The sequence below is a fragment of the Peromyscus eremicus genome, chromosome 5, assembly GCF_949786415.1.
Source record: "Peromyscus eremicus chromosome 5, PerEre_H2_v1, whole genome shotgun sequence".
Taxonomy (NCBI): Eukaryota; Metazoa; Chordata; class Mammalia; order Rodentia; family Cricetidae; genus Peromyscus; species Peromyscus eremicus.
In genome coordinates, this window is record NC_081420.1 from 84008699 (window position 1) to 84149304 (window position 140606).

The 140606-nt window shown below is 45.7% G+C and overlaps 3 protein-coding genes across 3 annotated transcripts; all 3 read left to right on the plus strand.

The window, feature by feature from the left end:
- Positions 1-4733: 4733 nt before the first annotated feature.
- On the plus strand, positions 4734-41589 carry Abcb10 (ATP binding cassette subfamily B member 10). The gene is made up of 13 exons (XM_059263838.1): positions 4734-5151; positions 18039-18239; positions 19555-19757; positions 20799-20933; positions 22633-22779; positions 24233-24368; positions 26729-26824; positions 27953-28162; positions 30658-30737; positions 31963-32143; positions 37985-38028; positions 39144-39178; positions 39346-41589. Exons 1-13 carry the CDS (start codon positions 4734-4736, stop codon positions 39575-39577), a joined length of 2118 nt encoding a protein of 705 aa, XP_059119821.1. The 3' UTR covers positions 39578-41589.
- A 3030-nt stretch (positions 41590-44619) lies between these two features.
- Nup133 (nucleoporin 133) lies at positions 44620-96591 on the plus strand. The gene is made up of 26 exons (XM_059263839.1): positions 44620-44936; positions 46770-46888; positions 49949-50052; positions 52512-52619; positions 54951-55085; positions 56338-56508; positions 57830-57985; positions 58863-58933; positions 63362-63509; positions 66634-66781; positions 68157-68314; positions 70723-70814; positions 74038-74201; positions 75177-75271; positions 76704-76928; positions 78401-78523; positions 79214-79313; positions 79829-80080; positions 80664-80797; positions 84061-84219; positions 86189-86324; positions 88967-89085; positions 90473-90553; positions 90824-90888; positions 92182-92270; positions 95202-96591. Exons 1-26 carry the CDS (start codon positions 44758-44760, stop codon positions 95336-95338), a joined length of 3468 nt encoding a protein of 1155 aa, XP_059119822.1. The 5' UTR covers positions 44620-44757; the 3' UTR covers positions 95339-96591.
- A 3540-nt stretch (positions 96592-100131) lies between these two features.
- Acta1 (actin alpha 1, skeletal muscle) lies at positions 100132-103248 on the plus strand. The gene is made up of 7 exons (XM_059263840.1): positions 100132-100257; positions 101244-101384; positions 101481-101805; positions 101996-102157; positions 102255-102446; positions 102605-102786; positions 102863-103248. Exons 2-7 carry the CDS (start codon positions 101256-101258, stop codon positions 103004-103006), a joined length of 1134 nt encoding a protein of 377 aa, XP_059119823.1. The 5' UTR covers positions 100132-100257; positions 101244-101255; the 3' UTR covers positions 103007-103248.
- Positions 103249-140606: the final 37358 nt, after the last annotated feature.

Here is a 140606-nt window from a genome sequence, read left to right on the forward strand (position 1 = left end):
ATATTGTAAACCTGTAGAATTAGGTTCACTGTCTTGTTTTATTTATTATTGTTTTGTTGCTACTGTTTTGAGACTTAGCTGGCCTGGAACTCACTTTGTAGACCAGGCTGGCCTTGAACTTACAGAGCTCTGTCTGAGTGCTAGGAGTGCTGGGATCAAAGACCTATGACATTATGCCTGGCTTTTTTTTATTTTTATGTTTGAGACAGAGATCCCACCTCTGTAGCCCAGGCTGGACTGAAATCCATAACATTTCTGCCTCAGCCTCCCAAGTTCTAGAATTACAGGTGTGAGCCACTGTGACAACTCATTTTATATGTGTATTTTTAGACAAGATCTTGCTATATAATTCCCCTCACCCCCGTTGGTCTCAAACTCGTGTGCTCAAGCCGTCCTTCCATCTCTGCCTCTCAAGCAGTTGGGATGACAGGTTATGTTGTGTTTTAAGTAAGTCAGCTGGCACTGCCATAATGATGTACCACAGATTTAGTGTCTTAATACACAAGGCTGTTATCTCAGGATTCTGGAGGAGAGAAGTCTGGCATTCAGCATCACAGGGTAGACTTTCGTGTCTCCTCTCAGCTTTACATGGCTTGCTGGAGGACTGTCCCCCCTTGGCTTGCAGCTGCATGACTGTCTCTGCCGTTACTGTCACAGGGTGAGGACCTGGCAGGTTGACCACTCATGAGCACCACTCCCCCATACTCGGGCTATGGAGGGAGGGAGAGTTCATTTCTCATTTGTCTCCTCTTCAGTGAACGGCATCTGCCATCCCTAGTCTCCAGACAAGGTTCTAGACTGGGAGTTAGCATTTCAACCCGGCCATTTGAAGGGACCAAATTTCAACCCTTTTTTGGACTCTTCTGAGATGCTGCGGCGAACTTTGCTGCCCTGTCTTCCTGAGACACTGTTGAGAGACAAGGCTGTAGCTGCAGCGTTCTCAGAAAGCAGAGTATGGAGTCACCAGAAGCTTCAAGGCAATTTCTAAAACACTTCTACTAGACTGGGTTCTATGACTTTGCAGCCGCTCACTACATAATTCGTCTCCAGGCATCAACCTTCCCGCCACTCAAGCTCCAAATACAAGCTACAGGTGTGGTCAGGGCTCTCCCATCAGTTCCTGGACTGCAAGCCAGGACACTGTTTACTTCTGCTCCCACTGTACCCTATGTATTTGCTCTATTGTCCTCTGAATATACTAGCCCCAGCAGGTAGGACTGCTCTCAAGTTTCCTCTAGAGCTCACTTTAGAATTTGACACCCGTGAACCACTAAGCCTATTAAGATTTTGTTCACCTAAGGCCAGAACTCCTCCTGGCCAGTCACACCTCCACCCGAGGGCTCTTTCTGTCTTGTGGGCAGGACTTGAACTTCCATTTGATCTCAGCATTGCTAAGCCTTTCTCTGTGTTGCTTGGGGATTCTGTACTATTTTGTTTGTCTGTTTGCTTTTTTCAAGTCAGGGTCTCACTGTCTGGCCTGGAACATGATGTATAAACCAGGCTGCTGTTCTTGGACCCATAGAAACCCACTGGCCTCTGCTTCCTGAGTGCTGGGGGATTTTGTACGGGTGACTCGCCCACTTCTAAGTAGCCTGCTTCTTTCCTTGCCAGCATACTTTAGAGCATTCCTTGTGCTTTTATGGAAGCCAAGGAGATTGTCCTAATTTCTGGGGTAATCCATTGTCTTTCATTCCTTCCTCCCATCCACAAGGTTTCACTGTGTATGTTCAAGTGTACTATTTTTTTTGGGGGGGGGGATAATTATTTTCAGATTATTTCCCTGATTTTTAATTTTTCATTCATTTAATTATTTTTTATTACATCTCTTATTTATTTTGTGTGTGTGTGTGTGTGTGTGTGTGTGTAGTTGTGTGGACATGAGTATGCCTTAGCACACCTACATAGGTCAGAGAACGAGCTGTCAGAATCAGTCTTCTTCCACCATGTGTGTTCTGAGAATCCAACCCAGGCTCAGCAGCGTGCACCTTTATTAACTGAGCCATTTCACTGGCCCTCATTTCTTGTTTGTTTGTTTGTTTGTTTGTTTGTTTGAGACAGGATCTTACTATGAGTCTAGGTGGCCTGGCATTCTCTATGTAGTCTAGATTGGCTTTTTTGTTTGTTTTGTTTTGTTTTGTTTTTTCTCGAGACAGGGTTTCTCTGTGTAGTTTTGGTGCCTGTCCTGGATCTCGCTCTATAGCCCAGGCTGGCCTCGAACTCACAGAGATCCTCCTGGCTCTGCCTCCCAAGTGTTGGGATTAAAGGTGTGTGCCACTGCCACCCAGCGCCAGATTGGCTTTGAACTCATGGTGATCTTCCTGTTTCAGCCTCCAGGGTGGCATTACCTGTAATCCCTGAACCTGGAAGACAGAAGTAGGAGAATTATTTGAATTTCACGGTCATCTTGCTTTATAAGCTGAATTCTAAGCCAGCTAGGGCCACATCAAAACTGTATTGACCCCTCCCCACCTCACCCCACCCCCCAAAAAAACCCTACAAACAGAAAACCTTGTGGCGTTTAGCTCTGTCTAATCAGCTGCTTTTATTTTTTCTGTTGACTCAGCTCCAGACAGTACTGACTGAGAGGATCAGCCTGGGAAAGAGGATACAGCTCCTCAGTTCTGGCCCTCACAGCAGCAAGTATGTTCTGGAGAGGGATAGAGAAGAAAGAAGGAAGAGGAAGCTTAGATTTGGCTTAAAATGGTTAATCTCAGGCTGGAGAGATGGCTCTGTGGTTACGAGCACTGCTGCTCTTCTAGAGGACCAGGGTTCAATTCCCAGCATGTATATCATCACCATCTGTAACCCCAGTTCCCAGAGATCCCACATCCTTCCCAGGTGAATGTGGTACACAGACATACATGCAAGCAAAACACTCATACACATAAAATAATAACAGTTTTTTAAAAAGTGGTTACTTTTGCAGCCTGTACAATACTCACTCCTTGATGCTGTTCAGCTAGGGTCCAAAAAGAAAGAGAAGGAGGTACTCTGTGGGGCATGGAAAGGGACTTGAGTCCTCATGAGCCAGTGGAGTGCAGTTCACACTGTGACACCCTGGAGTTTAGAATTTCTGCACTGATGGGGAGGCCACTTAAGAAAACTCAAGTCTCACTGGGCTTCATGGCTGGATTTTAAAGAAGGCCATGCCTGCTTCCCACTCCCCCAACTTGTAAAAGGCAGAGTTAACCTCACTCACATTGTTGCTCATCCCTCTCCACCTCATAACTTCCAAGTGTAGGTGGGGCCCTTGTCTGAGAGTGAAAACATAAAAAATGCTAAAATTCTGGATTCTCAGGAATCCAGACAAATATGGAAATTGTTTATATCAATATTTTGTTGGGTTTTTTGTTTGTTGTGAGACAGGGTTTTTCTATGTAGCCCTGGCTATCCTGGAACTCACTATGTAGACCAAACTGGCCTGGAACTCAAAGGGATCCACCTGCCTCTGCCTCCTGGGTGCTGGGATTAAAGGCATGCCCAGTATGTCTAGGCCAAACATGGAAATTTTCTAAGAGAGGGGGAAAAAAAGAAAGAAAGAAAAGAAAAACAAACTCCAGCCAGCCGCCACCTGCTTGGTTTTTTTTTTGTTGTTTTTTTTTGTTGTTGTTGTTGTTGTTGTTTTCTGTATCTGTCTGAACTCAGGTGGCCTGGTGATGTGAAGGGAAGGCTCTGTCAACTGAGCTGTGTCATCCCCCCACTCCCTAGTTTAATAAGTGACGTTTCCAGGGTTGGTTTTGAGGTAAAAAGAGGAAGAATCCTGCAAATCCAGAGACGGATTCTGCGTTTGAAAGTCTGATGTTGCGTTCCTTAAGGTCCCCCTCCGCCCCTGCATTCGTGTTGGTTTTTAGGACTATTGAACTAAAGTACTTATTTTGAGGTTGTTTGTGAACCCATCTTTAAAATTTTTATCTTTTTTTTTTTTCTATGAGACAAGGTCTCAATATGTCCCTCAGGCTGTCCTGCAACTCACTGTATAGACCAGACTGTCCTCGAACTCAGAGATCCGCCTGCCTATGCCTCCCAAGTGCTGGGAATAAAGGCGTGTGCCACTAAGTACGGCTGAACTCACATATTTTTAACCAGTGGCGAGTGCCTCTCTCTTGCATTTCGTTCTGGTCCAGCACACTCTTCCCCCTTCCTCACCCCGAGCCTCCATACGGTTCCCACCCCCCACCCCCGCAGCTCTCCTTAAGACCACTGCAGGCGAGGCCACTCTTGCTCTCCGGGCCTCTACGCGGTGCAGCTTCCTCCGCGGCACCTCCTACATTGCTCAGTCCTCCAAAGTGTGGAGACTTCACTGTCCGCCAACCGCACCACAGCGGCCCAAGAACTGAGCGACTAGGTACCATCCTGCACCCAACGGTCTCGGCCTTGGTCTGTAGTCAGCGACCTGAGCACCGCGCGTGCGCACTCCGCCCGTCGCCGGCGAGAGAAAGGGCTCGGACGCTCCCGGGTTCGCAAACGAAGGGCTCTAGAGGGCTTCCGCGTGCAGCTCGCGGGCGCAGGCGCTTGCTACTGCAGCTTAGACAAGGCATTGCTCTGGAGCCACCGGCTGGTCGCCGCCCAGGGGTGGTCCCTGCGCGGCGGAAGGCGCGGCCCGGGCGCCCGCCCGATGGGGCGGGAGGGGCGGGTCGCTGCTGCGTCCCCGCCCTGCGCTCGGGCCGGGCCAGGAGGGTCCCGGGGCGTGCGGCCGGGCCGGCGGGTGAGGCTCTCTAGGCAGACGCAGCGCCATGCGCAGCCCCCCTGCCAGGGCGCTGCTGCTGATTACGCGCCGGGGCCCTGCCGTGCGTGCTTGGGCCCCGGCCGTCTCCTCTAGGACATGGCTGGCTTCTGAGTGGAACCCGCTCGTGCGCGCATGGACGTCCCTAATCCATGAGCCGACCCCCGGCCTCCGCTTTCCTGCGCCCCTCTCCCGACTGCCCGGTGGCGTGGGGCGGTGGGCCACGTCCTCAGGGGCCCGCAGGTGCTGGATACTGGCAGGACCCCGCGGCTCACATCCCCTGTTCGCCAGGTTCCAGGGAGTCCCGGCAGCCGCCGCCAATGTGCGAGACCTTGGGAACGACTCGCGGCAGCGGCCCGCAGCGACCCGGGGCTCAGAAGTATGGAAGCTTCTGGGGCTAGTGCGCCCTGAGCGCGGGAGGCTGTCAGGTAGGAACCCTGGGGGACCAGTGGGCTGCGGTGGGCCCCGGCCTGACCTCGGCCTCGACAAGGGCGTTCAGATCTGCAGACACCTGTTGGAAGGCTATGGGTGCCTTTTCTTAACTGGCGGGCGCTCACCGTGTGAGGTCAGTAGAGCCTGTTACCAGAATATTTAGATCGGTCCCCACCAGCTTGTTGGCAGCGTCTGCTTTGGGGCATTGTCTAAATAAACTGGAGTTTACTCCTTTAAGAAAAAAGTTTTTGCCAAAACCATGTCTACTTTGTATTATACATTTATAATGTTTTTAAAAACATCACTAGGGCTACACAGTATCAAGCAACCAGCAGTATTTCACATGAAGCTGAGCACTGTGAACCTCATGCTAGCTAGCTAGCTGTCACCTCCCTAATTGGTCAGTACCAGGCATTGGCCACAGCATAAAGAAACTAGACAGTAACTCAACCGAATCAATGGATAACTTTAAAAAAGAAATCAGAATTGGCTGAGTCTAAATGAAAATATTCTGTAACTCCCCATTTTTGGCAGTCACTGGGGGAATGTTTGGAGCAAAGACCTACTGAGATCTAGAGAGTCCTGAGGGTTTTCTAGATCTACATTCCTTCTGTGACTATGGATTATGCCCTCCTTCTGTGGGATTGCCTTGGGAACAGACACATGGAGTCCTGCTCCTGCTGGGATTCCCTGACTAGTGGGCAGGAAAATATTTGAATTAGAGATGAAATGGAGACAGGCATGGGGGTTTTGCAAGAGGAAGGACCTTGTCCTACAACTCTTTAAACAGGCAGGACCCCAAGTTGTTTGCTGAGTCCCTTGCTGTACAAATTACTCTCTTTGGGAGAGATTGGGCTTGGAGAAGGGTGCTTATGGAGCAAGGGCATATGGATCTGCCATCTACAGAAGTTAGGAGGGTGTGGTGTCCTTAGGTGTAAGAAGACACATTTTACTGTGGTTGTTGTGAGTTTTAATGGAAAAAGTCCTTTTCTTCTTGGCTATTTTGTAAGCCTTTTTACCCCTGTGTTTTACTTATTTTTTTTATGAACTGTTTGTTTTTATTTTATGTGCATTGGTGTTTTGCCTGCGTGTATGTCTCTGTGAGGATGTCGGATACCCTGGAACTGGAGTTACAGACAGTTGTAAGCTGCCATGTGGGTGCTAGGAATTGAACCCAGGTCCTCTCAAAAGCAGCTGGTACTCTTAATCATTGAGCCATCTCTCCAGCCCCCTCCTCTGTGTTTTGTTTTTTTTTTTTTTTTTTTTTTTTTTTTTTCAGGGCTGAGGACCGAACTCAGGGCCTTATGCTTGCTAGGCAAGCGCTCTACCACTGAGCTAAATCCCCAACCCCTCCTCTGTGTTTTATTGAGACAGGTTTAATGTAGTCCAGGCTGACCTCAAACTCACTGTGTAGCTGAGATTGACCTTGAACTCCTGATCCTCTTGTCCATCTTCTGAGTGTGGGATTACAGGTGTGAGCCACCAAACCCAGGTTTAAAATATATTCTTGAGTGAGGGGTACAGAGCAGAGTGTGCATGGAGGAGCTTGGAGACCTGGGCAACTGGGTGTGCCCAGACTACGAGGGGCTGAGGTAAGAACCTAGGCTTCTGCTTCTGAAACTTCATATTTCAAAGTTTAGGGGAGTCAGGTTCTGCTAGTGCCACCTAGCCCTTCCCTATCTGCCCTTGTCTGTCATCTCTGTGACTTGTGACTTGACAACATGCTGTGAAGTCTGCCTTAAAATAAGTCAGAAACTCTACCAACTTCCGTCATCAGAGCAGTCAGTCTGCCTTACTGAAACATCAAATGTATGATTTGAGAATTAACCTTACTGCAGTTGGCATGGTAGTGGGCTTGTTTTTGAGTCAGGGGCTTGCTCTGTAGTCCAGGCAGACCTCTAACTTGAGATCTCTTGCCTCAACTTCCAAAGTGCTAGGAATTGTTAAGGCTTCTAAGTAGACAATAAACCTATTCTGTCTTCAGGACTTCTGGAGAAGAACTCTTTATGTAGCCTGTGTTCTCTTCAGAAGTCATAATAGGTAAAGCCAGTCTGGTTGTTGGTGCTGGTGAAAGTAAAAGGAAGTCGTGGTCACCGTTAATTTGTAATAGATCATGCTAAGCAAGAGTTGGCACATCTCTGAAATGCTGGGGGAACAGAGCTGTTGTGTAGGTTTCTGTCTTTCTGTCTGTCTGTCTATCTGTCTGGTTTTTGAGACAGATATCACTTTGTAGCCAAAAAAAACTGACCACAAATACACAGCAATCTTCCTGCCTCAACCTCCCCAATGCTAAAATTATAAGCATGAGCTATCATGCCTGTTATTATTTCATTAAAGAGCCCCAAAAGTGTGTGTGTGTGGGGGGGGTGCTTAACAGTTAAGAGCACTGACTGATCTTCCAGAGAACCCAGGTTCAATTCCCAGCATCCTCATGGCAGCTAACAACTATTGTCTGTAGTTCCAGGATCTGACACCCTCACACATACATTCAGGCAAAACACCAACGCAAATAAAATGAAAATAAATAAAAGCCCTAAAAAGCAAGTAATAAGAGAAGAAATTCTGATGTTAGATTCCCCCCCCCTGCCCCCGCCCCTTTCTCTCTCTTTCTCTTCCCCCTTTGAGATGTTTTGCTCTGTAGCCCTGGCTGCCTGTAGACCAGGCTGGCCTTGAACTCAGAGATCTGCCTGCCTCCGCCTCCTGAGTGCTGGAATTAAATGTGTGCACTACCACTGCCTGGCTTCTGATGTTAGTTTTCTTATTTTAGAGAAAATTAACATCCCCTAAACTGTAGGGTGTGTTTCAGTAATAACCCTTCCTTCCCTACTCTTCAGCAGTTTGTTCCCCAGAAGATTCTGATGTTGGAAAACAGGACCTCCTGTTTGAAATGTCTGTAGATGCTTGCCCAGAGCAGAAGTAGCATGATGACTCTTCCTCCAGGCAGCCCACTCCTACAGGATTTTGGCTGTCTTGGTATCACTATGTCTGCAGTGCTACCCAGAGCCATTTTGCATTGATAAGTCTTTTTCTTATCACTTTGGCCACAAGGACCCTCAGAAGGTGCTGAGCCTGGAATCATCTGGATGTGCACAAAGCAGACAAGAGGTACTTGTTCAGGCTTCCTGTGTGCTTAGCAGATAGGAGGCCAGGGCTCAGATGTCCTCGTGAGCAGTGGACTCCAAGATGAGAAGATGCTTAGAGTGCCGGATTTTCTGGCTCACAGAGCGGGCTCCTAGCTAGACTATAGTTAGACTGTTGGATGGTACATTCTACTCTTTTCCCTTCGTGTTTCAGACAGTGCAGGTATGCAGGGTTAAGGCCTGCTGCTCTCTTGAATTACTGGTAAGGGCTGGGTTTCCCTGTGTAACAACCCTGCCCTGGCTGTCTTGAAACTCACTTGGTAGACCAGGCTGGCCTTGAACTCACAGAGATCCACCTGCCTCTGCCTCTCAAGTGCTGGGATGAAAGGTGTGTGTCACCACCGCCCGTCTTGATAATGACTGTTGTTGAAAGCTGGTGCCTGCCTGGAACTATGGCTGAGTTTGTGGCTGACTTCTGTAGATATGCCTGTGGAGTGACCATAGTGAAGTGCAGAGAGGAAAGGATGGGGACTGTCTACGGCTGCTGTTTCCTGAAGCCTAGACAGAGCAGTGGTCCAGCAGGACAGGGCTAAGGGACAAGAGGAACAGCCTGAGATGTGGGGGCTACTCCAGGGATCCGAGTATCTCCTGAACCCCTGTTTCTTGCTCAGCTTCATTCTAGGTTTTCAGCCCTCATATCTTCACTTCCATCCCTCAGCTCAGGGGAAGGAACTGCCCTCCACCCTGCTCCCTGTCACACCCACATCATGCCTGGAAATGCCTCCCTGACCCCCGCCAGATCCAGCATGTCTGCAAACAGCTACCACTCTCCTGGGGAAGCTGCCTTTTTGCCTTTTTCCTCCCAGTCCCTGGTCTCTGAGACAGAACAGCTGAATTATCTCTGGTCCGAACCACAGCAGAGGTCATTTCTGAACTGACAGCAGGATTGATGAAGGATGTAGCTGTATGCTTGTTGACTAGCTGCTGGGCCCCATGCCAGATGCTTTCTGTGTGTGTAATCTCCTCAAGGCAGCCCAGTGAGAGGGTGTCGTTGTTGTTTTGCTGTTTATAGTAGGAAAAATTGAGGCAAAGGGGATTTGAATGACTTGTGTTGGGTCACACATGTTGGTGGCAGAGCCAGGGTTTTGGTGCTGTTAGGCTCCTCTTTAGAACCAGCTTTCCTGACCCTTCTGAGCCTCTGACCTCCCACACCTATGTTGCAGACCTGAGACCATCTGCATATACTGTCTCTGAGCCCTCTGAACACCAGGACTCAGTGGAATGAGGATAAGGTCACATGTTTGAGAGTGTCAGTCAGGAAACAGCAGTAGAAGCCACTGGGGCCCATCAGGCCAGATGAGAGCAATAGAAGCCGCACCGTGGTGGAGAGGGAAGGTGGAGAATTCCAAGTCAGAGTGAGGACCGGGATTTGGGGTGGAACATGATATTCCACAGCCCCATATCCCAAGAATCAAGATGACCAAAATCCATTTTATTTACATTCAGATTCTTAGTTAGGATTTTATTGCTGTGAAGAGACTCCATGACTGCAGCAACTCTTATAAAGGAAAACATTTAATTGGGGATGGCTTACAGTGCAGAGGTGTAGTCCAGTATCATGGCAGGAAGCATGGTGCACATGCAGACATGGTGCTGGAGAGGCAGCTGAGAATTCTACATCTGGATCAGCAGACATCAGGAAGAGAATGTGAGCCGCTGGCCTGGCTTGAGCATCTGAGACCTCAAAGCCTGTTCCCAGAGACACATTTCCTCCAGCAAAGCCACATGTACTCTAACAAGGTCACACCTCTTAATAGTGCCACTCCCTGTGAGCCTATGGGGGTCATTTTCTTTCAAACCACTACAGATTGTAATACAAAGGGGTACACAATAGTGAAATAAACCTGGGGTTGAGATATAATATCTCAGTTGGCAGAGTGCTTGGCCAAGCACACACAAAGCCCTGGGTTCGATCCCAGCACTGCATAAAACCTGGCATGTTGGCATACACCTCTAATCCCAGCATTCTAGAGCAGGAGGCAGAAGAACTATCAATCATCCTTGGCTGCATAGTTAGTTTGAAGATATCCTGGTCTACATGAGGCCCTGTATTAAAAATAAATAAGTAAATCTGGGACTGGAGAGAAGACTCAATGGTTGAGAGTGTGTATCACCCTTCCAGAGGACCAAGGTTTATTTCCCAGTGCCCATATAGGGCAGCTCACAACCACTTAAAACTCCAGCTCCTGGGGCTCTGACAGCTCTGACCTCTGTAGGCACCCATACACACATGTATACACAGAATTAAAAATAAATAAATTGGGCCTAGAGAGATGGCTCAGCACTGGCTGCTCTTACAGAGAACTAGGGTTTGATTCCTAGCATCCATATGTGGCTCTCAACTATACATAACCCCAGTTCCAGGGGATCTAACATACATGCATACAGGTAAAACCTTCATACATATAAAGTAAAATAAATAAATCTTAAAAAATGTTTTTAAATAATAGAATAAATTGGAGCTGGAGGGATGGCTCAGTGGTTAAGAACATTGGCAGCTCTTCCAGAGGTCCTGAGTTTAATTTCCAGCAACCACATGGTGGCTCACAGCTATCTATAATGGTATCTGATGCCCTCATCTGGCATGCAGGTGTACATGCAGATAGATCCCCATATACATAAAATCAAATTTAAAATTATTTAAAAAATAGTAATAGAATAAATTAATAAGTAGATAGAATATACTGGGATGATTTTGGATTTAGCTAAATAGCCCCACCCACCCACCCTTTTTTTTTTTTTTTTTTTCAGACTCTATCTCACTGTGTAACCCTGGCTGGCCTGGAACTGGCTAGGGAGACCATGCTAGCCTTGAACTTACAGACGTGCTTCAGCAAATCAGGTTTCCTCCTCATCTTTGTATGGATGCCTCTACTGTGTAGGAACTCAGTTGGAACCAAAGATGTCTCATCCACAAAGTGCAGATTCTTCGTGTCATTTAGAAATCTAGGAGTCAGAGGCAGGAAGATCACTGCAAGTTTGAGGCCAGCCTGTTCTGTATAATGTGTTCAGGAATGCCTGTAATCCTAGCACTCAGGAGGCAGAGGCAGTAGGATCACGGCAAGTTCAAGCCTAAACTGGCTTATATGTAGTTCCAGGCTAGCAAGACCTTGTCTCAAAACGACAAAGAAAAAAAATTTTAATTAAAAAAAAAAGGAAGGAAGGGGGAAAGGAAAGAAAAGAAAAACTAGAGGAGGAGAGTCTTTGCTTGGGAAGGGTTTTGCCCTGATCTTCAGTCATCAGAATGGCATCTCCCAGTTCATTAATAGGGTTGAGCTGTGTGGAACAGAGTCAGCCGCTCTCCCTGCCCTGTCCATCCCTGGGAGCATGCTGCTTTATATCAAAAGGGAATTGCTTCTGTCCTGGTTCACATTATCCAGTTGGACTGAGATTATGAGTTGTATTGGTTTGTTTTTTATTCTTAATATTTGTAGCCTGAGATAGCCTCAAACTCTATAGGTAGCTGAGGGTGACCTTATACTCCTGCCTCTCTCTCCTGGGTATGGGATGGGACTGCAGATATGCCAACACACCCAGCTTGTGATTGTGGGTTTTGTTGTTTTTCTATTTTCTTTGAGATTTTTGGTTTTTGCTTTTGTTTTTCGAGACAGGATTTCTCTGTGAAACAGCTCTGGCTGTCCTAGAACTTGCTCTGTAGACCAGGCTGACCTCAACTCACAGAGATCCACCTTGTTATTTATTAAGCAGCGCAATGTTATTCATTAAGCTGCGCTGTTTACCATGCGAAAAAAAGCCACGAGGTATAACAAAGCCCGCTATAAGAGTTTATTAAGGGAAAGGAACAGAAGAGGTGTGCATAGGCCTATGGAATGACCATGCAGGAAGAGAGGGGAGGGGTAAGTGGATTCTGCTTTTATAGATCACACACACACACACACACAAGCATATGGGTTTATGAAGCTACGCCACACACGCGCATAGATTATGTGATCACTCAGCACACGGATTATGTAGGACACAAGGCCCTAGGATGACTAAGCATCTTTCCTGGCTATTGGACAGGGCATGTGTGGTCGTGTAGCTGGGAGAGTGGCTAGGAATTCTAACACGCCTCTGCCTCCCAGGTGCTGGGATTAAAGGCATGTGAAACCACTGCCCAGCTTAAAAAATATTTTTTAAAAATTATTTATTTTTATTTTATGCATGTGCACATGTATGTCTGTGCACCACATGCATGCCTGGTTTCTGCAGAGGTCAGAAGAGGGCATTAGATCTTCTGGAACTGGAGTTATGGATGGGTGTGAGTCACCATGTGGGTGCTAGGAAGTGGACAAGGGTCCTCTGCAAGAGCAGCAAGTGCTCCTGACTGCTGAGTCATCTCTCCAGCCCCTGATGTTTTCACTCTTGAGTATGAGTTTTGAAAGCTGGTGTGTGAACTCCCTGAGTGGCCAGGCCTGACCTTCCCTGTTGAGCTGGCAAAGGACTTTGCTCTGGTAAGATACTTTCTTGCTTCCCTTGCCAAAGGCACCCTGCCCATTCATTCATTCAGTAGGTATTGACTGAGTTCCTGCTGTGTGCTGTAGGTGAGGTTGGTGGGCTTACTTACAGCAGCAAGCAAAGCAGACATAAACAGTGAGCCCATGATAACATTTAGAATTCCAGAAGGGAAAGTGGGAGATAAATGAAGGGCAGGAAGGCAGGAAGCAGTGTCAGATGTCTTCATTTTAAGTGAGGCTCCAGAGCTGGTGCTTTGAAAAGGCCGTGTTTGTTAGGATGAAGATAACAAGGCCTTTTGCCTGCTGAAAAGCCCACTGCCCCCACGCATACGCTGAGAGCTCTGCTTCCTCCCTGGTTGTCTCAGTTAGGGTTTTTGTTGCTGCAAAGAGAGACCATGGCCAAGGCAACTCTTATAAAGGAAAACATTTAACTGGGGCTGGCTTACAGTTTCAGAGGTTTAGTCCATTATTGTCATGGTGGGAAGCATGGTGGCACGCAGGCAGACGTGGTGCTAGAGAAGGAGCTGAGAGTTCTACATCTGGATCTGCAGGCAGCAGGAAGAAAATGCCACACTGGGCTTGGCTTGAACTTCTGAGACCTCAAAGCCCACCCACTAGTGACATACTACCTCCAACAAAACCACATCTATTCCAACAAGGACGTACCTCCTAATAGTGCCACTCTCTATGGCCAAGCATTCAAATACATGAATCTGTGGGAGCTATTCCAATTCAAACCACCACATTCCACTCCCTAAGGCTTGTAGCCATAACATAATGCAGAAATGCAATCAGTCCTATTTCAAAAGTCCAAAGTTCAAAGTCTCTTCTAAGACTCATGCAATCTCTTAACTGTGGTCCCCTGTAAAATCAAAATGAAAAGCAAATCACATACTTCCAACATATAATGGCACAGGGTATACATTACCTTTCAAAAAGGGAGGAAAAGGAACATAATAAAGAAATACTGGACCAAAGCAAGACTGAAAACCATTTAGGCAAACTCCAAAGTCTGCATCTCCACATCTAATGTCAAAATGCTCTTCAGATCTCCAACTCCTTTCAGCTTTGTTGACTGCAACAATTCTCTTGGGCTGGTCCCACTCCCTGTTAGCAACTTTCCTCAGTAGGTATTCTATGACTGGCATCTTCAACATCTTGAGGTTTCCAAGACAATCCAGATTTCACCTTTACAGCTTCACACGATGGTCACTCAGGGCCTCCATGAAGGGACACCCCTGCCAGACACCCGGCCTCAGCAGCTTTCCTGAGTCAAGGAGGGAGATTCCATAATCCCTCTCTTCTTTCTTTGACTCTAAAGCCAGGACCACATGGCTGAAGCTGCCAAGCTCTCCTGCTTGCTGGGGCTAGAACATGTCCTCCTTGTTCAAATACATCTTCACCAGCTTTCTGGTGGTGAAAGAAATGGTTTTCTTCACTGCCTAAGTTTGACTGTCTTGGAACTCGCTCTGTAGATCTGACTGGACTTGAATTTAGAGATCTGCCTGCCTCTACCTCCTGCCTCCAGAGTGCTGGGATCAAAGGAAGCATGTACCACCACATCCGGCCCTAAACTTTAATTCCTTTTCACAAGTTGGAAGCTTAGCTGGGTGGGATCTTTCCTTTATTCCATCTAACATCAGGCTTTTCTTTAATCTGTTTATCCTTTTATCTGTTAAATCCTTGAACACAGGATTTAGCTCCACTCCACTTCCTGGTGCCCCTTTTCTCCTCAAATTGTCCATCTTGTAACTTCCTCAGCTTGTCCCTTCTCATCACAGATCTTCAAAAGAGTGACCACTAATAACCAGACAATAGAGTCAATACTAGGCTGTTTTGAAATTTCCTCTGCCAGTGTAATTAATCCAAAACTCTTCAATTTAGCCTCAGGCAGATTTTTTGGACAAGGGTAAAAGGCAGCCACACTCTTCACCATAATATCACAAGAATAATCTCTAGGCTGCATACTAACATTCTCCTCTGAAACCTTGAGCCAGACCTCCAGAGTTCAAATCACACCACTGTCTTTCATGTTCCTACTAGGGTGGCCTATTAAGTTCCACTTGAAGCAATTAACTGAGCTAGGCATGGTGGGGCACGCCTTTAATCTCAGCACTCAGGAGGCAGAGGCGGATGGATCTCTCTGAGTTTGAGGCCACCTTGGTCTACAAAGTGAGTTCCAGGACAGCCAGAGCTGTTTCACAGAGAAACCCTGTCTCAAAAAACAAAAACAATCAAACAAACAAAAATATCAATTAATCAATAAAAAAATCAATAAAGCAATCAACTGCTTTTCTAATCCAAAGTACCAAAGTCCACATTCCTCCAAACAAAATCATGGTCAGGCCTATCATAGCAATACCCCAGTCCCTGGTACTAACGTCTGTCTTAATTAGTGTTTCTATTACTGTGAAGAGTCACCATGGCCATGGCAACTCTTAAAAAGGAAAACATTTAATTGGGGCTGGCTTATAGTTTCAGAAGTTCAGTCCATTATTATCATGGTAGGAAGTATGATAACATGCAGGCAGACATGGTGCTGGAGAAGAAGCTGAGAATTCTACATCTGGATCTGCAGGCAGCAAACATGGCTTGAACTTCTGAGACCTCAAAACCTCCCCACCTAGTGATACACCACCTCCAACAAAGCCACAGCTACTCCAGTGAGGCCACACCTCCTAATAATGCCACTCTCTATGGCCAAGCATTCAAACACATGAGTCTATGGGGCCTTTCCTATTTAGACCACCACACTGGTCCATGCTCTCTCAAGCCTGTGTTAGAATGATCTCTTTATCTGAAGTGTGAACATTAGACCAAGGAGAAAGAAGTACCCATCCTCTGCAGATGGAGCTAGGGAACTCTTCCCAGATTCCCCAGCAGTCCTGCCATAAACCAGCAAGGCTCCGAAGAGGTTTGTTGTTCCAAACCAGGGAAGCCTGGAGGAGCAGATCTACCCTACACCCAGGCACAGCACTGCTCTTAAAAGGAGCCTGGGCTGCTGTTTCTTTTTTTTGAAGATTTATTTATTTATTATGTTTACAGTGTTCTGTTTGCATGTATTCCTGCAAGCCAGAAGAGGGCACCAGATCTCATTACAGATGGTTGTGAGCCACCATGTGGTTGCTGGGAATTGAACTCAGGACCTCTGGAAGAACAGTCAGTGCTCTTAACCTCTGAGCCATCTCTCCAGCCCATGGGCTGCTGTTTCTTAATATTCTTCCAAAAGTGTTCTGTACGTACCAGGTGGTAGTGGCTCATGCTTTCAATCCCAGCACTTGGGAGGCAGAGGCAGGTGGATCACTGAGTTTGAGGCCAGTCTGGCCTACAGAGTGAGTTCCAGGACAGCCAAGGCTACACAGAAAAACCCTGTCTCAAACAAACAAAAAGTTCTGTACTCATATAAACTCTGAGGAAAGAGAAAACAGGAAAACACCCAAAAGATGCTAGTATTATTATCTAGAACTTATTTTTTAACCAATTACTTGTCTTTGTCTATGTGTCTGTCTTTCTCTGCGTTAACAGTACTGGGAATTGAACCTAGGGTTTCACACATGCTAGGCAAGTGCTCTAGCACTTAGCTACATCCAAAGTTCTCTTTATTTTGAGATAGTGTCTCACTAAGTTACCTAGACTGGTCTTGAACGCACTCTGTAGCTGAGGTTAGACTTAAACCTGTGATCCTCCTGGATATCAGCCCTGTGTCACCAGGCCCAGTTCCCACGGCACATCTTGCTGAACTGTAGGTACCCAAAGAGTTACCTCATTCCTTATACTAATGGATTATTATTTATAAATTCTTCATAGTGGGTTCAACTTACCCTGTTTAGTTGGGTGTTTAAGATACTGATTCTTTTGCTGATATAATTAATGCTATAATTGCACATCCTTGGATTTATTTCTCCACACTTGATATGGAAGTTTGTAAGTAAAATTCTCAGAAGTCCATTACAATTCAAAGGGATTATTCACCTAGGATCTCACTTGTGGCTGGTGTAAACTTGCTCCTCCATCAGTCAGTGTATGTTCCCACCAATGAGAGCCTCCTTCCCGCATCTTCACCAACATTGTGAGCATGGAATCTTTGCCAGTCTCATGAGTAAAAAATCGGCTGTCCTATAGTTTTATATTCCCTTTTATATGAATGTGGTTGTCTGTGATGTGTGTTCTTTCCAACTGGATTTTCTTAGATTTTTGTTTGTTTGTTTGTTTTAGCCAACTATGGCTGTCCTGAAACTTACTGTGTAGAATAGGCTGGCTTTGAACTCAGAGATTCACTGCCTCTGCCTCCCAAGTGCTGGGATTACAGGCGTTCATCACCATACCTGGCTAGAACTTCTTTTTTTTTTTTTTTTTTTTTTTTTTTGGTTTTTCGAGACAGGGTTTCTCTGTGTAGCTTTGCGCCTTTCCTGGGACTCACTTGGTAGCCCAGGCTGGCCTCGAACTCACAGAGATCCGCCTGGCTCTGCCTCCCGAGTGCTGGGATTAAAGGCGTGCGCCACCACCGCCCGGCTCTAGAACTTCTTGATAAGCCTCTGTCCCTCTTACCTGTTGTTTAGTTACATGGACAATTAATTTCCTGATTACTGTCATTTCATGTGTTCCCCAGAGAAGTAATACTAAGAAGGGACATGCTACATTCAGAGTGGATCCCAGGAACTGTTCTCCAAAGCGTATGTAGAGAGCTTTGAAATACAAAGCACAGTCGAGAACATTAAGCCAGGCACAATGGTGTATACCTATAATCTCATCACTCAAGAAGCTAAGATATGTCACAAAAAGTTCAAAGCTAACCCGGGCTACATTGTGAGTTTGAAGTTAGGCTGGACTACAGAGTTAGACCTTGTCTCAAAAAAGCATCCCCTCCCTCATACATACAAAAGATAAAGTTTCCCTGGATAGTTTGACCATCCAGCTAAGTTGTAGTTATATGCCAAGGAGTAACAGCATGTAGCAGAAATGCACGAGAAGCAGGATCTGAAATGAGTACCAAGACCAGCAGACAGGAGGGAGGCCAGTCAGATGTCCATGGTTAGCCTCAGGTTCTCCTAGCAAGGAAGGAATGCACAAACCATAACATCCTCTTGTCTTGCTGGGCACACACATCCCCTCACAGCCATGCTTCTTGTTCTTAACCTGAAGCCATCTGGTCCTTCCTTGAGTCAGGCCCATTGATGAAGGAGGAGAAAGCCCAGCCACTGAGGCTACTGTAGGTCTGAGACCCTTTGTGCTGGGCACCTGCCCTGTGCTGTGGTGTGAGTTGGGAATGTTGCTCCTGTCTTCCAGCTGCTGTTGGGTTTCTCGCTGTGTCCAGTGTCATCACCATGTCTGCCCCTTTCTTCCTGGGGAAGATCATTGATGTTATTTACACCAACCCAAGCGGGGACTATGTCGACAGCCTGACTCACCTCTGTGCTGGCCTCACTTGTGTGTTCCTGTGTGGTGCTGCTGCGAACGCCATTCGTGTCTACCTCATGCAGTCTTCAGGTCAGTGTCATTAGGTGGGGGTCATCTCAAAGATGACGAAGGACCTGGGGTAATATCAGGGCTTCGAGTGCCACTGCTCCAGGCCCCAGTCTCTTCCTGATATTGCATTCCTTGGGGATAGGTCCCACATCCCATCAAGATGACATTATGATCATCCAGTATATTCTCTACTTTTGTGTGGTCAGGGTCGAGCAGGTAGTAAAAGCAAGACCTGTCTGCTCATGCTGTGTAGCTACTGGGATGGGAACCTGAGTGTCATGTCTTTAGAAAGGTCTGTTTAGCAGGCAGGGAGCCAGCCGCCCCAGTGCTGGCAGCCCAGTGTAGCTAGAGTTTTCCTGCCTGGCCCACAGTCAGGACAAATCTCTCTCACCCGCCAGTCCCACAGCCACTCAGACCCGACCAAGTAAATACAGAAGCTTATATTGGTTACAAACTGTATGGCCATGGCAGGCTTCTTGCTAACTGTTCTTACAGCTTAAATTAATCCATTTCCATTAATCTATACCTTGCCACGTGGCTTGTGGCTTACCGGTACTTTACATCTTCCTTGTCCTGAGCGGCTGGCAGTGTCTCTCTCACCCAGCTTCCTGTTCTCTCCATTCTCCTCTCTGTTAGTCCCGCCTATACTTCCTGCCTGGCCACTGACCAATCAGTGATTTATTTATTGACCAATCAACAACACATTTGACATACAGACCATCCCACAGCAGCCCAGGACTGCATTCCATGACTATGAGGCTAGTAAGATGGGCTCTAGGTGACTGACCCATTCCTGGCCTCGCAAAGTGCAATTCATGTAAGGGCAGCCAGTCACCAACAGATTAGCCTCCTGGGTCTGTGATGCTCCTCACACATCAAGGAACATTTTACCTTTTTTTAAAATTAAAATGTATTTTTATTGCTGTTATGGTGTATTTACATACATGTGCAGACATGCGTGCACATATGGTGAGGTCAGAGGAAAACGTTCTGGAGTCAGTTCTCTCCTACCTCTATATGGGTTTGAGGGTTGCAGCTGATGACTCAGGTCGTCAGGTGTGCATGGCAAGCACCTTTATCTGCCGAGTCATCTTGCCAGCCCATGTTGCCTTTATCACGATCTCGACTCTCCTTGTACCCGCAGTCTGTAGTTACTAACAGGAAGTGAACATGCTGGCCTGCGTGAGTCCATGCCATGCCAGGATCCACTGAGCTGACGTGCTTACTCTACAAACTGGCTTTGGCAACGGGCTGTAGACACGGGTTGTTTTTATATGGCTGCCCCATGAGTGGCAGGTGGCTGCATTCACTGTTAGCTGCTCTGTTTGCTTTGCAGGTCAGAGCATTGTGAACAGGCTGCGCACCTCACTGTTCTCCTCTATCCTAAGGCAAGAGGTTGCTTTCTTTGATAAGACCCGCACAGGAGAATTGATTAACCGCCTCTCCTCAGATACTGCACTCCTGGGGCGCTCAGTGACAGAAAACCTCTCTGATGGACTGAGGGCTGGGGCCCAGGCTTCGGTTGGTGTTGGCATGATGGTATGTCAGCGTGTTCCTCTTGGTGCTTTCTGTCAGGGCTCTCGGGGACAGGGCTTTTGAGCATGAGGGCCTTGAGATGTTCTTGTCATTTTGTAAGCATATAGAAGCAAGAACATTGCCCCAGACTGTGGGGACGTGGGGATTTTCTCTCCTAGCCTGGCCTATATCTCTCTTGAGTGAGTGTTAATCTGGAGAATGGTTTTTCCTGGAGATGTGTAAGACCAGGGTGTGAAGACAGCCAAGAAAGTCAGGCCAGAGAGCCCCTTTGGGAACCGAGTGTCAGTTTAAGGGGTGGAGACCTCATTGTCTGTGCCCCTGCAAGGTAGTCTGTGTTCCATACCTGTCTCGCTCATCTCTGGTGGCTCAGACTCACTCTCCAGGTATCGTGTTTGTGTTCCAACCAGCCCTGCTGGCCTAAGTAAATTTCCCAGTTCTGCAGTGTGGTGAGTGTTTTGGTGACTTTTCTAACTTGTTGATCTAGGTGGGAACAATTCTGGACAGTCATGGCCTTAGGGTGATTATGGCCGAGTTTGAACTCATGATGTGGTTTGACCAGTGCAGAGCAGAATAGGCCTCTCTGCTGAACCCTCATTCCATCCTGCCCCTCTCTCTGCTGTTGAAGATGTGGGCTGGCATATTAGAGCATGTTAGAACTGTCCAGAGGATATGCTGTTCACATCTTTCCTACAGCTGTCACGGACACAGTTCTCCTTGGTAGTATGCACACCTTGAGTTTTTGTGGTGGTTTTGATTTTGAGGCAGGGTCTCACTATGTAGACCTGGTTGGCCTAAAACTCACTATGTAGACAAGGCTAGCCTCTAATCATAGAGATCACTTGCCTCTGCCTCCTCATGAGTGCTGGGACTTAAAAGCCTGTGCCAGCTTTGACGCTGGGTTTTGTAAGAGTTAAAGATGCCAGGAAAATCCAACCCAAACAGGAGGCATGGCTTGGAGACAGTGTCTTCCCACCTACACACTATAGGTCTGAGGATGCCTTGCCACTTCAAGGAATACATACTCTTGACTTTCGTTCTTGACAGTTTTTTGTGTCACCCAATCTGGCCACCTTTGTTCTGAGTGTGGTACCTCCAATCTCTATCCTCGCCGTGATTTATGGACGATATCTACGGAAACTGTCCAAAGCCACACAGGACTCTTTGGCACAAGCCACACAGGTACTGACCTCCCATGTGTGCGTTGTCTAGGTGTGGGGCTCAGAGCAACAGGCAGAATGAATGGTGTGCAAGGTGTGTTCCTTTCCAGCACCAGCACCAGGGAAAGAAACAGAATGCCTTCCTTTTCTCCCAGTAGACCTCAGTGAAATACAGATGTGGAATGCTCTACTCCTGGCTCTCCTCCTGGCTTGCTACCTACCCCAGAGTATGTCCAATTTGCTATGTAGCCCAGGCTGGCCTGGAATTCATTGTATAGCCAAGGCTGGCCTCAGATTCATGGTAATTCTCTTGCCTCAGTTTCCCAAGTGCTAGGATTACAGTTGTGAGCCTCCATACCTTGCTTATATCAACTTCTCACTGTTTTCTATCACTGCTCCTGAAAGGACAGAAAAAGCTAATATGACCAGCTATGGTGGGACATAGCTGTAAGCCCAGCATTATGGAGCCTGAGACAGGAGGATCATGAGTTTGAGACTAGCCTAGGCTCCCTTTCTCTAGACCTTTTCTTAAAAGACAAAAATAAAAATAGAAACTAATATACTTTGGGAAAAATATCTAACTGGCACTATGTCCTTCATTAACTAATAAAGCAGACTGAGTAACACTGTTGTTTTGTTTTGTTTTAAAAAAAAGATTTATTTTATTTTTAGTTTTATATGTATGTATGTATGTATGTATACATAAATACAATTACTCTCAGAGGCCAGAAGAGGGCATTAGATCCCCTGGAGCTGGAGTTACAGACCTTTGTATGGTACCTGATGTGGGTGCTAAATCAAACTCAGGTCCTCTAGAATAACATTACATACTTTCAACAACCAAGCTATCTCTCCAGCCCAGCACTATCTTTTAAAACCCCCAAATACTTGTATTTTCATGTTTCAAAAAGCGTGCTTTTTTTATAATTGGAAATATGAAAATACTAAACAACATAAACATAGATAATACTATTTATCTACAATTCCAGATAATCCAAAATTTTTTGATAATTCAGAGTTAGTGTCATTAATGTTTTGTAGTTTAGTCTTTCCACCTGTCTTTCCTTCTGCTGCCCTATTGCCTCTCTGTCTGTCTGTCTTTCTAAAGTGTGTGGGCACTGTGTGTGTATCTGTGTCTGTGCTGTGTCTATGTGTGTGTGCACATGCATACACACACATACACTCTGAAGCCAGAAGAGGGCATTTCACTCCCTGAAGCTGGGGTTGCAGGCACTTGTAAGCTACTCACTGAGGTTAATGTGCCCAGACTCAGTTCCTCAGCAAGAACAGTAAGGACTTGTAACCACCTGCGGCATCTCTCCCGCCCTGCAGTTCATATTTTCTGACAGCAAGAGGGATTCTTGCACTCAGCTATGTGACCTTGCTTGGCTGTGCTCCACATACAGCCTTCCTTTTTAATTTTGCTGTCGATGGCCATGTGACACTCTTCCCTTCGCCGTGAGTGTGTGTGTGTGTGTGTGTGTGTGTGTGTGTGTGTGTGTGTGTTTATGTGTGAACATTTTGCCTGCATGTATGTCTGTGCACCACATGTGCCTATGGTAGTAAGAAGGCATCAGGTCTTCTAGAACTGGAGTTACGGATGGTTGTGAACCACCACGTGGGTGCTGGGAATCAAACCTACATCCTCTGCAAGAGCACCAAGTATTCTTAACTGTGAAGCCCTCTTTCCAGCCCCGTGCTATGTGTTTGAATCCTCTTAGCTAGCCGAGGAGCGCATTGGAAACATAAGAACCATCCGAGCTTTCGGGAAGGAGACGATGGAAGTGGAGAAGTACACCAGCCATGTGGACCAGTTGCTGCAGCTAGCACGGAAGGAGGCCTTGGCACGGGCTGGCTTCTTCGGAGCAGTAAGTAGATCGTTGTGGGCAGTGAGAGTGCAAGAGATTTTCATTCTGTGGCTCTTGACAGTAGAAGTGATTCTTCTCTTTTTTCTTTTTTCCTTTTTAAAGAAACATTTATAATCATTATTTTATACAGATATAGATATGTAAATACAACATTGAGTTCAGTGGTCCTTCAGCATTTCCACTTAAATGTTTTTTTTTTTAACATAAAAACAGGTTATAATTCCAAAGTCCAGAGTTATTTGAAACTGGAAAATATTTTCTCTGTAGAAAATAGTATAAGTGATAACATTTCCCAATAAGCCCTTTTAAGCCAAATATTAGCTGAATTATACATATAAATATTGTTTAGATTCTGGGATATGGAAGAAACCTGTCTTCATCTGTTCAGAGAGCTGTTTTACTTAAGTTGTGTAAGTGAGATTCCTATTCATCTTCCCCTTCACTGTTTGACTTATGGTAGAAGTGATTTTATTTCAGCCCTAAGAATGACTTGGACTTTAAGCTATTTTAAAGGAAGAAGAGGAGAACAAAAAAGTGGAATCAGAGAAAAGTAGTGGCCGGTTGTAGTGGCGCATGCCGGTAGGAATTGCTGAAGTAGGCGGAGGTAGGAGGATCACAAGTTCGAGGCCAGCCTGGGCTACGCATTTAAAAAAAAAAAAAAAAAGAAAGAAATCTGGTGCTCATCCCCCGTATGTGGCCAGGCAGCTTTGAGAACCACTGGCATTGAGTAGCTGTGCCGTGTGGACCTTAGGACTGTGCCACAACATGTTTTCACAGGCTTCTGGGTCCTTCAGTTGTAATCTCATTTGGCTACTCCTGTTGAGAATTATATATCTTCAATACATTCTAGAAGAAAGTATAAGAAACTGATCACAAAGTATCAAGACGCCCTGAATAGAAAACCACCATATGGGCTGGGCATACTCAGGAGGCTGAGACAGGCAGATTGTTGTAGGTTTGAGGCCAGCCTGGTCTACATAGTGAGGGCTGGGTCAGCCAGGGCTGCATAGCGAGACTGTCAAACACAAACAAAAACCAGAAAAAAAAGATAATTGAAACATTTCCATCTAAACTGGAAAGAACCTCTCCGAGGCTGTTTAATGGACTGAGAGGCAGCAGCTCCCAGAAGGCCTCTGTAGGGACCCAAAGCTCCCAGAGTGGAGAGCAGAGCTTAGAGCAGGACAACAGGTCCATGTGGAGGCCATCTCCTCAGAGCTGTGAACACAGCAGGCCTGGTTGTTACTCTCACCTTTTACAAGCTGAGTAGGTTGGGGGAAACAGCCTGAGGGGCAATAGCGTCTAAGCTTTTGAGGTGGGGATGCAAGTATTTTCTTCACTGTGTATTTCAAACCTTTTTTGTGAGAAATGTTATATATTAAAAGGCTTAGTTTATATACTTTTGTGTCCCAAGAGGCCTTTGGTCGTACTGACCTTTGTTTTCTTCCCCCTGTAGGCTGGGCTCTCAGGAAACCTGATTGTGCTGTCTGTCCTGTACAAGGGTGGCCTGCTGATGGGCAGCGCCCATATGACAGTGGGCGAGCTCTCTTCCTTCCTCATGTACGCTTTCTGGGTTGGATTGAGCATCGGAGGTATATCATATGAACAGGCGTTGAGCATGCACATTGAAAACCGGGCCCACTGGACGGCCGTTCTCAGTGTGCCATTCCCTTAGCAAAAATGAAGTTCTGGGAGTGGGTGAGCGGGTTCTGGGTTGGGTCGGGGCTCTTGTGTCCTTCCACAGCTCAGGACCATGGGGAAGCTGTGTTTTCCAGCCCCCTGTTATGGAGTGTGTCTCCCAGTAATCAGGGGAGAGGAGAGTGGCTGGTGGGAGTGGATGGAGACCCTGAGCCTGCTTAGTGAGACTTGCACCTCACACATTTTGCTGCCCTGAGCCTTAAACTCTCCATATTTAGTCTCTCCTTCCTCAGAATTAGTAATAAATTTTTGTCATTTTTGTCTTTTTAATTTTGTTCTTTGACAGTTTCATGCATGCCATGTACCTAGTCCCCTGTATTTCCCCAGCTCCCATTCTCCTCCTCCTATCGTCTCTACAAATCTCTCCCCCACGCTCATGAATTTTTGTTCTGTTTTGTGTCCCACGGGGTTTAACCTGGACCGACAGTGTGACTCTGGGTTGAGAACTGGGTTTGAGCTTGGTAGGCTCATCGGTGGGTAACAGCTGGAGACAGTGACGCCCTCCTTCCCAGAGTCTGTGGGCAGCCAGAAGTTCAGCAGTGAGTGGTGGGACCCTGTAGGACCCTTTCTTGTCCATTGCAGGGCCAGACTCATTCAGGCCTGGCGTCTGACCAACCACAGCCGCTGTGAGTTCACGATTGCTGTGACGTGTCGTGCCTGGAAGATGGCATTTCAGAGCCCTCCTTCCTGTCTCCTTGCTCTCACGTGCTTTTGGCCCTTCCCTTGGCAGATGTTCCTTAACCTTAGAGGGGGTGATGTAAATGCCCTGTGTAGGCCCGAGCTCTCAACTGAGTCTCTCACCGATGTTTAGCATCCTGGCTGAATCTCTGTATTCACTGCTGTTCACTACAAGGAAAGGGTTCTCTGAGAACAGCTGACATTTGTACATTGGCATATGTAAATATTTAAATAAATATTTAGGTTTTTTTTTTTTTTTTTGAGTATCTTACTGTATAGCACAGGCTGGCTTTGAAATCTGTCTTCCTGCCTCAGTCTCATGAGTACTTGGATTATAAATGTTGGCCACCTTACTGAGCTTTGGATTTTATTTATTTGTTTATTTATTTGAGACAAAGTCTCTATGTAGTCTTTGCTATCCTAGAACTTGGTATGTGGACCAGACTGGCCGGGAACTCACAGAGGCCGTAGAATTCTTTTTAAAAAGCAACACTGTTATGCCGGGCGGTGGTGGCGCAGGCCTTTAATCCTAGCACTCGGGAGGCAGAGCCAGGCGGATCTCTGTGAGTTCAAGGCCAGCCTGGGCTACCAAGTGAGTCCCAGGAAAGGCACAAAAAGCTACACAGAGAAACCCTGTCTCGAAAAACCAAAAAAAAAAAAAAAAAAAAAAAAGCAACACTGTTGCAGTTACAGAGATTGCCTCCCCCCCCCCACCCCCCCAGTTTCAGGATAGTCATTCTCTTCACCAGAGTGGTCCATTTGTTACACAGTTGCTGAGTCTACATTGACACATTGTTGTTATCAAAGCTAACATTGGGCTTAGTTCTTGGTGATACATATATGATATATATATCACATATGTATACATACACACACACACATATATATACATATATATGTATACATACACATACACACACACACACATATACACATATTGTGTGGATTGGACAAATGTGTATTGTCCTGGATTCACCATTGTAAAATCACAAAGGAGTTGCCGTTGCTGCCCTGTGTATTTCCACTTCTCCTGTTAATTTTCTGCCCCTGGCATCCACAGATCATTTTTTACTCTCTGTACAGCTTTGAAGTTTTCAAGCATCATGGGGTTGGAATCAGTAAAGCATGCAGCCTTTCCTGGCTGGTGTCTTTCACTTATTAATGCACATTTCAGATTCTTCTGTCTCTCCTGCCTTAATAGCCCTTGTAGAGTCTTTGTCTAGGAATTTCAGTTCACGGAGGTGGGGTGAGGGGGGTAGGGGGTGGGGTCGGTTCCCCTGAGGCACTTGCTGTGCTGTCTGAGGAGGTTGCTTTTCTTGCAGGACTATGACTTCTCACTGGTGACCAGTGTGGTCACATAAAGTTTCCCTTTTTTACTAGCAATCTGTGAAACCTGAGAAAGAGGAACTGTAGGAGGCGAGGGTAAAAGGTGGGTGGGTGGAGCAGCTAGCAGCCTCAGCTCCTGTAGTGAAGGTAGCAGATTCCATGTGGAGAGCAGCAACTGCCAGGACTCCCCAGGACAGGAGGAGCCTGTGGCCTTTCTTGTCAGCTAACGATAGACTCTTCCTGTCCTCAGGTCTAAGTTCCTTCTACTCCGAGCTGATGAAAGGCCTGGGTGCTGGTGGGCGGCTCTGGGAGCTTCTGGAGAGACAGCCACAACTGCCTTTTAATGGTGGGTCTGAGCGAGGGGGGTGGGGGGATGGTCTTTGCTGGGGTTTTAAAAAGCAAACTTTGAACAGTTAGACCAGTATTCTGCCGTCCTCAGAGAATGGGCCACTGCCAGGAGGTGGCCTCTGCCTCAGAGCAGGGAGAAGAAGGTCAGGATTCCCTTGGGACACTGGTGGGTACACTTCAGGGAATGTTCTGGAAATGTGGGGCTGATGACATGACATGTTTCTCATGCCCCTGCAGCCAGTCTTTACCACGAAGATCAGGACAGCAGCAAGCAGGCCTGGTGTCAATAGGAACACCCAGGTGGCTTTCTAGAATCTTCCTTAGTGATTCTGACATTTGCAAGAGGTTACAGGAAGAGGGAGGAGGAAGATGAATAAAAGGCTTTACATTTCTTGGCATTTGGGAATGCTGGTACTAAGTGTCAAGGACCACCTCCTCCTTCCTTGTCATCTACTTCCTTTGAGCCATGGGCCTAGACCACCTGGAGGAGATGTGGGAGGAGAGTGGCCATAAGTAGCAACACTCAGCCCTCAGGGATACCCGCATGTTGCTAGGTGTCTGCCGTGCAGTGAGTTGGATGTTGGTATTGTCCAGTATGATAATGAAGTCCACATGAAGTCGTGATAAGTGAGATGTGTACTCACTCCCTATCAGGCCAATCCAGTGATAAGTGAGATGTGTCCTCCATATCAGGCCAGGGTCACACTGGGGCTAAGTAAACCTTTGACCCTTAGCCTCATGGCTATCATGCAACCCCTATCATTGCGCTTTCAAAATGCTTGTTTGGGGTAGATGAAGAGCTCTGCAGAGGAGCTACTTGAGTGTAATGGCACTGAGAAAAGCCACTGAGTGGAAACCAGACTGCCCCAAGGGTGGGTCTTCACATGGCACTTAACTTGAGCAGGCTATTGTGTACAGGCCTACAATCCTCCTAAGAAAAGGTGGTGCACAATACTGTATGCACGTTGTCCTATGCATGGCAAGCCCAGCGCACAGGCCTGCTCCTCCAGGGTGAACTGCGTTGGGAAAGGACATCTATTTCTGTTCACTTCAGACAGGCACAGGAGCTACGGTCTGCCATGAGCTCCATTTCTGCTTTAGCTTTCTGTATTCTCTTGTGTTTCAGAGGGGACTGTGTTAGACGAGAAAGGCTTCCAGGGTGCCCTGGAGTTCAGAAATGTGCACTTCACGTACCCTGCTCGCCCGGAAATGTCCGTGTTCCAGGATTTCAGTCTTTCCATCCCATCTGGATCTGTCACAGCGCTGGTTGGCCCTAGTGGTTCTGGAAAATCAACAGTGGTCTCACTCCTGCTGCGGCTGTATGACCCTGTTTCTGGTAGGTGACTAATGGTACTGTGGGCTGAGGCATCCCTGAGCTGTTTGTGTACTCTCCTGTTGCCTGCTCCCACCCCATGCCCAGGAGAGGTCACACCTGGAGGAGACTTGTGGTGTAGTGCTCTAGATTCCACTTAACACTTCCCTACATTCCTACTGTTGGATGTAGGTAGTGTCTTAGTGTTTCCATTGCTGCAACAAAACACCATGACCAAAAAGCAAGTTGGGATGAAAAGGGTTTATTTGGCTTACACTTCAGCATTGCTGTTCATCCCTGAAGGAAGTCAGGACAGGAGCTCAAACAGGGCAGGAACCTGGAGGCAGGAGCTGATCCAGAGACCGTGGAGGAGTGCTGCTTACTGGATTGTTCCTCATGGCTTGCTCAGCCTGCTTTCTTATAGAACCACAGGACTACCAGCCTGGGGATGGCACCACCCACAGTGGGCTAGTCCCTCCCCCATCAGTCACTAAATAAGAAAATGCCTTACAGCTACATGTTCTGGAGGGCTTTTCTCAATTGAGGTTCCTTTCAGATAACTCTAGCTTGTGTCAAATTGACGTTAGACTAGCCAGCACAGTCAGCAAGACTGTGCCCAGCAGTACCCAGTAAATGCCTCCTAGTGCCAGCAGCCAAGGGTGCTGTGGAGTGTCCCATACCCACCCTGGAACACTGCTCTGCCATGTGCTGAGGTAGCAGTCATCTTCTGATGCTTCTGCCTCCAGACTGTTACTTGGCTGGTTTTTTGTTTGTTTGGTTGGTTTTTATTTTGGTTGGGTTTTTAAAGGCAGGGTTGGCCTTGAACTCACTATGTGGATGAGGCTAACCTAAACTTGTGGCAGTCCTCCTGCCTCTGCCTCCTGGGTGCTAGGATTCCAAGCCTGCACCACCACGCCCACTTCCTTAGTCGTTTTATGAATAGTTAATCTGGTGCCCAGGGGTCCACTTCCATGTGGTGGTGACGCCGCTGAAAGAGTCCTGAACTGGAGGAATTTTTCCTGTTGACCAGGCTGGCCTCGAACTCAGAGAGATCTGCTTGTGCCTGCTTCTGAGTGCTGGGATTAGAGCATGCACCACCACTACCCAGCTACCTTTTCTTTTGAAACAGGTTCTCACTAAGTTTTGCAGACTGATTTTACACTTGCGATCCTTCTGCCTCTGCTTTCTGAGTAGCTGGGGTTAAAGGCCTGGATCTACTATGGTTTTTTGTTTTGTAATCCGTCGTGCACTTTATTGAATGCACGTCTTCACCTCTATGGCAAGCACTCGACTTCCCGAGCCATCTCCCCGGCCCAGATATTTTTTTAATAGACTTTTCCAGTTTGGGTTTGTGCTTTCCTCTTTTCTTTTCTTTTCTTTTCTTGACACAGGGTCTTATTGTGTAGCTCTAGCTGGCCTGGAACTCACAGAGATCCGCCTGCATCTCTCTCCCAAGTGCTGGGATCAAAGGCATGCACCACCATACCCAACTATGTTTTCAATTGGATTATACCCCCCTTTAAGAGCCAAAGTGTGTTGTTTTATATCTTTATCCGTTTTCCTGCCTAGAATAGATGATGTGTGCATGAGCTTTAATTTTTGGATTTAGAAAACAAGTATGATGCTGTCTCATTCATTCATAGGATATATGTATATATGCCCTGCATAATCTTAGATGAGGTGGCAAGAGAGACTCCAGTTTAAACTTGCAGACACTTACAGAACTCCACCCTGAGCCAGGCCTTCATGGTCTGTTCTGATACCGGCATGATCAGGAGACTGTAGAGTCAGGAGGCTGCCATCTGAACTGCTAGCCAGTGGGTGCTGTGTACTCCCCTGTCTCACACAGTTCTCTTTGGAATCAGGGCTCTGCATAAGACATCAGATTCATGGAACACCAACATTACCAGGTACCCCAGCTTCCAGCAACCTACAGACTCAGGAAGGTGGACTGGTTGGGCTTGCCATCCACTAGGGAAGTCCTAGCCTCAGACCTTCCGGAAGACCTCTCATGCTCTGAAAGTCCTAACCTTGTTGGTTTTAGGTTCTGTGTAGACACTGGGAAAGTAAGTTTTTTTTTCAGTGGTTGGGATGAAACCCAGGCCCTTGCATATGCTGAGCATATACTTCACCACTAGCCACACTCCAAGTCCCAAGTATATGTTTAGTCTTTGAAAATTACCTGTGGTTTGGGGATGTGGATCAATTGGTAGACTGCTGTTTAGCATGCGTAAAAAATCTGGATTTGATCCCCAGTACAGCATTAGGGGGAGAGGGGTCAAATCGCTATTTGGCACACTCCTATAATCCCAGGTAGGAAAAGGAGGATCAGAAGTTCAAGATCATCCTTGGCTACATAGTGAGTTTGAAGTTAATTAGGCTAGAATAGATCCTATCTAAGAAAGAAAGAAAGGGAGGGACGGGGAAAGGGGAAATACCTGGAATTTTCCACTGGGTCCTTTTTGTGTTCACTTTGGTTATCAGCCCTGACCTGTGGTGGCCTCTTGCCCCCTCAACAGGAACAGTCAGTCTTGATGGCCACGACATTCGTCAACTAAACCCCGTCTGGCTGAGATCCAAGATTGGGACAGTCAGTCAGGTAAGAAGACAGGCTTCCCTTTCATCTCCCTTTGTTGAAGCTGCTTTTCCCTTTCTTTTCTTTCTTTTTTCTTTTTTTCTCGAGACAAGGTTTCTCTGTGTAACAGTCCTGGCTCCTGGCTATCTTGGAACTCTGTAGACCAGGCTGGCCTTGAACTCAGAGATCAGCCTGCCTCTGCCTCCCAAGTGCTGGGATTTAAGGCGTGCACCACCACCACCCGGCTAGTGCTGACTTTTTATTGAGAGCTGAGACTGATGCTTCTTTGCAGCGTAGAGAGTCTAGAGAGAGGAGAGTCGCAGAAGCTCTCGCTGTCCTTCCCAATTCCCATGCACGGGCCTGGGAACCAAGCATGGTTCCTTTTCTTGAAGCTGCTTGCTCAAGGCTGCGTGGAGCAACAAAACTGTCACAGCCAGTTCCTCTTACCATTGTGCACCTGTAGTCACACTCACACCTCCAATTTCTGCACTCTGGTGGGGGGCCCCTTCTGTACTAGGATGGATGGATGGTGTAGCCATGGGTACTGACTAGACCTTAGCAGTGTGCGTCAAGAGGGCAGAGGAGAGGCTGGAGGCTGGTGTGCTTCCCGGGGCTCTGTCAGCATGCTGTGGTGGGGTCTGGTTGCCTGTCAGAGAGCAATGGATGGACATGGGCCCTTTGTCTGTAATGGAAGGTAGGCAGTTGGATTTGAGTCTTCCAGGCCTTACTAGCCCTAAGGGAGGGGCTGATATTGACAAGGTTGTCATAGGCCAGCCATTGTGGGCACCCATCTTGGGATCTCCTTCCCACAGTGTGGTTGGTGAAGACAACAGATCAGGTTGGTCTTATTCACAGTGAACTGGTACCTTTTTTTTTTTAATGCATTATTTGTTTGTCTTGTGTATATGTGTGCACACATGCCATGTGTGCACTTGGAGGTCAGATAACAGCTTAGGGGATGTGGTTCTCTTTCACTGAGTGAGTTCTAGGGATGAACTTATTGAACTCAGGTCGTCAGGCTCGACAACAAGCATCTTTACCCCCGGGGACATTTTTCTGGCCCCTAAACTGGAACTTTTAAAATTGTCTGGGTGAGGTTGTAGAAGAGCAGGTCCTCCAGGCGGAGCCCTGTTCTGGGAGTGTGTGGCACTCCTGGCTGAGGCCTGTCCTCAACTCCTTGGTACCCAGGGTGCCTTGCTGAAGTTGGCTGGAATTTCTGACAGATGTGCTGCTGTATTTCCAATTCCAGGAGCCGGTCCTGTTCTCCTGCTCTGTGGCAGAAAACATTGCCTATGGTGCTGACAACCCATCCTCGGTCACAGCCCGGGAGGTGGAGAGGGCGGCAGAAGTGGCCAATGCCGCAGAATTCATCCGGAGCTTCCCTCAGGGCTTCGGCACTGTGGTTGGCGAGAAGGGCATCCTCCTATCTGGTACGTGGTACTCGTATTTTATTTACTGGCTTCATCCTGTCACGTGTATAACTGACTGCCCTGCTGTGTAGCAGAAGCACTCACTCCAGGAAATCTTCACATGGTTCCCAGTGCACTGTCATTTATAGATGAGGTTTTCATCCTCTCTGAAAGGAAGTGTTTCCTTCACTTGCTACCTATCGGGGACTAAGGGGGTCCAGCCCCTCGATAGTCCTCTCCCAGGGTCCAGAAAGAATCTACAACCAGCTGATAATTAATCTTTGATGAAAAGAAATGAATCTATGTACACGAAACTCCTTAGTTCATACACTTTATTATTCTGTGATAGTTCTCTCTCTGTACAGCTTCTATTCTGCTCTCATGTCTAGCTCCGTTCTTGCCTGATTTCTCTCTATATTTATCTACTGTCCCCTCTAGGTTCTATCTTAATTCCTTCATCTAGTTCTGTCCCTTCTAGGTTCTCATCTATCTAGCTCTTTCCCCTATCAGCTCCTCTCCCGTCTCCTTTTCTCTCATCTGGCTCTTCCTCATCTTGTTCTTCCCCATCTGGCTCTTCCTCATCTTCCATCTCGTTCCTCTAGTCCTGTCTTCTAGCCCTTCAGTCTAGTTCTTCCCCATCTCAGTTTGTTCCTCTCAAGTTATTACCCATCTAGTTCTTCCACTCTTCTTCTCTCTTCTCTCCTTGTGCCCTGGAAGTCCCGGTATATAAAGGGAGTGTCCGAGCTAAATTGTGTAAAGCTATTACTTACCATCTACCTCTCCTAGGTGGTGTTTCCTTGTGGAATTTACCGTAAGTCAGGAGACTTGCATGTGGGCTGTTATCATTGTTAGTCCTCGGAAGTTGGGGCCCACCTGGGCGGTGTCTCCTTGTGGAATTTAAGTCAGGAGACTTGCAGGTGGGTGGTTATCACTGTTAGTCCTCGGAAGTTGGGGCCCACCTGGGTGGTGTTTCCTGTAGTTCTTGAAAGTGGCTAAGGGAGATAATCTGATTCCAGAGAAAGCCTTTCCTGAGGCTGTTCTCCAAATACCTGGAATGTGTATGTCCAGAGGGTGATCAGTCCACACTGTTAGCCCTTCTCAGGGAAAAGTCAATTGGGAAAACTATGAAGGCACACATGATTTTCATAGCAGAAGACAGCTGATATATAACAAGCCAAGTAACACCAAAAGCTCCTTGGAATTTGGCTTCCTCTGGAGGAATTCCCTGATCCCTCCAGGTAGTGACTTTGCCATAACCAGCTGAGTTCTTATGATATATTCCTGCGGCCTGCAGCAGCTACCCAGAACTTTCCTCAGGACTGTTGAGTAGTACCCAGTGAAAGCAAGCCTCTGTTTCCATCTGAGAAGAGGTGTGCTCTGAAGCCTGAGGCTATAGGGAATTAAAGAAAAGGAGATGTGACTAGGTGGTAGATGATGACCTGCCCAAGGAAAAGAGGAATATCCCAAAGAAGCCCAGTGATGAAAGTTGTCTTAGTTACTGTTCTATTTCTGTGAAGAGATGCCATTACCAAGGCAGCTTTTATTTTTTTAAAAAAAGCATTTAATTAGGGGCTTACTTACAGTTTCAGAGGGCAGGCAATCCATTATCATCATGGTAGGGAACATGGCTACAGGCAGGCAGGCAGGCAGGCAGGCATGGTGCTGGGGAAGTAGCTGAGAACTTTACATCGTGATCGAAAGCAGGCAGAGAGAGAGAAAGAGCAGGATGGACTGGTGTGAACTTTTTAAACCTCAAAGCCTACCGCCAGCAACACTCTTCCAACAAGGACACACTTCCTCCAACAAGGCCACACCTCTTAATCCTTCTAATCCTCCTCAAACAGTGCCACTCCCTGGTGATGAATCATTCAAATATATGAGCCAGTGAGGGTCATTTTTATTCATATCGCCACAAAAGTGTTCTTATTTTCTAGTGTGTACCAGGGGCCAATGAATTTTCTAGAAAGGACAAAGAGGGAACTCTTTAATGGACCATGTATCATCTCTGTCAAATATGATGTCCTTTCTTTTTTTTTTTTTGTGTGTGTGTGTGTAGCGACAGAGATGGAGCCCTGGGCCTCCAGCGTTGTAGGCAAGCATTCTGCCATGGAGCTACTCTCCTAGCCTGTGCTTGTTGCCTTAAAGAACCCTTGAAAAATGTAAAGCACATCCTTCACTTGAGGGCTTTGTGACAAGACTGTGATCATTATGTGGCCTTCGGGCCCAAACGTGTTGAAAGACTTTATCTCTGGGGGGCAGAGTTGGCCATCCCGGGACATCTTCAAGGCCAGCAGACAACTGCACACTGTGGGTACCACATTTTTTGGGGAAAGGAAAGCTTGTTCCAACTTGCTGTAGAATGTGAAGTAGGACCTGTGGCGGAGCTAAAGGGAAGCACATTTTTAGTTAGACACAAACTTTTTTTTTTTTTTCAGTGCAAATGCTAGAGGTTCTGAGCTCCCATCCTCTAAGGTGTCTGGCTAGACCACACAGTTAGATCACAGAGGATAAATTAAACAAAAAGATGGTGATTATTTTTGCATGATTTAAAGAAAAGCTAGTAGGGAGATGATTTTGGTGTTTTGGATGGACATCACAGGAGATTCATCATAGTGTGGGGTTCATCTTTCAGAGCAAGCCCCCTGTTTCCTTGGAATGATTTCTGCATGTTCTTACATCTTAACAGGATTCTCATGCTTCAGTTTGTAGTCAAGGATGCTACAGGTCCTTCAGTCTTTTTGGTTTTTTGAGGCACAATTTCACTGTATAGTCCAGGTTGGCTTAGAATGTTTAATCTTCCTGTCTCACCCTCCAAAGCACTAGAACTATAGGTGTATACCACTGCACCCAAATGCCTTTGAAGTTTGAAAGGAATAGACACTTAATGATAGGTTTTTAGTATATTAGTTGGTGTTGAGTGCTGCAGGCCACAGGAATATATCATAAGAACTCAGCTGGTTATGGCAAAGTCACTACCTGGAGGAATCAAGGAATTCCTCCAGAGGAAGCCAAATTCCAAGGAGCTTTTGGTGTTACTTGGCTTGTTATATATCAGCTGTCTTCTGCTATGAAAATCATGTGTACCTTCATAGTTTTCCCAATTGACTTTTCCCTAAGAAGGACTAACAGTGTGGACTGATCACCCTCTGGACATACACATTCCAGGTATTTGGAGAACTGCCTCAGGAAAGGCTTTCTCTGGAATCAGATATCTCCCTTGGCCACTTTCAAGGACTAGCAGTAATAAGAGTCCACATGCAAGTCTCCTGATTTAAGACAAATTCCACAAGGAGACACCGCCTAGGTCAGGTGGATGTTGAGTAATAGCTTTATACAATTTAGCTCAGACCCTTCTTTCTTACAGCCTTACTAACTTTATAGACCTCTAACTCCTTATCTAACCACTTTTAGGAATATTTGGATAACCTTCTGCACTGACAGCTATGCTCAGCCAGAACCCCAGTTCAAGCCTCCCTGGAATTATCACCATTGGCAGCATCCGGCCAGGTCCATGCCCAGATGGAGAAGAATTCTTTATCAGAGATACCTCTGTATTCTCTAAGAACAGACTTAATCCAGGCTACCTGTTTGAGAAGGCCTGGCGGATGTGCCAATTAAGCCTTACTTCCTCCTTTCCCAAACCTCACCTCCAGTTCCAGATCTCCCTTTCACTATCACCAGAGGCATCTAGCTATACACAGGTTGCCTAGCGACTGAGCATACTTTCCCCCACCCTGCAGAAAAACGGCAGATAGCTTGGACAGATAGGAGCTACAGGAAAAAAGAAGACAGTTTTATTTTCTCCCATTGACCTAGCAACTTATAGATTCTTAACATTTTCTACCAATCATGTTTAAGATTATAGTTGCACACATAAGAGCCCTCTTCTTAGATATTACCTGAATTCAGCCTTTAGTTAATTCATTTCCCCATTGGTCACTTCCTTTGGGGTTACAAATGATAATTAATGGTTTTTGCCTCCCTATGTGATTCTTATCACCCCTCCATTTGACCCTGGATGTCTGGCTTTGCACTGCTAGGGAATACTGCTTGTAAGTGTATATGTACCAGGACTTCCAGGGCACGTGGAGGTCGGAGAAGAGAAAAGAGAATGGAAGAACTAGACCGGTAAGAACTTGAGAGGAACAAACTGAGATGCGAAGAACTAGATTGAAGGGCTAGAAGAGAGTGCTAGAGGAATGAGATGGAAGATGAGGAAGAGCCAGATGAGGAAGTACTAGATGGGGAAGAACAAGTTGAGGAAGAACGAGATGAGGAGAGAGAAGGAGATGGGAGAAAAGATGATATGGGAAGGAACAAGATGGATGAGAACCTAGAAGGGGCAGAACTAGATGAAGGAATTAAGATAGAACCTAGAGGGGACCGCAGACAAGTGTAGAGAGAAATCAGGCTAAAAATGAGCTAAATATGAGAGCAGAATATAAGCTTGTAACTGACACAGAATAATAAAGTATATGGACTAAGGAGTTTCGTGTACATAGATTCATTTCTTCTCATCAAAGATTAATTATCAGCTGGTTGTAGATTCTTCCTGGACCCTGGGAGGGGACTATCGAGGGGCTGGACACCCATAGTCCCCGATAGTTGAGGATAATATTCCAAGAGGCTATTAGCTGCTGCTCCAAGATCCCATCCCAGGATGCTCCAAAGACCACTCTGGGGCACTCAGCTAACTACTTTAGAGGGCCAGGCAGGGGTTTCCTTGCATCCCACAATGGCTCCATGTGAGTATGGCACCTCAGCATCTGTTGAATATGATGAACACCTGGAATAAGTGACATGCTGCCTAGCATCACCACAAATGAAGATGTTCCATCCATAGTCAACTTGAAAGGAGTACTGTTAGCACCTGAAGTAGAATTGGGTTTCATTAGACAATCCACATAAGGATGTGTGAGCCTCTGGGAGTTCTGGCTGCTGGAAGATGGAGTCCTTGAGGGAAAGAGCCAAGTGCAAGGCAGATTGCTTGCTTCAAGCCTGCGTCTTAACACTCCACCTGTTCCCTGGCTTTCAGGGGAATTTGGGCTTTAAAGAAAAGGGGCTTCCCTAGTTTGTAACCTCCAGCTTCATGTCCACATGAAACTTCTGTGGGACAAGGAGGCAGAATACCACAGGAAGGGAAGGACTGAAGGCTGTGTGCCAACACAGAGCCATGGAGATGTGCACCCAGCATCACTGGTTCTCTTTGCTTCTAAGGAGTTTGAAATTCCCTCAGCGTGCTGACCATCATGTTAGGAGGAATGCGTGAGTGAAGGCGGGAAGTGAAGACCCTCATATCAGTGTAGATGTAAGCCTGCTCCATTGCCAGCTGTGAGACGTTTCACACTGTGCCTCAGGTTTCTTGTGGTGTGTATAGTTGTTTTATTGTTGTTCTGTTTTTTGAGACAGGATCTCACTATGCAGCCTTGGCTGGCCCAAAACTCACTATGTAGACCAGGCGGGCCTTGAACATGCAGATGCAGAGATCTACCTGCCTCTGCCTTCTGAATGCTAGAATTAAAGGTTTGTGCCACCATGCCTAAACTGAGTTGTGCCTCAGTTTTTATCTGTAAAAAATGAAAGTAATTATAGGGTCTGCCTCCAAGAATGATTGTTATAGATTAACATGCCAGATGCACTTAGAAAATGTCTTCTGTGAAGCAAATCCTTGGTATATACTGACTATGGTAATTGCTCATTTTTTCTATTTAATAAGACAGAATGTATAAAAAATAAACTTCTGTTGTACTGCCCATCAGTTGTGGTTAAATGGAAGAAGGTACCTTCAAATTGTCACTTGTCTCGTTAGAAAATTTGTTAAGAATTTTTATTAAGCTTGCCTTTACTGTTTATTTCTGTCAGGTGGGCAGAAACAAAGGATTGCCATAGCCAGGGCCCTGCTGAAGGTAAGAAAGCTGACTGTTGATGACTTCACCAGTTTCTACTTTTTTTTTGAGGGGGGGATATATTTGTGTGTGTGTGTGTGCGTGTGTGTGTGTGTGTGCGTGTGCGTGTGCGTGTGCGTGTGCGTGTGTGTGTGTGTGTGTATGCATGTATATGATATATGGCTGACAGTCTGGTAAAAAAGGTAAATTGGGAGTTCTACTGAGGGCTCATTGTTCAAGCATTTGTCATATTGGGGAAATTTCTCAAGAGTCCAATGTTAAAGGAGTATCAGCATGGGGAAAAGCTTAACATATGAACATTTATCTAGAAGAATCAATTGACTAGTGACTGATTATTAACAAAATGTCAGAATGGTGCCAATATGTATGTCAAAAATTTACTCAGTTGTTCTGCTGAGGAAAAGATTGGAAGCCTCAGCTGGGAGGTGGTGGTGCACGCTTTTAATCCCAGCACTCGGGAGGCAGAGCCAGGCGGATCTCTGTGAGTTCGAGGCCAGCCTGGGCTACCAAATGAGTTACAGGAAAGGCACAAAGCTACACAGAGAAACCCTGTCTCGAAAAACAAAACAAAACAAAAAAAAAAAGAAAAAGAAAAAGATTGGAAGCCTCAGGCAGACAGACTCCAGCCTGGAGCAGGAAGAACCTCTTGGTGGGGAGCCAGACATTCTAAACGAAGCATGTATGTCTGTGGACCACACCTGTGCCTAGTGCCTAAGGAAGCCAGTAGAAAGCATCAGATTCTCTGGGGCTGGAGTTACAGAAGCTGCCATATGGGTGCTGGGAAATGAACCCGGCTCCTTTGGAAGAACAACAGAACTTAACCACTGAGCCATATCTCCATCCCCTCCTTCTGTCTTTTAAAACTGTAATAGTTAACTTTAAATGTTTGTATTATTTTATTTATTTATCTTGGGGTCAGGGATACACAAAAGTCAGCGAACAACTTGTGAGAGTCAGTTCTCTGCAGTGATGTGGGGTCTGGAAATCAAATGCAGGTTGTCAGCTCGGTGGTTAAGTGCCTTTACTTGCTGAGCCTTCTCACCAGCCCATGTCATTCCTTTGTACTGCTCAGAGCTCTGTTTGCTAATAAATCATTTTCCTTCTTCCTTCTTCAGAATCCCAAAATTCTTCTCCTTGATGAAGCAACCAGGTGAGAGTATGTCTGTGACGTCAGTAATCATGTTAGAGTTGTCTAATGTGTGTACCCGTGTTGGAGGGTGTCTCAGTGATGTGTGTGTGTGTGTCAATAATGTGTGCAGCCATGTATGCAGCTCTGACATCTCTGCTTCCTCTTGTGTGTGACCTTGTCTGTTACAGTGCACTGGATGCTGAAAATGAGCATCTGGTACAGGAGGCCCTCGACCGGCTGATGGAAGGAAGAACAGTGCTAATCATCGCTCACCGTCTGTCCACCATTAAGAATGCCAATTTTGTTGCTGTCCTTGACCAAGGAAAAGTCAGCGAACATGGGACACACGAAGAGCTGCTTTTGAAGCCCAATGGGCTTTACAGAAAACTAATGAACAAGCAGAGTTTTATGTCAGTATAATGGATCAGTTTCTGGAGCTGTCAAAGTACACAGCCTGTAATCCCAGCTGTCGGGAAGCTGGAGCGGAAGGATTGTGAAGACTTCATCATGTACATAGCAAGACCCTCTCTGAAAACAAACGAAAACAAAACAGTAGTTACTGAGAGACTTTAAAACCATTGGAGGAAAAACAGATCTTAAGAGACTGTGTGAAACCTGTGGATCATGCTTCAGTTATTTGAAACATGCCTATTTTCACAAAGAATGGAAAATCCTGTTTTTAGATGTGCCCGTCCTCTCAGATCTTCTTCGTCAGTTTTAAAACTGTCACTTTCTAAACTTCTGAAACACTGAAGTTGCTGCAGGTTTGGAATGTTCGTTAGCTTAGCACAGCCCCTCACTTCCTTTGCCAGGGTCAAGCTGTCAAGTCAGGTGACAGCTTTAAAAGGGAATTCTAAACTAAAGGCCTGACTACTTTAAGCCAGGTTGTCAATCACTGAGGCACCTACCTGGGGCCACTGAGGGAAAGCTTGCCTTGTCTGTCCCCCACATCTCAGGGGTCAGAGCTCTGGAACACCATAGGCTGCAATGGTCAGAGTATGCAGCAAGCAGCACCAGGGCGTGTGAGAGCCTGATGTGTTTTGCCAAAGGAGGAAGTCCCAGTCTGTAAACAGAAACACTTCTATTTTTTTATTCGCTTCCTTGTTTTATGACTCCTTTTGAAAAGCAAGGTACAAATGACCAGGTATTAGCAACAAAAGTGAATGGAAATCAATTTTACATTTGTTGGAGCATGTATTTTGGAAAAAAAATACCTGTTTAAAATAATATGTAATTCTCAGATATATTAATTATAGTTTTATACTTTACATTTTCACTAATAAGGCTGAATCTGAGTAATTTTCAGCCTTGAATATGGTGGCTCTTTGGCCTCAGTAGCAGAAGCACGATGACGGAAGGAACATTGTCTTTTTTTTTTTGGAAAGCATTGCAATAAGACACATATTGTCTTGCTGCTGTGGCAAATGTGGCTACCCTACCAAGCGCAAGAGAAGGTATAACTGGAGTGCCGAGGCTGAGATGAAATGCTGCTGGGACCGGGCAGGTGAGGCACCTAAAATTTGTTTATCGTAGAATCGGACATGGATTCTGTGAAGGAACGATCTAAAGCCAAGAGGTCGCTGTTGCAGCATTCAGTTCATCTTGAAGATTGCAGCAATCAGTCATGAAACAATTGTTCTGGTTTAAAGAGAAAAAACAAGCATGGCGGCTCACACCCCTAACCCCGGCACCTGGGAGGCCAAACCCTGCATTACAATAGTGAGTTTGAGACCAGCCAGGACATGAGACCTAGTTTCAAAGACATTTGAACAACAGTTTGAAAGTCCTGCCCTATGGGATACGTGGAACCTTAAAATGGCACTGCCCTATACAAGGAGATGGGTAGTCTTTTCCTAACATGGCACTGCCCTATACAAGGAGATGGGTAGTCTTTTCTTAACATGGCACTGCCCTATACAAGGAGAGGAGTAGTCTTTTCTCCTGTGCTTGTAGTTTTAGTCACCTACAGTGTCTCCGTTCTTACAGATTTGCCACATTTTTTTTTTTTTTTTTGGTATCAGTGCTATTAATTGGATGTTGCCTCAAGAAAAAGTGCTTTTTTATGCTGGTGATGTAGAGCCCGAGGCATAGCTCACTGAGAGTTAAATGGATACCCCCGCTGTGTCCATTTGCCTCTGGCTGTACTGGAAGAAACCTCTTCGTGAGAAGCCCAGAATATCACAGTGTATGGTTCTTGATGAGCAAGACAGGCTCTCTGGATGCCTGTAGTGGTCTCCGAGCTAGTCAACAGCACATCGGTGACCATCACCTCCATTGTCCACATGTTTAGTCAGCTTGAAGGGTGGTTCTCAGAGGACAAAACAGCCGCAGATAGGTTGGTGGGAAACCCCTTTGCTCCATGGATGTATTTAAAAAACTGAATTGAGTCGTCACACTTTATTGCTTAATATGTTTGTCTTTAACATTTTATATCAGATTAAAATTTATAGTGAATTTAATCTGTCTGTCTGTCACGGTGCTGAGACTGAGCCCCACACATGCCAAGCACTTTCCCACTGAGTTATATCCATATCCTCAGCCTCGTGTCTATCACTTCTTTTAAAATTTTGTGTATATTCAGTTTCTTCATCAAATTCGCTATGGAGACTTAAAGAATGTTTTAATCTAACATGCCAAACACAGAGTAGTGACTACAAGTTCCATGCCTTTCCTCATCAGAGACTCTTAGTGTCCTCATTTGTTTGCTATTTATTAGCATTCTGTCCAGCTGCTCCAGTTCCATTACTAAATATTCCCTGCCCCGCCACGAGAACAGTGCTGAGGCCATGAGAAGGGACTCAGCAGTTTCTGCCTTCTAGTGTAGGAGGGGAGAGGCAGGCAAAACTGAGTTTTACAAAAATCTGGCCAAGTAATGTGGCCAGCAAGGTGTTGGGGGCTGTTTGGTTGCCAGTGCGTGTACACGCGACATTTGGTGCTGACAGTCCCATGAGGCAGACAGACACTTAGGTGCCATTTCCCCAAGGTTTGTCACTTGTCTTAGTTTCTCATTGCTCTAATAAAATACCGTGACAAAGGCAACTTAAGGGAGAGAGATTCCCTTGCTGTTCCTGAGGGATTCAGGCCATCATGGCTGGGAAACCATTACAGCAGGTTAGGGGAACAACCTCAGAGAAGGTTGGACTCAGAGAAGCCAGAAGAGGGCATTCACTGGACTCTGGAGTTAGTTACAGGTGATTGGTGTATGGGTGCTGGGAACTGAACTTGCTCTGCAAAGGTGGTATATATTCTTAACCACCGAGCCATCTCTCCAGCCCCCCACACATTTGGCTTTGTTTGTTTGAGATATTTATTTGTTTGTTTTTTTGAGACAGAGTCTCACTATGTAGTTTTGGCTATCCTAGAACTCACTATGTAGACCAGGCTGGCCTGAACTCATAGAGATCCACCTGCCTTTGCCTCCCAAGTGCTGGGATTAAAGGTGTGTGCCACTACACCCAGCAATGATTTTCTTGAAGAGTATAATTTTTCCTTCAGCTTGCTTACCTTTCTGGGCTTTTTTTTTTTCATATCCATAAATGTAGTCATACCTATATTACCTAATCCTCACTACTCCAGCATCTCCACACAGGGAATATTCTAGCTCACAGGTGCTGGCAAGTCATTCCAGCTCCTGCAAAGGTTTATACAAGGGGTAGTTAGCAAACTTGACCTTCTGATCTACTTAACAACTTTTCGTCCACAGTGGTCTCTCAAGTAATTACGTTTTTGGTTTTTCTGTTTTTTTGAGACAAGGTCTCATGTAGCCCAAGGTGGCTTTGAACAATCCTGGTCCTTCAGGTACAAGAACAAAGCTGACCCCACCAAACCTCTTCAGACACCACCAACTCTACCTCCTACTGCTTCACGCCCCTCCCAGTAAAATAGAAACAAAGGGGAAATGCTTGGGGCTTTGTAAGACTCAAAGGCAGGTAGAGAACAGGATAAACCTGTTACTTTCTCTCAGCTGGGAGAAGATACAAGATAACTGCCAGTAGTACAAATGTGACCTCCGGGGAATATGAACAACTGGCACACTGTCCCCACCTAAAATTCACTGCCCAGTGTTTACTTAACCATTCTCCTATTTCAGCAAAGATGCTGTGAAAGTCTACCGCGTGTTTGTTACAGTGGACACAAAGGTAACAAAGTCACCCTCTCAAAGATATTTAGAAATAGCTGGCTGCAGTAGGGCACCCCTTTAATCCTAGCACCTGGGAGACAGAGGCAGGTGGATCTTTGTGAGTCAATGTCTCAAAACACCGCTCCTTCCCCCGCCCCAAGAAAGGCATTTAGAAGCAGCTACTTGGGTGTGGTGGCACACACTCTTATCTCTGCAGGACCAGGAGTTCAAAGCCACCTTGGGCTACAGGAGACTTTGTCTCAGCTACCAAAAATACCAAAACCGAAATTATTTAAGAAGCCACTGTGGACACAAAGGTGTTAGGAAGATCAGAAGTATATGTTGTCTGTTCACGCGGGCAGGGAGGAGGAAGGTCATCCCTGATCTAAGGAAGGTTTCAAGAGATGGCAGCGCTAAATTTGATGCGGGTGGACGCCTGCCAGGAAGGGCAGACAATCCAGGAAAAAGAAACTTGCGCAATGGCATCGGAGACTTTAATTCGTAGATTGTGGAGCCCAAGTGGGAAGCGGTGAAAAAGGGAAAGGCCATCGGAAGTTAAGTCACAGGAGTTCAGCAAGTAACACCTGGGTGGTTATCAGCCATTGATCTTTACAAACTCTAGTGCAGCCTCGAGCTTACGTTAGTTCACTGGCTGATAGTGTGGGGAGCAGTGGGAAAGAAGACACACCCCCTACATGTACCGCGATCCTCCAAAACAGACGCAGGAGACTAACGGAGAGCTGTGTGCATGCCTGCCCATAGGACTTCTACAAGGCTCTGGAACTTCGAGGGTGGGGGAAACGAGAGTCTCTGGGGGAGAGGGGCGGAATGAAACCTCCCTCTTCGTGCCTCGGGCAGTAGGCCAAACCCATCAAAGTGCAAAATGCGACTGGGAAGCAAGAGCTGGGGTCCAGAGGGAAGCGCAGACATTAGGACGAAGGCCAAGCCTGAGACCGATCTTGGGGTGGGAAAAGCTCTACTGAGTGTTTGAGGAAACTGCGCGCTACAGAATCGCCACCGCACACTAGCACGGTGACTTCTTCAGCTCCGCCTGCGGACGCCTCCTTCCCCAGTCGGCGCTCCCCGCAGAGGGTCAGCTCCAGCCTGAGCGCTTCTTCTCTAGTTCTATGTCCCCGGGGGCTCTGGACTCCGAACCGCTCCAGGTGACGGCCGCATTCAAGCCCCACCACGAACCAAGTGCTTCGGACTCCAGATCTCTTGCCTCCCGGTACTGGATGTGACATCAACACGTCTTTCCAGTTCCGACCCCGCCTTGCAGCTCGGCACCAACCTTTGACATCATCGCCACGCGCCTTCCCGTCCCTAGCTGTACATCATCGCCAAGCGTCCCGCCGCACTCCGTTTCCTCTACGTCATCAGTAGGCGCCATCCCGCCCCCTTAGTGTTCAAGCTCCAGGCGCGCGAGGTTCTCTTTTTTTTCCATCTCACGAGTGGAGCTTTCTCTACGTTCCCCGAAAACATGTTTCCATCCGTCTCCTCTCCGCGGACCCCGGGGCCGGGGACCCGAAGGGGTCCGCTAGTCGGAATCGGGCCGGCGTCCACGCCTAGGGCGAGCAGAAGGGGTCTGTCTCTGGGGTCTGCAGTTAGCTCGCCTGTGCTGTTCTCTCCGGTAGGCCGGCGCAGCTCGGTGAGCTCTAGGTAAGTGGGGGTTCGGCGACCAGCAGGTTCAGCTCCAAAGCGGGCAGGTGAACCGGGCAGCGGGGGAAAGCTGCCGCCGAGTTGGAAAGTAGTCACTCTTGTATATTATTGCCTCCCTTCGATGGTGGCCGTCCGTTTGCACTCCTTTGCTTAACTTTTCATTGAATTCATGAATTCACTCAGTCTTCGCGCTACAGAAAAGAATGAAAGCACCTTGTGAGATCAAAGCAATGCTTTTGTAAGATAGAAACATACTTCAGATATTGTAAAGATTAAAACAAAAGTGATTTCTTTATTATAGTGACAAAAACAGGAAAGGAAAGTTTCAGGGAGCTGTTTGCTTAAAGTTGTGGTTTGACGCTGTGACATTTGGCACGAGTGATTCATTTTGGTTTGATCTAATCTTTTTGTGATCTAGTGTAGAACTGCAGCCCAGAACTGTCCGGTCCGCTTTGAAATAGGTCATGCTATGTACCCAAGGCTGGCTTTTGCTCAATCCTCTGTCTCCACTTTTCAATTAAATTATAGCAAGCTAGTGCTATCATAATTTTATTTAACAGTTCCATCTTTATGTCAGGATCTCAGCATCCTTACCAAAGTCATAAGAGTCAATATACAGTTGTCCATACAGATCTGACTCATGAAAGCCTACAAGTCCTGGCAAAATGGTTTTTCAGTGCCTAACAACTGCCATTACTATGTACTGATTGACAGTTAAAGGACTTTGGGCCACAAAATGTGGCATTGTAACTAGGTTACATAAAACACTTTCAGAGAGAGAGAGAGAGAGAGAGAGAGATTTACTAAAACTGTTGGTGTGGTGCCCAATCCACATGTCTAGTAGAATTGTTACCCTCTTCCTCATAATACAAAAATCCAGAATCAGGTAACCTTTGTTCCAGAGGAATTTATTCTATTCCTCTTTCAAAGGTGAATTTCTGGGATGGAAAGATGGCTCTGCTGCTCTTCAAGAGGATCTGAGCTCACTTTCCAACCTATAACTCCAGCTCCAAGGGTTCCAATGCCTCTGGCTTCTAGACACCTGCACTCAGGTGTATGAAAACACACAATCAAAAGTAAAATAAATTTTAAGTGAATTCCTTCTGCATGAAAACAAGAAATACTGAGTCTGATTGAAACTTAATGGTTAGAAATGTATAAATCAACATCACAGAGATCTGCCTGCCTCTGCCTCCTCTCCATGCCTGGCTTTGACTTTTATCTTTTGAAAAGAGTTCTTGACAGTACTGATCTTAGAAGTAGACGTGTGCTCCTAATTACTGAGCTTATGGTCAAAAACCAGGCATGTTGCTTATTTTTTGTCAACAAAAACTAGAATCATCTGAGAAGAGGGAAACTCAATTAAGAAAATGCCTGTGGGTTTTTTCTTGATGTAGAAGGGTCCAGCCCACTCTGGGTAGAGCCATCCCTAGGCAGGTGGCCCTGGAGTGGATAAGAAAGCAAACTGATCAATCTAGTAAGCAGCATTTGTCCGTTTTTCCTGCTTCAGATCCTGCCTCCAGGTTCCTGCCCTGTGTTAGTTACTGCCCTGACTTCTCTTGGTGATGGACTGTTAACCTGGAAGTATAAGATGAAATAAACTCCTCCCCAAGTTGTTTTTGGTCATGGTCTGGATCACAGCAATGGAAAGCAAACTAAGACACCAGGTTTCCCTAAGTTCTGTTGAAAAATGTGGTTAATTACATAGTGCACACAAGCTAGTATCTTTCACCGTTATACCTCATCAGAGATCTCTTATGTGTAGATTCGTAAAGGCTGAGATAGTGGGAAATTTCAGATTACAAGTAATATTACATGGTCTCTTTGCTTTAGAGGAACACCTACACGGATATTCCCTCACCATTCTATATCAGAGTCTGTGAACTACGACGTGAGAATGTTTGGATCGTCTCTCCCTGTTAAAATCATGGAAGCTCTGACACTGGCTGAGGGTAGGTGTCATCTTTTCTTTTCTTCTTTTTTATTTATTTATTTTAATTTATTTTTATTTTATGTGCATTGGTGTTTCTGCCATGGGTGTCAGGTCCCCTGGAACTGGAATCACAGACAGCTTTGAGCTGCCATGTGGGTGCTAGGAATTGAACCCCGGTCCTCCGGAAGAGCAGTCAGTGCTCCCAACCACCAAGCTATCCCTCCAGCTCAGGTGTCATCTTTTCATTTGCCCCTGATATCAATCAATAACCAGGTTGAATGCAATGACATTTTGGCTTTGTCTGCCAAAGAAGTAGGCAGCCTGCTGATTTTCACTATCATTGAGACATAGGTTTGTGAAGCTGAGTAAATTATTCTAATATCACATCAAGTCATTAGTGAGTCTAAGTACTATGTGTGTAAATTTCAGTCCCCTTCAGATATCTCCAACTTTTGAGTTGATTGGATATATGAAATTTAGCTTTAAAACAATCCAAAATGCAGTAACTTGCACTGCTGGGCGAAATAATGTTTTAAGGTCAAGTTCTGCCTCCAGTTCTGCATGCTGTGTGGTGTCCCAAGTTCATGTGACAAGCTCACGGGGTTGTATGCAGTGCCTTTAAAGACTGCTGGCGTAAAGATGGCACAGGAGTTGGGGGGCACCAGTGACACAGGACGAGGCAGCAGTGAGAGTGAGGAGGGGGTGACGGAAGTGCAGGCCAAGAGGCCTTCACATCTACCCAGGTCACTTTATTACAGGCCAGCTCTGGACCTCTGCAGTTTTCTAAAACTATGTTTGCCAAACTGAGGGATGTGAGTGAAATCATGGTAAGTGTTGAAGGGAGGTCACATATTAGAGTGCATCTCAGCACTCACTAATTTTCATTCATTCATTCATTCAATTTATTGGTTTTTCGAGACAGGCTTTCTCTGTGTAGTTTTGGTGCCTGTCCTGGATCTCACTCTGTAGCCCAGGCTGGCCTTGAACTCACAGAGATGCACCTGGCTCTGCCTCTCGAGTACTGGGATTAAAGGCATGTGCCACCACTGCCCAGCTTTTTTTTTTAGAGTTTGTGTGTGTGTCACTCACGTATGCTCAAAAGCATGTGGAGGTTAGAGGACAACTTTGAGAAGCCGAGATCATGAAGCTTGAACAGCAGGCACTTACGGAGCCAGCCCATTTACTTTTCAAATGTAATTCTTATCATGAATAACATTGGATAGAAATATTCTCTTGTAAAAGGAATGTTTCCTGTTCCCTTCAATTTAGGTAGGCATCCTGGCTGCCAGTCCCTGGGGCTTTAGGGATAGTAGTTTTCAGGCTGTTACCCTCTGCCATGCATTATTTTCTCTACCTGGCTTCCATCCCCACCTCCCCACTTCATTCTCTTTCTGTCACTCCAGAAATTCTAACTTATGCTGTGTTTACACCTTTGAGTGTACTTCTGGGTCATGCCACAAGTCTGTGTTTAAGCAGTACACAACCTCCAGTCTAGGAATTCAAGAGAATGAGTCCCTAGACATTGGGATCTACAAACAAAAGAGTGGTGCAGCACCCCCATCCCCCCCAGACAGGGTTTCTCTGTGTAGCTTTTGGAGCCTGTCCTGGAACTCACTCTGTAGACCAGGCTGGCCACAAAATCACAGAGATCCACCTGCCTCTGCCTCCTGAGTGCTGGGATTAAAGTCATGCGCCACCACCGCCCAGCAAGTGGTGCAGACTTAAAGAACTCTCCTTTGTTATAAAATGATCACATCTGATGTGAGGTCAGACCTTCAAGGCTTGAGGGCTGAGAACTCTCCCAAGCAGGGTACTCCAGTTGAGCAGAAAGCTGTGCATAGCTTGAGTGTGATTCCACATTTTAGCTTGTTTATTTCCAATGCTGTGTGTTTTGCACAGCTGCCCTGTCTATATGCAAAGAGCAAAGCTCAAATCAATTGAGATTCTCAAGACTTTGAACACATTTGTGGAAGCTTACCACCGGTGCTTAGACATAGTAGTACGTTGACTTAGTTTTCCCTTAATAAACAATGCTCTTTGTGTTTCCTTATGATGAAATGATTTACTATATATATATATATATATATATATATATATATATATATATATATATATATATATATATATTGGTTTTTTGAGACAGGGTTTCTCTGTGTAGCTTTGCGCCTTTCCTAGAACTCACTTGGTAGCCCAGGCTGGCCTCGAACTCACAGAGATCCGCCTAGCTCTGCCTCCCGAGTGCTGGGATTAAAGGCGTGCACCACCACCGCCCGGCGATTTACTATATTTTTAAGGAGCTCTAGTTGAAAATCATATTCTTTTGAAGGAATGTAGGTTGTTTTGGTTTTTTTTTTCCTTTGAAAATAGTACTTAATGGGAGGGTTATTGTTTGCTTTATCAAATTATAAGTAATCTTTGCGGAAGTTAAATTGTTTTTGATTTTTTAGTGTAGGATGTGATAGAGGTAGATCAGACTGGCCTCAAACTCATAGAGATGGACCTGTCTCTGCTTCCTGAATGCTGGAATTAAAGGCATTTGCCACCATGCCTAGCTGAGATTGTCTTTATAACAAAAATGAAAGAGTATTAAACATAAACCCAAATGGTTTTTGCCTTTGGATATGTTTCTAAAGGTAATTATTAAAGCTAAATAAATCTCATTTTGGATATTGATTATTCGTAAATATTTGGAAATTGTTATGTGACTTGCTTTTTAAAATTAATTTTATTTATTAGTATTTATGATAATTTTATGTGTGTGTGCCTAAGTATATATGTGCACCATGTGTATGCATGAGCCTGTGGGTGTCAGAAGGGTGGATCAGATCCTCTAGAACTGGAGTTCTGTATAGGTGGGTATGTGTTGCCGAGTGGGTGCTGGTAACCAAACCTAGGTCCTCTGCTTGAGCAGTAAGTCCTTTGAACCACTGAGACATCTCACCAGCCCCTGAGTTAATGTATGTGTGCTTCTGTTACCTGTTTTGATGATGACAAATATGGTAGAAAGATATTGATATAAGGAGACTGACAACTCTTCATAGTCTCAATGTGAGATTAATTGTATCTTATTTTCCCTCAGCTGACGATCAGCTATCTGTCCACATAGATGAAGGTGGGTGGGCTTGCCTGGTGTGCAAAGAGAAACTCCTCGTTTGGAAGATTACTGTGTCACCTGTCACTAAGGTAACAGCTCTTTAGATAACAAGTGGGGAAAAGGGGGTCCCAACTGGTTCTTTATTTTTGCCTTTATTCTTTAAAGTTCATGAGGGATGCTGGTCAATCTGTGTAAGCATTAGGAATTCATGATATGAAGACGAATGTGAATTCATAGTTTGTTGGGGGAAAACAAAACAAAACTGCTCCTCTTTTAATAATTTACTTTTCTTGATGTCTTTAGTTTCTTCCTTCTCAAAAAATGTCCTGCAGCCAAAATAAATGAGCATGAGCTTGAGATGTTATTGTCTTCATGGGCTCTGGATCATGTGTCCTTCTCCTTCATGCTCTCCATCCTTGGTTTTCCACACTATGTTCTCTCGGGTCTGCAAGCTGCTCTGATGTGATCAGCCTTATCCTTCTTGCAGTTGAGGTTTTTCTGGAGGACCAGCTCCATCCACCCACCACAGCATCCTGCACCTTGTCATGTACCGCACTGTGCTGAGTGTTTTCTGCATCTTAATGAAAGTCCAACAGGGTTTCAGAGCCTTCATCATGTGTGAGGGAATACTTTCAGCCTTGGAAGTCTCATGAGAGAGGTGGGGGTGGGGGGAGTGGTGTGTGTGTGTGCATGTGCATGCGCGTGCCCATATTCCCACCCACTGAGAATGTAGATTCCTGCCCTGTGAGTTATTCTGACCATCCATCTCTCTCCTGGGGTAACTCTCCTCTTTGCCTCTAAAGACCCTGGAAAGGGTTGTTTCTCAGTGGTTTAGACTACTTATTGCTCTTCCAGAGAACCCCAGTTCAGTTCTCAGCAGCCACCTGGTGGCTCACAAATATTTATAAGTCTAGTTCCAAAGGTATCCAATGCCTGCTTCTGGCCTCTATAGGCACCAGACATACCTGTAGTGAACATACACACATGTAAGCAAAACACTCATGTATATAAAATAAATTTTAAAAAATTAAACAAAACAGCCCAGTGTGGTGGTGCATGCCTTTAGTTCCAGACTCGAGAGGCAGAGACAGGTCAGGTGGATCTTTATGAGTTCAAGGCTAGCCTGGTCTACATACCGAGTTTCAGGACTCCTAGGGCTATATATATAGAAACCTGTCTCGGAAAAAAAAAAAAAAAAGATAATCCTGGAAAATCAGCACAATATGTTTTCCCTCCAAGCTCTTATTGTCTCTTCCTGCTTCAGACTCCAAAATGATTAGTAGGTGGGGAGAAGAGGGGCCATGCCATTGGCTAACATCAACTTTGGATAGGAATGGCTTAAGGTGTAGGGGAGGAATTAAAATGTTGCCCTTCCATGTAGAATAAATATAGACTTTGCAGCCCCGATCCTCAGCCTGTCTTAAGAATCCCCAGCATTGATGAGGGGACCAGACTCAACCAACAGGTTCCTTAGGTTCCTTCCTTGCACAGAGAGCCCTTCTGTCTTCTTTATCCTTTCAACCATTCAATTTTAAAGCAAAATCTATATTATTTGCACTTAATAAAATTAGAAGCTGTGAGAATGTTGAGGGACCACAGTGCTGGACAGTTTGCCTAAGCTACCCACATACTAAGAACTGAGCATGCTTTTTTTCCTAGGCTGGAGTCAGGTGTGCGCTTTGTAGTTAACCTTGAGCTGTCAACTCCTAACAGTGGGACCATCAATGAAGTCTGTAATAGTCTCTCAGCAGCCTCTTTTCAGGCACGTCTTCCAGCTACTGTCACTACCTTGTAGGTCATTGTTCCACTGGAGCTCAGGGCTCATTCCTCCCTAACGCTTGGTGTCTCCAGACTTGCCGTCCTCCCTCAGATGATTAGAAAGAATGTGTATGCTTAGAAGTAGCAGTGAGGGAGAATTCTTAATGTACTGAGTTAGCAGAGCGAGTCAATGTTCAGCTGCAAGCCTAAGAAGTAGTTTCAAGGAAACTTGATATCATTTCTCTTTGGCCATAATAATTTTACATGTCAAATCAATTATACCTCAGCTGGGAAAATTTTGCAGGATACCTGGTCACTTCTCCTAACACAGTGGTTCTCAGCTTGTGGGTTGCGTCCCCACAGGGCTCACATATCTGATATCCTGCTTATTAGCTATTTACATTACGATTCTTAACAGTAACAAAATTACAGTTATGAAGTAGCAATGAAATAATTTTATGGTTGGGGGTCACCACAGCATGAGGAACTGTGTTAAAGGGTCGCAGCATTAGGAAGGTTGAAAACCACTGCTAACCAGTTGAGCCCTCGGCCTAGTATGAGCACACAGACTAGTTCATACAGAAGTCCATTTTAGCATTTGTGTATTCCTGCCTTTGTGTCTCTTAAGATTCTCTGTTGTACCTGATCAAAAAGAGCTGTGAAAAGAAAGGATATTGTAAAATAGTATTCCAGCCATGAATTCATATGAAATATACAGAAGAAACAAAGAAGTCAGAATAAACAAACTGGGTTGAAGGTGAAGGTTTTTCTGTTTGCTTTTGTCTTGCAGTTATCTGTTTGCAAAGAACTCCAGCTGCCCCCTAGTGATTTCCACTGGAGCGCTGACCTGGTGGCACTCTCTTATGCTGCAACCTCAGGTGAAGTACATTCCGTTCAGGTAGGTGACTTAAAAGCTGATTGAAGGAGCTGGGGAGATGGCTCGTGGTTAAGAGCCTGTATAACTCATGCAGAGGACATAGGTTCAGTTCCCAGCTCCCTCTTTAAGTGACTCATGACTGTATGTAACTCCAGTTCTGGGAGATGTGACAATCCTTTCTGACCTCTGCAGCTACCTGCAAGCAGGTGGTGGACACACAGACAAGCAGACGTATACACGTACATGTAATTTTTTTAAATCTTTTTTTAAATAAAGCTGATTGAGAGCCTGGTGTGGTGGTGCACACCTTTAATCCCCATACTGGGGAGGCAGAGACAGGTGGATCTCTGTGAGGTCAAATTTAGCCTGGTCTGTATCAAATTCTAGGCCAACAAGAGCTTTGATGAGACCTTGTCTCAAGCAATACCTTTTCTAAAATAAGAAAATGAAACAACAAGGTACAGACTGAGGACTTACATCCAGAATACAGAAAAGTCACAAAGCAAAGTTTGATGAGGAAACAAGCAATCCAATGTAAAAACAGACAGATGGCCCAGAGGTCCAGAGCACCTAATTGTTCCTGCAGAGGACCCCAGTTTGATTCCCAGCAGCCACGTGGTGGCTCACAGTAATCTGTAACTCCAGTTCCAGGGAATCATCATTTTGATCCTCAAGACCAAATTCAGTTTGGAGTTGGAGGGGGCGCGGGGTAGGCTCCTTTTAGTCCACAGTTAGGGGGCGGGGTGAGGGGGTCATATGCCTTCTGACTTCCACAGGCACCAGACATGTACATGATGCATATATGTACATGCAGACAACACTTACACACCTAAAATATATAAATGAAAGAAAGAAGAACAAAACAGGGCAAGGTCTTCATTGGACATTTACTTTACTGGAGAGTCTGGGTGTGGCAGATAAGCACATGAAGAGCTGTTTAGCATCATTGCTAAAGATTGGAACAGTACAGACAACACACCCGTGACCACTGCTGTACAGCTGATAGAATGGCTAATGAGTCTGACACTGCCGAATGAGGCAGGATGTGGAGCAGCTGGAACTCCCGGGTGGGATGTAAAACTGCTTATTCTTGGTTCCCAGTTTCTTGTAAAGTGAGAGTACACATGCCCTGTGACCTAACAGTCCATTCCTGGCCATTTCTCTTAAAAAGTGAGAAATATATACATATGATTAAGTTTCTTAAGGCATTTTTGTATATAGCCTAGCTTGCTTGTTTGTTTCAAGACAGGGTCTTACCATGTGGCTCTGGCTGTCCTGGAACTCACTATGTGGACCAGGCTGGCCTTGAACTCATGAGATCCACATGTCCGTGCCTCCCAAGTGCTGACATTAAAGGCATGTACCTCTACCATAGGGTCTATAACCTAGCTTTAATTGGCTCTTTTCCACCTCCCTGCTCCTTATCCCTGCTTCACCCCTCTCACCCTCAGATCACATGTGTTCTATTACCAGCCCCTTCCCCCTTAGCATCTCTTTTATTCTCCCCCATTTTAGTTTCCTGATCTCTATATGAACTCACTGCCACATGAATAAAAATATGTAAGAAGTAAAAGCTAAGATTCACATGTGAGTGTTTCACATACGGTGTTTATCTTCCTGAGCCTGGGTATCTCATTTAATGGAATATTTTCCAGCTCTGTCCATCTACCTGCAAATTTCATAATTTTATTTGAGAAATGAAAACACAAAAAGTCACTTGTGTTATAGCAGTTTTATTTGCAGTGTTGAAGCTGGAAACAACCAGTGGGTCCTTTAGCAGACAACTCGTGCAGTGACCCAGAGAAACCTCAGGGAAGCTGTGGTAGAGAAGCAGGGTTGGAATTTAGTCTGTTCTGCTGTCTGACATTCTCAAAGTGCCAGATCTACAGTGATGGAACAGTTGCCAGGGTAAAGCAGGGAAGGCATGACCATCAGGGGTCAGCATTAGGAGGTTTGGGATGACAGAACTGTTCTGTACCCTTAGGGTGGGTGATTACACCATCTACACATGTTAAAATTCACAAACCCGAACAGAAAGGTGAAGGCGGTGTTACTGTTGCATAATCTTAAAAGTAAAGAATTTTGATGGGCATGATTGTACACACCTTTAATCCCAGTACTTGAAATACAGAGGCAATCAGATCTCTATGAGTTCAAGGGCAGCCAGTGCAACATAGTGAAACTGTCTCTAAAATAAATAAATATGTAAAATAAAAGTATTATAAAAATAAAAAAAATTTAAAAAGTATTATAAAAATAAGAAAGTCTTGTTTTCACAGTATCATAATGTCATAGGCACCTGGGTTTGAGGCCTTCTTCCATTGTTGCTGATGACTGTGGTTTTGTTTTAAGGCTGTTGCTGTCATGGTTGCTACCAAAGAGGGGTCCATCCGCTACTGGCCCAGCCTCGCCAGGGAAGACACCTACTCAGAGACCTGTGTGGATTTGGGAGGCGAGAAGATGTGTAGGTTCCTGACAGCAGTGCAGGTGTGTATGAGGAGAGCTGTAGTGTGGACTGGTAGGGAGAGCTGAAGCTGGATGTGGATTCTGAACGGCTACAGGGACCTGGGAGGCATAAAGGAAAGGCAAGGAAGAGAAGAGGGTGAGGGCTGTGGTATGAACTGGAGCGGGGAGGCCTTTCAGTGGGGCAGTAGGATGTTAGTTCACTCCCTTTAAATATTTTACAAAAGTAGCTATTACAAACACTTGGACAAGCCGGGTGCACACCTTTAATCCCAGCACACTGGAGGCAGAGGCAGGTAGTTCCCATAGAGAACTCATCTCCGTGAGTTCAAGGCCAGCCTGGTCTACAGAGCTAGTTCCAGGACAGCCAGAGCTACACAGAGAAAACAAACAAACTCTTAGACAAGCTAGGCCTAGTGGTGCATAACTTTAATCCCAGCACTCAGGAGGCAGAGGCAGGGAGATCTCTGTGAGTTCGAGGACAGCCTGGTCTACATATAGAAACCCTGTTTCAAAAAACAAGCAAGCAAGCAAGCAAGCAAGCAAATAAATAAATAAATAAATAAATAAATAAATAAATAAATAAATGGAAGGAAACTAACTCTTAGACACTGGGAGAATGCTTTTTGGTGTCTACTCTGCAGTTGTGGAAGAAATCTGGGACTGGGGTTAGGATTTGGTCAGCAGAGTACTTGCCTAACATGCACAGGGCTCTTGATTCCATCCCCAGCATTGCTTAAACCAGATGTAATAGTGCATACCTATGATCCCAGCATTCAGGAGGATAGGGAATTCAGAGTCATCCTTGGCTACATAGTGAGTTCAAGGCCGCCTTGGAATGAATGCCTGAGGCTGCCTTTAAAAAAAAAAAGAAAGAGAAAGAAAGAAAGATCTGATATTTGTTATACCTACAAATGGTAAACCTTAATTTAAAACTCAGATTTTAAAAGGTGAACTTTTTTTTGTTGTAAGAATATTTCTGTATATTAATTAGTGAAAGGATTTTAATGGAATAATATACCGTTTTAAAATCCTCTCAGGTATATTTAAGGTAGGGGTAAGTTTTATCTATCAAAAAAAAATTTTTTTTTCAATTGAGACAAAATCTTGCTCTGCAGCCCAGGCTGGCATTAATGGTAATCCCCCTGCCTCAGTTTCTCAAGTGTTGGGATTTGAGGCATGCACCACCACACCAGGCTTTGTCACAGGTTTTTTGGTAGTTCTTGGTCCTAAGATTCTATGTATTCCGAGTTTATCTTGTGCTATTTGTTCACAGGGAGGAAGTTTCATCCTGTCCTCTGTGGGGAGCCAGCTAATTCGACTGATTCCTGAAAGCTCAGGGAAGATTCACCAGCACGTCCTGCCCCAGGGCCAAGGCATGCTCTCAGGGATTGGCCGAAAGGTTTCTTCCCTTTTTGGGATTCTGTCCCCTACGAGTGACCTCATGGTATGTAAAAAAGGAGCTGTTTACACTGAATTGAAAGTTTCCTGGGACAGTGTTACTGGTTTCATATGAATATAAGCTATTGGGTTTTGGGTTTGGTTTTTATTTTTGTGTGTATGAGTATTTGCCTGCATGTATTTCTATGCCTCTTATGGTTGCCTGGTGTCTGCTGAGGCCAGAAGAGAGCATCAAATCCCCTGGAACTGGAGTTAAAATTGTGAGCTGCCCTGTGGGTGTTGGGAATCGAACCTGGGTCCTCCTGAAGAACACTAAGTGTTGTTGACCACTGAGCCACATCTCCAGCCCTACTATGGAAGTTTTTTGTGAGTTTTTAAGGCTGAATTTGGCCCGAAGTGTGTCTTCTCCCACACCTCCAGTTCTGTGTGGATGACTCATATTTACCCTCCTGACTTGTCTGGGAGGAAGAGGGTGTAGGCCTAGATCCGCCAGCTGCATTGATTTTCTTGTGAAGCAGAACCCTTTCTCTCCATTGTGCTGAAGAGGTTGAGGTAGTGAGCTGCTGTCATACTCGAGCCTGCATTAAAGCTCAGCTCCTCAACATACTGCGTGTTCCTCAGGTGACTTGGTCACTTGTTCCCTTGAATGTCCTTTAAACCTAAACAGTATGTTTAAACACAAATTTTTCATCTTTTGACATGTCTGTTTCTGTTAATGGCACTGTCCCTTTTCTCAAGTGACCTGGGTTTCAAACCATGGTGACAGTCACTGCACTTCCCTCTCTGTCGTACATCCAGTGGTTCCCCAGCTGCTAATGGGTGCATTTCATCCCGTGTTCTGTCTCTGTCAAAGCCCTGGACCACCTCATTGTTGGCCCTTCTTGCCCTGTAACAGGAGAAATGGGAGCACTGGGGGTTTAAACTAAAAACCACTGTGTACATTGAACTTAAACACATCTATTTCATACCAAAGCTTCTACTCATCATACAAATAATGCCCATGTCTGATGCATGTCCTCCCTGCTGGGCTCCCTTCAAGTGCTAGACTCAAAAGCTATGAACATCTCCTTGACTCACCAGGTTTATAGACACACACTCAAGACTCTGCTGTGGTTTCTTTAAAGAGTTCTTGCATATAGTTCCAATTTAATAAGACACTGGTTCTCTGAGGACTCTAACTTTCCCATCTTCCAATTCTGCTCTTTCCAGCTCTCTTCTTCCCAGGCCTTTGGAGATTCAGCCTTGCTTTCAAGGTCTGTTTCAGAGTTACTCCTTCTTACAGAGCCTGGGGAAGATTTATAGTCAGAAAGCTGTAAAACACATGAAGTTGGACTCAATCTCAGCATGACCCCCTTCTCTCTGCACAGCTGGCCAGTGTTCTGTGGGACAGAGGAAGATCGAGTTTCTACACCCTGACAAGTTCAAACATCTGTAAATGGGAACTGGATGATTCTTCAGAAAAACAGGCTCACAGTTGGGATATGCACAGAGCCCTGAAGGAAAGCATTACTGATGCTATTTGGGTGAGGGACAGTAATGGCTATTTCTGGCTTGATTTATGGTGTGTAACTGTGTTTATTCCTTCTTTGTTTTCTTTGAGACAGGGACTCACTCTGTAGCCCAGGCTGGTTGTGAACTCTTTTAAGTCCTTCTGCCTCAGTCTCCCAAATGCTGGGGTTATAGATAAGCATCGCCACGGCCATCCCATCTGCCTCATTGAAATACATTTCCATGTAATAAGTAGTGTGTGTGTGTGTGTGTGTGTGTGTATGTATACACATACATATAGCTACTAAATAAGTATAACTGGGTGTTCAGTCCCTATCAGTAATAGAAATCAGTGTTTAATTTGCTAATTTGTGGGGTGGCAAGACAGTTTCATGTCGCTCAGGCTGGCTTCAAACTCACTATGTAGTTATTCTCCTGCCTTCGCTACCTATGCAGTAGGAATATAATCATGTGCCACCATACCCAGCTGACCTCATTTTTTTTTTAAGACAGGCTTGCCAGGTGGCAGTGGCACATGCCTTTAATCCCAGCACTTGGGAGGCAGAAGCAGGTGATCTCTAAGATCGAGGCCAGCCTGGTCTATAGAGCAAGTTCCAGGACAGGTTCCAAAAGCTACACAGAGAAACCCTGTCTTGAAAAAGACAAAAAAAAAAAAAAAAGACAGGGTTTCACTAGACAGCCCTGCCTGTCTTGGAACTTACTATGTAGACCAGGTTGGCCTCGATATTAGAGAGATCTGCCTGTCTACTATCACAGCTGGCTTGGTTTGCTAGGTTTTAAATGTTCATTGCCCATGGATGCAGCACTTTTCCAGGTGCTGGGTGTTCAGTGAGTGGAAAGAAAGACACAGTAATTACTGGGAGCTGCTTACACTTTGCTGTTTCCATTTAGGGATCTGAAAGTAACTACGAAGCTATTAAAGAAGGGGTCAACATTCAGTATTTGGACTTGAAGCAAAACTGGTAAGCAGCTAACTTGTCCTAAAGAAGTTGGATAACGGGTTGACATCTTTGTGGTGACGTGTGCCCTGCTGCCACTCTGCTGGCACTTGCTCTTCTCACTGTCTGCTAAGCCTCTGGGTGGTCTGCTGTTCCTTACATAGTGATGCTGGTTCATGTGGGAAATCGAAACATTCCTCAGCTATAAATGGTCTGTTCCTGTCCCTGTTAGACCTGAAGCTTCTTGGCTTGCACAGCTGGACCAGCTCTGTCTTTATTCCATCTTAAGGCCAACACCCCCTCCTTTCTGTTGCCAAGGGAGTCCAGAACAGTGGTCTCCCTGCTCTCCATCGGAGACCTCGGGTTCCCATCACTGTCAGTGAAGGAGCTCTCGTACCCCATAGTCAGCGGCTATGTCACCTCCAGTGCAAGCCAGACTCGGCATGGCTTATGCTTGGAGTGAGGTTCCTCTTAGCAGCAGTTCTCAGGAAGGCTGAGGCAGGAGGTTCCTGGCCAGCCTGAGCAATATACAAGACCCTATTGCAAACAAAGAAAACTGAAGACTTTTTGGTTGCCTTTTTTGAGACAGGGTCTCACTGTATAGCCTTGGCTGGCATGGAGCTTACTATGTAGACCAGGCTGGCCTCAGTTTCAGAGCTGCCTGCCTCTGCCTTCCAGAGTGCTGGAATTAAAGGTGTGTGCCACCACACCTGGCACTTAAAGACTTCATGTTTCAGAGTCGTGTTTACTGTGTCCTGGTTTTGGCATAGTACAGTTGGTATGCGTGTTTCTCAGAAGGGTGTTACAGTTGTCACAATGATGTGTGGTTCTCTCACTGGCACTCTTGAGACCGTTAGCATGTTTCTCAGCAGTATTTGAAGATCCTGTAAAAGCTACCAAGGAGGTAGAATGATAGTGTTTCCTTAATTTCTACAAGCATTTTTATTAAAGACCATACTTGTTTTCATTTATCTGACTTTTGGAAATTTAGGGTGTGGCCCTCTGGGCTTGCCATAACCTTTTTAGGTTGAGAATGAGGAATAAAGCATGCTTAGGAGTTGCTGCCCTGAGACTCCACTCTTCTGTGACCCAAGTCCTTGAGAAACTTGGAAAGCACTCTTGTTCTCTGTCTTCTTGATGACTGTTCTCTCTGTCATGAGCTCTCATTAATTGGAATGCATGAGGTTTCTTCTGTGTGAGAACATCATGTCTCCTTTGTCCTCATTGACTCTTACTGATAATTTGCTGTTTTTTTCATAGCCACAATCTGAGCTTACGTGTTCAAGTGAGCAGACTTAGGAATTTTTATTGGATTATTACTGATAAGGCTGAGCTTTCTTCATTTTAGATATAAACTTAGGGTTGTTTAGTTTTGTGACAGTCTTTCTTTCAGTGTGTTAGCCTTAGGCTTGGGATCCTGCTGACTCAGTTCCCAGAGTGCTGGAATTATAGGCATGTGCGATCATGCCTGACTGAGATTTTCCATTTCAGTTTATTAATGTGTAGATTCTTCTTTATTTTACTTTTTTAAAAAAATTTTATTTCATGTGCATTGGTGTTTTGTCTGCATGTATGTCTGTGTAAGGGTGTCAGGTCCCCTGGAACTGGATCCACAGACAGCCATGAGCTGCCATGTTGGTGCTTGGAATGGAACCTGGGTCCTCTAGAAGAGAAGTCAGTGCTCTCAACTGCTGAACCATCTCTCTAGCCCCAATGTGTAAATTTTTACATAAACTATTTGTCAAAATTTTACTGATCTGTAAAATTGTGATTATGTACCTATTGTTGTCACTACCTAAAATAACTTCATGGATTTTTTTGAGGGGGGAATTGTTTTGAGGCGAGCTTACTGTGTAACTGTGTGGCTTGGGAACTCACAGAGATCTGTCTGCCTCTGCTTCCCAAGTGTGGTTTTGTTTTTTTTTTTAATGATTTACATTCTTTCTCTCCTCTCTCTCTCTCTCTCTCTCTCTCTCTCTCTCTCTCTCTCTCTCTCTCTCTCTCTCTCTCGTGTGTGTGTGTGTGTGTTTGTGTACATGCAGAGGCCTGAAAACAGCATCTGATCCCTTGGAGCTGGAGTTTCATGATTGGGATCCTCCTGATGTGGGTTCGAGGAACTGATCTCAGGCCCCCTGGAAGAGTAATAAGTGCTCATAGCAGTTGAACTGTCTCTCTAGCCCTGTGTTTTGTTTTCAGGTTAGGAATTTGGGTAAAAAAAAAAAAAAAAAGCTGTCAAGGAATAATGGCCCTAGGACTACTTTTTAAAGACCCTGTTGGATGAGTTTCCACACTTGGTAGCATGGTGATACACTCTTAGTGACCCCTTCTTCCTTTTTTTTTTTTTTTTTTTTTTGTGGGGGCAGGGTGGAGATAGGGTCTCTCTGTAGCTTTTGGAGCTTGTCCTGGAACTTGCTCTGTAGCCCATGCTGGCCTCAAACTCACAGAGATCCACCTGTCTCTGCCTCCCATGTGCTGGGATTAAAGGCGTGCGCCACCACCTCTGCTAGTGACCCCTTCTTACAGCCCTGCCATAGGCATGACCCACTGTGCCAGCTGCTTGGTATAGAGAGGATACCACCATGGCTTTCTCCTCTGAGACCTCACTTGTAACATCAGCATGATGACAGTGTGCTGCCATTTGAGCTAGACTTTCTGAATTCCTTTGGTTGTCTGAGTGGCAGCCGGGGAGAACTAAGGGAGGAGCTGTCACCTGGGTCCTCATTCCAGTGCTTAGAAATGGCTGCCCAGAGGAGGTGCTTGCTACCCCATAGATTTCAGATCCTGGAATGAAAGCTGTTCATAGTGCTACCTTGGAAGAATTTGTATTAGAGAACATTTAATTTTTTTGTTGCACAACAACATAGGTTAAGAACATATAGGCTTTTACAAGCAAAAAATGAGTTTTCACATAAACAGCAGCTTGGATTCTAGAACTGAGAGTTCAAACTGAAAACAAAGTGGTTTTGTTTTCTCTAAACAAAGGTAAATTGTGAAGAACACACTATTAATCCTGTGACTTACCTCTGAAGTGCTTTAGGTGACTGTTTCAGGCCGTGCAGCCCAGAGTAACAAGGGTACCACCTCAGCTGTGCTAAGTGAACATGGGTGGCTGTATCACAGCCTTAGATCCAGGCCTGGGTTCTACTTCGCCTGAGGAATGGACTGTTCTACTTCCCAGATTCATGTGTTGATCCTTTAAAAAATGTTTATAGTCAGGTTGGTTGTGCTATAATTCACATGTTGTAATATTGATCCATTTTGGTACTGGAGTTACAAGGTTTTGCCTGCTTGTTTGAGACAGTCTCTCATGTAGTCCAGGCTGGCCTTGAGCTCCAGGTCCTTCTGCCACCATGCCCCAAGTAATAGGATTACAGGTGTGTGCCACCATCCATGCCTGATTTTAATTCTGTGAGTCTTGCTAAGGGCGTATAGTCATCTTTTTTTGTTGTTTGTTTTTGTTTTGTTGTTGTTTTGAAATAGAATTTCTTTGTGTAACCTTGGCTATCCTAACTAGCTCTGTAGACCAGACTGGCTTTGAACTTACAGAGATTGACCTGCCTCTGCCTCCCAATGCTGGGATTACCTGGCAGCATATAGTCCTCTTGACCATAGTCATGACATAGAACAGAGCTGGGGGTGTTGCTCAGTGGTAGAGCAGTATCTACATACAGGCAGATTTTGAACCTCAATAAGGGGTGGGGGGAGAAGGTAGGGAAAGAGATCACCTTTCCTCCAAAATTCCTTTGTGCCCCTGAAAGTCATTGATCTGTTCTGTCTTCAAAGTTTGTCTTTTTCAGAATTGTGTATAAATGAATCGTGCACTGTAAATACAGCTTTGATGTGGTAGATGTAAAACTGATTCAGAAATTTCTTTGTCTTCATTGCTAAATAATATTAAAGAGAATATATATATATAGAGAGAGAGACCAGGATTTATCTACTCATCAGTTGAAGACATTGGGTTGTTTTCAGGTTAGCTACTGTAACAAAGCCAGTGTAAACATTTACATGAAGACAATTATGAGAATACTTTTCTCCCTTGGGTAAATATGTAGGTGCAGGGTTCTAGCATGTATGGTGAATGTATTTAATTTTGTAGTAATCTGGCATACTGTTTACAAGAAGCCTGCAGGGTGTGGTGGCACATGCCTTTGGAGCTCTATGAATTCCACAACAGCCAGGGCTATATAGTGAAACACAGTCTCAAAGAAACAACAACAAAACACACACACAAAGCCGGGCGGTGGTGGCGCACGCCTTTAATCCCAGCACTCGGGAGGCAGAGCCAGGCGGATCTCTGTGAGTTCGAGGCCAGCCTGGGCTACCAAGTGAGTTCCAGGAAAGGAGCAAAGCTACACAGAGAAACCCTGTCTCGAAAAACCAAAAAAAAAAAAAAAAAAAAAAAAAAAACACACACACACAAGAAGCCTACCTTTTTCCCCTCTTATCTAGTGATGGGCTCCTGGTTTTGGCAGCAGCGTGGCACCTGGGAGACAGTCCCTGCCTCATCTATTACTCTCTGATAACAGTGGAAGACAATGGTAACCAAATGTCAGATACCGTCACCGTAGAAGTTACTCAGTACAACCCACCTTTCCAGGTAAGTAAAATCCCACAGAAGCCACCACATCAGCTTCCTTTATGACCATTGGTGTCTTTTAAGGTGTCATTTGCAGGATTTGGAAATACTTTCAGATATTTTTGTTTTTCCATCTCATTCTTGAAAGATGACAATGAAGGTAGCCAGCGGCCAGTCCTCTGACTCTTCTACTGTATCTCTTTATTGAGTAGAATGGAAGTTTGATGGTGAGGTGCATGATGAAATACTTGGATTCAGATTTTGGTGTGTGTGTGTGTGTGTGTGTGTGTGTGTGTGTGTGTGTGTGTGTGGTATTTGAGATAGGATCACTCTATGTAGCCCAGTCTGATGATGTGTGTGTGTGTGTGTGTGTGTGTGTGTGTGTGTGGTATTTGAGATAGGATCACTCTATGTAGCCCAGTCTGATGGGGTGTGTGTGTGTGTGTGTGTGTGTGTGTGTGTGTGTGTGTGTGTGTGGTATTTGAGATAGGATCACTCTATGTAGCCCAGTCTGATGGGGTGTGTGTGTGTGTGTGTGTGTATGGTATTTGAGATAGGGTCTCTCTATGTAGCCCAGTCTGACTATGTAGTCAAGATCTTTCTGTCTCTTGTCTCCCAAGTTGTTGGTATTATAGTCGTGTGCCACCCTATCTTCCTGGGGTTTAATTTTGAGACTTTTATATTCTGGAAAAATTCCATGTGCCTAGGGAATGGCTCTATTTACATATTCTACAAAGTAAGTCACCGGAAGATAGTTGCACTAGTGCTGAGTGTATAAATGGCAATTAAACACATTATCTAGTAACTGATATTTAGCAAGGGAAGCTATGGCAGCTGTGCAACATACCCCTTAACCTTATGTAGCATTTAATTCTCTTTAATCTTTAGTATTTATTTGAGACAGAGTCTCACTATGTAGCTGTAGCTCACCCTGGAATTCACAGAGTGCTGCTTGCCTCTACCTCCCAAGTGCTGGTGTTAAAGGTGTGTGTAACCATGCCTAGCTCTTTATTTATTTGCTTTTTTATTTATTTATGGGAGGGGGGTATTTGCACATGCATACAGATGCTTGTAGAAGACAGAGGCATTATATGTGCCTCTGGAGCTGAAGTCACAGTTGATTGTGAGCCACCCAACATGGGTGCAGGGAATTAAACTTGGGTCCTCTGCCAGAGCAACAAGCTTTCTTAACCATGGAGCCATTTCTTCTGCTATTAAGTCTTTATTCTTAATATACTTGCTTATCTGAATCCCATAAGAAAACCTGTTGATGGGCTTGGGGATTTAGCTCAGTGGTAGAGTGCTTGCCTAACAAGCACAAGGCTCTGAGTTCGGTCCTCAGCTCCAAAAAAAAAAAGAAAAAAAAAAAAAAAAAAAAAAAAAAGAAAACCTCCTCTTCTTTTATTTCTAACAAGAATAAACCTTACCATGTGTTTCAATTTAATATAATTGGAAATCATAACTCATTTAGATTTTTTCAGAAAGTGCAAAAGAACATAAAGAAAAAAATTGAAAATGAAAAACATTCTACAGTCTCACTTTAATGAAATGCTTTAAAATTTATTTTAGGGGACTAGAGAGATGACTTAGTGATCAGGAGCATTTGCTGCTCTTGCAGAGGACTCAAGTCTGGTTCCCAGGTGGCTTATATCTACCTGTCACTCCAGCTCAGTGGGATCCAAAGCTTCTATCCTCTGTAGGCACCTGTGTTTGTGTGCACAAACCCACTACAGGCACACACACATACACATTGAAAATAATTTTTATAAAATTTTAATACTTCTTTAGTAATAGTTGGTGATTGTTAGTATTTCCTAATTTTGTGTCTAGTGAGTTCTTATTGTATTTCTTCCTCTGATTTTATATGTGAACAAATAAATTCAATTGTCTTGTATGTGAGTTTGTTTGGAGGCCTCAAGCTTGCTAAATGCAGGCTTATGTGATACTGGATGGTAAAGTGAAAGCCATTCGGGTGCAGTGGCACACCCTTTTCTGGAGGTGCACACCTTTTTATAGGTAGAGATGAGCAGATCTCTGTGAGTTTAAGGTCAGCCTAGGGAGCTCCAGGACAGCCAAGGTACATAGCAACACTGTGTAAGAAAAAGAAGCCAGCCAGGCGGTGGTGGCACACGCCTTTAATCCCAGCACTCGGGAGGCAGAGGCAGGTGGATCTCTAGGTGAGTTCGAGGCCAGCCTGGGCTATAGAGTGAGTTCCAGGACAGGCTCCAGAGCTACACAGAGAAACCCTGTCTCGAAACCCCCACACACACACACATACCCCCACTACATCCCCCACCCCCCCACCCTGCAAAAAAAAAAAAAGAAAGAAAAAAGAAAAAGAAGCCAGAACTATAATATTTTCTTTTGTATCTACCAGTTTAAAAATAGATAATATAACAAATTAGAGCTTTTTGTTTCTCATTTGTTACAAGCTTCTAGTTATAATCTTTTTTTTGATTTTTTTCAAGACAAGTTTTTTCTGGGTAGCCCTGGCTGTCCTGGAACTTACTCTGTAGAACAATCTGGCCTCAAACTCAGAGGTCTGCCTGCCTCTGCCTCTGCCTCCAAAGATCTGGGATTAAAGATGTTTAATCCTACTACTACTACTACTACGGGCTTACAATCTTAACTCCATGTAAGTATTTTAGAATTTTGTTAATTGCAGCTTAACAAATAATTTCTATAAGACAAATGTCTTAGTTCATTTGGGCTGTTGCAGCACAATACCTAAGGTTGGATAATTTATAAGCTATAGGAAGTCCTGGAGGTTAGAGGTCTAAGGTAAAGGTTCCAGGAGATGTGGTGGCCTATTCCTCACTCAGCACCTTCTTGTTGGTGTCCTCACATAGAGGTGAACACGCCTGCTCAGCAGAGCCTTCCTAGAGACTCCACATTTAACACATTTAACACAGTTAGCAGTCAGCATCTAAATTCTTGAGGGACACTAATGTCCATGCCACAGCAATGACTGTACACCTCTCCTGTGAGTGAGTCATCTTCTGTAGTGTGTTACTTTCACAAGGAAAATCAGTGAATGAGAATTCTTAACATTTTTGTGGAATGGTGTCATACAAACGTGGTTGCAAAAATCACACATAGTTTTGTCTTAATTCTTACTAACTATAATCCTAAATGTACCTTTCAGTCTGAAGACCTGATTACGTGTCGACTGATGGTGCCAAACTTTTCAAGCCAGATGACCTATCTCTATATGGAGAATGCCATTTTCGTGTGCTCCACAGGGACTGGGAAGTTTTCTCTTCCTCAGGAGAAAATTGTCTTTGATACACAAGGTACATGGATGGCTACTTTAGATGAAAAGATGGTTCTTTCTCCATTGAATTGTATTTTCACCTTCGTAAAAATTCAGTTAATCATATGCATGTGGTATCTTTGTGGACGCTCTGGTTCTCCCTGTATGTGTCTGTCCATCCCCAATATTATACAGTCTTCAGTAAGTAATTCTTAAACTCACACACTTCGGCCAGCTCGTTAGCCGTTCTTGGCTGTTTCTCTTCTTTTACTGCACGTTTTGCCTCTGGTTTGCTACCTGCCGGGTAGAAATATTAGTACTATTTGCAGCAGCTGTATTCACAGCCGTGATGAATACCCAAGAGTGGGTAGAATTTACACAAGCTGTTATTTTTACAGGCAAAATTAGTACACACAAAAAAAAATTTCCTCAGAAGAGTCAAGAAAGTAAGAATTAACACAGAGACGTACGTACATGCTCGTATTGGTTTGTGGCAGTGGCTCACTCTGAGTTAACACTCCATAAGCTAGTTTGTCCAGACCCCTGGCAGGAGGAATCCTGGGGAGCTGGCCTAAAACACAGACCAGACAAGTAGATACTGACCAGGTATAGCCCTACTATGACTGTACAGAGGACAGGGCCTGGGCAAGGCCACAGAGGGAGCCTGGGTGGTGGTCCACACAGGGGGACAGTATTGTGGGCTGTTCCTAAGGCACGGAGCAGGCTGGCTACTGCCTGGATTGGCCCAATAGAGAAAGACCATCAGGCAAGGAGCCAGAGGATACCATAGGGCGGAGATGCTGCTATCCTGAGTTTTACAGAATGAAGAATTTGGGGGCACCGAGGAGGGCTTTGCTCACTCTTCTCTTGCAGGGACAAGTTTTGTCGTTTTGTTTTTTGGGTGGTTTTGTTTGTTATTTGGTTTTGGATTTGGTTTTTTAGATTTTTATTTATGAGGGACAGGGACACCAGTAGAGACCAGAAGAGGGTGTAGTCTCCTGGAGCTAGAGACACAGGAAGTTGTGAGCCTCTCGGTGAGGTCACTAAGACTTGGAGAAGTAGCGAGTGCTTCAATTGTGGAGTCGTCTCTGTAGCCCAGCTTTTCCTGTCTTTAACGTGCAAAGACGGTCTGCTTCATTGAGTAGCAACAGGGTCTTGAGATTTTTTTGGAATTTAAAAGCCGAGGCCAAAGTAGAGCATAGACTCTGGGGGCTGAGGCAGGTGATAGCATAAGCTTCCCAACTTGAACCAGTCTGGTCAAAGAAAGTAAAATAAATTAAATTATATTAAATTCATTTATGCCATAATGTTTTTATTTTAGGTGTCATAAAGGAGGAGGGACGCAGGTCATCGGGATAGTTGGGGTAGGAGATGTGAGGAATTGTTCTGTGCATCTTTGTGTACTTTTTTCTCAGGAGATGGCATTTTGGGCGCTGGCTCCTGTGGCGGTGTTCCGATCCTTTTCTCTAGGAACAGTGGTCTGGTGTCTGTCACTCCAAGGGAAAGTGTGTCCCTATTAGCAGAGGACCTGGAAGAGTCTTTGGCCTCTTCAGTTGGTGGACGGGGCAGTGAGGTAAGGTGGTCCCCAGACCATTTAGCGTTTGCTTTATCAGAGCATTTCACACCAGAAAAGGCAGGCAACGTAGAAAGGCTGAGATGAAATCAGTTCCTTGTTCTCTTGTCCCCATCTCTAGGTCCTCTTTCTCAGGACAGCTGCTCGTGGGCCTCAGTCATTCCTTCTGCTTTGTCCTCGGCATCTCTGAGCCGAATGTGTGTGTCGCTTTTTCCAAGTCACCAGTTGTAAAACAAGGTCTTGGAACAACGTCCGCTTCCTCCTCTCCTTTACCTTCCCTAGGAGTGCGATGGCAGGATGAGTGTGGGAATGGTTCGCTGAGCCCAGGGCAGCACAGTGACAGTCCACCCACTGTCCAGCAGCTTTGGGAAGGTGCTTGTTGGGGTAGTTTTTCCTGTGGTCCCCTTGGGAAGTGACGAGGCTTATCTTGCAGTCTGTCTCACTGCCCAGACCCTGAGGACCTCTCCCCACCTGTGCTAGGCAGACCTGTATGCCACCTCACCTGGGCTCTGAGGATCAAACCCAGGTCGCCAAACCTGCACAACAAGTATCTTTTTTTTTTTTTTTTTTTGGTTTTTCGAGACAGGGTTTCTCTGTGTAGCTTTGCGCCTTTTCCTGGAACTCACTTGGTAGCCCAGGCTGGCCTCGAACTCACAGAGATCCACCTGGCTCTGCCTCCCGAGTGCTGGGATTAAAGGCGTGCGCCACCACCGCCCGGCGTGCAAGTATCTTTATTCACTGAGACATCTCAGTGACTGCAGCAGATGAATTCTGAGAGGCTTAATGAGATTAAACATAAATAAATAAGAAATTAACTTTCACCAGGTGTGGTAGTGCACACCTTTAGTCCCAGCACTTGGGAGGCAGAGTTTGAGGCCAGCCTGGTCTACAAAGTGAGTTCCAGGATGGCCAGGGCTGTATGCAGAGAAACCCTGTCTCAAAAAAACAAACAAAAAACAACTTTCTATTATCTTGAAACTTGAGGTAACTTTATCTGTAAGATAAACAGAAAAAAAATATTTCAGTCACAGAAGGCTAAAAATAATATTGTTTAGGGATTTTTTCCGTTTAAATAGTATATGAAATATATAGATAATTTTTTTCAGACAAGAAACTGTTTTTTTGTTTTTGTTTTTGTTTTTTTTGAGACAGAGTTTCTTCGTGTAGCTTTGGAGTCTGTCCTGGATCTCACTCTGTAACCAGGCTGGCCTCGAACTCACAGAGATCCGCTTGGCTCTGCCTCCCAAGTGCTGGGATTAAAGGCGTATACCACCACCGCCCAGCGAAACATTATTTTGATGCTAACACAACCAATTGTATTTATCTTCCAAAAAACTCCAAAGCTGGTAACATAAAAATGTTTTCAAAGAATATTTTCATATTTGTTAAAATATAAGTGTCTTCTTCCACTGAAATGCATGACAAATGCACATATTTGAGTTTGTTCACCGTAAGACACTGGCCTGTCTAATGTCTGTAATCATCATGCATAGACTTTTTTCTTTTTTTTCTTTTGAGACAGAGTTTTGCTGTGTAGCTCAGGCTGGTCTTGAATTCACGATCCTCTTGCCTCAGTCTCCCAAGCACTGGAATAACAGATATGTGCTGCCACATGTAGACTTTGTGTAGACATTTTCATAATTAAAAATTGAAGTGAAAGAAGCTGGTTGGAATCCCAGCTCTTGAGAGGCAGAGGCAGGTGGATCTCTGTGAGTTAGAGGTCAGTCTGATCTACATAAAGAGTTCCAGGCCAGCCAAGGCTACCTAGTGAGACCCTGTCTCAAAAAAAGGGAGAGACGGGTGCTGGAGAGAAGGCTAAACAATCAAGAGCATTTGTTGCTCTTGAGGAGGACCTGGGTTCAATTCCCAGCCCCCACATAGTGGCTCACAACCATCTGTTACTCCAGTTCCAGGAGACCTGTGTCCTCTTCTGGCCTGTGGGTACATCAGGCAAAACACACATGTGTACACATATACATGCAGTCAAACACTCACACATAAAATAAAAGCAAAAAATTTAAACAAAAAAATTTGCTTTGGCAGTTTCTGTAGAATGTAATGTATTGGAACTGCTGTTTGTGATCACATGGTTATATAGTAGTACTGCTGCCTATTCCTGAATTTGTTTTGTACTGTTCCGTTTCTTCTTAGTTTGCTTTAGTCCTACTTCACTGTGTCATTCCCATTTGCTTAATGCATATTGTGAAAGTATAGGGACAGTTGAGACAGTTTCACTGGCCATGATGAAAAAGCCCTGGGTTACCTGCCTTTTCTGTAGGGCTTTGATTGATCGTTGGCAAACAGATCTGGGGGTGTGGTGTTCTATCACAGGACCTTCCTTCAACATGTACAAACATTTCTGTGCCTTCACCTGCAAGCAACAGCTCGGTTTTTGTTTTGTTTTATAGAGTATGGTTTTTGAGACCACAACAAAAAATGAAACTGTAGCCCATGAAGATAAGACAAAACTACTTAAAGCTGCATTCCTACAGTACTGCAGGTATAGCACATTTTTGTTGTTTTGTTAAGGTGTGTGTGTGTGTGTGTGTGTGTGTGTGTTCATAGAATCCAGAAAAGGACATCAGATCCCCTAGAGCTGGAGGTACAGGCAGTTGTGAGGCACCTGGTATGGGTGATGGGAACCAAATCCAGGTCCTCTGCAAGAGCAGCAGGTGTTCCTAAACAGCTTCTCCCCGCCCCCACTGTTGTTTTAATGTTCTTGCGATGTAACAAGGCTGGTCCTCCTATCTTGCCTCTAGTGCTGGGATTATAGGCATGCCCATTATGCTCAGCTGGCACAGCACAGTTTGTAAATCACAGTTTACCTTATTTATGGGACACATTTTACTGATGCTTACTGTGCCCTGGTGGGTAGTGAGAGCTAGTGTAGTAGTGTGCCATTTCAAGGAACTCTTTCTGAGTGCTAGGGTTTTACACGGGATTATCTGAATGTGGCAGCTGTCAGAGGCCCCACCCCACATAGGTTGAGAGCATCAGATCTAATCCAGCCTCCATGAGAAGCAATGACCCTTAAAATTGGCAGCCCTAAAGATGGCAGATAAAATCTCTCATAAAACATCACAGCAAATGAGTTGCATATGGAGTTATATGGGTGTTATGATAGAAGTAGATCCTACCCGTTAGTTGAGATTTAGTTATCACAGAACCTAGTGGTTCTTCAGCCAAGGACAGATTCTGCAGTTTGGCTGTTGGAGGTCAGGTCACCTGGCAGCTGGCCAAGTCCCAGCTGGGCTCTCGCTGTGGCCAGATTCCAGTTTTGTGCCTGGGTTCCTCACATTTCTAGGACCTTGGCTGGCTAGTTCTTTGCTTCCTGTGGCTTCTGATCTCTGCATTGACGTTTGAGACAGGTAGCCATTTTGGGGTATCCGATGACTTGCAAGCTATTGAGCAGTACCCCAGGCCTCTTCCCACTAGAAGCCAACGGCCCTTCCCCCTACTTGTTATAACCACATTGTCTCCAAACGTTGTCACATGCCTCTGAGTCAAACATAACAGATAAAACTTTCAAGCATTGTCTATTTTTTTAACTTCATATTGTTTGGTTTTTATTTTACTCTACTCAAAAAATGTAAATACAAATGTTTTGTTCATGAGAGTTAAGGAAACAGCTTCTGTAATTATTGGTCAGTTCTTGTACAAGTATTCCTACAACCTGTAGTAAGACTGTTTCCAGCTTCAGCCTGGCTGTTCAAACTGCAAGATCATTTCAGCCATTTTTGTCTTGACCATGTATCTTTACCTTTAGTAGATGAGCCATCTGTCCAAAGAGCCTCTGGAACTTAACTGCACACCATGCTGTCCACTCCACTCTCTCACTGGCTATCTGGGCTTGTTTGGGGAATGCAGGATTTCTAATGTACTAGAGTATGCTTGGGCATAACACCCTTAGAACCATGAGGTCTAGGTATTACGGACATGAATCTACAGCAGGGGTGTCATGGACACAGACAGGTTCACATTTCAGTTTGTGATTAGCATGTTTGATGCCTATTACATACTTTCCTTCATCAACAGAGTTGTTTCTCATTTGAATAGACACTTGGGAAAATCATGGCCAAGCCTTGCCGAGTCTGCCTCTTCCCAGAGCTGTGAAGCTTTGGGCAAGACAGTTCCTGATTCTGGCACTGTTTCTTCCCTTGTGTGTGGTTGAGAAGAGTGAAGGATCAATAGTTTGCCTAGCATGTCTTGGTTTTGAAGAAATGATTTTTTAGCATTTGCTGCCTCTACTGCCAAGTTCTCAGGTCCTGACCTGACATTTCACTCAGTGGTGCAGGGTGGCTGCTCATTCACTGAAGTATAATATTAGATTCTAAGCTTGTCAGTCTAAGACTGCCTTGCTAATGATCTGCTGCACTCCCTGTCCTGTCCAGGTGGGGGCACCACTGAACAGGTATGCTTTACGACCTTGTTTATTGTATGGTTGGTTCAGTGTGACTGGAAAGATTGGCACTTCATCTTGCACATATGTCTCTTCAGTGACAATTCTGTTAAGTGTACATGATAATGGAGCCAGCAACTGAGGTCTTTATTTTGATTTCTTGTGGCTACCAAAACAAATTACCACCAACCCTGTGGCTTTGGAACTCATATCCAGCGTTACAGGGTCAGTAGGGCTGTGCATCCTCTGGAGGTTCTAGGGAACGCTTTCATGCCTCTCCTTCCTGTTCACACTAATGGCCATGGGCTTGTTGATGTTTTTACCTTTTTTGCATTTGCACTGCCGCACAGCCTCTTCCCAGTATTTGTGCAGTCCTTACAGCACAGTCTGCGGGCTGTGGGTTTGATCTGTTTCGCTCCTTCTGAATGTAGGGCTACATTTACCTTCCTGTTGTCCTCGTTGGTGTCTGGTTATTTTCTCATGTCTGCCCAGTTTAGAAGAGTCCTCTGTTTAGGGCTCACTGTCCTTCAGGCTGTTGCTCTGGAACTTTTTCCTCAGACTCCCTTTCCTAGAAGACCTGTTTTTCATGTCCAATGTGGCTTCCTTGCTGACCAGCAGAGCATGCTCTATGGGTGGCTGATAGCCACTTCATTCTCCTTGGCCCCCTTGGCCTCTTCCTGCAGAGAGCTTCCCATCTCTCTGATGGGTTTGGTGTCCTTCCTTGTGCTTGGTGCTGTGTTAGTTACTTTTCTCGTTGCTGTGTCCAAATATCTGACGAGAAACAGTTTTTGCATCCTAGGGGAGGAGGCATGGCAGGAGGACGGTAGCTGGTCACTTTGCATCTGCAGTCAGGAAGCAGTACAGTGAATGGGCTTACACAGTTCCATTCCAATTCTGCCGTTTATTCAGCCTGGCAGTTGGATGAACCTTTACCTCAAACTAGAACAATCCAGAGATGTGTCTTAAAGGTGATTCTAGAGCCTGTCCAGTTAGCAGTATGACCCATCACTGCTGCTGGCCTGAGTCCTTGCCTGTGCGTGTGCTGTTGCTTTTCCATGGTCTGACTCCTGGCACTGTGACTTTTTAAAGCCTAGGGCTGGTTTCAGTCTTAGTCATTGTCCAGTGCCTGGCCCGTCAGAAATACTCAGAGTATTGCTGAAGCCATAGCCACACAGAAACTTTCTTCTGTGTCAGGAGGTAAGTCTCATTAACAGTCCTTTAGGCTAAAGCTATACATGTGATTTTAACCTCACAGTTAACTTTTCTGTGCTGAGTTTGGGAATATTTACCTCCGTTGTACCTTTCTGTTCCCATTTTACTGCAGGAAAGATTTGAGCCGTGCTCAGATGATGGCTGATGAGTTGTTTTCCTCTCACACTGACTTGGATTCGGACTCGGAGTTAGACAAGGCTGTGACTCAGATCAGCATGGACCTGGTGGATGACTACCCGGCCTCTGACCCACGGTGGGCAGAGTCAGTCCCCCAGGGTAAGTCAACTGATCCATTACAATGGAGGAATTAATACAGAGCAGATGGGAATACTTGTTTCTGCGTTCAGTGATCACTCACTCAGCATATTTTTTTACTTTCTCAAGCAGTTGAAGGTAACTTTCCCAATGGCACATTCTGAAAAGGGCCCTAGAACAGATGGCCCTGTTTGTCAGTTAGAGAGAGTAGAGTCTGAGAGGACTTTGAAACAAGTCCTCGTGATTCTCAGCATTTTATTTCTAAAAGAACCTGCTGGGCGGTGGTGGCGCACGCCTTTAATCCCAGCACTCGGGAGGCAGAGCCAGGCGGATCTCTGTGAATTTGAGGCCAGCTTGGTCTACAGAAAGAACTTGGTGTTTGTGTTAGTCAGGGTTCTCCAGAGGAACAGAACTAGTAGAATGAGTGTGTGTGTGTGTGTGTGTGTGTGTGTGTGTGTGTGTGTGTGTGTGTGTGTACTACCCGCTTGGGCTACTCTGCATTCCCAGTTACCAGAAAGTGTCTCAGATACAAGTCTCTGCACAAAGGTCCGCTTCAGGTAGGTCAGCTGAGCCTTACCAGGGACTTAGGGAGTTCCCTTGCTGTCTTCTTAGAGCCAAACCATACAGTGGCGAAACCAGAGTATCCTTTTGTTTTAAGGAAGTTCAGTACCAACCCTACTAGGGTTTCCTCCGAATTTAAAAACTCTTTTGAGGCAAGGTCTCATTTGGTAGTCTAGGATGTCCTGGTACTTACTCTGTAGCCCAGGTTATCCTTGAACTCAGCAGTCTCCTGCCTCAGCTTACCAAGAGGTGAGATTACAAATGTGAGTCACCACTGAGTTATCTATCCAGTTCTAAAACTCTTGGAGTGCTCTAACTAAGTTTTTTTAAGGATTGGTGCTCCTCTCCCTCTCGATCCTCTTAACCTGTTACTTTCTAGCAGCTACTGTTCTAAAGCTGGTTTTGTGCTTATTCCTTGCTGCTGTGTTCTGACAGAGGCCCCTGGGCTGAGCAACACATCACTGATCATTCTGCACCAGCTGGAGGACAAGATGAAAGCCCACTGCCTCTTGGTGGACTTCCTTCACCAAGTAAGCATCAGCACTGGGCTAAGGGGTGGGCCTGGCATTCTAGCCCGGTGAGATACCCCTGCCCTCTGGGTGTGTCCTTGGAGGGACCTGATTGTATACTGATGCAGCAGTAAACAGTTCCAGGGCCCTGGCACACATGTGGATGTCAAAGGACAACTTTCGAGAGTCCCTTCTTTCTGGAGATCCAACCCAGGTGTCAGTTTTGGTGGCTCGTGCCTTTACCCCCTGAGCTGTCTCAGCAGCCTAAATCCAGCATTTTGTACATTGGTTCTATATTGTTAGGAGGACCTTGACATTAACCAGATGGAAGGGCTCAAGAAGCTATCTTCTTAAGGTTTGGGGGAGGGGGCCAAAGTCACACTGCAAAGCTGTGTGCTGAGAGCTAGTGACAGACGTGGATACACTGCTTATCAGAAGCCACAGGCAACCAGGGTGTGGGCACACAGCAAGGTGGAGGCCTTAATGGTGTCTCAGCTGCCAACAGCTCTAGCTTTATGTGCAGACCTGATTCTGTGGTACCTTTTGTGTTTGCATTTTTTTTTCCCTGTGGCTTGAAGGGGGGTTTTGTTTTGTTTTTTAAAACAGGGTTTCGCTCTATAAATCTGTCTGGCCTAGAATTCACTGTGTAGATCAGGCTAGCCTCAAACAGAGATCCAAAAGAGTAAGCCATCATGCCCAGCTCATCTCCACAGCTTTGTCACTGAGCAGGTAGCATTTGCCTTCATAGCCAGGACACATATACAACCACGTACTCTAAAGAAGTCCTTCTGTATTTGCAGCCACTCTCCTGAATGGAGTAGGAAGCGATGCTAGCACTGTGGCTGTGGTCCTGGTGTGTGGCTGGATGATCTTAGTGCACAGCTGCAGCCGCACTCTAAGTGCTCCCCTGAGCACTCCCTGGTGACCTGTGAGAGAAGAGGAGAATGAATTCAAATCATGGAACTGTAACTTTTACTGTGAGAATGAGCCGGGCCAGGTGGTGGTGGCCCATGCACGCCTTTAATCCCAGCACTCGGGAGGCAGAGGCAGATGGACCTCTATGAGTTCTACAGAGATATTTCCAGGACAGCCAAGGCTACACAAAGAAACCCTGTCTCAAAAAACAAAACAAAACAAAAATCCAAGTTTCCATTTCCCAAAGCTCTGTGATCCAGGTCACTGGTACAGATCGGAAAAGCCATTTGATCATTATGATATCTAAACTGTGCTTTGAAAACTCTAACAGCCATGGATACAAACGGTGAGGTGACTCTGACAAGAACCTCTGCGTTTCCCTGCGTGGGTGCTGTATGAGTATACCTTGTACACATTGGGAACAGTGGCAGCCAGAGGTGGCCTATGGCAGGGAAGCTCCTAGGAGGATGTGGCCACATTTTCTGTGAGTGCTTTCTATGAACAAGTGCTTGTTTGTTTGTTTGTTTGTTCTGGTGAGGTCGGCTTGTTTAGACGTCTGAGCTCTTACCCAATCAGAGGGACGCCCATGGCGACCCGGCTGCTGCTCTGTGAACATGCAGAAAAGCTGTCAGCTGCCATCACACTCAAAAACCACCACTCCCGGCTGCCTGACCTGGTGAATGCAGCTATCCTGCTCGCCCTGAACAAGAGGGAGTGTGAGGTCCCATCCAGCCTGACTCCTGCCGATGTCTTCTTTCGAGAGGTCAGATACACCCTCGTTCTTGTCCTCCTGTGTCTTCGTCACACTGTGCCATGTGTGGACATCCCTGGCAGGGCAGAGTGTTAAAGGACCTCGCTGAAATGTTGACTTGGGCTCCCTGCTTTATGAATCCTATTACTCAGTGTCTCTTGTTTACTGTTGGCGCTGTAAGAGGGGCATATGGTTGACTGAGAAAGGGATTCCCCATTTTCCTTGTCTCTCTCTTGTGACTAGCACAGGAAGCTGTTCTTGTTCACTAGGCTCCCAGACCTCTAGCTTGCTGCTGGGGTGAAGAGTTGGAGCACTGAGCAGGTAGAAGGTCAGAGTAGCTGCTCTCCAGCATGTTGGCATTTTCCCTTTGTCAAAGACCAGCTTCTTTAAAAAAAGAAAAAATTGCTTGTTTTTACTCATTTGTGTGTGGGGGGGGGCATGCAAGTGTGCACATGCAACACATAATAGCATATATGTGGAGGTTAGAGGACAACTTAAGGAGTTCTCTCCTTCCGCCATGCGGGTCCCAGGGATCAAACATGTCATATGGCATGGCAGGAGGCACCTTTACCTGCTGAGTCATCTCACTGGCCCAAGGCCAAGCTTCTGTGCAGCTGACTCCCTATGTCTCAGTGACCATCCCCTCCCCTCACCCCTACTCTGGAGCACTACTTTTCTCCTGTCCACTTGCAAGTAGCAACATCATATTCCTATTTTTTAAGAAGAGATGGTTGCTCTGCTCAGCCATAGAGAGAGAGTTCTGCTTTGGTAGCCCTTATAGAAAGTAAAAGGACAATAGGCTTGCTTCTGGAGGTGCAGCCCCCACTTTGACATTGACTCACTGTGGGAAGAGGCCCGGGACCATCCAAGGCTTCATAAAAGTAGTATTAACTAGCCAGGTGGTGGTGGTACACGCCTTTAATCCCGGCACTCAGGAAGCAGAGGTAGGTGGATCTCTGAGTTTGAGGCCAGCCTGGTCTACAAAAGTGAGTTTCAGGACAGTCAGGATTGTTACACAGAGAAACCTTGTCCTGGGGGCGTGGGGGGAAGTAGTACCAACTACTCAGAGATAGGCTGTGTTGGCACAGCGTGGGAGCTGTGTTTGCTACCACTGAAGACTGGGGGTAAGAGCATGTAGCCTTTTGTTTGCTTTTCTGTTAGATAGTCATCCTTGATGTATGCTGAGAACTTGTTTCAGATCCCCCGCCCTATAGACCCCCTAAGTCTAAAAGTCCTGTAAATAAAATGGTGTAAGATACAAGCTACACACATCTTCTAGTGTACTATAAATCATCTCTAGGTTCCTTTTATTACCTAAAGTGACAATAACTGTTTGTCAAAAGTTGAAGACTTTTTTGGTCTTACATCTGCTTTCCTCATAAAGTCAATATATTAACGTCTGGTGAGTGATGGAAAGATACAGCTTACCAGGTGGGATCCGTTATCCCTAAGAGTCTGATGACTGTGACTCTGTCTGCCCTCAGGTGTCCCAGGTGGACACAATCTGCGAGTGCCTGCTGGAGCATGAGGAACAAGTCCTGCGTGATGTTGCATTGGACTCTCAGGAGTGGGCAGAGGTGGCGATCCATGTCAATACAGTCCTCAAGGTACCACACCACGACAGTGATGTCAGCAAACCACAGTGCAATATAGGGAGGGACAAGAAAGGGGTTATCTTATGCCTGCTCTAGTGAGGTTACAGGTGTTTGTCAAGGTCAAAAAGCTGGAACAGCTTATATTTTTATGAACTAATGAAATTTCTGAGTATTTCCTTTGTGCATACTAATGAGTTTCTGTAATCTTTTTTGTTTGGTAAAGTTTTTCTTTGAAGAAACTTTTCTCTTACATCGTTGCAGATATTGGTGTTAATGTAGCTGTCAAAATCCATTCATTTCTCTAGCATTGAACTCAGGTTTCAGCCTCAGCCTCAGCCTTCTAGTTACCTGGGACAAACACATACCAATACATCTGCCTTCTATTCTTTAATTACTCGAAATTTGTTTCTTAAATTATTACCTAAGGGATTTCATTCAGTTTTACCTATTAGACTTTATAGTGCCCTTCCCCCCACCCCCACCCCCCTTTGGTTATCATAGTTTTCCAAAACGAAGTTAAATTATGGAGTAAAACAAATTTTTGAAGGCAGAACCCTCAAGTGCTGAATGTTTTTCTTACTGGTAGGCTGGTATTGCAGGTCTTCCTTAGACACAGCATCCCAAAGAAAGAAATTAACTGAATTATGGCATTAACAACAGCCTATTGCTTCCCATGTGTGATGATGCATTTCATTTTCCCAGGACATGCTACAGGCTGCCACTCATTATCGCCTAAACAGAAGCTCCATGTACATTCGGGAAGAACCACTAGGGGAGGAACCAGAGTATGTGCCATGGACAGGTACCATGCTGGAGTGTTGACAGCTGTTCAGAGCATGTTCTTATTGGTCTGGCATGTTAAATGTTGTGTTAGTCCCTAGGGTAGGTTTATGTGTAAGATGAAGGAACAGTCGAGTGACATCTCTAGACTCACTGGGTCCCTTGGGCATATTTATTGATCCCACCCTGTTATTTCTTTATCTGAGTGGATTTATGATGCATCTGTTAGGTTTTAGTACCAAGTCCTTTATAGAAACAGATGCTGGCTTTGGAGGAATAGGCTCTATGTTATGTTCATATCACAGAGTAAGTGGAATAGCATTAAGGAATTGAGTAGGAAGAAGAATCACATGGACCTGTGATAAGGAAATCTCCACTGAGAAGAAAGATGGGGTTCAACCAGGGCATGAACAGGCATCACCTGAACACTGCTTTGTTTTCCCAGAGCAGTGAGGTAACCTGATTTTTTAGACAGTTGGTCTTTTCCCTTTCCATCATGGAACCCTTTCTTAGGAAGTTACTTTGTGGATTTTACAGCTACAAGTGGTCCGTCTGGTATCCGCACAGCAATCATGCGCCAGCATGGGATCATCCTGCAGATGGTGTACCCTCAAGCTGATAGCAACCTCCGGAGCATTGTAATGGAGCAGCTTGTGGCACTGATTGACTGCTTTCTGGACAGTTACGTTTCCCAGCTGAAGTCTCTAGAGAAATCCAGTGACCAAGAAAGATACAGCAATCTGGAAGTGGAATACCTGCAGAAGAGATCGGAACTCCTCTCTCCCCTTCGTGAGTGTCTGGATTGGAAATGGCTGTGGGCTGCAAGACAGATGGAGGTTGGAGAACTCACCCAGTGCAGTCCATGCAGAGTTAATCTACCTGTGAACAAAGACAAAGCCAGGCACGCTTGGATAGCTTTCTGTATTCATGACATCCAGCTTTTTAAAATTACTTATTCTGGTACAAATACCATAGGAGGTTTTAATTGACTGGAAAAAAAAATCAGTAAGTTAAGCTGTGGAGATGCCCTTAGTCATTGAGTTCAGCATGCTGAGCTTGGTGGCATTCCCCAGCACTTGAGAGGCTGAGTCAAAACAAACAAACTCAGCCCCTCAGGCCTTCACATGAGTAACTAGTTTTAGAACAGAGCCTGGCAGTAGCTGGTGAAGGGCACAGATGGCCCAGTGTGGCTACTGAGCAGAAAGCAATTGTCTTTCATGTCCAGAGTCAGGAAAGTTTGTTCTAGTGAGTGATGGAAGTCTCACCTGGGGAGGTAATGATGGATCCAGGGCTGTGTTTCCCTCTTCGGAAAGTTCAGATGGATCAGTAATGGACATAGTTTATGTCATGTCATTTGTTCTTTCTCCTGAAGTCACACTAGGCCAGTATCCATGGGCAGCTTCTCTGGCAGAGAAGTACTGTGACTTTGATATCCTGGTACAGATGTGTGAACAGACAGACAACCAGGCCCGACTCCAGCGCTACATGACCCAGTTCGCTGACCAGGTAACCACACTGGTGTGTGTTAGGGGGCTTGTAAACATACCACATTGTCTGAGGCTTTCCCTTTCCAGAATGCTGTTTTGGTTTTGAGGTGAAGAATGATTTAGACGGAAAGATGGCAGATTTGCACATTACATTGTCTTTTGAGCAGACTCTTCCTTATATAAATAGATTATATTCATTAGTTTTCTGTTGCTATGATAAAACATCATTGCCAAGGCAATGTATAGAAGAGTTTGTTTGAGTTCAAGGTTTCAGAGTGTTATAGTCTGTGATGGTAGAACAAATGTGTAGCCATAGAAAGCTGGGGTCTCAGGGCTGGAGAGATGGCTCAGAGGTTAAGAGCACCGACTGCTCTTCCAGAGGACCTGAGTTCAATTCCCAGCAACCACATGGTGGCTCACAACCATCTGTAATGGGATCTGGCACCCTCTTTGATATACATAATAAATAAATCTTTTAAAAAAAAAAAAAGTTAGTAAAAAAAAAAAAAAGAAAAAAAAAAGAAAGCTGGGGTCTCACATCTTGAACCACAAGCAAAGAGAATAGAAATATATGAGTCTTTAAATTCTCAAAGCCCACCCCCAGTGACATATTTTCTTCAGCAAGGCCATACCTCCTAGACCTACCCAAACAGTGCACTGACTGTGGACCAACTGTCCAAATGTCCTAACGTAGGTGACATCTCATTCAAACTACCACATAGACACTGAGAGGTTTCCTGGCCTTTGAGAAATGTTAAACTTTTACTTTTGGGGGTTTGTTTTGTTTTTAAGACATAATCTCACTGTGGACCAGGCTGGCCTGGAACTCAAGATTCTAGCTCAACCTCCCAAGTGCTAGAGTTACAGGCACCAGCTAGCAGGTCGGGCTAACTTTGAATTCTATTCTCTCCCTAACGTGTAAGACCTCTTAGGAGCAGGAACCTGAGTAGACTGGAAGCAGGTGTCCTCACAAGCAAGTGAGAGCTTGCCTGTAGAGAGCCCAGGGCGCTCCTCCAGGCTCTGCTGTCAGCAGTTGTGAGGCCAGCTTCCCGTTCTTAGACCAAGTACCTGTTTTGATGCTGCAGGGTGATCTAGAATGTTCCTTGTTTAGCCAGTTTACCCCATGAGTTTACCTTGGAGCGAAGTAGTAGTTCACCTACAGCAAAGGAATTTGTTAAAATCCGGAACACCACTGCAGAGTCCTCTGCTGAGCACATGGTCTCAAGCACGCCATGTTGCTGAATAGTCTACAGTTGTGTTTGTGTTGACATTGTCATTACCGAGGCTGTGTGACAGGGCCTGTGTGGTAGGCATAGTGCAGTATGTGTTGTATAGCAGTGCCAGATGCTTTTGAAGGTCATGGCTGTTTAAAAATTCTTTTTATGGATTCTTGTCTGTTGACATTTTCTATAGTTTTCCACTTTTTCTTTTTCTTTTTCTTTTTCTTTCTTTTTTTTCCGAGACAGGGTTTCTTTGTATAGTGTATAGCCTTAGCTGTCCTGGAACTCACTCTATAGACCAGGCTGGCCTCGAACTCAGAGATCTGCCTGCTTTTATCTCCAAAATATTGGGATTAAAGTCAAGTGCCACCACCGCTTGGTTTTGTCCTTTTTCTTCAATGTGTTTAGTAATTCCTTTGGAGTCTTGTTGTGACATCACAGTCTGGTCATTCTCCGATTGGCTTCAGCTGCCTGCTTTTACATCACCAATGAGGCTTTTCTGCTTTGTACATCATGTAATATTTTAGGTGAGTTTTAGATGTATTTGAAAAGACCAGAAAGAGATGCTCTTTTTGTCCTGGGCAAGTCTCCTCATTACTGCAGAGTTCCTAAACTAGGAGACCAAAGGACTGTTTACTGCTACTTTCCAGTCATTCTTCCCAGCATCCCAACACTTGGTGCATGCCATATGGGGACCACCAGACCACATGACATTTGGGCTTCTCTGGATTGCATTTTGGCAACTGGCTCATCTGGTTATCTGTATAGGACTCCACCTTAAGGTGACATTCTAGGGTGTCACCTCTTGGTGCTGTTGATAGAACTCCATGTGATGACTGAGATATTTGTGTTATCCAAAAAGGGAACCACTGGTTGTAAGTGGCTGTCAATGGCTTGAGGTATGTATGACCAGTGTGCCTGAGGAAAACAGGTTTTGTTTTGTTTTGTTTTCCAAGATAGGATCTCTTTCCTGTCTGACCTGGAATTCCTTTTGTAGACTAAGCCTGCCATTCCCTCTGAAGTGCTGGAGTAAAGCCACTATGCCCAGCTGAAAACAGGTTTTAATGTAATTAAGTTCCAAAAGCGACATTTGGCAGTTGGCTCTCATGAAGGCCAATGTGTGCCAGTCTACCATTATTAACACTGATGCCAGTGGGATTTTTTTCCTTTTTTTCTTCCTTTCCTTCTTGCTTAATTTCTTTTATGTTTATGAGTGTTTTGCCTGCATGTAAACATGTGTACAACATATGCATGCCTGGTACCTGAGGAGGTCAGAAGAGGACATCAGATCCCCCGGAACTGTAGTTATTGGTGGTTGTGAGCCATCATGTGGTTCTGAGAACCAAATCCAGGTCCTCTGCAAGAGCAACAAGTGCTCTTGACTGCTGAATCATCTTTCTAGGCCTCCTACCATTGCTTCTTAGGATCCCTGCTGAGCTAGTCAGAGGTTTGTCAAGAGAGATGGCTGAATTCAGGAGTAAGAATGCATTGTCCATGTGGGATAGACACTAACTGTATGGAACACATGTTTTGTTTTGTTTTGTTTTTTAATCAGTGTATATGGATGTTTTGCCTGCATGTATGTCTGTATACCACATGCATGCCCAGTGCTAAAGGAAGCCAGAAGAGGATGTTGGGTCACCAGGATTTGGAGTTGTGAGCCGCTGTGTGGGTGCTGGAAAGTGGACCTGGTTCCTCTGTAAGAGCAGCCAGTGATTTAAATGCTGAGCCACCTCTCCAGGCCCAACACAGGTATTCTCAGAATACAGGAATTACTTGCTAAAAGATTCTCTTCGGGGAACTGCAAGGTGGCTTAGTGCCAAGCCTGCTGACCTGAGTTAGAGCTCCAGAACCTCCATGGTAGAGAGAACAGACATTCCTCAAGTTGTCCTCTGACCTCTACATGTACACTGTGGCACATACAAGGACACATACATACACAAACAAATGTAAAATAAAAATGTGAAGATTTCTCCTAGGAGGTCTTTGAAAGGGACTTACTTAGTGTTTTATATTTTAAAGCTGTCTTACTAACTTGATATTCTTACTGTATTCTTTGTAGAATTTTTCAGACTTTCTCTTTCGTTGGTACCTGGAAAAAGGAAAGCGGGGCAAACTATTATCTCAGCCCATTTCTCAACATGGACAGTTGGCAAATTTTTTGCAAGCCCATGAGCATCTCAGCTGGTTACATGAAATTAATAGTCAAGAATTAGAAAAGGTAAGATGGTTTGGTTATGAGAAGCAGCTGGTTATGCAGTTTAAGTATTTTTAATTAATCTGCGTCTTAGTAATTAAAGTATTGTTTATATCCATGCAGCCTGGACTTTTTCTTTCTCACTGGAGACAGGGCCTCACTTTGTAGGTCCAGCTGACCTGGCGATCATTATATAGACCGGTCACAGAGATCTACTTGTTTCTACCTTCTGAGTGCTGGGATTAAAAACGTATGCCACCATATCTGACTTAAAATTCTTCTACGTCATTTTGCGTGTGTGCATATGCATGAGCACTGGGTGGGGGTGGGGTCAGAAGACAACTTGAGGAAGTTAGTTCTTTCCCATAGATTCTAGGGATTAAACTCAGATGGTAAGGCGAGGTGCCAAGTGTGTTTATCTGATGAGCCATCTCAGACTCTCAAATATAAGTTCTTATGGCACAGATATGTTAATTAGCCTTATTTAACCTTTCTTATTGTATGTATCTATTTAAACTTCATCTTGCATTCTATGAATATATAGATATAGTTAAGATGTGCCAACATACAATTTTTTTTTTTAATTAAAACAAGCTATTAATGGATTGTTAACACATGTACTTCTGTCCAAATTTACTTTCTGATGCAGTGATAAACACTGTGACCAAGAACAGCTTAGGGAAAGAAGGGTTTATTTGGCTTACACATCACAGAATCACAGTGTTCATTGAAGGAAGTTGAGACAGAAACTCAAACAGAAGCAGAGGCAGGAACCGTAGAGGAAAGTTGTTTACTGGCTTCTCTTCAGCTCCCATTCAGCTACCTTGTTTCTATAGCCCAAGCCCATCTGGCCAGCATAGTACTGCCCACAGTGGGCCCTCCTACATCAATTAGCAGTAGAGAAAATATCCCCAACAGACATGCCCACAGGCCAGTCTGAGAGAGGTGATCACTCAGTTGAGATTCCTTCTTCCCAGATCATCTAGCTTTGTGTCAGGTTGACAAAAATCTCATCAGCATACCTCCCATAGTCTCACATCGTTGCGATGGTATTGTCTTACTTCTAATACTTCAAATGTAGGTCACTGCACTGGTCTATTACAATTTTTAACATTACAGACATTTTATTAATTTTACATAAAAGTCATTGGTCTTTTTTTTTTTTTTTAAAGTTTATTTATTTATTTTGTATACAGTGTTCTGTCTGCATGTGTGCCTGCAGGCCAGAAGAGGGCACCAGATCTCATTATAGATGGTTGTGAGCCACCATGTGTTTGCCGGGAATTGAACTCAGGACTATCTGGAAGAGCAACCAGCAGCCAGTGCTCTTAACCCCTGAGCCATCTCTCCAGCCCCGGTCTTTTCTTATTAATGACTTGTAATGAAAATTCAAATCATGGGATCTAGGAAGGTGGCTCAGTCAGTAAAGTGCTTGCTACACAAATGTAAGGACCTGAGTTAGGATCCCAAGAACCCATGTGAAAAGCCAGGCCTACAGTGCACACATATAATCTCATACTGGAAAGACAGAGATAGGCAGATCCCTGTAGCTCACTGGACAGACAGCCTTACCTAGTTTATGAGCTCCACGTTCAGTGAGAGATCCTGCCTCATATGAGAAATCAGAGCAACTGATAGACACCAAACATTTCTGGCTTGCATACACATATGTGCATGTGCAAAACAGGAACACATATATGCAAAACTCAAATTATAAGTGAAAACAGTGCAAATTAAAGTCGTGCTAGTGACAGAGTGCTAAGTGAATACACAGTTGTTATGGAGTGGGTATTTTTTAATTCTCCCTTTCCAGTGCTTGACAGTGTTCTCTTGAGAGTTCGACGTGTATTGCTTAGTGCTTTGGCACTGATCCCAGGTAGGTTCACTGCTGACCAGCATGTCTTCTTTCAGACCTCTTTGAGAAGAAATGGGTTTGGTATTTGCTGAGCTCCTCCAAGAGCCTATTGTGATTTTTTTGTTTTGTTTATTGGAGGCTCATATGACACTGCTCGGTTTGGCAAACACAGAAACTCGTTACTTTGCAAAGAAAAAAACCCTTCTTGGCTTGAGTAAACTGGCTGCATTAGCTTCAGACCTTTCAGAGGACACGCTGCAAGAGAAAATTGAAGGTAAGAAGGAATCAGAATGAGAAGGCACATGAGTCAGTTGTACTATGACTACCTGTAGGCATTCCATACCTGTAGGAATGCTGTTGCTTATTTTACTCCACGTCCATACTTCATCATTCAGACATGTGCTTGGAATCATCAATACCATTATTTTTCTGCTGGGTAGGAAACAAGGATCCCTGGAGCTTGCTGGCCAACTAGTCTAGCCAAATGAGGGAGATCCAATTTTTTTAAGAGACCCTATCTTAAAAAAAGAAGGCACAGCAATTGCAGAAGACACCCAGTGTCAACCTCTGTCTTCTACACACATACAAAAGCTAAACCGTTGAGTTGAGGGCTTGAGGAAAAGATAACCCTGTGTTTCAGTGTCCGGACCTCTCAGATAAGACAAGCCCATGTTTCACACTTTGGAAGTGCTGTGGCATGGTCGTGTATGTCATCACACGTATCCGTTTGCCAGGGCTTAGCCTGCACTTGCATCTCGTCACGAGGGAATACGGCATTGTGCACTTGTTGGCCTGGACTCGTCGTAGTAATGTGAAGACAAAAGGGCAGACTGTATTAGATGAGAGGAGCCATGGCACATGGTCACCAAATTAACGCCTTTGATTGGATCTTTGGTCATCCTTCAACCAAACAACTGTGATGAATATTTTGGGAACTATAAAATATAATAAAATATTAATATAATAAAATAAATAAAAAAGTATTTGAACTTTTTTTTTTCTTTTTTTTTTTTTTCTTTTTTTTTTGGTTTTTCGAGGCAGGGTTTCTCTGTGTAGCTTTGTGCCTTTCCTGGAACTCACTTGGTAGCCGAGGCTGGCCTCGAACTCACAGAGATCCGCCTGGCTCTGCCTCCCAAGTGCTGGGGTTAAAGGCGTGCGCCACCACCGCCCGGCTATTTTTTTTTTTTTTTTTCTTGAAATAGGGTTTTACTATGAAGCCCAGGTTGGCCTTGAACTTATAGCCCTCTCACATCAGTCTCCTGAATGCTATGAATGAGCATATTTAATATTAGATTATATTACCATAAGCTTCCTAACTTCTGTAGGCTTAATAGTGCTTGTGATTAGATGTCCTTATTCTGTTATGGTAGCTGTAAATTTCTCCGAACCTGCCTTGCCCAGCAGTCCGGATGAATCTCCCCCACCCTCTAGTCCCACAGCCGCTTATAAAATAATTACTCAGAGGCTTATATTAATTACAAACTGTATGGCCTATGGTTTCAGCTTCTTGCTAGCTAGCTCTTTCATCTTAAATTAACGATTCCTATTAATATATATGTTGCCATGTGGCCATGACGTTAACAGTCTGCTGACATCTTGTTGCTCCTTCGGCAGTGGCTGGCATCTCTCCTGCATCTGCCCTTCTTCCCTCTCTATCTCTGCTTGGATTTTCAGCCTGGCTGTAAGCTTTCTTGCCATAGGCCAAAACAGCTTTATTTATTATCCAGTGAGAGCCACACATACTCACAGCACACAGACATCCCACAGCAGGTTTGTTTGTTTGTTCCTAAGACAGGGTTCTCTGTGTTGGCCTGGCTGTCCAGGAACTCACTCTGTAGACCAGGCTGGCCTCAAACTCAAGAGATTCACCTGCCTCTGACTCCCAAATGCTGGGATAAAAGGTGTGTCCTTTTGCTTAGAAATACATACTGAAGATACTGAAGTACTTAGAATTTGAATACCATGATGCCTGCAGCATCCCTGTGATAGCAAAGGGGTGGGTGGACAAGGAAAGCCAGGCATGGTGGCGTCCACCTGTGATCACTGCACCTTGGAGGCTAAAGCAGAAGAGCTGGACTTTTAAAGCCACTCTTGGCTACATAGTAAACTGAAGGCCTGGGGTATGTGAGACCTGTCTCAAAAAAAATAATTGAAAGAGCTAGATGTGGTTGTGCATGCCTTTAATCCTAGCACTCAAGAAGTAGAAGATGGCAGAGCTGGGTCTCAAAATTAAATAAATAAAATTTGGTTCTATGAGTAATTCCTATGGGAAATTTTAAGTTGTGGGGAAAGGGGGGTTGTGTTAGATTGGAGGTTCCACCTCCTGAAGTAACTACTGTGATTTTGGTTGTGTTTTGCCCGCTGGCAATTTGTGGAACACTGCTGCTGTGTGAGTAGAAATGCTGTGCTCTTCGGCCTTTGTCTATTGTGATTGCTGTGGTGAACAGACAGCAGTCCATCCTCTCTTCTCCAGCAGCCCAGTGCATGGGGCAGAGAATCTGTAACATGCAGAAGCCTGGCACTTCATCCAATGGGGTATTCTTATCCATTAATACATGAGTGCACATAGAAAAAAACCCAGGTTTTGTTTTTCTTCTGATATATTGTGGTTTCTGAATGATACTGCCATGCTCTTCCACTGAGATGCTCTAAAGTGGGCCTGCAGCTGGGCCTCCGACCTCCAGAAGCACCTAAGTCGCTTTCTCTCTCCGCAGCTGCTTTCTGCTACTGTGGTCATGTATAGACCTTGGATCAAACAGTAAATATGTTGTTAGCAGTGAAGAATAAACAAAGACATAACATCCGGAGACTCTGGGGTAGCAATGAATTGCTTTTAGAGTGGTTTGGTTTTTAATTTGCAATTGATTGATGATAGCAGAAATGAAAATCTCATCATTGTCTGTTGTTGATCACTAGCAATGGCTGAGCAAGAGCGCTTCCTGCTACACCAGGAGACCCTGCCCGAGCAGCTGCTGACCGAGAGACAGCTGAGTCTTAGTGCGATGCCTGTGTTGACTGCACCACAGCTCATCAGTGTAAGTGTTGTATATGTCATGGCCTTGTCCTGTTTCCACACTCAACAAGCCTGAGCTTTCTAGGCCATACTGTGGATCCAACAGGATCTTTCTCCCTCCTCCCACCTGCCAGAGACCTTTCCCCTAGAAAAGCTATTATGAGCAGGCAGCATTAGCAGGATGCAGCTCCCCTGGCCTTCCAGGTGCTCATTCATGGGGGACTAGTAGGAATCATGGTAGTTTGCTTTCTCAGAATAGGAGTGTGGGCTATGAGGTAACCATCCCCCTAGATGTTACTCTGCAGACTCTCGTTAGCAAAGATGCACAGGCTTCAGGTACCGCCTTCACCTGTTTCCTGGCAACCAAATAATCCAAGGCAAGACCAGAACATCTAGGTTGCATCAGATGAGCATCTGGTGTTGTGTGCACACTGTCTTCCTCCTCCTCAGGCGTTTCACTGTGTGTGCTCTAGTTGTAGTTAAAGGAAAGCAAGCAGTCCAGAGTCTTGAGTGTAGGCCACTGTGGACAACTGAGCTTCTGAATGGTGCTTTCTGCTGAGAGAGCATGTACTTGAGAGATCTAAAATGTAGGCTGTAAGTACCAGTATTCTATTTGTCACTAAGAAGCAAAGTGTGGTGCCAGTCTTGCTCAGACACATCATCTATTTAAATGCTACTCTCCAGTTTCAAAAGTGGAGACAAAGGGATTTTGCAGAGTATTAGGTTTAAGCCTGTGTGACAATGAAAACTAGGAGATAGGTTATTTATGAAAGATTTTTTATATTGTTAAAGGATTATATGCTGTTCTTAAAAATGAAATTTGTCCTATTGCATATAGTTGTTAATGTAATCAATTCATATTGATTAAAAGATGGCAGGATTTGGGGGAACATGTACAGTTATCTAGCATCTAACTCACCAGGGAGACTGGATCACACAGGAAGTGTTGGTTTACTTCTTTACGGTGTTGAACGTTGGAACCCAGGGCCTCACTGCTAGGCAGGTACTCACCACTAAGCCCAGCTGTATGCTAGGTTGTAGTTTTTAAAGAGTAGCATTTGAAAGAGTAGCATTCTAAAAGCCATGCACTGAGTCCCCTGTGAGCCCAAGAACAAGAATTTATGTCAAAGATTATACATGAAAGCCTGATGAAAAGCTTGTAGTATCTTCTTAATCTCAGAATATACATTTTCTGGTGTTTTTAAAAAAAGAACGTATGTCCCATTATAGAAATTAATTTCTGGTTTAGAATATGCATTGTTAGACAATTTGCTGTAGCCAGAATATAGCTCCCAAATGTGACATTGTTCTTGGCTACAAAAATATGCGCAGATTATATGAAAGAAATCAGTGACTTATTTTCTTTCTCAACTTTCTTGGGTAATTTTCTACCTGGGGACTTGTTGCAGCTGTACATCTGTGAGGAGAACAGAAGAGCCAATGAGTACGATTTTAAGAAAGCCTTGGACTTGTTAGAATATATTGATGAGGTAAGAAATCACTCTGTCTAGGGGGCATAGTGGCTGGCCTCCTTGGGCATTTTCTGGCCTCCTTGGGCATCCTGCACACATGCAGTGCACTTAACATACATACAAGCAAAATATTCATATACATAAAAAAATTTTATAGATAGTGGTGGTGGTGGTTATGAATTAATGCAGAACAACAGTGTTAACTCTAGGTTAATATAATTAAATTTTAAATGTACATTTTAGTTTTAAAGCGTAGCTTTAATCGGGTTGTTCTGTTTTGCTGTGAAGGAGGAAGACGTGAGCATCGATGAGCTGAAGCTGGAGATCCTATGCAGAGCACTGCAGAGAGATGAGTAAGTCCTTGCTTGGGTGCCAGGTCCATAGGCCGGAACTGCTCCCATCAGAACTGGAACTTGTGCACAAGATGGGCTTATGTGCTTCTGGGTGTTTCAGCATGCTTTGAGCATAGTAGTAGTTTCATTGGTAATCTTACTCTTTGTTTTGTTTTGTTTTTTGAAGCCCTGGCTGTCCTGGATCTTGCTCTGTAGGCCAGGCTGGCTTCAAACTCACAGAGATCCACCTGCCTCTGTCCCGAGTGCTGGGATTAAAGGTGTGCGCCACCACCACTTGGCTCTTTTTTTTTTTTTTTTTTTTTTTTTTAATTATTTAGTTTATGAGTGTTTTGCTGAGTGTGTGTCTGTGCAACACATGCATACTTGGTACCCACAGAGGGCAGAAGGCGTTCATCCCCCCAAATTAGAATTACAGACAATTGGGAACCACGATATGGGTATAATTTTGATGAGAACTCCCTGTCCTGGTTTAAAATGTTTTAAAACCGTGTGTGTGTGTGTGTGTGTGTGTGTGTGTGTGTGTGTGTGTGTGTGTGTGTACACGTGTACTCACAGGCCACAACACACATGTAGAGGTCAGGGAATCACTTTCTGGAATGAGTTCTCTCCTTCCACCCACCTTGACCAGGTGTCAGACTTGGGTCGTCAGACTTGCAGGGCGAGTCTGTTTGCCCACTGAGCTCTCTTGCCAGCCTCTGTCCTGGCTTCTAATGGAGTTTAGCTTGCCTGTGGCTTGTATACCGTTAGCACCAGAAAGCAGTGCTGTGTGTTCATGTCCACTGGAAAGAAAGCCACTCTTCTTCACCTTATTGGGGTGTATTCATGTCAAGAAAGACAGCATTTGCTGAAAATTGTTTCTACTACTGTGCTCAGAAAGACGGACAGCATTTTAGGATGCTGACTAGATTTGTTACTTGAAGCATTTTCTTCAGAAAGATGCCTCACACTGGGTATGGTGATACACACCTGTAATTCTAGCACCTGAGAGGTGAGGCATGAGGATCAAGAGCTTAGGGCCAGCCTGCACTACATAGCAAAATGCTGTGCCCCACCCCACCCCCGCTCCCCCAAAAAGCCTTTTTAAACTTGTGTGGTGTGGTGGTTGTGATGGCATTTGCTGCCAGTGTAGTTAAGTCAAAACAGATTTCAATATGTCCCACATTTAGAGACCATTATTTTGATAACTTGAAGCAGGGTCACAGAACTTGACACTCTATCCCACGGCCATCAGGAGAAAACCATTTGTCTCAGCTGCCACGATGATTCAGTTTCCCTCATCATTTTCTTTTCCAGCTGGTCCAGTTCAGACGGTAAAGATGATCCAATCGAAGTGTCTAAAGACAGTGTATTTGTGAAGATCTTGCAGAAACTTATAAAAGACGGTAAGTGGTTTATTAACTGTTAGAAATTAAATGTTGCAACCAGAAGTGGTGGTGCATGCCTTTAATCCCGCACTTGGGAGGCAGAGCCAGGAGTATCTCTGTGAGTTCGAAGCCAGCCTGGTCTAGAGTGAGTTCCAGGACAGCCAGGGCTATTACAGAGAGAAACCCTGTCTTGAAAAACAAAAATAACAAAAACAAAAAGAAGGAAGGAAGGAAGGAAGAAAGAAAAATGAAATGTTGCTCTTGGTGTTGGATACGTACCATGGGAATTGCCAGCGTGACACGGCATAGAGGGTCAGAGGGAACAAGATCACGTACAGGATGGAGCTTGTTCTCAGTGAGGCCACTTTTCTACTCTCCGCACTGGGGGACCAGGGTTAAGGTGCAGTTCTCTAGCAATGACATAGACTCTGGTTGTAACAGTGAAAGTCCCCTGTCAGGCAGCTCACAACTGCCTGTACCTCCAGTTCCTTAGTAAACAGAACCCTCTCTTGCCTCCACAGTCACCTGCACACACATGGCACAAACACATACACATGAAATAAAAACAAAGGCTGCTGAGCATCTCAGCAGGTAAAGACACTTAGACCAAGCCTGAGGTCCCGAATTCAATCACTATGACCCATATGGTGAAAGGAGCAATCAGCTCCCCAAAGTTGTCATCTGACCTTCACGCATAGACACACTGAGAAAGTGTAATAGGGCTGGAGAGTTGGTTCATCAGTTAGGAACATCTGCTCGTTCCAGCACCCACATGGTGACTTACAACTGTCTGTAACTGCAGTCCCAGGGAATCTCAAGTCCTTGTCACTTGTGCAGGCAACAGGCACACATGTGGTGTACATCCACACTTGCCAGCAAAACACTCATACACATAAAACATTAAAATAAATAAACATAAATAGATATTTTTAAAGAAAATGTATTAAATTAAAAATTGGGACTGGAGAGATGGCTAAAACAGTTAAGAGCACTTGCTGTTCTTCCAGAGGAGCTGAGTTTGATTCCAAGCACCCACATAGTGGCTCACAACTATCCGTAATTCCATTTCTAGGGGATAGGACACCTGGCCTCTGAGGACACAGGACACACAGACATGCAAGCAAAATACTCACATATAAAATCTTTTAAAAAGTAAAATTGCAAGATATTTATATACACATCCATTTTAGACATTAAGACTAACATTCAATTTAGAGATAAAAATAACAGTATGTTTTCTGCCTATGTTCTGTGAGAGAAATACCATTTGTGGCTCACCTTTAATCCCAGCGTTCAGGAAGCAGAGGCAGGCAGATTTCTGAGTTCGAGGTCAGCCTGCTCTACAAAGTGAGTTCCAGACAGCTAGGACTGTTACACAGAGAAACCCTGTCTCAGAAAACCAAAACAACAACAACAAAATTCCATTTGCTGAAAAGGGCTCACATGTGGTACTTCTTTGGGAAAGATGAATCTATCTCAAAAAGAGACTTCTGCCTTTCATGTACTGGGAGCTTAAGACATGAAGAATGTTGGAAAAGACACAAAGGACAGTACAGTTCATATACAGAAACAGGTCTGATTCTTAAGAATTATTAGATCAAAATACTTGGTGGTAGTGCATGCCTTTAATCCCAGCACTTGGGAGGCAGAGGCAGGTGGATCTCTTGAGTTGAGGCCAGCCTGATCTTCAGAGCAAGTTCCAGGACAGCCAGGACTGCACAGAGAAACCCTGTTTTGAAAAAAAAAAAAAAAAAAAAAAAAATCTGTTAGATCAAAACACAGGATGTCGGGTTCAGGTAGTGTGCAGACCAGCTAACCTACCTCTGGCAGATCCTTTCAGATTCAGAGATGCTGTATTTGAGGAACATACAATGACATGTATCCTAAGTCCAGTGATCCTGCAGAATGAGTAAGTGTGGCATTTACATGACTCCAACATTTGCTATGCATATGCATGCAAGGTATATCATTTAATCTACATAAAACATGCCTGCCCCTACCTGGCACATAGTTGCTCAGTAGACCTTTGTTTTTTGATGTTGCAGAATTATTCAACTAATTATTATAACAAATAGAAAAAGATGGTGCTGAATGCTTCAAGAATATTTTTACTGGACAAGTGACTCCTCTCAAGGATATCTTCCTTAAAACTAGAGAACCTGATAGTAATATAACAGATTATATGCTCTTATTCATGCAAAATTTTTGTCCCATTTTCTTTGTCAAATGGGGTTACATGCTCTGTTGTAATTGCTGTGGCTCAATAGTCCATTGATTAGTGCTTCCTGGCTCTCCTGACCCCACTATCCTTCTAGTCTCTGACTTGAGTTGAAATGCTACAGTATGTGTGATTTCATTTCTTTGGGACAGAGTCTTGCTGTGCTGCCCAGACTGGACTTGGGCTTTCAGGGTCAAGGGACCCTCCTCCTTCAGCATCCTGAGTGCTGGAAGGATGCACCCAGGTTAAACTGTGACACCTTTACAGTATCGTGGCCAGCTCTGTGACAGTATTTCTGCTACATTATTCCCCAAATAGGACAACACAGAAATGACTATTAGTTGACAACTTCCACATTGAAGGAATGTCTTTTGGCTTTTTGAGACAGTTTTTCTCTGTAGCCCCGACTGTCCTGGAACTAGAACTGGCTCTGTAGACCAGGCTATTCTCAAACTCAGATCTGCCTGCCTCTGTCTCCCAAGTGCTGAGTGCTGGGATTAAAGGCGTCTTAAATGGTAGAAAATGAAAAGTAGACTCTACTACAGACCTCACCTGGAGTGGCTGCTTTACCAGTGAGGGCCTGCAGGTGGCTCTGAAAGGCTGTTGTCAGAGGGAGCACTGTGACTGGGAGGAGGCTCCAGTGTGGGGCCTGTTAGCTCAGTGACCACCACCAGCCTCTCACCCCCTGGGGAGTCTCTGAAATCGTAAGTGACCATGACTCTTGTTTGCAGGCATCCAGCTCAGCGAATACTTGCCAGAGGTGAAGGACCTACTTGAAGCAGAGCAGCTGGGAAGCCTCAAGTCCAACCCTTACTTTGAGTTTGTTCTCAAAGCAAATTATGAGTATTATGTCCAAGGACAGATGTGACCTTTGTAGAAATGGTTGTTCTAAAATTTGTATAAATATTTGCATATAAAAAAATTTGAGGCTGAAAAAACTAGGTTTTAATCAACTTGAGGTTCATATAGTTTCATCTGTGGCGGCCGGGTTTTTTCATGCTTTATTTGGGAGCTATAATATAAAGTAGGGGCATAATCCTAATTTTCTTTCAGTTGTAACATATTTTCTTCTCATTTTCCACGTGAAGTCACCATTGTTTGTGTTACTGCCCTTTCTCCAGCCCCCTTGGTCCAGTGAGACATGCAGTTCTCTCTGGCACTGTCCCCTTGTGCACACTATGCCTGTTTTGAGGATTGTAAGATTGAGTCAAGTTTGGTGGCATGCACCTATAATCTCAACACTAGAGCCTGAGACAGGAGGATACTGAGTTCAGAGCCACTCTGGCCAACAAAGCAAGATCTTGTCTTAAAAAACAAAACATTGCTCCCTTACCTCTAATTGGTCATCCAATACCAGCCCTTAAATAATATACATATAAGTAATATTTTATGGACTGAGCAGGTTGTGTTTATATAGTTAGGTCAACAATTAAAAGAGGCCTTGAATTTGAGAGCAGTGGAGCAGGGAATAATATGAGGTGTTGGAGGGGACAGGGGAAGGGGAAAACAATTTAATTATATTTTAATTTCAAAAAATAAGGAAAACCATGTTTTTCAAGATTGCCCTACTCAGTCTCTGGAGTCACTGTGACTCTGGGTGTGGTACACTGAGAAATCTCTGGGATGCTGAGCCAGAAGGAAGTACCTACTTAGCAAAATGAATGTCAGGTTTTACTGAGTTACTATATGACTGAGAAACCAAAACTGGGTCTTAACTCATGAGAGTTGACAGCTGGTAACTCATTGGAAATGTTCCTCACGTTTTGCATTGATTAAAACAAACAAACAGGGGCTGGAGAGATGGCTTAGGGGTTAAGAGCACTGGCTGCTCTTCCAGAGGTCCTGAGTTCAATTCCCAGCACCCACATGGTGGCTCACAACCATCTGTAATGAGATCTGGTGCCCTCATCTAGCCTGCAGGGATACATGCAGGCAGAACACTGTATATGTAATAAATAAATCTACAAACAAACAAACAAAACATTTTAGAGGTCTCATTATGTAGCTCTGGATGATCTGGAATTCACAATTCACTATTGTAGACCAGACTGGCCTCAGAATCACACAGATCACCTGCCTCCTAAGTCCTGGGATTAAAGTTCACCACACCCATCAATAAGGGATGAATCTTAATGAAAGTGTTTTAGTGAGTAAGATGTTTGTGTGGCTTTCTGAGCTATCAGTAAATTGTCACTGCTACCAAATATGGTACTTGCACTGACTGTAATCTCAGTATTGACTCAGTGAGCCTGGGTCAATAGTTTCGTGATGGTTCCTAGTTTCACCATAGTTGGTCCTTTCACAAACACTGTAATGCTGAGGCCAGTCTGCCATAGATGTTGTTCTGTAAGCCCCAGTAAGGGGCCCAGGCAGCCTGTATGGGGCATAGAGGCAGAGATTTGGTTGTTTCATTCTCTTGACTGGATGCTGTGGGAAGGGCCAGAAATCTTCATTCAAGACAGATTCATGGCTTCTTAGGCTGTCATGGTCCCATATTCTTGAGTATTTCCAGGCTAACTACAGTTCCACTACAGCCTCCCCCACCCACTCCCATTCTGTCCTCATGTATAAAAAGTCCGCATGTGACATAGTGGCACATGTCTTTAATCCTAGCTCTTGGGAAACAGAGGTAGGTGGATCTGAATTTGAGACCAGCCACTGATCTATATAGTGTATATAGAGAGCTCCAAGCCAGCCACTGCTATATAGTGAGATTCCATCTCAAAAATGACAAGAACCTACACATCAATGCAATATGTACTGAAAAGTATATGTGTGTGTGTGTGTATCGTACATATATATTGTATGTGTATATACAGCATATGTCATACAATATGGATATGTGTATATATCTTTTACAGCATATACATATATATGTATGTATTATATAATACAAACATATATAAACAAACTTCTTTTTAAGATAAGGTCTCAGTATGTAGCTCTGGCTGGCCTCAAACTCTCAGTCCTCCTGCCTCAGCCTCCCAAGTCCTAGGACTACAAGTGTGCACCACTGTCCCTGGCTAGAACATTTTTTAAGGCATGTGGAGAAAACATACACAAGCAACTGTTTAACCAGGAAGCCTTGAGTTTCTGTTTTGAAATGGGCCTTGGACGGTATTGGACCACCTTTTGTTTTATATGCGGTATGGTGAGTACTTTGCACACCTTGACTCCGTTCTCAGTCAAAGCCTTTCCGAAAGTTTTTCCTCGCCTGCTAGGATGGCAGGTCCATGTACAGATGTACCATGGCCTTAATTAAAACAAGGGGTGTTTTGCTCCATAGGAGTCCATTTCTGGGGCCAGCGTTCCGTTCAGCAGGCAAACTCAGCAAGCCTGGCAGCCTGAATTCAATCCCCAGAGTCTACATGATGATGGAAGGAGAGAACCAACTCCACAGAGCTGTCCTCTGACCTCCATGTGAGCGCCTGCCTCCCTGGGGCTCTGTGGTTCAGAGCTGCTACAGGGTTAGAAGGATAGAGCTGACCTGTGCTGCTGCCCATTGTAGTGTTAGCCTGTTAACTCCCCTGTTTGTCTCTGAGTAGGAGGTGAGAAGTGAAGGGGCAGAGTAGAAAGAAAAGAAGTGTGAACATACCAGCTCTGCCCACAAGCATTTGGGAGGCCAGCAGGAAGATGGTGAGTTCGAGTCTAGCCAGGATTCCAGAGAAAGAGACCTTGTCAGGAAAGGAAAAGACAGTGCAGCTGAGGTTAGAGAGTGCATGTGCCCTGCTCACCTGCTTGCTGCTGTGCCGGGGGTGGTGCAGGAGGTCTCCTGGAGTTCGAAGACACTTGTTCAAGGTCAACTTTGGATATGCTGAATGTCATGCTGAGCTGAGAAAACTTTGTAATGAGCAGGCTTGCTGCAGTCTGGGGCAGTCCTTCCAGCCCAGCCCTGTGTTGTCCAGGGAGGGCATCAGCACATTTCTCCCTGCACTCACAGCCTCAATAAATGAGTTCCCAAAGCTGCATGTAGCATGTGTTTGCTGCTTGTTAGTTCTCTCCCAGTGCAGGGTGAAGACAAAGCCACGGAGCTAATATGGCCCTGTTAGGCTGTGCAGCCCACAGGTTAGGAAGAGCTGTGTGGGAGTCTGGAGGAACCTCAGCAGAGGATCTGCACCTGTCCCAGCTGCCGAGTTCCACTCCAAATGTGAACAACTATTTTGGGAACACTTAAGCCATCAGAAAAGTGAATGGCTCCATGGTGGCTTGGCTCTGATGCACCCCTCAAAGTATGTCGTCTGGTTGACCACAGAACACTGTCTTGGGCTTTCTTGTCGTCCCTACCCAAATTGAGAAAGGCGCCAAGAGACAAACGACCTCTGTTCACCCCTACTCCACCTTCCATAAGTAGCTCCTAGAAACCCAAAGGATCCCCGTCTATCAGTGGTATAAATAGGCCTGGCAGGTGGTGGCTCCAAGGTGGATGGGAAGCAGCCGGGCTGACAGGCATCATCCTCTAAATATAAAGATGAATCTGCCCGGGAGAAGGCACTCCTGGGCTCCAGTGTAAGGTCTTGGTGCTCCTTAGAAGGGACTTCCATCACCACCTCTCTGCCTCAGCCCCCTCCAGGCTCCAATAAGTTCCACTGTGACCCTTTCAGACCCAGGGGAGGGACACAGTGCCACCAAAGGGGAAGGGGTATCATCTGCTCAACCCAGCCAACTAAATGAGAGTCAGTTCTGGAGTTAGGGACACACCCCTACACCACACACACACACACACACACACACACACACACACTGACCCCTCTATTCTTTCCAAGAGTGCACTGCAGAACGTAGGGGACAGCTCTAATGCCCTGGTCTCTCTCTCTCTCTCTCTCTCTCTCTCTCTCTCTCTCTCTCTCTCTCTCTCTCTCTCTCTCTCTCTCTCTCTCTCACACACACACACACACACACACACACACACACACACACACACACACGCACACTGACCCCTCTATTCTTTCCAAGAGTGCACTGCAGAACGTAGGGACAGCTCTAATGCCCTGGTCTCACATGCCATGTGTCGGGGCCACAAAGCCCCCATAGCTCCTCCTCTCTCCAACAGTTGTCTGCCCGGTGACAGCTGCATGTCCTGCACTGACTGACAGCCTGCACGGAGTGGGGGGTGGGGTGGGGTGGGGTCAGATCTCTGGATTGGGGGGGCGGGTTTTGAAGTGGGAAAGAAAATGAAGTTCAAATGTACGGCTTATTTTCCATCCCTACCTGGGGCCTGTGACCCCTCCCAGCTCACCTGATCACAGGGCTTGGGCTTAAGCACCAGGGCTTGGTAGCCTGAGTTAACCCATAAATGGGGTGTAATGTGTTAGGTCAGGAATCAGGTACCTTCTCAGCGGCTCATGTGCCCAGGGTGGGCAGAGCTGGGGAGACCTTTCAAACAGGTAGAGTTTGGGAAGTGCAGACCAGTCATCTGCAAAAACAGTGACCTTTGGCCCAGCCCAGCCCTGCAGTGAGCATTGGAGCCAGTTGGGAGGGGCAGACAGCTGAGGATACTCTCCATATATGGCCCGGTCCGGTCCTAGCTACCTGGGCCAGGGCCAGTCCTCTCCTTCTTTGGTCAGTGCAGAAGACCCGGGCGGGGACCCAGGCTGAGAACCAGCCGAAGGAAGGGACTCTAGTGCCCGACACCCAAATATGGCTTGGGAAGGGCAGCAACATTCCTTCGGGGCGGTGTAGGGAGAGCTCCCAGGGACTATATAAAACCTGAGCTAGGGGACAGGCAGTCACAGGACGTGAAGCCTCACATCCCACCCTCGGCATCCAGGGCCAGAGTCAGAGCAGCAGGTAGGATAGAAGTGGGGAGGGTGCCCTGGAGGACCCAGCCGATCAAGCTGTTTAGCCTTGGGCCTGTGTCTAGCGTCACACTCTGCCCTAGAGGCAGACGGTTTAAGGAGGAGACTTGGCTCTGGAAATTTCTCCAAACTCATCTCCAGACCATTTGAGCTGCTGACTTGGCATTTAGGATATACCTGAAGCTCTGATATCTACCCATCACCACCCCCACATCCCCCCTACCCCCTCCCTGAGGACTAAATCCAGGACCTCCTTCAAGTGAGCAAGCCAGTGCTCTGCTACTGAGCCACGTGCCAGCCTTGGCTGCTTGAGATTTCTCTCCCTAAAATATCTTTTTTTCCTTCCCTCCTTTCATCCCTCCTTCCTTCTTACTCTTTCTCTGCTGGGACCAAATCTGGGTTCGTAGAGCTACACCCCAGGCCCTGGGAGACTGATTTGAAGATGTGTTTGGAGACATTCAGCATTGTCTTAGCCTTGGCACAACTCCCTCTGAGTCTAAGGCTTTTCTAAAGCCAGCAAGGCCTAGCTAATCTTCTCTGGACTAGGAGACAGGTGGAAGTGTCCTTTCTGAGTTTGGAATATTGTGGGTGTTCAAACAGGCAGCTTCTCCATAGTTGGGACAGTACTGCCTTCCTCTGGGCAGTGTCCTCCACCCTCTCACAGGACAGGCAGGTTAGCAGTGGGCCTTAATGTCTCCTTCACAGATGACATTGGGAAGTAGAGAGGATAGCATTAGTTAGTGCCAGCTGTGGGGTGAAGGTAGAGGGCCTCAGGTCTCCAGAGGATGTCCCCTGCATACCTAGTTGGAGGACTTAGTGTGGTCCACAGACGGTGCTTCCCTTAGCAAAAGCACAGCCTTGGACTGAGACAGCATCCTCTGGCCCTCTGCAAGGGGCTGGGGGAAAGGAGTCTCTGGCTCACTCTAACCCCCACCACACACACCGATGCTCACACACACTATGGCCTTGTCCTTGCAGAAACTAGACACCATGTGCGACGAAGACGAGACCACCGCCCTCGTGTGCGACAACGGCTCTGGCCTGGTGAAAGCCGGCTTTGCCGGGGATGACGCCCCCAGGGCTGTGTTCCCATCTATTGTGGGCCGCCCCCGACACCAGGTCAGTCTGCTGCCGGGGAAGGGTAGCTTCACTGAGTACAGCCCGTGTTTCCCTCCATCTTAGTAACAAGTGTCTGATGTCTCTCTCCACATACAGGGTGTCATGGTGGGTATGGGTCAGAAGGACTCCTACGTGGGGGATGAGGCCCAGAGCAAGCGAGGTATCCTGACCCTGAAGTACCCCATCGAGCATGGCATCATCACCAACTGGGACGACATGGAGAAGATCTGGCACCACACCTTCTACAATGAGCTTCGTGTGGCCCCTGAGGAGCACCCGACCCTGCTCACCGAGGCTCCCTTGAACCCCAAAGCTAACCGCGAGAAGATGACCCAAATCATGTTTGAGACCTTCAACGTGCCTGCCATGTATGTGGCCATTCAGGCAGTGCTGTCCCTTTATGCCTCTGGCCGTACCACTGGTGAGTGCCCACATATGGCCCACTCTGGGCCAGGTAGTTTTGTCCCAACATAATGTCGTCCCAGCCCACCTCCTGGTTCTGTGCCCTGCACCATACCCATCCAATCCCTGATGTCCACTTTCCTATCCCAGTGCTGTCCCTGCTCTCCCTGCTGGTCCCCTCCGCTTATGCACGCCCCTCCCCCTCGCAGGCATCGTGCTGGATTCTGGGGACGGTGTCACCCACAACGTGCCCATCTATGAGGGCTATGCCCTGCCACACGCCATCATGCGTCTGGACCTGGCCGGGCGTGATCTCACTGATTACCTGATGAAGATCCTCACCGAGCGTGGCTATTCCTTCGTGACCACAGGTGCGTGCTTCCAACGCCTGCTTAGGGCGGCCCACAGAGGGCGAGTATGCGCCCCAGGCCTTGCCCTGAAACTTCCCTACTGCTTCTGCCCCTGCAGCTGAACGTGAGATCGTGCGCGACATCAAAGAGAAGCTGTGCTATGTGGCCCTGGACTTTGAGAATGAGATGGCCACCGCTGCCTCCTCCTCCTCCCTGGAGAAGAGCTACGAGCTGCCGGACGGGCAGGTCATCACCATCGGCAATGAGCGCTTCCGTTGCCCGGAGACGCTTTTCCAGCCCTCCTTCATTGGTGAGCCATCCGCTAGGCTGGTATAGGCTAGTGTACCGGGATCTGTCTCCCTTCCTCCCGCCCCCCTCCTCACGCCTCAGAGTACCGGGTCTCGACCCACCGGTGCCCTTAGTCCCTTGACTCTGTGGTCGCTCACACTGCCTCTTCCTGGGCACCAGGCATGGAATCTGCGGGGATCCATGAGACCACCTACAACAGCATCATGAAGTGCGACATTGACATCAGGAAGGACCTGTACGCCAACAACGTCATGTCAGGGGGCACCACCATGTACCCTGGTATCGCTGACCGCATGCAGAAGGAAATCACAGCTCTGGCTCCCAGCACCATGAAGATCAAGGTGCATGACGGGACTGGTGTGGGCGGAGACGCAGGGGCGGGGGGACACACAGGCACTTGACACTCTTGTCTTGCAGATCATCGCCCCCCCTGAGCGTAAATACTCAGTGTGGATCGGTGGCTCCATCTTGGCCTCGCTGTCCACCTTCCAGCAGATGTGGATCACCAAGCAGGAGTACGACGAGGCCGGCCCCTCCATTGTGCACCGCAAATGCTTCTAGGCGCACCCTCATCTGCGTCCACACTCTCTCTCCTCAGGACGGCAATCGTGCTGTGGTTGCAGGGTGGTCTCATCCATCCTCCGCCATGGCTCCATTGCCACCACGGCAGCCAGCACCTGTTTTAGTCCTGTTCAGAGATTGACTCGTTTTACCTCATTTTGTTATTTTTCAAACAAAGCCCTGTGGAAGGAAATGGAAAACTTGAAGCATTAAAGCCAGCCATTTTGTTTTGCTGCAACAAAGCATGTGTTGTCTTTATTTACCCGGGATAAGGAGTAGGCAGGAGAAAGACCCACCCCGCCTGTGACTTTTCACGGAGCTCCAAGTGGGTGCTGCTCCTTAGGAAACAAAGTTAGGAAGTTAGATCTTCTCACCCAAACCCTATGGTTTCCCCTTCTGGTTCGTAGCCACTCCCCCTACAGGGAGTTGGAGAGGCTTGCCGGATCTCTGGCAGCTGCTGGGTGAGGCATCTTCTTCCCCTTCACAAAAGCTGCAGTCATCGCCGGCTGAGTCAGCGGGCGCTGACCGTGGTGCTGGCCGGAGTTCCTCTCAAATCTGCCTCAATCCAGGGCTGGAAATCGGATCCTCAAGTCTAACCAAAAACTTGTATTATGCATGTAATGAAAACTCTTAACAGTCACCGACTCTTCCAAACTGGGAAGTCCTTTGCTCTCTTCCCATCAAATGCTGGTGGCTCAGAGAAGTGCTCTTCTTGTAGGGCTGTGGAGAAGCTACCAGGGAGGGAGGGCAAGGAAGGATTTGGAGTTTGCAGAAAGGAGGCGTCTATGAAAGGCAGCTAGCAAAGTCTAAGGCTGGCAGCCAGGCTCATAGGAGAAAACATAAGCACAAGAATTGGTTACCACTCACCATTTTTAAAAATCCAACCCAGTGCCTTGAGCATATCCTACGAGAGCACTGTATCACGGAGCTACATCCCAGCCACCACCAAATGTGAAACAAACCATGACAATTTGAAATCCTACAGGAGATAAACAATACCTGCTTTTTTTCTATGTCTTAGACAGGCTCTCATTTGCAGTGGAGACTGGCCTTGAACTCTCAGTCATCCTCCTGCCTCAGTCTCTCTATTGCTGGCATTGCACCGGTATCACCAGACCCAACTTGCTGTTAAAAGTAGCTTTCTATTCCTAGGCAATATTTCCAAGAACAGTGGTCCAAATAAAATGGATGCCAACTCAAGGAAGGAAACAAACTCACTTAGAAGCATGTTTACAGATAGGGTCGCTTATGTGGCTGGGGGCTTATTCTTTCCTATTGACAAGCTCCAGGAGTTTCCAAGCCCCCCCCCCCCAGGATACTGATCAGAACTGGCTTCTAAATAAAAATTCAGACTTTATTACAATGAGCACATGGTACTAGACTTACTGAGAAGCACCTGTTTGTTCTACCCAGCATGAAGGAAAGTTTAAAATGGTCCATTTTCTAGCCTTACAGAGGAGCTCAGCATTTCATTGATAACACTAAATATAAATAAGGATGTCTGACCTGCTGGTACACAATAGTGTCTTTAATGCTGGACATAGCTGAACAAACCCCATCCACAGCCAGAATAATTTGTACAGCAAACGGCCCAGGAAAGCATCAGTATTCTCTAAGCTAGCTGCCATCTTGAGGATGTTTGAGCCAGAGGCTTAAATATGACCACAACAGGTAATGATCCATTTCTCCTGCAGTGATAATCAATCAGTAAACAACTTGAGATACTTTGAAGCTGACAGAAGTTTGAAGACACTCTGGAATCGAATGGTTTCCTTGAGCACCAATCAGCATCTAAGACCCACTCTCCCAGTGAAAAGGAGACAAAAATCATGAACTGTGTAATTTCATTCATGATGTATTGAGCCTAAAATTATATCCCTCTCCCTGATATTTCACTGAAAAGAAGTAAGCATCATACATTTTGTTAGTGTTCTGAGTCTTTTTATGCTCTGGGAGAAAGTTGTTGATGTTGTGGGGTATTTACCAGAGAAGACTGCTCAGATATGGGTTTAAGCCAATAGAAAGTCTTTATTAGCTGGACGGCGACTGTGGTGGGTGTTTGGAATTCCAGTGTAGAACCAAACCTTTCTCAGGGTGAGCTTTTAAACACAAAAACCATGTCCTGGGTTGAAATACTTCAGCTAACAAGAACAGTTAGCCAGAAGTAGAACTACAGAAGTCAAAAAGCAAGGTTAGCACATTTAGAGACTGCCAGAACTATATGGAGTTTGGTGGACTAGGCCTTTGTTTTAGTTTCAGCGGTTGGTGCTGTCTACATGCTGAGTTTAACAGCCTGAATGGTATGTCCATCATGGAGTCAGTTTTGCTAAGACCTGGGGGCTACTAAGGTCTAGGGCCCTATTACAGTTGATATCTGACAAATTGTGTTAAAAATGAGGCCTGAAAATTCAGTGTAGTGTTTTGTGTGGAAAGGATGACAAGACAAAAACCTAGAACACACAAACATTTGTGCAAGATTGGGGAACCAACGATTTTCACCGTTATCTAGTGCCTACTGGAGTAAGATTTTTTTGTTGACAAGCTGTTCAGAGAATCAGTACACATGGCAGTGCATAAGTATTGTTTAGGGAATAAAGGTGAGAGAGAATTTGTTTTTGTTCCCAGCACAGAAACACACACACACACACACACACACACACACACACACACACACTGGATATGGTAGCACATGCCAGTAATCCCAAGAGTGGAGAGTTAAAAGCAGCATCAGTTCAAAGTCATCCTAGGCCATGCAGTAAGTTTGAGGTCAGCCTGATCTACATGAGACCCTGTATCAACACAAAACAACATAGCATGGCACAAACTATGTCACAGCACACACACACAAAGAAAAGAAATAAGGCATGAGCTGTGAGTGTCAATGTGCAGTCAGATGACTTTTCATCCTCCCTGGGGCTCTGGCTTAACAGTGGGAAGTAACAGCACCATTATTAAGAAACCCGTGGGTAGCAGGCCAGGTCCAAGCACCGCTTTGGATACTGCAAAGGAACATAGAACAAGAACAGACAGAAAACATAGCCCACAGGTCTTAGAAAAGTGTCTATGTCCCTTCCTTGCTTCTGAAGCATTCTCAACTCCTGCTTGGAGCCTGGGGAATTTTGCCCCAAACTCTGCTGTTAATGTGGTTTATTTGTTGTTGTTTCCAGTGGGTTTCTTTTAGCCAAAGACAGAGGATAACCTTGAACTTCTGATCCTCTGGGACTACAGGGGTTCTCTGGCATGCCCGGTTTATGGATTGCTGAGGGTAGAACCAGGACTTCACATATGCTATGCAAGCTGAGCCCAGCCCTAGCCCTGCTGCTGTGTTTCAAGCTGCTCTGTTTCCTGGACTAAACATGAGTCCGCCAAGTCCCCAGGAGGTGAGCACCAGCTGGAAGGCCAGGGGGCCTGGAGGCCCTGCAATCTAAAGCTAACACATAACATGTCCATGAATCATCTGAACCATGAAAAAGAACAAAATGAAGGGCAAATTGACAAGGGAATTAGGTCAGAATGATAAATCACAAAGCTTCCACGGTAGCATGAGGGTTGGGGTTTGTTTTTCCTGCTGCTTTTCTTCTTCTTCTTCTTCTTCTTCTTCTTCTTCTTCTTCTTCTTCTTCTTCTTCTTCTTCATTCTTTCATGTTCCTTTCAACTTATTTTTCCACCAAATATATGTCATGTTAATACCAAAATGTTGAAGTGAAATCAAAACCAAATAATTAAGCAAAGGAAAAGGCCACACTGTCCCAGCTGCAGGGGTTCTAGTTTGGGTGGCCAGGATGGTGTATTAGTCAGGGTTCCCTAAAGGGACAGAACCAATGGGATGGATACATATAAAGATTGTCTTGTGTTTCTTATAAGATTTATCTGGAAACTTACAAAGCCTCATAGCTTAATAGTGTATACACAAGTAATACTAACTTACTACATTATCTTCTGTATATAGCTTGGATTCAGCTTTCTTTACTAGGATGGTACTATACAGCAGGATTCTCTAAGCAAACAACTGCCATCCTCATAAGACCAACTGTGGATTCTTATAAAAAGATCATGACAGCTGGGCTTGTTGATTGTAAGTGCTCTGTAGTAGAAGGAGTGGCTAAGGAGTGTCAATGGACCCTCATCTGAGTATCCAGCCTTTCCTCCCAGCCAGTTGGTGTAACTCTGCCCTAATCAGATGTGGTCTCATGGTTTTGGGGGAGAAGCTAAAGTATATAGGTTGGGGAAAGACTAGGGAGAAGGGGATCATGTATGCAGCTATGGGGAAGCCCTCGTACATACTGGGTGAGAACTTTCCAGTGTGGCTGCTTTCGAGCCCCATTATCCTGTCAGTGATCCTTCACTATACTCTGTAAGTAAGTTCAGTAAATTCATTGGTTCCTCCGGGGGGAACTTTGATAAAACCAAAGTTTGGTTTGTCATTGGGGCGTTATGAAGAGGAGACAAACTTTGCTTAGTTCCCTCTCCCCAGAGGGCAAGTTTTCGTAACAGATTATTAATTTATTTCTTAATGTTATTATGTTGTTGCTGAGTATTCACCAGAGATGACGGCTTGGACATGGGCTTAAGCCAACAGAGAGTGGCATTCAGGATCCCAGTGGAACCCAGGCCTTTCTCAGAGTGAGCTTTTAAGCACAAAAACCATGTCCTGAGTTGATATACTTCAGTTAACAAGAACAGTTAGCCAGAAGCAGAACTACAGAAGTCAAAAAGCAAGGTTAGCACATTTAAAGACTTTTCTAGAACTATGTGTTAGGCCTTCATTTTAGTTTTGATGGGTGATGCTGTCTACGTGCTGTGTTTTACAGCCTGAATGGTACTTCCATCATGGAGTCAGTTGTGCTAAGGTCTTGGGGCCTACTAAGGGCTGGGGCTCCGTTACAGTGTCTCATGGTATTAAGACAGGAAAACAATAAGTAAGAGAATGGTAAAAAGATGCAAAAATGGAAACTACATTCAGGAGGCAGAGGCATGCAGATCTCTGAGTTCAAGGCCAGCCTAGTCTACATAGTGAGTTCCAGGATAGCCAGAACTACATAGTGAGACCCTGTCTCATAAAACAAACAAACAAACAAAAATAAAAATGTAAAATTGTTTTAGTAAAGAAGAGTTTATATGTGAAACTAAGATGGCTGGATGTTTCCAGAATGAGAAGGAAAACTAGAAAGTTTATGCAAGTTAATAAGATCTGAGTAAATTATTTAAGGTACGCAAAAATTGAGACTTAGAGATGATGAATATGGTATTAAAGTTTATAAGGTCATAATTTAATACAATTTTTTTTCCTGAGACAAGGTTTCTCTGTGTAGCTCTGGCTGTCCTGAACTCACTCTGTAGACCAGGCTGGCCTCAAACTCAGAGATCCTCCTGCCTCTGCCTCCTGAATGCTGGTTTTAAAGGCATGTGCCGAAGTTTAATGTATTGGTGTTAAAGCTCTGCTTAAAATGATGGAGCTATTGATATGTCCTTGGTAACCATTTTAAAAAACTAGCTTAAAGAACAAAAAAGTATGTCTAATCAAAGTTTATCTAGAAGTATTAGGGTCTTTTGATTGTTTGTTTCTTTTCTTTTTTTTTTTTTTTTTTTTTTTTCTTTTTTCGAGACAGGGTTTCTCCATGTAGCTTTGGAGCCTGTCCTGGATCTCACTTTGTAGACCAGGCTGGCCTTGAACTCACAGAGATCCGCCTGGCTCTGCCTCCCGAGTGCTGGAATTAAAAGCGTGCGCCACCACCGCCCGGCTGATTGTTTGTTTCTTGAGACAGGGTCTCACTATATATTTTTGGATGACCTAGAACTATGTAGACCAGGCTGGCCTTGAACTTATGTAGACCCATCTGCTTCTGCCTCCAGAGTGCTGGAATTGAAGGCCTGTGCCTGAAGTATTTGGTTTTTGAGAAAGGTTTATCTAAATAGTATACAACAGTTAAAAGTACTAGACCATAGTAACTGACTTTCTGGGTGTCTGTTTGGAGGCCTATAGTAATGTGGCCAGAGAGATTAAAGGAGAACACTGTCCCCTTGATCCCAAGGTCAACTAGATTCCAGGGGACTGTGGGTATATCTTGAAATGTTCTGTAACTAAGGGAAGTCACCTGTTCTTTTATTCAGAGAGGCCATGAAGACCATATCTGGTGAATTCTCATCTGTGTCCAGTCTACAAAGAAGAGGGTCAACACAGGAAAATTTTCTCAACTCTTCCAGTCGAAGCCACAATCAAGCAAGGCCTTTTGATATATCCTCACACAGAAAACTGGTACAAGAAAGGTTAACGGAGCCAGAGGTCCCTCTCAAGTCCAAGTGATCCTGAGAACTAGATCTTCAACTGGCTTTGACGGTACAAAAAGTGAGAGAGGAAAAAAAAAAAGACTAATTCTGGACACCTACATGGTCTTTAAAACCCACTACGAAAGCATAGCCAAAATGTAAAATGATTGGTGTGTTCAACAGTCCAAGGGATCACACTCCCCAAATATTGGGCTAAAATCTATATAAGATGTTATTTATACAACTATTTCTCATTTCACTAATGATTCTCTTCTTGATTTAAAAAAAGAAATGACGCAGGCTAGGAAGTTGGCTCAGCAGGTAAAAATACTTGCTTCCAAGTGTGACTAGCCAAGTTTAATCCCTGGGACTCATAAAAATTGTCCTCTGATCTCCAGAACAGAAGGAAAGAAGAAAGGAAGGAAGGAAGGAAGGACAGAAGGAAGGAAGAGAGAAAGAAAATTCCTAGATATGAGACTTCAGATCTTGTTGGCTCATTGTAGCGAATAGTTACCATCAAGAAAGATAGGTCTGCTGGGCGGTGGTGGCGCACGCCTTTAATCCCAGCACTCGGGAGGCAGAGCCAGGCGGATCTCTGTGAGTTCGAGGCCAGCCTGGGCTACCAAGTGAGTTCCAGGAAAGGCGCAAAACTACACAGAGAAACCCTGCCTCGAAAAACCAGAAAAAAAAAAAAAAAAAGAAAGAAAGATAGGTCCACTATTGTTTGTTTATTTGTTTGTTTGTGTTGTTGTTTTGCCCTCAGCAGGGTTTCTCTGTGTCCCCCTGGCTGTCCTGGATCTCACTCTGTAGACCAGGCTGGCCTCCTCACAGAGATCCGCCTGCCTCTGCCTCCCGAGTGCTGGGGTTAAAGATGTGTACCACCATTTCCAGCTATTGTTTTAGCCCAGACATTAAACGATAGCTTTTCTAAGCACAGGAAAAGCTGTTTTGGTGTGATGGAAAAGCCCCACAAAAGGATAGTAGTATCAGGACATATTATCATGAATGTAATAAATCAATACAATTAATGTAATTAATAAATATCATAAATATAGTTATTGAATGAATACTGTGAATGTAATCAATGAATACCACAAATATAATTAATATCATGAGTGTAATGAATGAATATCATGAGTGTAATTAATATCTTGAATGTAATTCATGCCACTGAATTGTGAACTTAAAAATGGTTACAATTGTAAATATTATGTTCATTTAAAAAATAAGGTAGAATGTAGTCACCATACATTATGTGTGTGTATGAAATTGAAGACAGCAATGTTCTAAAATAAAAAAATAAATAAAAATTAAAATTAAAAAACGATAGCTAAATATCTCTTCTCTCCCTATCTAAAAGCCTTATGAGAGGACCATCACACGGGCTTTAAACACTCCTACAGCTATCAAAAGGCCTGAAAGCAGATCCTGGGTTCATCACTCTGGAGAACAGCTTAGCAACTAGAGGAGGGGCCCCAAACCTGGAGGCTCTTGTGAGTCCATCAAGAGATTAATGGACTTTGATTTGTACATTTTAAAATATCACGTTCTGCCTAGGACTTGTAATGCTAATAACTCTTGCCTTTACTTCCTCCTCACGTCCCTTTCCAGGCAACAGGCAAGGACTTCTTTCCCTGCCTACACCTGGCTGGGTATTACACAAATGATTCTAAGGTTACCTCTGTGCCGGCTGAGGGGGTAGAGGGTGGGGATGGGGGTGGGGGAAGAATGTCAGAGTTGCAATGAAGGCCTGCTAAGAGAAAGGTCCTCTTAGTCAAGAGACTAGAATCTCTGGCCTGGTGCAGACCTAACACTCCAATGGGGTCAGGTCAATCTCCTGGCCAGGGAATCATCCCTAGGAAGGCAGGCTCCCATTAAACCATGCCAGTGACTAAATAGAATAATTGATTCTTTGTAGTAGGGGCCTAACTCAGAAGCTCACTGAGCCAGCTAAACAGGCACTTCACCCCTTCCTCATAGCAGTTTCGCACTCCAAGAGATGACAGGAAAAAAGTCCAACTCCTTCTTAATGAGTTTGAGGGAAAATGTTTAAAAATAAGATGGGATTTATTAGAAATAACATTAAAATTAGTATTTTCTATCAAACACAGTCAAACTTGTGTTTATGACAAGGGAGTCAAATCTTTTATCTCCCCCACCTTGTAAGACTTTTATGCAAATGTTTTAACCTTCCCTCTTTCCAACACAAGCCACTGTAGACAAAGTGACAGGACGGAACATCTCCCAAAGAAATGCTAACGAGATGCCTGGACTCCTTCCTGAAATCTGAATTTCCTAATCTTCATTCCAGCTTCCAGTGCTCAGCACAGAGCAGGTGGGGCAATTAGGGCTTGGGCCTCCTCAAGGCCCAGGCAGGGCTAGCTGAGCTCCCAAGAGTTCCCGGACAGACTCAGGAGTCAACCGTGGGGAGAGGGCTGTGTCCTGCTCCCCACCATGCTGGCCCTGCCCTACAAAGGAGGAGTTTGGGAGTGGGACCACAGCCCCTCAGAAATCACATAAGCCTGGGTGCGGTGATAATCCCAGCACCTGGGAAGGAGAAGGCAGGCAGATCTTTGGGAGGCCAGCCTGGTCTCTGTAGAACATTCCAGGCTATCCAGAGCTACATAGCGAGACCTTGTCTCAAAATAAAAAATAAAAATAAAGAAAAAAAAGGAGGAGGAGGAGGAGGAGGAGAAGAAGAAAAAGAAAGACATTACATATGGTCACTTATGCCAGGGCAGCTGAGGCGTGAGAATCACCACCTTTATCTTCAGTTCTGGCTGAGGCTGTCTCTGCCTAAAGATCAGCCAGGCCTGGTGGGATAATGGATTGTTTCGCTTTTCCTATTGGCATTATGTTCACCGCACATGGCACAGGGTTACATGAGGACACTTTCACTTATAATGTGCGTTGAGCATTTTCTCCACCCACCCTCCCCTTTCCTCCCCTTTCTCTCTCCTCCCTTCTCCCGTTAGTGTCGTCCCCCCCCCCCCCCCCCCCCCCCCGTGCTCTGCTAGACAGTTTCACTTCCCTTTTGGAGGATTTACCAAAGAACTCCAAGTCAAGCCACCGTGACACCTGCACATGGATGTTTACTGCCGGATTGTTCACAGTAGCTAAGCTACGGAACCAACCTAGGTGTCCATCAGCAGGAAAAGATGAGGAAAACAGGGTGTTTATACACAGCTGGGTTTTTTAGCATAAAGAAGAATGAAGTTGTGCTGTTTACAAGGAAATGCATGCAGCTGGAGATAGTAAATGCTGTGTGCAGGAGAATCAACAGAAAATCGGTGCCTCCTCCTCCAGCGAGTTGACTGCCTAGAAGGGAGGTACATGCTCATCAGCCATCAGGTCCACTCAGGCTGTAAAGGAGAAGGGTTAGACTCAGCCACAGTGCTGGGGAAGGGGTTCAGGGGACCAGGAGGAGTTGATAGGTATTGGGAGGAGACGCTCTTGCAAGGCCATGGCTGGGCTTGAAGGGAGGCTGCGGCTGGGGAGGGTGTAGGGTTTAGGAGGGTGCTGAGGGTGGCTGCCCCACTGTGTAAACTTCATTGCTGGGCACATACTGTTTCTACATCGTAAGGACAATGGGAGACAGCTGGAGAGATGAGTACTGGCTGCTCTTGCAGAGGACCAGGGTTTGATCCCAGCACCCAATCATCTGGCAAAACACTCACGTGCATTAAACAAACAAATACAATGGGAAACCATTGACCTCTTTTAAGCACAAGCTGGGTGGGAGGGCTTGGGGGAGGGGTGCAGTCTGGGCCCTGGGGTAACATAGGACTTGGCCTTTTCACTTCCCCTCAGTACACCGGAGCCCTAGCGCTAACAGGGAGATTCAGTAGAAACTGGAGTTGGAATGTTCTGTGTAGAAAATTCAAGACTACTGAAGGGCGAGGGCCCCTGCTGCCTCGGCCCCCTCCTATCTTGTGCACCAATAGTCCTGCCTGACCCTTAGTCTGTTCTGGAGGCCCTGCTCTATAAGCAGGGGTGGGAGCAGGGAGGGAGAGGGAAGGAGAGGGAAGGGAGGGGTAGGGTACTAGTTGGGAGGGGAGCTTGCCGAGGGGCAGGGGAGGGAAGGAGGAGATTCTCAGCAGCTGTCTACAGAGCCATCCACCAGCCTGCCTGCCTTAGTGAGTCACTGAGCAGCGCCCACTGCCTGCCTCTATTTTTATACCAGCGCCTGCTCATATCTTGCATGAAATAAGCCCTCCAGTTGGTGGAGGGAATCTGATGGCAGAGGGCAAGGACTGAAAGAGTCGTTTGAAAATCCACACAGGAATTGCAGAGCAATTACTCTCTGGAACTAGGAGCTCCTTACCTTTTCCAGAGTCAGTGATTTAGGCCTCTGCCCTGCAGGGCCGAGAAGCTACAGGCCCTTGGCACCCCTGGAGGCTCTGGAGACAGAATCCACAAGAACAGCAGCAGCAGCAGCAGGCTGGGGTACCAGAGGCAGCTGCTCCAGGCAGGGCTCAGAGAACAGTGGGCACAGGCACCATGTGGGAGGACTCTTAGGTACCAGAAGCAAACAGGAAAACCACAGACAGAAGCCCCGGGGCTGCCATTTTGAAAAAGATGGTAATTTGGACACATTAGTCCACATCTTTAAGCCTCCATTCTCTCCATTGTCTCTGGAAAGGGATACTAAACCGAGCTTTGTAAACCTTCTCAGAAGAGGGACCCAAGTGAGGGAGGAGCAACAGGCGCCTTCCTGGCATGCTTTGGGGAGGTGGACAATTAAAGTGAATGTGTGTTCCACATCCTCGGGATAGACACTGGCTGCCAGTTTGGGGGCCTAATGGAGAAGAATCAAAAACCTATCGGTCTGTCTTAGGAAGAACCAACCCCACATTCAGAAAAAGAGCCTAGGCAGGGCCTCTGTGCACACTGAAGCCCACTACAAGTCCCTGTCCTGGCACAGTTCCCTGTTCTGGAGTCCTGGCAGCAGCTGACCTCTCCTCAGTGCTGCCTGACCCCAGCAGGAAGCAGGGGCACCGACAAGCCTGCTCTGGTTTGTTGCCCACTTTAGGCAAGTGAGCAGAGCCTAAAAGGCACTCCTGAGAGCAGCTTCGCTAGGCACTTCTCCGGGGTCCAGATGGCCAGGGTTCTGGTCCCTAGTGGGAAGTAACCCTGCCTCAAGCTTCTAGACACACTCCTTCAGACACCATTCTCTGACTTGGACCTTGTAAATCTCCGAAACTTCGGGAAAGTGGAGACCAAGCTTCCTTTCATAACTGGTTCCCTCACACCAGGGCCAATTGGGGAAGCGTCTCTGCTTCTTTTGACCTGGGGTAAGGGGGTTGTCCCTCTGGGAGCTGCCTTCTGAGGTGAAGAGTTTTGAGGAGTCCTACTTAGTGGATATGAAGAGCAAGGCTGAAGGGTCCATGATCATGGATACCATAGTAACAAGAGACAGTCTCTGCCTGCAGCTTCCTCCTGAGTCATGAGATCTTGGCATGGTGGAGCCCCAGGTGGTTCCCTCCCCATGAGAGATTTGGGGTCCCACTTAGACCTTGGGCAGGGTCTTCTGAGTACCTATGACCCCCTTTGTTCATGGTGTCATGCCCTAAGTGACATCCCTTCCCCACATGCAGTGAGTGGTTGGGTTCCAACTGGAAGAGAGCATAGATAAGTGTCATGGCGGTACCCCTGTGCTCTCAGCCCTGCTGGGTGGCTGGGCAGGGCTGCCGTGACAGCTGGGTGCATGCCGGCCATTCCCGCCAGCAGGCTCATGCTCTCAATATAGGCCCTGCTGGCCCTGGGCAGCCGTGCTGCCTGAGGGCAAAGCCAGGGGACAGGCCAGGGCAGGCATCAACTTTCTTCCTGTCCTTGCAAGGCTGGGGACTGCGGCCTGCCTTCTGATTTGTGTGTATTATTAGGTCTCAGGAACTCCACAGCTTGGAGAGCCCAAGACATGGGGGGGGGGGGTAGGGTAGGGTGGGGAGTTCATTCTGGGCAGGGCCCTGTCTCTGAACCTGAGATTGGCCAGGGTCCTCAAGTCAGGAAGCCAGACCCAGGGCCTCCAGAGAGGATATCTGACGTTTCTTGATGTTTCCAGACTCCCACTTGGGTCTACCTTGCTTAGCTGTCTGTTCCCAACTCCTGCTGACTCTTTCTGTTCTGTAAATTAACCTGGTGGGAGCCTGACCAGGGCCTGCTTACTTTCTCCACATAGTTATGTGCGAGTATGTTTACCAGGGTAATGTAACTCAACAAGAGGGGCTAATTCTGAAATAGAAGGTAATGCTCCCAGAGAAGCAATGGGGCAGGGCCCACCTTGCCCTATGCCAAGGGCTTGTCAGCTGAGTTTGGGCTGGGAGGAATTCCACTTGACTATTTAGAAGAATGGGGAGGGGTGATAGAATGTGACAGGCGTCTTCCCAAGTGCACCTGTCTCCCTTCACTCATTACATCCAGCAAGAGGAGCCTACTGCAGTCTGGGGCTCCAGAGCCAGGAACAGGGCACCTCAAAGCTGGTGCTGAGTGGGAGTCTGCAGTCCCACTGCCTCCAAGGGGTGTCTGGTTGGGTTTGTGGTTCTTGGCCCAGCGGGAATACCACAGGAAGCAGTTGGGGAGCAAAGCAATGGGGGGTTTGGTGCCGTTGGTTCTTTGGTCTGTCAATCCCAGGGAGCCCAGCAAAGATTTGTAGCTCTTGTGAGGCCACAGTACCCTGCACAGTGAGCTGCCCCAGAGCCTACAGCTGTTAGGCAGCCTCTCTGGTGTCCTCTCTATTGTGATGTGATGCTGCCTGTCCTCCAGAGCTAGGACTGAATGGCTCATCTACACTGTATGCCGCAAGCGCTGTCATCTCCAAGGTGGCTTCCATCTGGCCTCAAATTCTGTCCACAGTGATCACCCAGCCCTCCCACCATCTGCTCCCTAAAGCTGTCTTCCCTTGCTGGTCTTGGCAGATGTAAAAACACCAGGAGGTGCCTTCTGCGGCTGGGGTCGTGCCCACGTACTTGACAGCGGGGAGACTCCAGTCTCCGGCCATGGACACGTAGTGCAAGAGAATCACTATGGAAACCATTTCCACCATCCATGCACTGGACAGGAGACAGTCATAAAAGAGGGTGAGCCCTTGGTGTCAAGGTTGCCAGGGTCTGGATTGGGGGTTGGGGAGAATGGCACAGAGGACCCTTTATGCAAGCCTGGGTCCTATACTGACCTGATGCTCCAGTTCTTCCCACCTCCAGAGCTGAGTGCTACTCAACCAAAGTCTCCCACTCCAGGAACCCATGCAGGACATCCTGTAGTCACTGTGCTTGCTGACGCTCCTCTGGGCTGTGGCAGTGTCCTAAGCTTCCTTGTTTTTCTTTTTGGTTTTTCGAGACAGGGTTTCTCTGTGTAGCTTTGGAGCCTGTCCTGGAACTCGCTCTGTAGCCTAGGCTGGCCTCAAACTCACAGAGATCCGCCTGCCTCTGCCTCCCGAGTGCTGGAATTAAAAGCGTGCACCACCACAGCCCGGCCCTTTGTTTTTCAATAATTTTGACAATGTTGAAGTCCTTGGTCAAATAGTTTCATTTTGGTTTGGTTTGATTTATTTTTAAGACAGAGTCCCATGTTGCCCAGGCTACCTTCCAACTTAATATGTAGCTGAGGATATCCTTGAACCATTCCTCCTACCATTGCCTCCCAGGGCTGGGATTACAGGTGTGAGCTACTATGTTTGGCTCCTGGTCATATATTTTGCAGACTGTTCTTCAGTTCCCTGACATTATCTTCTGATCGGAGCTTCTAGAACAAACATGGAGTGACATAGAGACTTCTCATTGAATAACATGTGCATGCCTGGGAAGTCACCCTCAGCACGTGGTGTGGGGGCATGTGGTCTACTGGGTCTCTCCTGCTAAATTACTTTTTAACCTGCAATTTCCATGGAGCCTGGGCTTTTTGGAAATAGGCTCCACCTGCTGGAGGGGGATGCAGTCACATGTATTATTCAGAACCTTGGACCAGAGACTGCTCTCTCTTATCCAGGCATAGTTTATATCATGCGGACTTACACATATTTATTTGTTGTTGGAAGGTGTCCCCTTTCTGGCCTGACCCCCCTTTTTGGTGTGGACCAAATCTACAAAGCAACAGGGACCTATGGGGAAAGGGGCACGTTTCCTACGCCCCTAGCTTGTGGATTACTACGGGGCTCCCACCACTTGCCTGTCAAAGTCAAGTGTGGGATTCTTAGCCCCTTGGGAAGGAAGCTGACTAGCTCTTCTCTCTCTGGAGTCCTTGTGAGTTCTCCTTTGAAGGAAGAACCTCTCTGCCTCGGCATTTGGAGCATCTTCATTTCCTGAATATCCGGTGACTACAGCATCCTGTCGATAGATGGATTCTAGGCAGCCCAATGACTTGCTTTCACACGTGGGCTTTTCCTTTCTGAATAACTGTCTCCAGGGAAGCAGCTTCTCTGGAGCTGGGCTACAGTCCAGCTCTCGTGTGCACGTGTCTGTGAGCATGTGCACGCCGTGTGTTCTAAATCTCTCCAGAAATAGACCGCTAAGCCTTTAGCAGAATTGAAGAAGCCAAACCTCTACACACACACACACACACACACACACACACACACACACACAAATCCACACACAAACCCACACACAACCAAGAAAAAAAAAACCCAAGCACATAGCCTTAGCATTTTTGCGCACTGTGATTTGTTCATGACTGAGCCAGAAATAGTCATTGACACAGACCCTCTGCCCTCCAGAGAAGGAAGGCCCTGAACCCTGCAGACATGACAGGAACTGGTGGCTGCTATGCTAAACCCTACAGGCCAAGCTGAGCTCCCCAGAGCCTGGGATGGTGCCTTTGGAATGGACCGGGACCACTGTAGACCTGCTATGCAGAAGTCTGTTTACAAACAACAGTATTGTATTTTTCCTTTCCTTTCCTTTTCTTCCTTCTGTATACAGAGTCTTGCATACCCCAAATTGGCCTTGAACTCACTATATAGGCCAAGGATGACCTTGGACTTTTGTTGTTGTGGAGATAGGGTGCAGATGTGTAGACCAGTTAGCTGCAGATGTGTAGACCAGTTAGCCTCCAACTCATTGAGATTCTCCTGCTTCTGCATCTTGTATGCTGGGATTATAGGCCTAAAACACCAGGCACAGCTTTTGACCTTCAGCCTTTGATCCTCTCGTCTCCATTCCTGATATTGTGGTTACAGACGTGTGTTATCACACACCATTTTATTCAGCTCTGGGAATCCATGCATGTTAAGGCAAGGAAGCACTCTACCAACTGAGTTCAGGAACAGTCAGTTCTTTTCTGAGAGCTTAACTGGAGACCAAGGGTAGGCCCCTTCTTAGCATAGCATTTGGGAACAGGGCCACCTCAGCTGGCCTTAGGCTCTGCTTCTTACCAGCTGACTGGCCATACCTAAACCTCATGATCTTTCTAAAGCTCAGTTTTCCCTTTGTAAGAGAGAACTACAGTATTCCTGAGGACCACAGGACAAGAGGCTCCAGAGGTGCTGAGAGAGACATGAGCCCTCTCGGCTGCCTGGAGCAAGGTTTGCATCTGGCACATCTTGGCTGTTACCCCAAGTTCAAGTCAGTATCTTGTTTATGGTAACCTGTATCTGCCTTCCACACACCTACTGATGGTCAACTGATTATCCATAAAAAAAGGCAATCCAGGGAAAAGAAGAACAGCGTTTTCCACAAATGGGTTGAGGGTAGCTGGAGCTCCACACACAAAAGAGTAAAACTGGACTCTTCTATGGTCCTGGGCATGGAACCCAGGACTTCATGCTTGATAAGTAAGCTTTCAGCCACTGGGCTATATTCCCAGCTCTTATTTATTTAATTCCTGGCTGTCTTTGAACTTACTCTGTAGCCCAGACAGGCTTTGTTTGCTATTTAATACAAAAAAATTACGTGTATGGTGTTTTGCCTATATGTATATGTGTGCATCACATCCATGCAGTACCCTTGGAAGCCAGAAGGTATTCTTGAGGTCCTGAATTCCATCCTTATGGGGTAGGGTGAGGGGAACCACATTTTGGTCGCGCCATGAAGATTTGACCCAGAGGAGCCCTGATGCCCACAGAGAAGCTTCCATATCATGGCTGAGGCTTCAGGCTGCCCCACTGCTGAGCCCTAATGAAGAGCACAGTAGATTATAGATTTGAGGGGACATTTTTGCCGGAGGACAGAGGCAAAGTGTTTCATCTCGGAGAGGCCCCTTCACTACTGTTGCCTCATGCTCTCAGTCCCACACCCATCCTCCCAGGTCAGATTGACAGAGGTTCAGGAGGACAATCTCCTGTGTTCGAGTGTAAAAGGCATGAGTTTATGCAATATGCCCCCCCGGGGGGGGGGGGAGGCCCCAGAGCCCTCCCATAGCTGTGGCAGTATAAGAAGCTCACAGCAGCTGGGCGGTGGTGGCGCACACCTTTAATCCCAGCACTAGGGAGGCAGAGGCAGGCAGATCTCTGAGTTTGAGGCCAGCTTGGTCTACAGGGTGAGTTCCAGGACAGTTAGGGCTACATAGAGAAACCCTGTCTCATAAAATCAAATAAATAAAATAAAATAAAATAAAACTCACAGTAGCCCCTGGAGCCCAAGGCCCACATTCTGTGTTGGTCTGTATGGCTGCTCTCTTGAGTTATAGTCTCTAAGAAGACACTGCTAACTCCCAGGCCATTGGGGCCCTGAGTGGAAAACATGTACCCATGCTTTTCTCTTCCTCCTCCTCCTCCTCCTCCTCCTCCTCCTCCTACTCCTCCTCCTCCTCCTTCCCCTCCTTCTCTTCCTCTCCCTCTCCCCTCTACTTCCCCAGTTCGTGTACTTGGCTCTGAAAGAATTGACAAGGGAAGGTTGTGCTTTTACTAGAAGGTGTGTTGACTGGTCATCCACCGGGTTTTTTGGGACTAGGTCTCTACCAGGAAATGATACTTGTGCTAATTCCTATAGAATCAACCTCCTGCCCATGTAATTCTCCAAATAGGCCCACTGTGTTCCTGGCATTTCCCCAAACACAGATAAATTCCCAGATGTGGAACCACAAGTGACTTCTGGGACCAGAAAAAAATAGTGACAGAAGCCAGATGGGCTGCCAACGGCTGGCTGCAGAAAAATAGAAGAGTTGAAAAAATAAGGGATTGATGGGCATGTGAGGGGCAAGAATCCAACTTCATCATTGACATTTTTCACATTAGAAATCTGGTATCATCATCATCATCATTATTTGTTATTATTTTGGTTTTTGAGACAGGATCTCTCTGTTACATACGCACTGGCTGCCCTGGAACTCACTATGTAGACCAGGCTGGCCTCAAACTCACAGAGATCATCCACTTGCCTCCCAAGTGCTGGGATTAAAAGGCCAGCCCTCTTCCTTAGTTTTTGGCCCAAGGTCTTGCTATGTACATGGCTGGCCTGGGACCTGCTATCTAGCCCAGACTGGCTTCAAAGTCATGGCAATTCTCCTGCCTCAGCCATCTGAGTGCTGGAACTACAAGTGCATGCCACAGGCCCCCTTTGAAGAATATATTTCCCTTAATTTCCTTGAGATAGATAAATATAGGGTTTTTGTTGTTGATGATAAAGGATAATATTGAGTAAAAAAATAAAGATTATTCAGAAATCTGATTTTGATATGCTTTTAACCTTTAATATAGCTTCACATTGTGTAGCCCAGGCTTGTCTAACTATCTGGAGTACTGGGATCACTACCTGCACTACCATGCTTAGTACTTACTGTGTTTAGAGCCAGATTTTTTTTTTAAATTTATTTCCAGTGTAAATAGGTGCAAGTGTTAAAAATAGTGGAAGGATTTTTTTTGGGACCTCTTCTTGCCTTGCAGATAGCATCCTCTTTTGTACACGTGTCCTCCTTAAGCATGTGTCCATTCCAATTTCATCTTTATAAGAACACAGGACATAACAAATTAGGCCTCTCCCCAATGACTTCATTTTATTACACTTAAGACCCTCTTTCTAAATAAGATTACTTTCTGAAATCCAGGGCTAGGACTGACTTTGAGGAACACAGTGCAGCTTCTAACTCCCTCCTCTGACTCTCCCTCCTAATCAGCAGGGCATCAGAGCCAGCTGGCTTGAAGGAGGGTGCTATGGTTTGGATGTGAAATGCACCCCTCCAGCAGGTCCATGTGTGGAACACTTGTTCCCGGCTTGGGGTGCTGTTTTAGCAGTTGTGGAATCCTTAGGAGGCGAGGCCTGACTAGAGGAAGTGGGTCACCGGCCAGCCTTGAGGTTCTCAGTTCTACTTTCTGTCTCATCTCTGCTTCTTGATCTGCTCAGATATAAGCAAGCAGCTTCCTGCTGCCACAGCCCTGAACTCCTGCCACAGGCCTGCCTGCCCTTGATCCACAGGCCAAAACAAACCTTTCTTCCCTTCTGTGGCTTCTTGCTAGATATTTGGTCACAACAATGAAAAAAAATTAGTGAAGAGTGGGTATTCACATTGGCCTCACTTACAGGCATACGCAGACTCTGTCTTAAACATTCCTCATGGGCCAGGAATCCAAAACCAACACAGTGTGTGTTGGAAGGGATGAGTGGATGTGAGCAACTGCTTGTTCAAGGATGCAGGCAAAGGCAGAGTTGTAGGAGAAGTGGGCGGGGAATGAGGGTCAGCCTGGACAGAGAGGCCCAGCTCCCGCCTGAAAAGGCTTAGTCTTCATTCAGAGTGGAAGGGAGAGAGACCAAGGAGTCTTGTCAGATTGTGTCAGTCCACATTTCTGTTTGTAAGTGTGTGTATACATGAATGTATGTGCACATTTGCACCCATGTGCATGTGCCTGCTCGTGTGTATACTCCATGTGCCTGCTCCTGTTGCTTTGGGTGTTAATGAGATTCAACACCTTCATCAGTCTCTGTTTCTAAAATTCCTTCCCTGGAGAAAACATAAGCAATGCTTACCCCTCCTCCTAAGGTCCCAATGACAAACCAAGACATGATTTCACAAGCTCACTCTGGGGAAGCAATGAGTTTATTGGGCTTATTTACAGTGCACAGGTAAAGGGTTGCACACAATGGTGTGGGTCTTCTTTCACCAAAAGCTGCATGTGGACAGCCTCTACATAATGGGAATGAGGGCTTCCCCATAGCCCACATAGGTAGAGTCACCTTCTCCTAGTCTTCCCTGCCCTTTGGGCCATATTGCAATTTTGCATGGAACAGGTGGGTAGTAGTGAGTGGCAGGATTCACCCGTGAGAGTCCTGTGGACTCTCCCCACCCTCCCACGAGGAGATGTAAACAGTCAACAGCTCAGCTGGGATAATCATTTTGCAAGCAGGCCCAGCTGAACTCCCTAAGATGGTGGTTGCTTCAGAGGATATCATGCACAATGTTTTCAGAAAGGCAGGTGCTTGCCCATAAAAGTGTCAGCTTTAGAAATGGCCTCTGGTGTGGGTTTTAAGACCCTGGCTTAGAAGCTGGACCCAGCCTCCACTGTAGTGAGAGTCATGTAGGGAATAATGGTACTCCCAAATGTTCTCCTGCTTCAAGATCAGCAGGTGTCATGACCCATGTATCTTAAAAGGTATTCAGGGAAGGACAAGGGACCAGAGTTAGGGGTGAGATGGATCAGCAGGTAAAGGTACTGGCCACCATGCTTGACAACCTGAGTCTGATCCCTGGGATCCACGTGATAGGAGAGAACTGGCTTCCACAACTTGTTCTCTGACCTCCACATATGTAGGACAGATGTGCACACTCACACAACAACAGTAAATAAATTTACCACAATTGACCTCAACATCATGGTCTCTTACCTTCAATGTGGAATCTCATCATTGTGTCCTTATACCTCCATGGTAGTTTGAATGTAATTGGCCCCCATAAGCTCATAGGGAGTGGTACTGTTGGAATAGTTATGGCCTTGTTGGAGGAACTGTGTCACTGTTGGGGCTGGCTTTGAGGTCTCATACATGCTCAAGCCATGCCCAGTGTCTCAGTTCATTTCCTGTTGCCTGTGGATCAAAGATGTAGAATTATCAGCTCCTTCTCCAGCACCATGTCTGCCAGCATGCTGCCATGTCTCATCATGATGATAAAGGATTGACCCTCTGAATGGTAAGCCTCCCAATTAAATGTTTTCCTTTATAAGAGTTGCCATGAGCTGGGTGGTGGTGGCACATGCCTCTAATCTCAGCACTCAGGAGGCAGAGGCAGGTAAATCTCTGAGTTTGAGGCCAGCCTGGCCTACAGAGCAAGTTCCAGGACAGCCAAGGCTATGCAGAGAAGCCCTGTCTCAAAACAAAACAAGGCAAAACAAAATAAAAACTCCAAAAAAAAACCCCAAAAAGTTGTTGTGGTCATGGTGTCTCTTCACAGCAATAGAAACCCTAACTAAGATGATCCCCATGAATTTTCTGATCTGAACAAAAGACCCTGTGCTTTCAGGAGTAGTGTTGATTGTGATGATTCAAAGGGCTTGAAATGAGACTATCACAAGGAGAAGAAATGAATAACAATGCTTCAGATGATTCATCTCAGGGATGTTCAGCTCAGCCCTGCCGTCTGTGTGCAGGAAGATCATTTTTGAGAGTCAGGGAGAACAATTTGCGCCTTTATGTAATAACAAAAATAGCATTTGTTCTGTCTAGTTTGGACCTTCTAGAAGCAAAATCTTGAGCATTTCCTGTGAGCCTGGCTCTCTAGTGAGAACAGTCCCATCCTCAACCTACGGGGCTGGTGTCTGATGGGCAACCCAGCACTCTGGATGATAATTATGGGAGGAGTCCAGATTTTCCTCCCAGGAAAGGTGGATGCCTTCTCCAGTGTCACGTTGCATGCTGCTATCCCAGCAACGGGAAGCTAAGGCACGAGAATCGTTAAGTTCCAGCTCAGCCTGGATGACATAGCCAGAACCCATTTCAAATGCAGAAACAGAGCCAGGTATGATGATGCCGATTTGCTAATCCCATCACTCGAGAAGCCAAGGAAGGATGGCAAATTTGAGGCCTAACTGGGTTACATATGGAGTTATTAAGTACCAGGCCAGTCACAGCTACATAGCAACACCTTATCTCAAAATAAAAAAAATTAAATAAACAAAACCAAGGAGGCTGAGTTCACCAGAGGCTGTCTGAGCAGGAAGCTCTGATACCGACTGCAGAGCCAGATAGGGCTTGAGTGTAGCTTGGTGCTGGGATTTAGCACTGGTTTCTGTCCCATGTTTACACAGGTGTCTTCACAAGGGTTCTGAAGCTTGAGACAGGGGCTGCAATGGATAGTGGGTGTGTGATTCCCTTTTCTGGGGTATGTGACAATGTGAGGGAAATGGAGAGGTGGCCAGTGTGTACAGAGGTGGCTTCCTGGGTTCTGACTAGACACCAGATCTGCCTGGGCTCTGGGTTGGGTGGAGATATGGGGCAGGCACAGAGAAGGGGACTTTTCAAAGCCCCTGCTGTGAGTGGTGACTGTTTTTGTTTGTTCTTTGGCTCTTTTTTGGGGGCCTGCCACCCAGCCCCCAAATAAATCATACACGGAGGCTTGTTCTTACTTATGAACGCCCAGCCTTATTCCCATCTACCTTTTGCCTCTGGGCTTTTTCCATTCTCTTACTTCTGTAAATCTTACTCTTACTTCGTGGCTTGTTGTGTAGCTGGGTGGCTGGCCCCTTCTCTGGCTCCTAGATCTCTCCTCCCAATTTTCTCCTTCTATATATACTCTCTGCCTGCCAGCCCCGCCTACCCTTTCTCCTGCCTTGCTATTGGCTGTTCAGTTCTTTATTAAACCATCAGGCACAGTTACCACAGCTTCACAGAGTTAAACAAATGCAACATAAACAAAAGTAACACATCTTAAAATAATAGTCTACGACAGGTGATCGTGGTGTAAAAGCTGTAGGAGCAGAGGATAGAGTGAGCCAACGCCGGCCTGCAGAGCACAGCCAGCTCACCACACAGATTTCTGGCCTGGGTGCCCACACTGCCTCTAGCAGAACACTCTAGAATTCTGTCCGTGATGATGGGTATCTGAGCCCCTGGCCAGAGAGCAGTGGCAGACACTTCTTCAGAACCCGCTGTCCTAGCTGGTGTGGGGGGCGTAAGTCTAGAATTCCAGCACTCGGGACATAAAGGCAAGAACATCAAGAGTTTGAGGCCTGGACTACAAGAGACCTGGTCTCAAAAATAAAACAAAACCAACCAGCCAAACGGACAAGCAAAGGAGTCCTGAGTACATTTCTTTCCTTCTTCTTTTTCTTTTTAATTTATCAACTTTTAAAATTTATCTGTGTGGGGCTGGAGAGATGGCTCAGAGGTTAAGAGCACTGACTGCTCTTCCAGAGGTCCTGAGTTCAATTCCCAGCACCCACATGGTGACTCACAACCATCTGTAATGAGATCTGGCGCCCTCTTCTGTGTACATAATAAGTAAATAAATAAATAAATAGATAAATAAATAAATAAATAAATCTTTTAAAAAAATTACCTGTGTGCATGTTTGCATGCCAGAAGAGGGCACCAGACCCCATTATAGATGGTCACAAGCTGCCATGTGGTTGCCAGGAATTGAACTCAGGACCTCTAGAAGAACAGCCAGTGCTCTTAACTGCTAAGCCATCTCTCAAGCCCTATTGCCTTCCCCTTAAGAGTGAACAAGTGAAGCCAGGTGGTGGCACATGTCTTTAATCCCAGCTCTCGAGAGGCAGAGGCAGGCGGATCTCTGTGAGTTCAAGGCCAGCCTGGGATACAGAGTGAGATCCAGGACAGGCTCCAAAGCTACACAGAGAAACCCTGTCTCAAAACAAACAAACAAAACAAAGAGTGAATGAATGTTCTCTTTGGGCTAAGTGTCCCCTGTGGCCCAAGACTGGATTGTTAGCATTAGCATTCTGGCATTCTTTTCCTCAGGCCTGAGGTACTGCTCAGCACTGTCCACCTCCACAAAACTCCTCAGGCAGAGACAAGACTTACCTCACCCACTCTGAGCCCTCCGATGGGTAGATAGGAGGAAGGCTCAGCCTGTCTGTCTTCCCTCAAAGACTCCAGGTCCAACTGTGCCTTCCTCCCACTGGGCGTCTAGTTCATTGGCGCAAGACTGTAGTGAGAGGGAGATGGTATTGAAGATGTCAAGGTAGTGTGTGTCCTTTGCGTTAAAATCAGTGCCTAAAGCCCATCCTGCTAGGCTTACCCCCAACATCACGCAGTAAAGCAGAGGTCAGCATCCGAAATGCTGTGAGTCTGAGATGGGTAAGGTGCATATGCCTCAGACCCTAGCACATGACAGGCAGGGTCTGAGTACCTCTTCCCTGAATAAGGCTGGGTGCCACCCAGGGTCCATTCTGCTGGACAGTCATGGAATAAACCCAATCCTGTTACTCAGAAGTTGGGCCTTGACCTCCACAGTGACCTGGTAAGGTGCAACTTTTCAGCTAGGTATCTTTTTTTTGTTGTTTTGTTTTTTGAGACAGGGTTTCTCTTGTAGCTTTGTGCCTTTCCTGGATCTCGCTCTGTAGACCAGGCTGGCCTCGAACTCACAAACATCTGCCTGCCTCTGCCTCCCGAGTGCTGGGATTAAAGGCGTGTGCCACCACCGCCCGGCTCAGCTAGGTATCTTGAGGAGACTGGATTGCTGAGGGCCTGCTGTGGAAGCCGTGGGACATTTCTCTGCTTCTCAGTAAATTGGGTCATTAAGCTATTTGGAAAGTAAGTCTTGAGTCCCTTCCCCACCCCCACCTCCACCCCCACCCCCCATCCCTGGCCAGTGCCCCAGCTTCTAAGGTTTCTGGCCTTGTGCTGTCTGGTTCTGGCTGCCACAAATCCAACCTAAATCCCAAAGGAAATTAACCTGAAAATCCTGGATTCTATAACAGGCTTGACTTGATGCTTTTGAAGTCATAAAAACGTTCTTTTCCCTCACCTCAGCAGTGCCCTTTACTCTCAGGAACACCTTGAACCTAGAGCAGAGCTGGAGGGCTATTTATAGCCCTGACACACTGCACAGGCTTTGATGAGTGCCTGCACAAGGCTGGATGTCTGGGCATGTGGACCTGGCCATGGTATCATTTACCTCCTAATCCACAGCGGCTGTTACCCAGGAGATGCCTTACAGAAGGCTTAGTGCCTGAGGACCCCAGCTGGTGGGTTTGGAAATGTCTGGGCCTGTGACACGTGCAGGGCATGGAGAAGGAAGCAGTTTGAATTTCTATGTCAGTTGGTACCACCAAGGAAGTTTCCCTGCTCATAATGGACAGCACACTTAGGCAGGGTGAGACATTGCCAGTGGGCTGTAGCTTCTGACCAGGGGACCGAGAGTGGGCCTTCTGAGCATGCAGAAGTAATTGAGCATGGAGTATAATTGCTCAGGGTGTAATTGGGAACTTTTTAGGGGGAGGTAATGTATGTATGTATGTATGTATGTATGTATGTATGTATGTATGTATTTAGAGACATGGTCTCACTATATCCCTCTAGCTGGTCTCGAACTTCAAGAGATCCTGCCTCTGCATACCAAGTGCTTGGATTAAAACTTGGATAAAACCACACTGGGCTCAAGTGGGTTGGGCAATGATGATTTTTTGTGAAGAATTGTACAAGTACCAGAGAGAAGCCATGTTTGGTGGCTCAAGCATGGAACCTCTGAATTTCAGAGGCAGAATAAGAAGGATCTCTGTAAGCCTGAGGTCAGCCTGACCTATGTATCATTTCAACCTATCAAGAGCTACATAGTGAGCAAGATCCTGTCTCAGAATGAATGAATAAGTAAGTAAGTAAATAAATACCAGAGTGATAGGACTCATGCAGAAAAGTCTTTAATTTTTCAAAAGAAAGATGTCTCTCTTCTTGGCGTTTGGCTAAATCAAGAGAAAAGGATCCTAAGATCCTAAGAGGTGGTTGGAGACTATATGGTTAGCGATCATCAGTAGCAAGAGTCAAGGCTACCGGGACACTGTGTGTCTTAGTGTTCTATTGCTGTGAAGAGACATCATGACCAAAGCAACTCTTTTTTTTTCTTTGTGTAGCCTTGGCTGTCCTAGAACTAGCTCTGTAGAGCAGGCTGACCTTAAACTCATAGAGATCTGCCTGACTCTGCCTCCCAAGTGCTGGGATTAATGGCATGTGCCGCCACCACCTGGCTAACCAAGGCAACTCTCATAAAAGAAAGCATTAAATTAGGGGCTTGTTTACAGTTAATCCATGATCATCATGTCAGGAAGCAGACAGGTATGGTGCTAGGGCAATAGTTTAAAGCTTTATATCCTGATCTGTAGGCAGAGAGGGGGGGGAGAGAGAGAGAGAGAGAGAGAGAGAGAGAGAGAGAGAGAGAGAGAGAGAGAGACTGGGCCTGATGTGGGCTTTTGAAACCTCCAACAAGGCCACACCTCTTAATCCTTCACAAACAGTTTCATTAACTGGGGACCAAGCATTCAAACATATGAACCTATGGAGGCTCTTCTCTTTCAAACCACCACACTGTGCTCATCCCCAAATAATACATCAAATTAAAGATATGCCATTCTCTGTGAGACAATGCTCAGCTATTACCTCACAGGGACCTGGCAGAGAGCATTAAAGAAGTCTGTAAACTCGGTGGCGCATGCCTTTAATCCCAGCACTTGCAAGGCAGAGACAGGTGGATCTCTTGAGTCTGAGGCCACCCTAGTCTACAGAGTGAGTTCCAGGACAGTCAGGCCTACAGAGAAAGACCCTGTCTGGAAAAACCAAAGTAAATAAACAAAAATTCATAAGCCAGGGTTGGTGATATGACTCAGCAGTAAAGGTGCTTGCTGCCAAACCTCATGATGTAAATTTGAACCCCAGAACCCATGTAAAGATGGGAGAGGAGGACTGAATCTACCAGCTGTCCTCTGATTTTTACACATACGTGCCCCCACCACAAACAATAATAGTAAATAAAGTTGAAAAAAGAGAGAGCCATGAGGCACTCTACATAAAACTTGTGTATAATATAATATGGGTTGTATGCTAGCAAACTTTGTCAAAGATCAGTTAATTGAACAATTGCACTTTAAAAACGAAGTTGCTAACATTGTAGAGATTGATACAATGTGTTCTTGCTCCTCAATGTTTGGAAGTAGAAAACTTGCCAAATCTGTGGGTAGCACAAGGCTTATAGGGAAATTTCTAGACAATGACCAAACCCATCTCCTGAATTTAACAGCCTGCAACTGTGGGTTCAGGCCCATCTCTAACCTCCATACTCTTGTTGTGGTGTGTGTGTATGCATACATACATACATACATACATACATACATACATACATACATATCACACACACACACACACACACACACACACACACACACGTAAAATAAAATGTCTGCCAAAGTAATTTCCAGGTTTGCATTAAGGTTCTTTATTTATTTTCACAGGGTCTCCTGGAGCCCAAGCTATCTGTAAGTGTCCTATACAGCCAAGGATGATCCTCCTGCCTCTGCTTCCAGGGTGCTAGGATCACAGGCTGTGCCGTCATGCCAGGTTTATGTGGTGCTGGCGGTGAGATCAAATCAGATTGTGTATGTTAGGCAAGCACTCTACCAACTGACCAGATCCTCAGTCCTGCACTGAGATTTGGCAATGGAGGGACATTGTGGTGGTTTGACAGAAAATGACCCCAAAGGGAGTGGCACTATTAGGAGGTGAGGCCTTGTTGGAGGAAGTGCATCATTGTGGGGGCAGACTTTGAGGTCTTTTTCTCTAGCTTCCCTCAGTGTGACAGTCAGCGGATTTCCTGTTGCCTCTGAGTCAAGATGTAGCACTCTCAGCTCCAGCACCACATCTGCCTACATGCTGACATGCTCCCCTTCATGATCATAATGGACTGAACCTCTGAAAATGTAAGCCATCTCTGGACTGGAGAAATGGCTCAGTGATTAAGAGCATTGGCTGCTCTTCCAGAGGTCCTGAGTTCAATTCCCAGCAACCACATGGTGGCTCACAAGCATCTATTATGGGATCTGATTCCCTCTTCTGGTGTGCATGAAGACAGGTCACTCATATACATAAAATAAATAGATATTTTGCCAGGCAGTGGCGGTGCATGCCTTTAATCCCAGCATCTGGTAGGCAGAGGCAGGTGGGTCTCTGTGAGTTTGAGGCCAGCCTGGTCTATAGAGCAAGTTCCAGGACAGGCTCCAAAGATACACACAGAAACCCTGTCTCGAAAAAAAAAAAAATGTAAGCCACCTCAAATATTTTTATTTATAGGAGTTGCTGTGGTCATGGTGTCTCTTCACAGTGACAGAAACCCTAATTAAGACAGACATTTTGGTAATTTCTGTGAAAGAGCATTAGAGAGCCAAAGAGACCACAGTGTGTCGAGTTGGTTAAAGTTGCCTCCAGCCCTGTCCTGTTTTCCTGGGAAACCAAGTAGATCACCATCGGTCACAGTAGAAGAAAGTTAGTTTCCTTTCTGATCTCCCTGAGCCATTTGTATCTGAAGATCCAGGAACAGTGCCCAGCCCAAGGACACTGTGGGCCAGAAGAACAGGAAGGGGCCCCGAAGTACCTCACCCCAAACATGTTAAACTTCAATGTTTAATGCATATGGATGCTTTCAGGGTTTTTTTTTTATTTATTTAAAAAACAACAAATACTGATGTCACATCCCTTTAATCTCAGCACTCTAGAGGGAGAGATGGACAGAAGATCTCTGTGAATTCCAAGGTATGCTGGTCTAGTTCCAAATCAGCAAGGTTACATAGTAAGACCTTGTCTCAATAAACAACAAACAGAACAAAACAACTACTACAACAACAACAACAACAACAAATGCACAGAATATAAGGAAATACCCTGAGACTCTGTGGGGGGTAGTTTCTGCTGTGGAGAGGGTAAGGCTGAGCTTAGGGCTGGCTTGGCTCTGAAACAGTCCCCTTTTCACCAGAGAGAGGGACTTCATTTAATGGTCCTGTAGCCTACCTCTAATGTTCAAAGAATATGGCTTGCTAATAGATACATCTGTCTCCAGCCAGAGGACAGCAAAAGGCTTCACCGTCCTGAGGAGTGCAGGGTGTTTTCCGCTGCTCCAGAATGAGAAAGACACAATGGGCTCACCAGATGAGTGACAGCTGGTAAACCAAGCAACTGCTGCTCCACCTCGGCTCTGGGTCAGGTACCAAGCACTCTGCTGTGGCGGCGTCACTTGTCCATGTGGGTCAGCATGACCCACCAGAGAGATCATCACAGGCCACCACAGCTCCAGCCTTCCTAATCTGTCAGAAAGCTCTCTATTCTGAGGCAAATGCTGCCTCTCCTCCCCTCCCCTCCCCTCCCCTCCTGATGTCTGAACCTCTTTTATGGATGTGTGCTTCCATTTTAAGATGACAAATGAGCTCTACAGCTAGAGGAAAGATCTAATGGATTGTCTCCTACCAAGTTTCCGAAGCAGATCCAGGGCAGCAGCACACAGCAATGATCATAAAAGAATGTTTATTAGCCTAGTCTAGTGACTCATGCTTGTAACTCAGAACTTGGGAGGCAGTGGAAGGGGCAGGAGGATGACCAGAAGTTTCAGACTAGACTGGCCGACACAGTGAGATCTTGTCTCGTGAAGAAGAAGAGGAGGAGGCAGGGGAGGTGCTGGGGAGATGTCTCAGACATTAAGAGTGAATATTGCTTTTGCAAAGGATTGGAGGTACAGTTCCCAGTGCTCACACCAGGCTAATCACAACTGATTGTAACTCCAGGGAATCCAACACCCTCTTCCATGGGCAACTGCACTTACATGTGTATGCCCCCCCAACACACACACACACACACACACACACACACATTTAAATACAATTTTTTTTTTTGGTTTTTTCGAGACAGGGTTTCTCTGTGTAGCTTTGCGCCTTTCCTGGAACTCACTTGGTAGCCCAGGCTGGCCTCGAACTCACAGAGATCCTCCTGGCTCTGCCTCCCGAGTGCTGGGATTAAAGGCGTGCGCCACCACCGCCCAGCCCAAATTTTTTAAAAAATTTAAAAGTATGTTTTTTGTGGTTTTTTTTTGTTGTTGTTGTTGTTGTTTTTCGAGACAGGGTTTCTTTGTGTTGTTTTGGTGCCTGTTCTGGATCTCGCTCTACAGACCAGGCTGGCCTTGAACTCACAGAGATCCTCCTGGCTCTGCCCCTTGAGTGCTAGCAATTATTCTTTAGGAATGGTTGTAAAGATAGACCTCCCCTTGGGCAAGGTTAAAATCCTTATCTAAAATCTAAAACATTTTTTTTTAGATAAGTTTGCCAAGACAAATTTTATTTGAATATACATGTACATATATATGTTTATATACATATACATATATATAAATGTAACAGGGCCCCAGACCTTAGGACAGCTGAATCCATGATGGAAGTACCATTCAGGCTGTGAAGCTCAGCACGTAGACAGTAGTAACACCTGCCAAAACTAAAACAAACGCCTAATACATCAAAGCCCACAGTTCTGGGAAAGTCTCAAAACATACTAACCTTGCCTTTCGGCTTCTGTAGTTCCGCTTCTGGCTAACTGTTTTTGTTAACTGAAGTATGTCAACCCAGAACATGTTTTTTGTACTTTAAAGTTCACCCTGAGAAAGACTCAGTGCTGCACTGGGATCCTGGACACCTGGTATAGTTGCCAGCCAACTAATAAAGACTTTCTAGGCTTAAACCCATGTCCCAGCAGTCTTCTCTGATGAATACCCCACAACATAATCACACATGTACAGACACACATATATGGAGAGGAGAGGTGAGGATATATAGATATAGATAGATAGATAGATAGATAGATAGATAGATAGATAGACAGACAGATAATCTGTCTTAGGAAGCCTCAAACTGGATATGTGAGGATGACCCTGAATTTCCTAATCTTTCTGCCTCTGCTTCCCAAGGGCTAGTATTACAGAAGTATGCCACCATACCTGGGTTTATGTGGTGCTGGGGATCAACCAGGGCTTTGTGCATGTTAGGCAAGCAATCTATCTCAACTGAGAGCTACATTCCCAGCCCCGAGGTAGACTTTTTTTTTCTTTTTTCTTCCTCTTTATTTTTTCTTCTTTTTTTTGAGACAGGGTTTCCCTGTAGCCCTGGCTATCTTGGAACTTGCTCTGTAGACCAGGCTGGCCTCAAACTCAGAGATCTGCCTGCCTCTGCCTTCCAAGTGCTGGGATTAAAGGCGTGCGCCACCACTGCCTGGAAGCATCCATCTTTTAAATTAATTAATGTATTTTTATTTTATGTGTCTGGATGTTTTGCCTGTATATATGTCTGTGTGCTACATGCATGCCTGATGCTCCAGAAGCCAGAAGAGACATTCAATCCTTTGGAACTGGAGATACAGAAAGTTGTTAGCTGACATATGGTTACTGGGAATCAAACCTGGGTCCTTTGGAAGAGGATTCAGCCAGTGCTCTTAGCCACTGAATCAACTCACCAGCCCCTATTTTTATTTTTTACTGGTGGAAGGTGATGGGATGGCTCCTAAGCTCTTGGGCATACTAGGCAAGTGCTCTGTCACTGAGCTACACTCCCAGCCACTTCTTTCTCTGATAAATATTTTTTTTTAAAGATTTATTTATTATGTATACAGTGTTCTGCCTGCATGCCAGAAGAGGGCGCCAGATCTCATTACAGATGGTTGTGAGCCACCATGTGGTTGCTGGGAATTGAACTCAGAACCTCTGGAAGAACAGCCAGTGCTCTTAACCGCTGAGCCATTTCTCCAGCCCCTGATAAATATTTTTGTTTGACCCAATAAAAGCCCAGTTTTCTGTTAGACTATTCATTTGTTAAAATAAATATAGGTCAAAGATTTATTTAACTCCTGAGTGCATGGGCCAGCATTTGGAAAGAGATGTACTCTTAGATTCTTGTGGAAAATTTGTACTGATGGAATCTTCAGTTGAAAAACCATGAGGAGGGCTGGAGACATGGCTCAGCAGTGAAGAGCATTTGGCTTTCTTCCAGAGGTCCTGAGTTCAATTCCCAGCACCCAGACAGCACCAGCTCAATGCCCTCTTCTGGTTTGTAGGCAGACGTGCAGACAAAGCACTTGTGTACATTAAACAAACAAACAAACAAATAAAAAGAAGGAAAAAAAGAAAAGAAAAAAAAAAACACCACGATGAAGTTCAATGTCATCTTCAGCTACGCAGTGAGTGTGGTGATATTTCATTTGTGCTTTAATAAATAAAGCTTACCTGGAGATCAGAGGAAACAGCAAGCCATTTTAGACAAACAAAGAAGTCGGGCAATGTAGTGACAATCCTATCACTTGGCAAGCAGGATCTCTGTATGTTCAAGGCCACACTGGAAATAGAGTCAGGTGTGGTGGCACATGCCTTAAATACCAAAACTAGTTAACCATGGAGGTCTGGAGGTCTGTACAGACAGACAGGAAGTGACAGAGCTGGGTAGGAAGAGGAAGTGATGTAGCTGAACAGAGAGAGCAAATCAGATGGCAGAACAGCAAGGCATATAGACGTAGGTAGAGAGAAAGTAACTCGCTTTTGGAAGCTGCAGAGTTGGTAAGGTAAGGTTGGCTGGTGGCTTTCCCTATTTCCCTGATCTCTTTTAGGCTTTCATCCCTATATTTGGCTCCGTGTTTTTTATTTAATAAGACCATTTAGAAATTCATCTACAAGTGAGTTTGAGGACCTGTCTTTAAAAAAAAAAAAGCGCGCGCGCGCGCGCGCGCACACACACACACACACACACACACACATGCTCACGAAACAAAAACAGTTGTGATTGATTTTTGGGGTGGAAGTGGGAGGGGCACATTGATCTTGAGTGTCCCAGTATTCAAAGCAGACAGAGTTTGCTTCCTCTGAGAGGTAGAAAGGAAGTCAGTTTACTAATCAGGATGAAGATAAATGTCTTCTAAGGTCTTCACAAAGGGAACCATGGGCCAAGAGTGATAGTTGCTTGTGGACTTCTTTTGGGGAGCCCAGGCTCCAAACCATGTACAATTCAGCAAAGCAGCTCCATGAGGGGCTGAGGGGCTGGAACATTTGGAAGACCCACAGCACCAGAGCAGTGTTTATTAGCAATCTTTGAAAATTATTCTCTGGCTCCCGGTAGATCTAGAGGCTCAACCTTCCAGGGGGCAGAGGAGCTGGGGTGAAGATATGCTGAGCTGTGGGCAGTGGGATGGTCACTCCCTCATGGAAAGTGGTAAGCCTCGTGGAAAGATGAGAAATCAGATCTGCACAATAACAGGTAGATGGAAGCAATCCGTTTTCTCCAATGGAGTGTCACAGGGTATGTCAACCACATTTTAGGGTGGGCCCTGTGCCCAGAAGTAGTTGCCAACAAAAAACCAACTCAGTGGCATTTTTTGTGGACTTTTTGTTTCATTTGCTTTGATTTTTTGTCTTATTATTCTTATATTCATATCTTCAATATGTTACATGAAAAACAATTTTAATAAAAATAATTTAAAAGATATGTATGGAAGCAGGAGCCCCAAGCTAAGCATTACCACCAGTATGTTTAGCATCAATACTAGTACCAGTGTTATCGGCTAATTTAACATCAGCATCAGCACCAGTATCCTCAGCATCAGTACCAGCATCATCACTTTCATTATCATATCATCATCATCATCGTCAGCAGCAGCAGCAGCAGCAGCAGCAGCAGCAGCAACAACAACAACCTACATTATTGAAGAAAGCAGTGAAATTCGATCTGGGCACATTCTCAAAGCAGGTGTTTCCAATGCAGCCAAATGAGGCTGCACATAGAATATTGTGTTCTGACAAATTGCCATGGTAATCACACTGTTCTTCTTCATTTGACAGCTTATTATCTAGCAGTCAAAGTAACTGGGGAAATTTTTGTTTCTGTGTTACATGGGTCTAACAGTGGGACGATCAGGGAAAGGGATGGAGGGGGGCAGAGGCATCATGCTTCAAGGCTTGGAAGAGGAAGAGGCAAAGAGAGAGGTAGAGACAGAGAGGAAGAGGCAAAGAGAGAGGTAGAGACAGAGAGGAAGAGGGAAAGAGGTAGGGAGGGGCTGAGTGAAGGGGAGGGCAGGCACAAGGGAGGGAGGAGGCAGAGCAGAAAAGAAAAGAAGAGAGAAAGTGGAAGACAGAGTCTGGCTGATGCTAACAGGAAAAGATTGGAGGATGCGGAAAGGCGGAGGCTTAGGGTCCCCGAGGGCATCAGCCCCAATTGAGAGGCAGCTGGGCAGAGTCTAATCAGGGCTTGTGGTTGGCAGGTTCCACAGAGAACATCTGTGTCTTTCCTCAGTAAGATAAGGTTGCAGGCAGTTTCCCTTTGAGCCTCAGAAGCCCCTACAGGGAGCAGCTGCACTTGAGTGTCGAGACAGCACGCAGACACTGTCCTCTGTTGCACATCCAGGGGGCCCAGGTCATCTACTGGAGGGGGAAGATTCCTAGTCTGACTCGAGCTACATGCTTCCATTTCAAAGCACATCATTGACTTTCCCTGGAGAAATAAGGATCTGGCCATCAGGACAACTGAGAGCAGCAGACACTTTTATGAACTTCACTTTCCGTATGATGCTCCCACTGTGCCTGCGGTAGATGGTCAAGAAGGGGCCAGTAAATCATCACTGAGTTGTCACTGAGGACTTGATTCATTTATTATTTTATGTGTATGAGTGTTTTGTCTGCATGTATATATGTGCACTACATGCATGCCTGGTGCTTGAGGTCAGGAGAGGGTATTCGATCCCTGGGGACTGGAGTTACAGATAGCTGTGGGCTGCTGGGTGCTGGGAATCTAACCATGGGGCCTCTGCAAGAGCAACAAGTAAGCGTTTTTAATTGCTGAGCTAACTACAGCCCCAAGGACTTGTTTTAAGGATTTTTGCTACCATTCAGCTGCCTAGGTCAATCTGAGAACTCTGCCAGCTCCTCCAAAGGACCTCGGGTACAGGGACTAAGACACTGAGAGTGTGATAGCTCAGTTAGGCTCAACCTGGTTGCAAACCCTTTCTAAGATCTGCAGGACCAAGAAGGCTTGATGCTTGTGGACTATGCCCCAACTTGGCTCATCAGCCCCAACCAAGGTGATAATGGAGGGAAGGGGGGTTGATGATGGGACATTGTCTTTAGATAGGATTGCCCTGCCAGTGTGTGAAGGGAGTCCATTTACACAGAGTGGAGAGCAGAGCCCTTGACAAAGAAGCAGTGAGCCCAAGGCAGGAGGAAACGAGTCCCAGTGACATTGACTAAAGTCCTGGGTTGACCTCTGTCTGAACCAGAAAGCATTTGTTTGGATTTGAGGTCCCCCAAAGGCCCGTGTGCTGAAGGCTTGGGCTGCCATATGGCAGTGTTGAGAGGTGGAGTCTGGGAGGCAAGTGAATCCCATGCACTCTGGGTTTATTCACAGATGGATTCATATATAGTTTTAGGAGTTAATGAGAGGTGACGGAAACAGGGAGATGGAGTGTGGTTGGAGGAGGCTGGTCACTGGAGCTGTGACCTTAAAGAGGGTCCTTGCTAGTGGTCTACCATGAAGTGAACATCTTTGTGATGGTCTGTCTTGCCACACACCCAGAAACAATGGAGCCAATCATCCATGGACTGAAACTTCTGAACCTGTGGGTCCAAAGAAATGCTTCTTCCTTTGTGTTGATTCTCTTTCTCCCTCTCTCTCTCTCCCGCTTCCTCCCTCCCTCTCCCTCTCTCTCTTTCAGTGATAGGGTGGCTAAGTGGTTAAGAGTACTGGCTGCTCCAGGTTCTCTCTCTTGTTGCTCCAGTTTCAGGGGATCCACTGTCCACGTCTGGACTCTGCAGGCACCAGACAGTCATGTGTGCATACATACAAGGTAATACCTATGCACATTAAACTTTTTAATATTTTTTGTTAGACAGAGTCTCTCTACATACCCGTGGCTGTCTTGACGCTCACTATGTAGAACAAGTTAGCCTCAAATTCACAGAGATCTATGTGCTGGGATTTAAAGATATGTGACACCACACCTGGCTTTAAATTTTTTTTTTAGTTAAAAATGTTTGAATGAGAACTAGGGATGCAGCTTGGATACTAAGGTGCTTGCCTAGCATGTATGAGGCCATAGGATTGATTCTTAGCAACACACAAACCAGGTGTGTATGCATGCATACCTATAATTCTATCACTGAGGAGACAGGATTGCCTACCAGTCTGGGGCCAGCCTTGTCTACACAAGTGAGTCCCCAGCCAGACCAGGAACTGTTTCAAAAAACCAAACCAATCAGAGAAATGATGAAAACCATACTTTTTGTTGTTAGTGCTTTGAGATAGGGTATTTACTGGGTAGCTCAAGCTGGGTTCAAATGCGTGGGCCTCTGCCTCCCGAGTGCTGACAGCAACACATCTTAAGGATGGAAAACAGACACCAGATTAGGATCCATTATTCTGATTTTTATTTACATAAAATTTGATACTAAAACTTAAAAGTCCTCTTGTGAGAGTGCATACATAGTTAGTGCAGACTGTATCACTCCCCAGCAGGGTATGGTCATTTTCAGTGTGGCAGTCTGATAGAGGTGGAATGGGGCTTATTCTCCCTTGAATCTTCACATGGGGGTTTGTTTGGACATTAGAATGTAGGAGAACATGTGTCTGATTTTTAGAGCCCAGTCTAGCCCACTAGACATGACAAATGTAGCCAAATGTCTCTGGACCAGCCCAGCCCCCTCCACAGGACGCTGGACTTCAGGGACTGCCCAGCTCACCTGTGTCACCATCCAAAGAAGTCATATCAATTGCTTTAAATCACTTTGTCATTATTTCACTTTCCTTTTCAGTGATGGAACTCAGGCCTTGCACACGCTAGGCAAGTGTTCTACCATGATACTGCATCTCCAGTCTTTTATTTTTTATTTTTTTTAAGACAGGGCCTCAGGCCTCAGTATCTAACTCAGACTGGCTTGAAGCTCACTTTCTGCCTCTGCCTTCCCAGAGAGCTGGATTATAGGCCGGCATCACAGGCGACCCAATCCACTAAATTTTGCAATCAGGAAGCAAAAGCTGAGACACCCTAACCCTGATTTCTCATGTCACAGCACATCATTTCTTCCACACTCTTAAAAATCATTTAGCTGGTTTTTGAGCTAAGGTCTCACGCAGCCTCAGATCAAGTGCTGGGGTGACCGGTGTGCCACCGTGCCTAGTGATGAAATATTTATAAGCTTCCTTTGGTTGCTGACCCTGGAGATCAACTTAGTCAGCTTAAATAAAAGGGGAATACAATGAGAAGGTTCCTGGAGCTTGTTGAGGGGTAGGGAGAGAAGTCTGGCCTCTGCTCTTAGCAGCAGCTTCCTTAATTCCTGTTTCCTACCAGAAAATGGCTCTGGACAGTTCCACAATACTAATAATCAGTTCAGGTTCTCAGGACAGCCCCCTCGGCTGTCCTTTGAACCATCCTGCAGGCTTAGTGTCTTACAGTCAGGACTTTAAGCTAAGAAAGTATCCAGGCAGGACTAGACACATGGGAATAGTTCATCTGAACTGCAGAAATCTCAAGAGTTAATCTGCCAACTGGAAATGGTTACACATCCTGGCTTGGGCTTGTATTTTGAACTACATTATCTTTCCTGAAGGCCTTTCCTTTCAAACCCTCCCTGCAGCTACTGACCGCCGGTCAAGGCTTCTTACAAAAGCAATCTGTAGAGCAGGATTGCAACAGTAACACTCCTGTAACACTGTACATTTTGACAGAGCCCAAGCCAATCGTTTGCACCAGGTCCTTGAGCAGACCCGGGGGGTGGGGTGGGGGGCGCTATTTAGTTTAGTGTTTTGTTTTGTTTTTTTTTTTTTAAAAAAAAAACAAGCAAAAGTTGGCCTGTAGATAAATAAGGATGAGGGCAGGTGAGGCGGCTCACACCTGTAATTCCAGCACTTCGTGAGGTTGAAGCAGAAGAATCAAGAGTTCAAGACCAGCTTGGACTACGGAATGAGTTCTAGGCCAGCCTTAGATACATGAGATTTGTCTCAAAAAGGGGGCAGGGGAGGGGAATGTATTAAAATAAGAAAAAAAAACAACCAAAACAACAACAACAACAACAACAACAACAACAACAACAAATCCTTAAGGCCTGAGTATCCTGGCGTTGTGAACAGAAAGGAAGGACGCGGGACACATGATTTGGGTCTGGCCAGGTGCCGGCTGCTCACAGGGGCAGGTTGCACCTTCAGCTGAAGCCTGTTCCGGAGGGCGCCAGTAGCGAGTGGGCGAGCGAGCTGGGGGTTCACAGCAGCGCCCCAGGCGCGGGCGGGGGCCCAGCGGGCGCGCGGGGAGGTGCAGGCTTTAGGCTGGGGCGGCGCCTTCGCCTCTGGCTGCCGTAGGACCGCCGGGCCGCCGCTCCATCGGCGACATCTTGGTGGAGGACGCGCTGGGGGAAACGCTGGTCACCCAGTAGCTGCTGCGCCACGATCTCTGCTGACCTCCGGAGCGCGCAGGATCGA

Bases quoted from the DNA above. Each gene is read 5' to 3' on its own strand.
- Acta1 (XM_059263840.1), top strand. From the start codon at position 101,256: ATGTGCGACGAAGACGAGACCACCGCCCTCGTGTGCGACAACGGCTCT. The intron at 101,806-101,995 runs GTGAGTGCCCAC...TCCCCCTCGCAG, and splicing joins TGCCTCTGGCCGTACCACTG to GCATCGTGCTGGATTCTGGG. The intron at 102,787-102,862 runs GTGCATGACGGG...CTTGTCTTGCAG, and splicing joins CCAGCACCATGAAGATCAAG to ATCATCGCCCCCCCTGAGCG.
- Nup133 (XM_059263839.1), top strand. From the start codon at position 44,758: ATGTTTCCATCCGTCTCCTCTCCGCGGACCCCGGGGCCGGGGACCCGA. The intron at 84,220-86,188 runs GTAAGATGGTTT...TGTTTATTGGAG, and splicing joins ATAGTCAAGAATTAGAAAAG to GCTCATATGACACTGCTCGG. The intron at 90,889-92,181 runs GTAAGTCCTTGC...TTTCTTTTCCAG, and splicing joins AGAGCACTGCAGAGAGATGA to CTGGTCCAGTTCAGACGGTA.
- Abcb10 (XM_059263838.1), top strand. From the start codon at position 4,734: ATGCGCAGCCCCCCTGCCAGGGCGCTGCTGCTGATTACGCGCCGGGGC. The intron at 26,825-27,952 runs GTGGGTCTGAGC...CTTGTGTTTCAG, and splicing joins GCCACAACTGCCTTTTAATG to AGGGGACTGTGTTAGACGAG. The intron at 39,179-39,345 runs GTGAGAGTATGT...TGTCTGTTACAG, and splicing joins CTCCTTGATGAAGCAACCAG to TGCACTGGATGCTGAAAATG.